We start from the raw sequence: 144,179 nt of genomic DNA, 5'->3' as shown, positions 1-144,179 counted from the left end.
TGTGACAAATCTGCATTGTAGGCCTTTGCATTGCAAACTCCGTGTCAACAGCATGTACTCACAGCCCTGCAGCTTCTTCGGAACTGCAGGTGTGTGACACATCTTCGATGTAGGACTTTGTACGTGTAGGAAAGTCCTCCTTTTTGCCCTGGTCACCCCCAAACCTTTTGGACAGGTACTGTTGGTTACTGACTCTTGGCTGTGCCCTGGGCACTGCTTACCAGTCCCAGCGCCAGTGCTCTGTGTAAAGTGGATATGCAAATTAGGCTAATTATAATTGGCAAAATTAACCTATCTATAAGTCCCTAGTATGTGGTAGGGCATGGAGGTTTGGGGACCCCAGCATAGGCAGTGCCCCCCATAGGTGCACTGCTGAGGTGCCCAGTGTCATTTTAAAGGCAGGCCTGCCTTGCTGGCTGCTTTTAAATTAATGTTACATGCAAATTCGACTTTGGAATTAAAAGTAGTTCCAAAGTCTTAAACTACCTTATTTTTATATATAAGTCACCCCTAAGGTGTGCCCTAGGTGCCCCTAGGGCTGGGTACCATGTAACTATAAGCAGGGACCTTATAAAATAGCTTTATAAGCCCTGGTGAGGTAAAACAACCAAATTCATTTTTCCCTCATTGTAATGAATGGCCTCCATAGGCTAGAATGGGGAGACTTTATTTTAATTTTTAAAATCTCCTTAAGTAACAGATACAAGAAGTTTGGTATCAAATTAATTGTTGTAATGAATCCCACAACTTCCAGTTGTGGGATTTAATATAACTTGTTCAGGTAAAGAGTTTTAAACTTTACTTGAAAAGTTGCCAACTTCAGCCCTACAGTGTTTTTCTGCTGTGCTCTGATTGGCTAGCCTCTGGCAGCCTGGCCAGCCTGCCTTGATGAGGTGTGAAGTGGCCTGGCTCAGCACAAAGAGATGTGCCTGGGGGAGGAGATCTCCCCTCAGCAGATGGTGAAACAGGAAGGGGGAGGGCTGCCTAACTAGTCTTTAAAGGCAGAGAAAGACATTTGGAGCAACCCAGCAATACTCTCACATCCTGCAAACCCAGACAATTAGGTGCCCCCTTGATTAGATTAGGAGAGGGTAGGAGAAGGGCGTGTTAGGATTTTTAGCCACACCAGTGGGTGGGCTTAGCCAGATGTAACCTCCAAAAATCACTTTCAGCCATGATGGATTTTTGAGGAATGTTGCTCCCTGGGATTGATTCTTGCCACACTTCCCAGGAAGTGGTCATCACAGAGGGAAGGACCCTGCCCCTGATTGGAGAACCAGGACCCCCCTGTTTTTCACCCAGGAGCAAGGATAAAACTGGCAACCTGCACCCACACCTCGCATCCCCATCACATTCGAACAAGGAAGAACTACAGGAGAAAAAGGACTGCCCTGCTGGACCCCTGACCTGCACCTGGACTCTGCACTCTGAAGGACTGCACCAGCTGCACACTTGGGCTTCACCACAAGAAGAACTTTGCCTGGCTTCAACTGGTTTAAGGAGGGACTCCCTGTTTGCTACAGGTGAAAACTTGCTAACCAGAGTCCCCTGCACCAACTCCTGAAGAACCAACCAGCTGACCACTGCCCAGTGGTCAAAAAGGAGTTTGCCCCAGGTGCATTCTGGGAGTTGTAGTCCACCCCCAAGGAGCATCTCAGAGCTTCTGGACCCTTGGGGTGAGCTGTGTACCTCAGAAGAACCTTAAAAGAACATCTGGAAGAAGATCCAGAAGTTTGGAGAACTTTTCGGAAAAAGCTCCATAGAGGGACTGACCCGCCGCAGCAACTCTAGCTGGCTTGCCTCAACCGCGGTTCATCCCGGTGAAGAAAATCTCCAAAATGCAGACTAAATCCGAACTTAGGAAGTTGACCGGGACCTCCCAGCCAGTGTATCCGAGGAGGGCCCCAAGTACGTCGGATCAAGATCCAGGTTTGCCCCAGTCGAAGGATTTTCACCTCGAAAAAACAACTAAGTCCGAAGGTAAAAATCTCCACTGAGGGCTCCCGCAACGCGTATCTGAGGAAGAGTTCCAGGAAGTCGGACTGGACTGGCAGGTTCATCCCGCTGAAGAAAATCTTCCGAAAAATGACGTAGGGCCAGTTGTACGAAGCTTTTTGCATGGGGCAAACAGCGAAATTCGCTGTTTGCACTATGCAAAAAGCACATTGCGATGCTCATTCACATTTTGCGAGTTGGTAACCTGGTTACTGACTCGCCAAATGGGAATACGACTTGCAAATAAGAAGGGGTGTTCCCCTTCCTATTTGCGATTCGCATCGCTATGTAGAATTGCTTTGTGACCACGAACGCGGTTGTAAAGCAATTCGCAGTTAGCACCCATTTCAAATGGGTGCTAACCCATTCGCAAAAGGGAAGGGGTCCCCAGGGGACCCCGTCCCCTTTATGAATGGCCATGCAAACATTTTTTCAGAGCAGGCAGTGGTCCTACAAACCACTGCCTGCTCTGAAAAAATTAAACACAAAGTTTCATTTTTTCGTTTGTGTTGCAACTCGTTTCTTTTAAGGAAAACGGGCTGCAATACCAAAAAAAAACTGCTTTATTGAAAAGCAGTCACAGACATGGTGGTCTGCTGTCTCCAGCAGGCCACCATCCCTGTGAGTGCTGCTAATCGGAATGGGGTCGCAAATTGCTACCCACCTCATTAATATTAATATTAATGTCAGGGACACCATTCTGCATCCGGGTTTGCGACTCGCAATTTGCGAGTCGCAAACCCAAAATTTCGTACATTGCCCATAAGTCCTAAGGTAAACTTTTGACCGATGCCTCCCGTGGGCTGTAGCCGAGCCGGGCTCTATCGCGGTCGGCCTTAAACTTTGACTTTAGCCCGGTCGAGGTGCGACCAGATGACCAGATTGGCGCTTTTTGTTTATATGCGCTAGAAAGCAATAATTCTTTAAAAATTCAGATCTCCGGTTCCCCTTATCCGATCTTATTAGTTTTTGTGTCATTTTAAAGCTAAAAATATGTCCTATTTTTATACATTGATTTCGGATTTTTAAACTGTTTCCTATGTTTTACTTAATTACTGTTTTGTGATATTTGAATGCTTTATGCTTAGTCTCCTAAATTAAGCCTTGTCGCTCGTTGCCAAGCTACCAAGGTTTGAGGTGGGATTAATTTACTGAGACCTAACTGGACCTAAGTGGAGGTTAGTGGCCTATTGCTAAGTGTAGGTACTTACCTGCCCTTAGCAATAACCCATTTTCCAACAGTACGGCAACCCCCTTGTCAACAACATCCCCAATGGCGACACAGAGACTTGCATCACAGCCACACACCTCTTCAGATCTACTGCTACATGACTTATTCTAGATTCTGGATCACGCAATGCTCTGCAACCAGAACTTAAGGTACTTTGTTCAGCAGGCCTAACTTGGTCCCTGTAAACAGCCCACGCTCTATTGTGGTCAGCCTCAATCTGTGACTTTGACCCGGTCTGACACGATCATATAACCACAGTAAGAGCTTAATGATTATTCTTACTTAAAAAATAAGAATTGCACATCTCTGGTTCTACTGATTGGGGTTTTGTCATTTTGGCCTCAAATATTTTATTACATGTTACTCTATTTATCTAAATTAGTATGGGATTTTTCTGGTGTTACGTTTTTACCTTATTATTGTTTGAATTGCTGCATAAACACTTTACACATTGCTTCTAAGGCCTAAATGCATGTGCCACGCTACTAGAGGGTTAAGCACAGGTTAATTTAGAGTTTGTTTGTGTTTCAGCCTGACAGAGATTGGGGTTGTTTTATGAGTAGGGTTTCACCCCTATCATCCAGTAACCCAATTGCCAACATTGGTGGCGGCAGTGGGAATTTGAATTAATGTTTGTGCAGTGTCATACAGTGAGCTTGCTTTACACTAAAAGTCTCAGAGAAATATTTTGACTATATTTGCAGTAATGGAATTTGAGCTGGCCAACCTTATTCGCTACACTGTGGTTGATCTCTAACAGTTTTGAAAGGAAAGATAACTGAAAACCAAGAAAGGCATCAAGATGTTGAAGCATCAGTAAGCTCTGAGGGCCTTGATATAGGTCAACCAGTTGCTGACAGCAACAGATGAGGACAATGATATGGGTGAGCAGTAACAGGGCCTGGGTACCAGCCCTGAAATGTAGCACTTAGGGAATGACATCTCCTGAGTTGGAACTTCCTGCCAGAGTGGGAAGCTAAGTACACTTTCCTTGGCCTGTCCTCAGATGAGCTTGCAGATAGGAAAGCAGAGAGAGGGTTTCAGTAGCCAATGGCCAAACTCAAGATGGAGAGACTTGTATTAGAGCACTGAAAGTCAGACAAGTAGAGTCCAGCAACTCTGATGGTAGCATACCCAAAGTGTTTGCAGGGGACAGGAAAGGTTGCACACCCAAAGATCTGGTAACTAACTGTGTGGTAGGGGATGATATAGCCAAGTGTTGTTTCTGCCTATGAGATGGCCCTTAAGATGCACAGGTCCCAGAAGGGTTTGGGGCATCACTTTGGAAAAACATGGTGAAGAATACCTTGCTCATACCAGAGGTGAGTGGGGAGGGGCAGGTGAAGTACATTCCCAACTAAAATCATTCTTGTCACCAAGTTTGGACAGACCCCGGAAAAGTTCCATATTAGGTTCCCGGACAGCCAAAAAATGCAGAACCAGTCATTTTCTGGATTACACCAACAAGGCATTGAATGATTTGGGTGTGGGCAGTAATGTTAATGATTTTACTGGGTTGTATCATTGGATTCTAAGGGACCCCATGTTCAATATTTGTTTTACAGAGCTGCACCACCAAATAGTTGAAAGTAACCTCACTGCCCCCAGGAAGCTCTCTAAGGAGGTGAACGTTTGGGTCAGCACCAGAGTGTCCAAGAAGGTATCTGGGAGATCACCAGAAGTGTGGTCAGGAGCCTCACTAGAAGAAAGAGGGAGAGAAAAATTTAAAAAGAAGGAGTTCTCTAAAGTCCCCCAAAATTATCCCCAAGGGAACAATAATAACCAGTCCCAGTCTGAGCCTAAGAGAAAGGAGTTCTATGACAAACAGACAGGGAGGATTGTCCTCCCAGTGTACTCAGAGCAAACACTCCAAGTGAGACACCAAATAACCCAATAGAAGGCACATCCCACAACCAATGGGCAGATACACGGACAATCTGGACTGGTGGGGGACATGGCCCTAGTTATCTCGGTGGAAACAGCAGAGGTTACCTCGATGTTCCTAGGGAACAGTGATATGTGCCAAAAGCCTATGTGCCTTCCAACACATCTAAGTATAGGCAGTGGGTCACCATCAATAGGCAAAGGATGGATGCTCTGGGAGGCACAGGAATCAGTATGTCTACTGTGAGATGTCATCTGCTGTCCTCAGAGCAGGTCTTCCCTCACACATTCCACCAAGCCATTGTAGCAGACAACTGTGAAAGCCACTAACCAGTGGCTCTTGTTCCCTGTGAGTGGGGGGGTCTTAGGTTCTCTAAAGGTAGCTGTGAGCCCTGCCATGAATGTAGATTGTCTGTTAAGCAACTACCAAGATTACAATTTCTGGAAGGAAATTGAGGTCAAATCACACTTGGAGATGTTAGGCTTATCTAGGTGAGTCAGCATGACTACTAGGTCCATGGCTGCCCGAGAGGGAAGTCAGGGAAGCCTGGAGCCTGGAATAGGACCAGGCAGCTGCCAAGAAGAGGAAGGGCAAGGTGTTTGGGACACCAACCCTGGAAGGTCTCACAATCTGGGTTGATGGGTCACCTGAGGAAGCTGCCCCACTAGGAGAACTATCTGATATTGCTGGGTGGCAAGTTGTGTCTGCCCCCTCTCTAGAGGGCTTGAGGAGGAAAGCTATGGCCCATGCAGCAGGTTGTGTCTCTGGCCTCCCCTTATCTATTGGGAGAATGACTTCCTATCCACTGAGCCTAAGTTTCCTGGACTTGGTCCAGCCCATGTGTTCATGCCCCCCAGTGTTACAAGGCCTTCGTACTGGGGTTGGATCATAATATACCCCGGGTAGGACACCTGGGGCAGTACAAGACCTTTGGCAGGCTTGTCCCCTAATTCTACTGGCCCCAGATGAAGAGAGCCTCAGATACATTCTATAGGTCTTATCCCACCTGCCAGGCCAGTGCATGGGCATAGAAAATGTTGTTCCATTGTACCACAAGACAGCCTTGGGCAACAAGGTTGTTTCCCTGGGAACAGAGGTGGAGTGCATGCCATAGAGACTGCATTAGCACAGTTAAATGAGGAGGGCCTAGATGAACCAGTAGCCTTTATTACCAGAGGTTATTTCCCCGGGAAGAGAGGTGGAGTGCTAATGAAAGGGAGGCATTTACTGTGGTCTGGGCACTGAAGAAGCTGACATCATACCTGTTTGGGAATCCTTACATTTGCATGAGCCCGTCAGGTGGGTAATGCAAATGAGGGGTCTAATATGAGATTCACTGCAGTAGTACATAGCATGTCGGTAGCTGGAAGGAATAGGAAATCAATTCTAGACATACTTCTGTGACCATCTCATAAGGATACTAGCTGCACAAGGACACCAAATTTGTCAGCCATCTCGACAGCCCAATGATGCTGTCAAGTCAGCCAACACAGGGGCCTGTGCAGTCTTGGTACCCCGACCCAATTAGAATCTACTGTAAGGACCAACAACACATTGAAGTCCCAGTCTATGATGGTTAGACTGTGCAGTAGTCCCAGGACCACCTCTCTATTGCATTTCAGTTCTCTGTCACCCAGTCCCAGGTTGTTTCAGGGAGTCAACAAAGATGGAGCATGACTTGTGAAGCACTTTAAGGGCCAGATTTACAAGAAAGTGGCACATTAGCTGTGATGAGCCACTTTTCTTGCACCCCCTTTACCCCTTTAATAAAACCATGTGTGCACCGTATTTACAATATGACACACCATGGTGCACGTTAGAACAATAGCGTCAACATTTATGACACTATTGTGGTACTTTTCAGGATTAGCACCATAAATTGTAGCCCTAATACTAAAAAGTAATAGGAGGCCCAATAAAAGCAATGGGTGCGTCACTTTAACGCCTGCTCTGAGCAGGCGTTAAAAATGATGCTAAAAATGGCACAGTGAAATGTTGTAAATTTCACTGCGTAATTTTTATGGGCTTCCCTGTGGGGGAATGCACCCCTTGCATACATTGGCACAAAAATAATGTGGCACAAGGGGTTACAAAATGGCGCAATGCTTTGTAAATATGGCGCTTAGTCTGGCTGGTGAAATAAGCATATACATGAGTTTCATTTCCCACAGTGTCTGCTTGACCACTTCAAAGTATTTCCTTTGTTCTGGGCTAGGCCTTGTAGTTGGGAAAATAAGGGCATGGGTGGGCTGAAAGGATAAGTTCACCATTGATCATTCAGCTTTAAGGATCGCATCCCTATCATGGTAGTTCAGTGCTTTAGTGATGACAGGTCGAGGGGTCACATAATGCAGGATATGCGTTGTCAGTGCACAAGAGGCAGTTTCAAAGATAAAGCAGCGGAACAAGTTATCTGATCGTAGCCAGAAGTTAATTCAGGTTTCAAGAAATCTCTCCCAGGAAGAAATCTCCACTGCATCTGGGAAACCAATAAATCCCAAATTGTTCTCTCAGCTCATTCTTGCAGCATCTTGGAGGTAGTGGTGAGGCAGATCGCATAGGATATTAGCTCTGTAACTGCATCATCAAGCTCAGCAATGTCTGTTTCAGAGACTCTATCAACACACTGTGGAGAAGTGTGGCACAATGGTTAGAGTGGCAGACCCTAAAGCAGAGATCTGGCTCAAGATGAGGGTTCAAGTCCCACTTCAGCAGGTCTTGGGCTCAATTTCCCCTTGGACCAGATAATTCTCACCTCAGTGCCTAATCTAATTAATGGGTGCAACTCTGGGCAATAGCTTGCTTAATCTCCACAACAGCCCCACCAGTGCTTGGATGCCTGGCTTCACCCTGGGGGTGCCCAGGAGTGGGCACCCCACAGGGAAAAGCCAGGAGGGGTTCCATAGTGGTATGAGTACAGCGCCCTGAGACCCTAACAGGTGAGTAGTGTGCTATACAAGTGCAAAGTTTACAGTTTTAGATCATGCAGTAGCAGGATGACATCTATGCCAACCTCTCTTATTCTGGTCTGTAGAGATGTCTGGGATGTTGCTATTGCTTGTAATGTAGTGTCAGTAGCTGATGACTCAGAGGTGGTGCTCCTCTTGATTTGGACATCTCTGGTGGTGGAAAGGTAAATGTGTGCATTTTAGTTTGCACTTGTGAGGATGTAGTGTGATTTGTCTTCATGGATATAATACTGGTAGAAGATGGCAGAAGGTGATGCATCTGGGTTACAGTTGTGGTAGGTCTCTTAGTCTCCTGGGACCACAGCATATGAATTTAGATGCTCACAGTCTCAATGGGTCTCCAAGTAGGGGCTCACCTTAAGGATTTGGGAATGGCAAGACACTGTGTGCACAACGAAGTATAGAAGCGGTCTCGAGATTATTGGTGGTTCAGCATTTTGCCTGTGTTAGGACTCAGGATAATGGCATGGCTAATAGGGGGCAATAAACCCAGGTGGTCTCAAATTTTTAGACAGTATTCCAAACCCTCAATGGGTTATGATCCACACAGACTTGCCAGGGGACAGGGTAGCTTATTAGTGTTCAGCAGTCATTTAGCTTATGCAAATATATTTCTGGCTTGTCAGGGTTGTGAGTCTAGGCCACCCTAAATGTCCCATCAAGCCCAGCCTCAGACAAACTGGCATGTATGTGACTTTTCTATTTTCCATGTGTTTTTACCTCAGGCAGCAATTCACAATGGTGTCCATTTGACTGTCTTGGCCGATTCAATTTTGTGTTTTTTAGTATGACCTTGTGATATGTTATGTTTTGATAACAGCATTTTTATAGCATGCTGATCACCTGTGATGTTATCCAGGCACTTCACAGCAGGTTTTTGAGGCCAGACACAGAGGGCTTACACGAAAATGCAGGCCTTCAGATTTTAGCGAATGTAAGAGAGGAGGAGGCTCTGATGTGTTATGGGAGATCACTCTAGGGTTTAAGAGCCAGGTATGAGAAGTGTAGCCCCCTGCTCTGCTGCTGCATATGCGTGAGATGTGTGATAATCAGAGATCCACAGAGCAGAAGTGTCTGGAAGGTTGATTTTATTTTTATTTCTAGTGTTTTTACATAGTAAAAACAATGACCAACAAGGTATCAGAATGCTGTAGAAAAAGAGCTGATGAGGGTTACATTACAGTAAAACACCAAACAGTTATAATGCAGTGTAGAAAGAATTCGAAGAGCAGAGTACAAAACAATAAGATATCCAATGAGCTAGTATGCATTACAAATATAATAAGTTTTCTTATGACACACGTTTTTCTAGTAGTAAGACTTTAACTTCCTTCTTGGAAAGCCTGAAGGATGTGATTGGTTGTTGAAGGAGGTAGGAAGTTCCATATTTTTGGGGCAAATCCAGCAAAAGTGCAACCATGTGTCTTTCTTTTTTTGAATCTGGCCGGCTCTAGTATGTGGGATTTAGCACTTCTAGAATCCCTTCCACATCCTGATTGTTTGATTCTATTCGTTATGTATTTAGGGCCAGAATTGTGTAGAGCTTTGTGTGTTATGCATGCAACCTTCTTTTGGTCCTAGCTTCCAATGTAAGCCAGTAGAGGGCTCTGAGTGATGGGTAAATATGATCATGGTGCTGTGTGCCTGTTATGAGTTGTGCTGCTGCATTTAATGTTGCTTTCATTAGGGCTAGGCTCGCTTTCAGAATACCTATGAGTACAGCATTGCCATAGTCAAGTCTTGTGAGCACTAGAATTTGGACTGCTGTTTTGAGGTCTCCAAGAGGTATGAGTGTTTTTATTTTTCTTAGGAGGTGCAGATGTTGGTTAGCACTTCTGGTTGCCGTTTGTATGTGAGCTTGCATGTTAAGATTAGAGTCTAGTGTGATGCCTAGTGATTTTACAGTGTTGCAGAAGATTGAGGAGAAGTTTGGTGAATTGAGGTTATAAGACCAAAGTTGTTGTTCGGTTCTAAGGGATGGGAGAAGAGAATGAATTTGGTTTTCAGTGGATATACTTTTAGCTGATTGTGTGCCAGCCAGTCCTGTGTTTTCTTCAGGGTGTCATCCAGACTCCAGACTTCTTTTTGAGAGGAGATTTTTAAGTAAAGTTGCATACATGTGGTACAAGACTTTTGATTGCTTAAAGATTTCTGTGAGTGTATTGTAGATCCTTGCAGAAAGCCCCTGTCAATGTCAGCTACATCAGTTAGGGTGTGCCAATTTTAACAGTTTGTTGTTGGTTCTACAGGAAGGAGGTGAACCAGTTAAAGACTGTTCCCGATAGGCCCATTCAGAATTTAAGGGTTTTTCTGAGGCATTTATTGCTGACCGTGTCAAATGCTGCTGATAAGTTCAAAAGTATTAGGAGACAGCATTTGTTTTGGTCAAATGATGTTTGGATATCATCAAGAATATCATCAAGGATCAGTGCTGTGACCAGGTCTGAAACCAGATTGGTGATGATACTAATAGGGCAAAATTCTTAATATATTCACATAGCTAATCGTGGGTGCATTTTCAATCAATTTAGCTAGGAAAGGCAGATTTAATACAGGTCAAAAGTTATTTACATCTTTATGATCCGTGCCTGTTTTTTTTAGAAGGGGAGATACTTGGCCTATTTTTAGGAATTCTGAGAGGTATCCCTATTGGAGACATGTTTTCACAACATTTGTCCACAAGGGAGTGATGGATTGGTGGATCTCTTTCAGTAGGTGGCCAAGAAAGTGGTTGTCCAAGTGGGTGATGGGTTTAATGGACTGAATGGTATTCTGAATTTCCCCTTCAGATAGAGATCAGAAACTGTTCCAGAATGCTCAATTTTGTCTTGGGACAATTGGAGTACGAGGATCTGTGGCATTGCTGTGCGCTGCAAGAGTAGGGAAGATATATTCCCTAAGTTGGTTATTATCTTGGCAGAGGATTGAGTTGCTTATGGTTGCGATTTTCTCCTTAAAGAAAGTTGAGAAGGCATTGCAGATATCCCTCGAATCATTTTAAATTGTGGGTTCTGCTAGTTTTCCTGATCGTTGTTTAATTATGTTAAAGGGTTTTCTAGGTCTGTTCTTCGCACTGTCAAGTTGTGATCTGATCACTGTTTTTTTTTAACTTTCCAAATAGCCTTTTTGTTTGAGATCCTTTGCCTTCTCAATTGTTCAAGAAGGGTAGTTTTTGGGTCCTTCCTCCATAAATGTTTCAGATGTCTTAATTGTCTCCTTTAATTTTTTATATTTTGATTGACCCATGTACTGAAGGTTTTTTCTTTTGCCTTTTTAGTCATAGAGGAGCTGCCCTCTTATCTATGTTGGTCATACTTCTGTTGTAGAGATACATCAGTTCATGAACCGATGTTGGGTGAGGTGGGAATGCCAAAAAGGTTTGGCACAGATCCACCAGTTCAGTTCTGTTTATGCTGCTGTAATCCCTCTCCCAAATTTCATCCTCTTTTGTTTGACCCTTATTGTTTTTTGTGTGGATATTTAAAAAATAATTTGATGGTGCTCTCACCAGTCAGTCAGGGTGATATCAAGCATGTTTACTGATCCCTGTTTAGCGATGATGAGGTCAAGTGTAGCCCCTTTGTTGTGAGTTGGTCCCTCGCATGTTTGTATCATGTTGAGGTCCTGAAGTAGTTTACTTAGTGCTGCCACTGTTCTGTCTTTGTTATTGTTCCAATGAAGGCTGACATATCCTAGTAGTATTGGCTTAGAGAGTAAGGTGGCATTGATTGGATCATTTCCATAAGTTCTCAAGGAATGTTGCGTTGTTCCCGGGTGGTTGAAATGTAAGGAATTTCTTCACAAGCAGTTTCTTTTAAAGCTTGATTCTGCTCCCAAGAGTTCAAACAATGTCTTTTCTAGTGAGAGTGAGTTTACGGTTAGGGAGTTTTTGTAGATGAGAATGGGACCTCCTCCCTGATTCAAAGTGCAGTCTTGAATTAATATGGCATTATCCGGGGGAATGAGGAGGTCCAGTATTGGGGCAGCAGTTTGGTTGAGCCAAGTTTCAGTTAGAAAGAGAATGTCCAGATCACATGCAAAGATCACTCCTATATCAGTTGTGTGTTTGCAGCTTGCAATTTTGCAGCATGCATTTTAGGTTTGTCACTGTTTTCTGAGTTACTGTGGTGGACAATGTGTTTTTTGCAATCAGGATCAAGTTGTTGTGATTGACTTGTACAGGGTTGTGTTTTCTGTTTTTGTGATTGGTAGTCTTGATAATTGGAATGTTGGATGTAGTGTCAAGGTGGGTTTTCTGTGCCCCCTGATAGTATGTTACCAGTGCTTACCTCTTCTTCTGAGAGGTGATTGTTTGTTCTTCTTGGCCATTGACACTTGTTGTCACAGGGAGTTGTGAGACTTTTGTTGTTGGAACGTTTTCAGTTAGATGCAGAAACAGTGTGTTTGGTAGTAACTGTGCACATTTTCTCTAGGGTGTGTAGAAGTGTGACAACTTTCTTTTTGACCATTCTATTTCTACCATGAGAAACTGCAGATTGAGTGAGGGGCACTGACGAATTGCCTCAGCGTTCTATGTGAAATTTACCTGGTCAGGGTTTACTTTAGGTAGAGTGGACCATAACTGCATTTCTCTCACCTGCTGTTTGATGGCAGATGTTTTTTGTTCACTGAGCCATTACCTGTTGTAAAGTAGTTGCTCCTCGAGCTAGAAGGGGCTAGTGGGAGTCTCTGTGAAGCTGGAATTGGATGTGGCTTTTCAGGTAGGCATTGCCTGTGTTGAGGAGGGCCTCATCAATTTCTCCTTCAGCTTCTGTGCCATTGTCATGTTCTTTCCAGTACAAAACATGGGTAGAAGAGGTTGCACTAGCATAAGCATCAAATGTCCAGCTTCTCAGCAAGGTGGGTTCCTTTTCATTCTCTTCTTCCTATGGCAGTGTGGCGAGGCCATTGTATAGTTTCTGTCAAAATTACAAACTATAACATTCACTGCCTGCATTCTATAGACTTTGACTAGATATCCTTTAGATATTTGTAGTTTCCTTCTTCTCTTGTCCTTGTGCCATTTATTTTTCTATCAAAGAAAGTACCCTTTTAAAATAGGATGTTACCAAAGTGTCTTAAAGTGGCAATTGCTCCATCACTTTTCACAGTGGCTTTGTCACTCAGATGTGCCTCAGATGTTCTAAGGCCACTGATATATCTATTTGTTCTGAACTCCTAGGTAATATGGGGGAAATTAATTATGGTGGGCCTTTACCTCCTGCAGAAAATGTTTGTCCTCAGCAGTTGCATATTTTGGCTTGACCTCAAGCACTCCTAATTGTTGATGAGCACAGTGAGTGTGTGGAACTGAAATGCAGGACAAGATGTGACAGTTTCCGTGACGGTAGTAGGACCGTTCATTAGGCCCTTGATGCTTTAACATGGTAGTCTGGACAGCAGTCACCCATTTTCTATTGCAGGCCTCATCATCTGTCACTACAGCTGCTAACCCAATGTCCTGTGACGCTCCTCAACATGACTGCCTTTGCCCTCAGTACACATTTGGTTTTCAGTTGGACTTTTTGCAGTCCATCTACACCCTGGCTCAATTTAGGAATTTCTTGGGTTTCACAATTGCCTTTTTCATGTCTCTCAAGCTCCAACTCAAGTGTCTTGCCCATATTTAGGTAGGCATGAGCATGACCAGACAGTGTAGTCTTCTGATCTCTTCTTATCCAACCAGTTGGATTCATAAGCTCATTGGCTCATGTGGTATCAATGTTTCAGTAGTCTGCTCTCATTCAACCAGGGGTGTTATGGTGCCAAGGACCTTTTGCCCTGTCTCTAGAGTTGAAGACACTTTTCAGGCATTGGGCTGGTCCAGTGTCGCTATCTTCTGAGCCATCTACTTGAAAACTGTGATCAATGGCTTCAAGGTTCCTAAAGAGCTTTAAGCCTGTATTTAACTTGAAACATCTTGTCTTTCAATAAAATGTGGACTTTCCAAACATATGCCATGAAAATCAGAGTTTGTAGTAATGACAAGGAGGCAACTCTCATACCCCTCCCATTCCTCATGGTTGTCTGGATGTCAGGATTCTGGTGGCATCACTACTTGTGTCTTGTCATGCTGGGTAGTTTTTTTTTTGTTTTCTTTCCTTTATTCTGTTGCTTGTTTGGTTGTTTGCTGCCTCTGCTGAAGCTTGACCTTATTTTCATTGTTTTCCACCTCCTAGTTGATAGCCAAAACGTAGTTCAAGAGCTGCTCCTTGTCCTTTCATGGAGATAACATCCTTCTTCCTTTTCTAAATTTGTCATACTATTGGGGCATCTTGTCTCAATACCAAGAATTTTTATGGAATAATGCTGTTATGTTACTTTTTTGGGAAAAATCTAACCTGCTAAGGTATCTATGGCCACGTTCAACCTCTAGTCATTGTTCCTGGTGACAACTTTCTCATGTTTGGTTATAGACCATTTCATGACATGCCTGTCTCCTGAAGTTCTTGTATACTCATGGGATTGTTTCTTTTATGTTTATTTTTACATTTTCACCTCCACACTTTTACTTAAATTCAGGTTTGCTTTCCTTGAACTGCCCCAGGCAAGAAAACTTGCCTGGGGCAGAAAGCTAAGCCTTCTAGTACATGGTAGAAGATGAACTCAGCCACTTTTACAACAGCTTTCTAAAATATTTTATGCCACTGGTGATCCATCAGTTGACGCATATAGGGCATCTTTACAAAGCCTTTACGCCACCATTGCGCCATTATTTTTATGCAACAGTGGCGCAAGCAGTGCATTACACTACTCCACATTCACAAACTGACACATTGGGCCCAATGCGTCAGTTTGTAAAGCCTTGCATCACATTATACCTGCACAACATACAATATGTGTAAAGTAGGCATTCCCTCTGGAAAAGTCATGCAGAACTGACCCATTGAAATTTGCAGCATTTCACAGCGTCATTCTGTGACTTCACTGCGTCAGAGTTTTAACGTCTGCTCAGAACTGATGCAGGGCTTTTCTCTATGGGAGCCATCCACACATTGCTGGAGTAATGTAGCAATGCATAAGTTTGGCGCCACAGATGTGTCAGATATTCTGACGCATCTGTGAAAACATGCACCATGAAACTCTATATTGTAAACACAGTGCATCTATGGTGTTGTTAGGGGGTCGTAGGGCAGCGCAAGAAGTCTGATGCATCGGAGCCGACGTGTTATATTCTTGTAAATGAGGCCCATAGTTTCAACTGCTGGATTTTCTAAGCACTGGTTCACTGCTCAAAATTAGCAAATCACTTCAGAGTACCCTACCAGCTTCATGGTTCTCTGAATCTTTAACAGGGGCGAAGCGACACTGTACATCACTGGAATCTAAATTGAAATTAAATTATGGTATTGACTCCAAAAGAATCTATATAGCTACTGTAAAACGTCATAAATAACTCAAATGGAAAACATGTGCCTCCTATTATTCAGATCAATTGAATAATCCGATAGTGTGCCCATTTGTATCTATTGTTAAACCTCTGCTTCAGTTTACAGTCTGCAGTAAGTCCATCCTTCCTTATAAAGCTATCTGGGAATTTAGCGACATTTTCATTGATAACATTCTTAACATCCATTGTAATTTCTCAAACCAACCAACTATGGAAAAGCTTCTCTTCTTGAATAACATCTTTACCTTTCGTGTGGATGTGTCTTTCTTGAATTTTACAGCCATTTCAAATAATTAGATCTTTCTGAAATAGAAATCTGGTTCGCCATATGATCCTTGTCCTGTTCATATCTTCGCCTCCAGAATTAAAACACCAATCCCTATTTAAATCAGCCGTTCAATACATCCTTAGACGAATTACACGAATACATTTCATATTTACAGGCACAGGGAATTTATGTGATTTGCACACAATCGCACGAAGTTGAATCTACCACCAAGGATAGGATTCAAGATCTGGGTCCTCGGGGTCCAATGCCAGCAGCTCTAGTCACTAGGCCATATTTCATTCAGCTGACTATAGCTAATTCTCTTTTGCCTATAGCTACATAAATTAAGAAAGTGAAATCAATCTTTCTCTTAGATGAATCTCACGTAAACTTCAGGCCTTCCCATAACACTGAAACAACCCTATTCATAGTCACAGACTATTTCTTGACTATACTGAATGAGGGTTACTTGACTTATCCACAACTTTCAAATGAAGTTTCACACCCTATATTTTAAGAACGACTGGTCAATCTTGGGATCTGTGATCCACCCTTGAAGTGGCTCTTCTAATTTCTCACAGATCATTCTCAGTTAATTACGCTCCCACTATCCATTTGCTCTGCTACACAGATCATGTATGGTGTACCAGAGGCCTCACTGAGCTTGACATTATTTAGTATGTGCATTGCCTCATTAGCAAAGCTGGTGCACTCTTTTGGCTTCAAATAATGATACACAGTGCATTGTCTCCATATCAGTTAATATATCTTTCCTAAAATGCCACTGTCCACCTCTCCTCATTCGCTACGGGGATGCAGGACAGCTGACTAAAATGAAGCACGAGAAAATGGAGATCCCTAATGTTTGGTAAAGCTGGCTCTATTTGGTTGCATGCTTGGTGGACAGCAAGCTTGGGCCAGGCTATGTATAAGCAAACCTGAATATTAAGTTTGATTTTCCAAGTGGACACTATTTTTGTTACCTATTTCATATTCTTAAGAGTGTTAGCGCATCTGATCTTATTTGGTTTCTTCTCATTAATTTATAAGGGGACGCGTTTCCACATACCATGACCCCTTGGCCATGAATAACCACACCTTTATGTAAAAGTTAGAATATGTATTTCCCTATATTAACAATGCTAATATAATGTAACTTAGGGCCATATGTACAAACACTTTTTCCCATAGACACAGAATGGTAAAAACCTTTGCTACATCTGGCCCTTAGTCACAAAATCAAATGATAAACATACAGGAACAATACTGTTTGACCGCATCTTTTAAAGTCTCTCAATTTAATCAATGTGTGGATCACTACACATTCAAGAGTAACAGTACAAATCAATACCAAGAATAACTGCACAATAGAAATAGCTTACATTTGGATTCAGAAAAAACATCAACCATTGTTAATATTAGCGAGTATCCTCAGTGAGTCTCCTAACTAACCTTCTGATTAGAATAGCATGTTTGGGATTCATGCAAAACAATTTAGCTACAATGCAACTTCTGCTCAATGTGTAAAGCAGAACATAGTAATTTAATTACTTCATTGTTGAAGTGACTTCCTCTATCTGATTCTAAAGAGATCAGAAAACCAAAATGTGGAATCAGTTCCCTAAGCAGTTATTTAGCTACTATGAGGCTGTCATTTCTTCATGTAGGATAAGCTTCAATTCAATGACTAGAGATACAGACAATCACTAACACATATCTCAATCCTCTACACACAGCATTGGCATTCTGCTGAATGGACCTCCAGCTCTCCCAATGTGGTTCAAATTGACCACTGTCCCTTTTCCCGCGTTCATTCGATGACAAATGATGCAACAATGGCAAACTGCTTCAGCAACCTGTCTGAACTTTGGAGTGAAAAAATGCTGTTTGAACCCACAAATCATTGCCTCCATCCCAACAGGTGCTTGACCATTGTAATATCTAGCCAATTGTGTCAACAAAGTGTTCGGCAATGCCAATTGACCCTCTTCTGAAACCCATAGCTCACTGTACACATTTCATTTTGACTCATGACGTTTTCTCCTTATTCTGCAATGTTTTTAGTTCTTCCAATATATCTATAACATGTAATGCATAACTTGGACATGTCTCATCTTCCTCAGGTAACAATTCCCATTTATCTTTGAAAGATATACAGTTCAATGCGCAAAACCTTGCAACTTGATCCACATATCCATTTCCCATTGACAAAAAATCTTGCGATTTGAGGTGTGCACTGCATTTCACAACGGTAATCTTCTTAGGCATTTGAATAGCTTGTAACAATTTATGAATTCTCTCACCATTTCTGACTGGTGAATCAGAAGAGGTCAGGAAATCTCTCTGTGACCACAACTGGCCAAAATCATGCACTGTTCCAAATCCATACTGGCTCTCCGTATAGATGGTAATTTTGAGCTGTGCAGAAACATGGCAAGCTCTAGTAAGGGCTACCCTTTCCACCACTTGTGCAGAACATAATTCTCAAAGACAGGATGCTTCAAGTATACCAGAAATTGTGCATTCAGCATATCCTGCTCTCAGTGTTCCCGTATTATCCCTTAGACAGGAACCATCAACAAAGATAATTTGGTCATTTTCTTCCAAACGGGTATCTCTGACATCGGGTCTCGGTTTTGTTCACAAATCAGTTACTTCGAGACAGTCATGTTTAAAGTCTTCCAGTGTATCAATTTTAACATTTTCATTAGAGAGTAAGGTTGCCAGATAAAGCACTTTACACCTTTTCAATGACACATTTGGGGACCGCAGGATGCTCGTCTCGTAACGAGTCTGCCTGGCACCTCTTAGATATTGCGTTAAGGTTTGTGTAAGTAAAACTTCAATGGAGTGAGGGACCGTTATAGCCAGGGAATGTCCCATCACAATACCCTCACACTGCGTGAGGCTCTGTCCAACTGCAACAACTGAATGCAAACATCCTCGGAAAGCTGCTGCAACTCTGTCCAAAGTATCTGAGAAATATGCTACTGGGCGCTTTACACCACCATGGGCTTGTGTCAAGATAGACAAAGAACATGCATCATGCTCAGGACAAAACAACGTGAAGGGTTTTGGGTAGTCAGGCATTCCCAAAGCTTAGACTTTGCACAAACTTTCTCTCAACTCAGAAAACGCTTTCATACAGGCCTGATCTATCACTAAGGGATCAGTAATTCCTTTGTGGGTCAGCTTCTGCAATGACTTCAAAATGACTGAAAAGTTGACAATCCACTAGCTACAATGGCTTACTATTCCTAAGAACCTCCTGACATCTCTGTGTGTGGTCAAGGGACTCATCTGCAATATTGCCGTAACTCTTTTTCTGGACAGTTTCCTAATTCCTTTCTCAATCTGGTGACCCAAATACATCACTTCTGTCTGACAATGTTGTAATTTAGTTGGGGACACTTTATGACCATTCATTCCTAAATGGCCCAGTAAAGCAATCGTATCATACTTGCATTCGTCCTTTGTTTTGGAATTAACAAATCTTCAATGTACTATACCAATGTCAATTGGAAAGGCATTTCCAATGACTACAGGTCCTTTTTCAAGACCTGGTTGACAATGGAAGGTGATTCAGAAAACCCTTGAGCAATTCTACACCAACAGTAGACTTGGTCTAAAAATTTGAAACAGAAGAGAAATTGACTATCCTCATGAAGAGATACGGAAAGGAATGCTTCTGACAGGTCTATTACATTGAACCATTCAGCATTGCATGGGATTTGAAACAAAATCACTACTGGGTTTGGTACTACGGGACAACATTTAACTACAATGGCATTTCTTGAACAAATCTTGAACAATTCAAAATTTTAACTACAATATAATTTCTTACACAAATCTTGAACATTTTGAAATTTCCCACAGGGCTATCTCAATCCCAATATTGGTGAATTACATGGACTGCTCCGCACTTCTTTCAAAACCCCTTGGTTCACAAATTCTGCAGTTATGGGAGCAATTTTCTCAATGGTGTCCTATGTCATGTGGTACTGGGGAATCTGGGTAAAACTTTTGCTTGGCTTTACTGGAACCTTAACTGGCTCTATTCCTTTTATTAGACCAATGTCTTTTCCTATCAAATCCCACACTTTCGCTTTAACTGTTCCTTGTAAATCAGAAGGAAGATCCTTTAATGTGAAAACTGGAAAGAAACTAATCAAAGGGTATTCCTCATTTATAGTCTCACAATCTGTCTCTGGAGCTGGGTCATCTTCATCATCGCTGTTTGTCTGAATATCAATTCCATCATTTGAGCAAGTAATCGAACACCGTGTTTTACACAACAAGTCCCTTCCCAGTAGGGATACCAGACTTGAATCACAAACAATGAGTTTGTGTATCCCCTTAAAGTTGCCAATTTGAACTTGAACTGGTTCTGTAATCTGGTTGGTCAAATACTGATTCGCTACTCCTACAATCTGGAGTGTTTTTCCTGAAAGGGGCAAGTTTGGAACTTCTTCAGTTCTCACTGTAGAGAGTGTGTCAACCAAGAATGAAACCTTATGACCCATTACTTTACCCTTCACATATTGACCCTTTTGATCTACTTCTAGAGAAGCTGCAAGCACGCATTCTTCTTTGTCTAAACTCTCACTCACCAAATCATCATTTATTCCATTCTCACTGTGTACCATGCTATTACTCTCGTTAAACCTTTGACCGGGGATCTGTTGAGGAAGCATCACCTGCTGCTGTTCCATTGGGGCTTGAGGTATTTGAATTTGCTCTCTAGGTACCATTTGAACCTGCTGTTGGATTGGCTGCAACAGGGATATCTGCATACATGGCATTTGCACCTGCTGCATGGGCTTAAAACCTTGCATCTGATTCACATTGCTTTGAAAATTTTGATTATGACCTCTCATTCTCAGTCCTCTCATGTTCTGGAAAGAATTGATGTCACTTGTTTGCTGAACGACACCTTCCTGTACTAACATCGGACACTCCTGCTTCCAATGTCCGATCCCTCCTCAAGCGTGACACGGCAACAATCTCTTCATTCTCTGCACATCATTCTGAACCACTACTGTACCCAAATCAGGACTACAGTTTTCATTTCCCAATCCTCCGCAACCTCTAACTCTCATCTGATTCTGAACTGCCATATTTTCCTGCTGTTGTTGCTGCAAACAATTTCTCAGCATCCCTGTTTGTGCCGCTTTAATCTGTATCACCATTGCCTTCTCTTTCAACTTTCTCTGCTTCAACTCAATCTCGTCACTACAGTACTTTCCATACTACAATGCCTCGTCGATCGGCTTTGCTTGCCAGCAAATAAAATGACTCTTAATCATCTGGCTAATTTCAGGTCTCAATACTTCAACAAATCTGAACACAAAGTGAATCATGTCTTTCGGCTCAATTGTTTGTAAATAACTGTAATGTTTAAACACCATCAACAATCTATCATAGTACACATATATTGACTCTTTCGCTTCCTGGGCTGTCCTGTCTATTCTCTGCCAGCCAATGTTCTTGGGCGAAATTCTCATTTTCAAAAACTCAATCATTTTATAGTAATATTTCATCACCTCGGAAAATGGTGCACCTGTAATTGCTTCTCTCTCTGATTCCTTTGTCAGCCAATCTATGCTCCTCTTGCATTCAGTCCATACATCTGCTGGAAGTACTGTCTCTATCAGGGTGCTCAAATCTTCACACAGGCATTTTGTGAGATTCACAAACCTGCCTGTCTGCTGGTACCATCCTACTGTTTTTTCTCTCAATCTGGGCTAATCGTTGGTAAATGACAGAATGTCACCTCTGCTCCAAGGGACATGGACAAAATTCCCTCCAGGAATTTCTCTCATTGGTAAAAATTTTACTGGGTCCTCAACCTGCTGTACAATTGCAGTAAGATTCACGGAATCACTTTTCTCCTTATCTGTTTTCTAAACCCATCTGCCTTCCCATTCTCTAATGCTCCCCATGTTTGGATGCTATGAAGTAACTCCCTAAGGTGTGCTTTCATTCCTGCGGATCTAATGTGTTTGAAATCTTTTGAGCCAGAATCTAATCTGTAACTCCTCTTCAAGTGTTTTGTTTTCTCAATTTCAATGCCATATTTCGCTGCTAATTCTGCTAACTTTTGATGCACCTCACTTGCTTCCTTTGTAATTTTTGGGCACAGGTATCGCAATTCTGCTTCTGTGTGGGATTCGAGTCGGTTCACACTTATAGTTCCATTAATTAGTTCACCCGCTTCCCTAGAAGCAGTTTGTGGGCTATTCAGCTTATGTAACCATTCGGTTGAATGTTGGAAGGTCAAACCTTGCAGTAAAATGTTGTTGGGCTGAGTATTAGGTAGCGGTTTTACAGTTAGTTTTGGAGATTGTGGCATCAGTAACTTCATGCTAGGACTGATGTTTGACCCTGTTCCAGTATTCGGAGGGACTCTGAAAGGACTAAGGTCTAACAATGATCCTGTTCCATCAAAGGTCTGTCCCACAGGAGAGAATACCCTGGAACTCTCAATGAGTCCTCCTCTTATTGAATTCTGACTCCGTTTGTGCTGTTATTTCCCCCAAACAATCCTATGACTGGACCACTGGTGATAGATACAGGCACTGTGTCTGGATGTGGTCCAACATTCAGGTTTTGTGAGTGCATGATTCCCGCATCCTGGCTCATCAGTATGGGCATATCTGTCTATGTTCTAGTTATAGGAGCGTACTTCGGCATTGTTTGTGTCTGCACTCAAGACAATAAGAGTGGAGTTGGCTCTGTCTAAATCAATGTTGGTTTTGTTGACAACCTGTCCTGTTGGCATTATTAAGTTTGTTGCAGTTTCCACAATGGGTACATCACAGTCCATTCTAGGAATATTCAGCTGCAACATTGGATTTTGAGCTGCAGATGTAGTAGGCAGATTAGGACTGCTCTGCATTGGGCTCTGTGTCAGGTTAGGATTAATCTGTACTGGACTCATTATCATGTTAACCGGTGTCCGTGCAGAGGGGTCACACTAGTGATCGGACTGCTCTCTTGTGCTGCATATGGTGGGTGGCATATGGTTACGATTTCTCAGTAACTGTAAAATGAACTCATCATCTGACTCTTCATCAAGTTTTATAGACCTTCTAGACTACTTTGATTTCTGCTCCCTACTCTCGGAGAGACTTTTGTTTGTCTTTCTGGTAGCTTTCCCTTCTTCTCTCTCACTGTCCCATATAATTGCAGGAAAGAACTTCATTCCCTGTCTCGGTTATCCAAAATTTCTGTTCGCTGTCTCACCTAGCCTCCGCTAGTGTCTTTTCTGCCTATCTCATTCTCCTCTCAAATTTCTGTTGCTATTGCTGTCTAGCTACTAGTTCCCAGATTGATAATGTCTCAAACTGTGCTGGTCTTGCAGGAGGATTCAAAACATATAGCACCCTCCTCAAATTCTCTAATCTCCTCAAATGAAATGTTCCATGAGCAGGAAATGCTAAACTCCCACCTTTCACTGTCACTTTGCACCATTGTTTCAGCCAAAGACATGGCACTGTCGCGTGGGCTCTCATTATTCTAAATGAGACTACTGGATTTCTAGGTAGCAGGATCTATAACGGTGTGGGGGACTGAGTCTGACCCACGTGTAAAGAACTCTGTCACCCTAAATCCAGTTTTTGCTCCGGCTAACTAGCAGTGCCTCATTTCTCCCATGTGGAAGGAATGATTTGGCAGCCGAGCGCATGACATCTTTGGAACTTCTCAGGGAAGTCGTGGTTACTCAGATCCAAACCAACTCTCTTATTTCCAATATGATCTCATATACAAATGACAAAGACAGTATAAGTTTTATATAATGTTTTAATAAAACGACTATATAATGTATTTTAGATATTAAGGTGTGAGCCGCAATAACCAGAACAATACAACACAGTAGGATTGAAATAGTCACCAGGAGAGTAAAACATAAGAACAAAGCTATCATATTGTCTAACAGTTTCTACTCTCCCTCTGCTTGTTCTATTTAGAGCACAGCATGTTAAGCTTCTAGCTTGCCTATTAGAATCACTGTGGAGACATCAGCCCTCATACCTGGGCAAAGACCTGTGATCTTGGTTCAGCATCTGCAACGAGGCAGTCAGCGTCTAGTTGTGGTTCCCTAGTCGGAATCTCCCTCTTGCGTGTATTGGGACAAGGAAGTGATTTTATAACTAACATGTAATCGTGATCACAAAATGTCCCTACGCAGGAATGCCAAGTCTAAACTCCTACCACGTCTATCGGCAATGTACCAGACTGTATCCTTGACTGAAGCACAGAGTAAGTATGTTATGGAGAACTCCAGTGCTGAAGTAGGCAAAACAGTGTGATATGAATAAAAAACAACACCGTAGAACTGGCTATTTGAAAAATAACAGTACGAAGCCTTATAAAAAGCATATAGAGCAAAGTGCACAGAGGCTCTAAGCTGTCAGCAAATGAATAAAATATATTCAGGGCAAAGTGCACAAAGGCCTAAAGCCTGAAGCTAAAGCGCTATAAATACGTAAAACTAACCACACTACAGCACAGCACCCTTCTCTTAGAATACAATGTAGGCAGGCGTACTTTCTGGCAGTGCAATGTCTCCTATACTCGTTGTAATATACGTATCTCTCCTTAGGGCACTCTGTAAAGCTTTGAAAATTTTAATTTCTATGACCTCTATGTGATTCTAAATCAAATCAGGAAGTGACTTTGAGTTCCAGAATCCTTTTTTCTGACCTTCTCAACCAATTGAGTGTCACGGTTGTCCGCCAATCCGTGCGTGACCCTTCTCTCTAACAACCCATCCCAGCGCAGCTCTAATGATGTCACACTCACACATACAGCAGCTGACAAAGTCTTGTGGCTTGTCCTCCTAAACTCAGATTCACACTAGAAGAATGCAAAATTATTGCGAGCACTAAACAAAATCAAAACCTCAATTTGTCAGTTTGCTACAGGAAGGGTAACACAAACGCTTCAGAAACTTTATGGATTTTTCACTGTCAGCGTTTCACTCTAGTTGCCACTCTTTCTTTCTCAGTTACCCTGATTCGCAAGCAAAATTCGACCTGCAATTTTCACTTTCAACTGATCAGTGGCTCTGTCCTGGTGCACATAGGACTCACCAGATCTCAGTCAAAAAATTATTTTGCTCACTTTGACCCACACTGTGACTTGTTGACCACACCCAATCGACCCACTAAATCAGACAAAATAAAACAAAAACAAGTGTCTTATACACTTTTCAATATACTCCGGAGTCTTGGACCTGACAGGGCTCAAATACCAACAACCATGTGGACACTTTTTGAGCACAAAATGCCACACGTATATGAAGTTCGACAACTTTGCTGCTCTCACACTTCGGAGTATGCAATCTCCTTCAACAACTTCATTTGGTGTAGGCAAACTCCCTAAACCCTAACAAACATCACAATTCATTTGCGATTTGCATAAGCTGTGCAAGCACATAACTTATTCCATTCACTCTGTCCCTAGAATGCCGAGAACATCCTCAAACAAGCATTGGGAAGCTCCAAGGATCTGGGAAAGTCATTCTAAATTCTTAGGGACACATTTTATCTCCACTTTGCATCTTCGAATCTGAATATCCAATCTTTCGCCAATTTCTCCTACCCAATCTGCGATCTCTGGGTACCTGCTATTTCTCACCTATTTTTCTATGGGGCACAATGCTCTATCGTAGGCTATTAAGGAGACACACCATCATACTCTTCTACCAATCTATAAACTTTATTATGGGCTCTTAAGGAGACTAACTATCATACTCTGCTACCATCTCTGTGCCTGACCTTATTTGGTTTCTTCTCATTAATTTATAAGAGGACGCGTTAGAGGTTGGATGGACCTTTTGACTGCCTTTAGAGTAATTCCCACCATGAGATTCAATTGCAATACCAATCAATCACAATATCAATTAATATGATCAATAATCTTGGGAGTCAGTAATTTCCACAAACCATGACCCCTTGGCCATGAATAACCACACCTTTATGTAAAAGTTCGACCGTTTATTTCCCTACATTAACAATGGTAATATCATGTAACTTAGGGCCTGATTCTGACCTTGGCGGTCTTTTCGCAAGACCGCCGAGTTACCGCTGCGGTAAAGACCGCCGACCGCGGCGGTATGCCGCTGCGCGTATTCCGACCGCTGGGAGCGTTCTGCCGGAATACCGCCAGCAGCCACACTGGCGGTCGGCGGGAAAGTGGAGACTGGTCAACCTCCACCGCCACGCCAGCAGAACACCGCCCCCAGAATTACGACCCACATTTCTGTGTGGCGGTCTTCTGTTGGCGGTCTTCTGTTGGCGGTCACGTCCCTATGGCTCCCGTCGCCTCCCGGAGGACCAACGCACAAGGTAAGTTGATCGTCCGTGAGGGGAGGGGGTGGGGGGGTGTTGTGTGATGTGTGCGTGCATGGGGGTGTGTAGAGGGGGTGTGTGAGTGCGTGCATGCGGGCGGGGGGTGCTGCTGTGCCTTTGGGCAATGTGTGTAGTTCGGCGGGTGCGCATGTCGGCATGTATGTGTGCGGGTATGTGCCCCCGTTGTGTATGTGTGTGTGTAGGGGGTGTGCATATGTGCATGTTGGGGGTGCGTGCATGTCGGGGTGCGTGTATGTGCATGTCGGGGTGGGGGGGCAGGGGGTTCGTTCCACCTCTGGGGGGTGGCAGGGGGGTGGAGGGTGTGGGGGGAGGACTCGTGGGGGGCAGTGGGGGGTGGGGGAGACCCCTATCAGTGCCAGGGAAGGGTCATGATACGGTTGGCGGTCTTGGGTCGACCGCCGGGCCGGAGTGTGCGAACTCCAGCCCGTCGGTCATGACCGCCGTGGCGGTCGGAGTGGGGAAGTGGCGGTCGATCGCGGCGGTGACCGCCGCGGTCAGAATGCCATTTTTTGGACCGCCGGTCTGTTCGCGGTCCGACCGCCGCCTCTCCGCCGACCGCCAAGGTAAGAATCAGGCCCTTAGTCTCAAAATCAAATGATAAACATACAGGAATAACACTGGTTGACCGAAGCTTCTAAAGAATCTCAATTTAATCAATGCGTGGATCACTACACATTCTAGAGTTACAGTACAAATCAATAGAAAGAATAACTGCACAATAAAAACAGCATACATTTAGATTCAGCTAGGAAAAAACATCAACCTTGTTAATATTTAGCAAGCATCTTCAGTGAGTCTCCTAACTAACTTTCTAATTAGAATAGCATGTTTGGGCTTCATGCAAAACAATTTAGTCAACACAAATTTGGAAAAACAAATAGCTATGGCTCTATCAAAATTAGCGTTTGGTGCCTGAAGACAAAAGCAAATGGCATCAAGATCGATAACATAGTCTTATACCCTGCCTCAGAATGGTTCAGCAAGCCTCAACAGTCTTTGTCAATTGGACATATGCTCGGTCAGCTAGGCATCAAGACTCAGCAATAAAGTTCAAGATAGGAATGTCTCAGGTACGGGCATAAGAGGAAGGGTTCTTCTCAGTAAATATTTAGGGAAAAAGTGAGTGTGTCTCCTCTCAGTGCAGTTAGGAAAAAGTGTGGGTTTTCTTTTCTCGGTAGAGTCTGGCTAAATTATATTCCCTAGGACGTCTTTCCATGTTGCTGTTGGTCAAAGAATCATATGTTTACATTTAATCCAATAAAAGTAGAACCCCAAATCTAAGAATAACTAAATTTTCTTTCATATGTCGATGATTGGCTCCTCTTCTCCTATTCCCATCGTTGGACTCTTCAGATAACAATTTTGTATTGACTTGTACTCCGGTCAGTGCATCCATTGTTAGTTCCTGGGAACATCGCCTTTACGCACACTAAATTCTACAAAGTACCAATAGCTAGTACAACATATTCTAGCAAGCAGTCCTCATGGGAAAGAAATTTAGCTACTGACACCTGGTCAACGCGGTGGGAAAATATGTCTTCTTTTTTATGCAGCCATTTTGTGTGACTCGTTTAGGCAAAGCAACTTAACATGAGGCCGTGCAACTAGGTCCAAGACCTCGCTAATTCAAGGTCTATGATTAATTAAGCAAATACGTAAAAGAAGATTGTTAATATAACATGCTACTACATTCATTTAAACATGAGCATGACATTTCATATTAATAAGCAGTTAAAGACACTTTTTGATTATTGACGGTCACTCAAGTAGGCTTAGGTTTAACATTCATAATACATGAGTATTTATTTGTAAAATTTCAGCTTTAACAAGAGCTGTCAGGAAAATTCTATACACTCTCCCCACTTCTATCCAAAAACGAGGCTTCTTGACATACTCCCCACTTCTACTCCAAAAACGAGGGCACATGCTCTATTACATCCAGTTTAGAATATGGAAACTCCTTATGCCCAGGTCTTTCCAAGTATCTTTACTGCACCTTCACACGATCCAGCACTTCACCACTCAGCTTATTCTTAATTTTTCCCCTCGTCTAGCACTTTTCTCTAAAAACCTCGGACCAGCTCTTTAGACCAACTCTTTGGGCCAGATGTATCAAGCTCCTGGTTTGCATTTCTTAAACAGCAAATTTTAAGAAATCGCTTTTAGAAATACAAAATGTGATGTAACAAAATTGCAAGTCGGTAATAGCTATTTATTAAAATTCGCAAACACAATTTGCGAGTAGCAAATACCGAATCGCAAAACAATTGAGATTCGGAATTTGAAAATAGTAAATTGCGAAAACAGCAAACGGGAACGGTCTGATGACATCACAACCAGGAAGTGAGTCAGCCAATGCTATTTTCAGGAGCCACACCCACAGGAGCAGGCAGAGAGACACAACCCAGCACAAGGGAGTCAGCTTTGTAAGCCAGCCAGGACCAAACATCAACATGGCCAATTTTCGGGAATGTGAAGGAGAAAGGAGACAGGAAGCGCAAGCTCAAATTCAGTGAGCAGGAATTTGAGGTGCTCACTGAGGGGGTGGTCAGGAACTATGACAAACATTTTGGAAATAACTCACTCCAGGTACTTGAAAGTGAGAAGGGGAAACTGTGGTCAGAAATACAGACACAAATATGCGCAGTGAGTGTTGCACAGCGCTCCGTTGAGGAGATACGCAAGCGATGGTATGACTTGCGTTCCCATGCCAAAGAGAGGGTAGCCAGCAGACTAAAGGAGGCAAGGAGGCAAGGAGCACCGGAGGAGGACAACCCACCCAGACACCGTCTACACCAATTGAAGACATGGTGGAGTCCACACTGCTTCCTGAAGGTGTCAGTGGTGTCAATGACATTGACACCTCAGGGACACCCAGCACCAGCAAAGGTAAGGGCAGTAATGATGTGTTTCCCCATATGTGCATGTAGAAATGCCCCATAGAAAATAGCTATTAATTTGATGCTTTGTGATCAGTAGGCCATGCCACATCTTACATAAGACGCAACAATGCCTTATGGGAGTGGTAGTCCACAACCCTAAAGTGCAAATACCACATAAATAGCAAGTTAGTATTCAGCCACAAAGAGGAACACACACAACTCATAGTGATACCATGTCAGTGTACATTTATTACTATTGTGCAACATTTTGTGATGTATTTATAAATGACATGCTGCACATTGTTGTTGCAGATGTTCCGGCACCTGCTGCAGCAGAAGATGGAAATGTGGGGGATGTCGAAACACAGCCACAGTCCGACTCAAACACCAGTGAGTCTTTCAGTATTGCACCTACAAGACGCAGGACAAGGGTGTTACCTCTCCCAGAGTATAACCTGGACTCAGATAAAAAAGTCGGATGAAGTCCCCACACCACCCCAAGAGGCTAGATCCACAGGAAGACAGCAGTCCTTGCCCCACCGTCAGTCAACTCCCCTCAGGAGGCGTCACGAAGCAGGCAGACAGTGCACAGATGAAGGAGAGGGCCCATCTATCTTTGGCGGCCTTGAAGCACCTGCAATGCAAACACATGAGATCAATGCACAGACTGTTGGAGTCAATCGATCATAACATGGCCGCAATGTACAGGCAGTTTGAGTCTCACAATGACAATATGGGAGTACTGCACAAGCAGTTGGATGCACTCAATGAAAACATTGCATCAGTGCACAGGCAGTTGGAGTCTCTGAATGAGAGACAGCAAACAGCATCAGAAAACACAAAGGAGTCAACAAACGCCGTTAGGGACCTCTGCACTGAGATTCAGCAGGAGCGTGCCAGCCACCGTAGGCGCCATCACCAATTTATGGGAAGGTTTGATGGGTTCTGCAGATCAGTCAATCAGCTCTCTAGCTCAACTGCCTTGATATCACGACATGCTGTGGGCATACGGATGGAAATGGCACATTTCAGATGAGACTGTGCTCAGGGATTGGTGCAAATAACCAATGTTCTGGATGCAATGCAGACAGCATGCAGTGCTACAAATAGCGAACTGGGTGGTGGGAATAGTGAGGAGCTCTCTAGCCTCAGCAGTCTTACAGTCTTTGTGATGGGTCCTAGGCGTCACAGTACCAGACACAGTACTGTCTCGGAACCCACTACAAGAGGTGCCAGTGAGGCCACTGAGCACTCAAGTGGAGTGCGTGGACGTAGGAAGTCATGTTGAGGGCTACAGGGGACTACCGTAACATGTAGCTATACAGTTATATTATGATGCTAATATTGTGACACTGTTAGTCACACATGTTTGCCTATAGTGCATGGCTATGTCCTATTGACACATACGTTACTTGAAGTCAAGGTAATAAAGTTGCTAACTACAGAAATACATAATAGTGAAGTGGTGTTTTCATTACTCACATCAGAAATGGTTGCGCGTGATGTCCGCACGTCTTTGCCTGCCCTCTGCTGCACTGCTCCTGTCGACTGGATGAAGGGGTGGTAAGGGATCACCATCCTCATCTGAGGCCGGCTCCATGGGTTCCACAGGTACCCCCCTTGTCATTGCAATGTTCTGCAACATAGCACATGTAGCCACTATTTTGCAGGTCGTCTCTGGGCTGTACTGTAGTGCACCTCCACTCTTATGGATGCACCTGAAGCGGCTCTTCAGAAGTCCGAAGGTCCACTCCACCACACTGCGGGTTGCCCTGTGCAGCATTGTACCTCCTCTCTGCTGATGTTGCAGGGCAAAGGTAGGGCATCAGTATATAGGTCTGCACTGCGTAGGCACTGTCACCTGGAATGAACAGAGAGTGAAATGAGTACTTGTGATATCTGACGTCACATTTACATCAATGCAACATTTTAAACAATCAATTTACCCAGTAGATATCTTTCGCCAAACTCCTCAGATAGTAGTCTTGTGTAAATCCCGCTGTGGTGAAAGATGTACGAGTCATGTGTGCTACATAGGTATCTGGCCACGAGATCGGTTATGATGTTGGAGGCATTGCTAATCACCTGTATGTTCATGGAATGATGGTTCTTACGGCTCCGATACACATACTCGGTGGCCGATGGTGGACAGATTGCTACATGTGTCCCATCAATGGCACCTATGACATGTGGGAATTGTGCAATCTGGTAGAAATGTATTTCCGTCTGTTGTAATTCCTGTGGCGTGTTGGGGAATCGTATGTGCTCTTGTATTTTGCTAAGCATGGCACTGAGAAATGCATTGAAGAAGCTTGAGAGAGCACTCTGTGAGACCCCTCCAGCTGCTGCTACGACCCCTTGATAGCTCCCTGGCTAATAGGTGCAGGGAGCATAATACCTGCACATAGGTGAGTGTACTATTGGTCCTGTGTGTGGTTTGCTGCAAAATGGGTTGTAGATCAGCGATCAGGTCAAGTATCATGGCTGAGCTTAACCTGTACTTCTCATCAATTTCCTCCTCTTTCTGCTCAAAAAGGGTTATGCGCACTCTGAAAATTTGCTTCTGTCTCCTCCTCCCTCTCCTCAAACCTGCCAAGATCCTCATTTTGCTCACCATCACGTAGAGTGCAGCCATTGTGAAAAGAGGCTGAGTCGTTCTGGGCCTCTTTATATAGGTTGCACCTGGTTACCACCTGATTTCAATTCATGGTAAATTGCATGTGGAAATGGCCATTCTGAGAATATTCGCAATGCGATTTTTTGATGCATCGCATTGAGTATCGCAAATTGAGTCAAGATTTTGCAGCTCACTATCTGCGAATCGCAAATCTATGTTGCAATTTGCGTAACGCAAATAGCGATTTGGTAATTCATGTCGCAATTGGCGATACGCTGTTTGCGACATGCAAAATCATGTCGCAGTTGCAAATATTTGCTATTTAAGCGATTCCTTATTTTCACATTGTGAATGCCTTTCATGCATCACATTTGCCATTTTTGCATTTGCAAACGGCCGAATTTTGCGATTCGCACCATTTGCGAATGCAAAAATGTTTGATACATCTGGCCCTTTGTGACTATCAGAGCCATTTCTAAGAAGGGAACAATCTGGCTTCAGAAAATATGTAAGCTTTGCATTCCATCCTGGTTACCACGATCATCAGGTGCCTATCTTCTAAAGATTGCACAATTCTCCCACTCTCAGCTTGGCGGCCATTCCTTTTCCTATTTGGGATCTGAACACTGAAATGGTATTCCTGTAGATATACAGAACTCCACATCTGAAGCCATGTTTTAGAAAAAAACGAAAAAACTTTGCTTTCCAGTTCATACATACCCTCTTCGGTCCTATCCTTTTGTCAGTTTTAGTACCAGAACTTTCTTTCTGGGTACCTGCACTGCTCTAGAACTCTTTAATTAATAAATAAATGATTAATTATTTCATTCAAAGATAGTGAATAAAGAACCACGGACATACAGTCTGGAATATCAGATTTTCCTTCCATCAGCATATGGAAAAGTCTAATTTTAAAATCATTACACTGCTTTGAATGGGAACACAATTGTACACAATATTTACGTTTACATCCATATTAAGGTTACTGAGTACTGATGGGTATCTTCATAATTATGCTGAAAATTACTGCCTTATTTAACCTAAAATTTAAAGATATAACTTTTATATTGTGCCCCAATTTGTATTCAAGTGTTGGAAATACCACATTAGCGTTAACCAACTCAGTTATAATGTGATGTGAATTAATACTAATACTTATGTGAAGGTAATTACACTTAATAGACACACTGCATTCCTCTGATTCATTAAGGTACAGATTCCTGAGAAAAAGTGCATGCCTAATTAAAGATTTAAGTTCCCAAACAGCTGTTTCACTTTGCTTATAAACCTAAACAATATGATAGAAAATGAAGAAAATATATTGGTGGGAATACGGGGAATACAGGTCAGATGAACAAAAGCTCAGTTCACAAAAAATGGTCGAAATTGTGCAGCAACGTTTTGTGAATGGAATTTTGATATAGGTTTTTTCAAAAATGTCCTTTCTAAGATGGTTGCAAACCCACCTTCTTCACCAACATGTATAAGATAGGTCACAAAATGCCACTCACTTAATTTGGTGACCATTCCAGAAATGGTGGTATGGTGGGATCAGACGACCACCATGTCTGTGACTGCTTTTTAAACATGTATGCGTTTGTAGATGTGGCTCATATCCATCAGAGGAAACAGAGCTGTGCTTAATAATTTTTGTTAAAGCTTATTCGAATTTGCAAAATGGGTTTAATAAATAACAACAAAATATTATGCTGTTGCAAATAAAGTTTTTTCGTGTATTGTAGGATCTGCAACATCAAAACAGCTTTGTACATCTGGCCACAGTTTGATGAACCAACATTTCCAAAGTTCTTGCAAAAAGTATGATGGTCGGTGCATCTCCACTACCATATATTCATCACAAATGAACTAGTCGCTATCATGTCATAAGCACCACATCAGCATTATTCTCCTGAGAATGCTATTGCATTTTAAATTGCAAGTTGCAGGGTAAACAATATTATGGTCAAGTTTAATTTATTGATTTAATTTAAATTATCAAACTCAGGGACAGAGTTTTTTAATTATATTTATTTTCTTTTACCATCATCATTGAATTACACTGCTGTTTCTTGGTTAGTGGTCATTTCCTAATGAATGTTACTGGTTCCAAACATTAGGCTAGAATAGAATGGCTGCTATCAAATGCTCTGAAGCATCTGTTTGCACCACAAACTCAATGCTGAAGACAAGTGCATTGCGCACTGTTGCTGCACACATTGCCTTCCTCAGGGAGTCCCTCTGACACTCTGCAGTCCAGATAGTTTTTTTTGGCTGTATCTTTGAGGTCAATTCTGCTAAAGGTGCAACAATGCTTCTATTCCATTTCACAAAATTTGGAAGTGTTCAATTAGGTCACAATAGGCTTTCATCCATGCAAACTCATTGCTGAAGACAGGTGGATTGAGAACGGTTGCAGCCAAATTATCTTTCTCAGGGTGTCCCTCTAACACTCTTCAGTCCAGATCATATTCTTTGGCTGTTTCTTTCAGGTCAATTCTGTGAAAAGTGCAGCAAGCTTCCATTATCTTTCACAAATCTTTGATAGTACTTAGTTAGGTCACAAAAGGCTTTCATCCACTTAGGCATAAAGGGCTCTTCCTGTCCATGATCATGTCTTTCAGGTTCTTGTTAAATCTTTCACCAAGCCCATATTTTTGAGCTGATAATACCTTACAAATGTATAAGTAATCTGAAATCATTGCCTGTGGATTTCAAAGTTTGTCCCAGGCTAGACACAAGGGGTCATTCTGACTTCGGCGGGCGGCGGAGGCCGCCCGCCAAAATTCCCCCGACAGAATACCGCAGCGCGGTCAAAAGACCGCCGCAGTAATTCTGAGTTTCCCGCTGGGCCGGCGGGTGATCGCAAGGCAGCCCGCCCAGCGGGAAACCCCCTTCCACGAGGATGCCGGCTCCGAATGGAGCCGGCGGAGTGGAAAGGGTGCGACGGGTGCAGTTGCACCCGTCGTGATTTTCAGTGTCTGCTATGCAGACACTGAAAATCTTTGTGGGGCCCTGTTAGGGGGCCCCACGACACCCGTTCCCGCCAGCGCCGCCATAGAGGATTCCTCAGGCCAGGGGAAAACCGGCGGGAAACCGCCGGTTTCCCTTTTCTGACCGCGGCTTTACCGCTGCGGTCAGAATTGGCCTGGATGCACCGCCAGCCTGTTGGCGGTGCATCCGCGGTCCCCGGCTCTGGCGGTCTATGACCGCCAGGGTCGGAATGACCCCCACAGTGTCTTTCAGAAATCCAACTTGGATAAAGCTATTCAAATTGGGCTCTGGCTACCAAGGGTGAAGTCATCACCCTCAGAGGTATGGCCTCAGGCTAATGAGCACCATGATCCTGCACTGCCAAGACAAACCTGCTCCCCAATGCCATCATACTGTTCAGAGGCTACTACCCCCTTTAAATGTGTGAAATAAGAAGGTATTTTAAAATCTAAATCAAATGCAAACATATCAGACAAATGGCAAGTGAGTGGGAAAATATGTAGTTAGAAACTTCACCCCTTTTTTCAGAGGAAACTTTAGGATCATGGACTGCTATTTTGGTTTCTATTGCAAATTCTTGGGAAGAAAAGTAAGTGTTCTTATCAAAATTCCACTGCTGTTCTCCCATTTTGTTGTGCTAACTGGTCTAAAAATGAATAACAATGTAAAATGGGGCATATTTATGAGAGGTTTGCACCACCAGACAGTCATTTTATTTTTGAGGTTCCAGTGACGCAAGCCTCATAACTATATCTGTGAGGCGATGGAAAGCCATTTGTGTGAGGCCAGGTAAAGTTACTTTGCATGGCTTTGCATGACCTCATAGATATGGAGTAAGACAAAGCAGCGTAAGTCACTACGTTGCCTTACTCTGCACCAGGGAGATGTTCCATAGGCAGTGCATTGGATTTTCCCACACAAAACCCATGGATTTTGTCCTGCCCCAGATTTACAAAATTACGTAAACCTGAGGCAGCTCCAAAACATTACGGCCCCAGAGAAGGCGTAACAAGGAGAAATATTTTAATTTCTCCTTGTTTTTCCTCTTTCTCTGTGTGCTGCCTTCTGCAGCACACTCAGAAAGAGAAAATGCCTCTTGCAATTGTTTTTGTGCAGGAATGTATCCCTTCCTGCACAAAAATAAACCTGCATGCAACATAGGCTCCCTCGTACCATGGTACAAGGGTGCTTGTGTTGGTGCTAAGCAGCAAACGTTTAGGCCAGCTCAGGGGGAATACACTTAATTTTGAATAATTCTTTACATAGGGGGTCATTACAATATTGGCGGCAAAAGCCATTTACCGCAGTGCAGAAGACCGCCACCAGACTGCCGCAGCAGCGAAATTCCGCAACTGTCATTATGACTCACTGCTCGGAATCTGCCAAAATTCAGACTCCCACACAAGTCCGCCACACCAAAGGTCAGTGATAAACTGGCGAAAACAAAAGCTCCACCGTCACGCCAACAGAAATATGCCTACACTATCACGACACACGAATCTACGCGGCGGTCTTTCAACTGCGGTATTCCATTGGCGGTACACACCGCCGCGCTCAAAATACACACACATTTACAAAACACATCCACATTGGACAATTCGAAATACACACACCTGATAGCACATACACACACCACTCCCACACACCCATTACAATATAAAGTACACACCCACATCACCCACAAACCCCTACGACAAAATTACAGAGAGAAGGCCAGAGAGAGATACTACAAACAACTACCAAGCATCCACAGGCACACAATACCATCACCCACATAACTTCCACGCACCTCACACAACACACCACTAAATATCACCCCACTTCTCACTACACACACCACACATCACCCACACCACCCCATGGCACGGCAAAGACACCCCAGGTTCTCTGAGGAGGAGCTCAGGGTCATGGTGTAGGAAATCCTCCAGGTGTAGCCACAGCTATTTGGATCACAGGTGCAGCACACCTCCATAGCTAGGAAGATGGAGCTATGGTGCAGAATAGTGGACTGGGTCAACGCAGTGGGACAGCACCCAAGAAATAGGGATGACATCAGGAAGAGGTGGAACGACCTCGGGGGAAAGTGCGTTCCGTGGTCTCAAGACACCACATCGTGGTACAGAGGACTGGCGGCGGACCCCCACCTCCTCCCCCACAACTAAACACATGGGAGGAGCAAGTCTTATCGATTCTGCATCCCAAGGGCCTTGCAAGAGTAGATGGAGGAATGGACTCTGGTAAGTCAAATCTTAACTATTACATCCCCCACCCTATTTGCATGCTATCACATACCCCCACCCTCACCCTCACCCCCATCAGTCCAACTCCTCACAAATGTCCCAACATCACAAACCACACATCCTAACACCAAGCCCTGCATGCAACAACAAAGCATAGACACCCATCACCAAAGCATGGCCACTGCACATACCCATACACCCCCATAAACCACCATCACACATGGACCCACACAGGAATGCAAGCACTGGGGTACACGGTCACCCACCCATGGCACACACAGATGTAATAAACATCCTTTTATACCCCTGCAGGACCCCTACCCAACGTCACTGGACAGGAGGGCCGACACATGTCCACACCACCAACAGAAGAAGCCCACAGTGATGACAGCAGCTCTGTCCAATTGTATCTAGATGAGCAGCCCAGCCCATCGGGGACCTCTGGACAGTCGGTTCCCCTGACACAGTCACAGGCCACCACAGAGCTTCCCCCCTCTGGAAACACCAGCACAGCACCCACCCAGCGGGCCCATACCTCTGTCCCCAGGACATGTCAATCAGCAGTGTGTCCACCACTACAGGGAACCCAGGCTAACCCACCACTCCAACAACAACAGGGACCTGGGGGCAGTGGCAGTGGGCACACGGTCCAGGGGACGGAGGCCCAGGAACACAGGGGAACTGGGAGGGCTGCTGTGCGACAGGGGGAGGACAGGCCAAGGGAACCCACTCTCCACGAGGCCCTCTCCAACATCATGGGAGCCTACCACCATTCCCAGGAGATGATGGCAACGGTACTGGCCAAGTTTCAAGAGACCCAGCGCCTGCAGGAGGAACAGTATTTGGGCTTCAGGGAGGAACTCAGATACATCAATTCCACCCTGGGCACCATCGTAGGGGTGCTGAAGGAAGTCCTCAACACCAGGAGGGACACTGTGGCACAACAAGGGGCCCCTGACACTAGCCTGGACGATGAACTGCCCACCACCTCCGTCGGCGCTAGTGGACAGGAGGCACCGCCACAGGACCACCACACCAGCACCCCACCCCCTGCAGAGGGAGAAGCACTCCGCAAATGGTCCCGGAGATCCAGGACAAAGAGAGAGAACAATGCCAAGACCCCCGCCAAGAAATGAGACTGAGGGGGTCATTCTGACCGCCGGTTTTCCGCTGCCCGTCAGAATCCTCCAAGGCGGCGCAGCATGCTGCGCCGCCTTGGGGATTCTGACACCCCCTACCGCTATCCTGTTCCTGGCGGTTCGCCCGCCAGGAACAGGATGGCGGTAGGGGGTGTCGCGGGGCCCCTGGGGGCCCCGCTTGTATTTCACTGTCTGCATAGCAGACAGTGAAATACGCGACGGGTGCAGTAGCACCCGTCGCACCTTCCCACTCCGCCGGCTCGATTACGAGCCGGCTTCATGGTGGGAAGGTCATTTTCCCCTGGGCTGGCGGGCGGCCTTTTGAAGGGGAAAACTCAAAATACCCGCCGCGGTCTTCCGACCGCGGTACGGTATTTTGGCGGCTCCCGCCGGGCGCGCAGTGACCGCGCCCGGCGGGAGTCAGAATGACCCCCTGAATGTCATCCTTCTGTCCCACCTTGTCACCCTGTCCATCCTCAAACTGCCCCAGCTCCACTTCCTATGCCCATTTGGGCAATGCACCTGTGAGACTAATAGACTGGACTCTGCCATGGACATTTCTCCACCATCACCCCTCACCTTCTTACAACCCCCCCAATATTGAGCACTGAAATAAACACCCTTAAATCAGGAAACAATCTGGAGTCTGTCTGTGATTTCGAAATAGTGTATTAGCAATTACAGAGACAAAAATGCAATTTCAATTGTAATGTCAACATACCTATGTCACACAGCTCTAGTCCATGAGGAAACAAAGCAGATGTCACACAGTGGGACCCACATCTGTGAAATCGTAAGGGAAAGTAAAAACTCAGTGACCACACACTGGGTGAAAAGGACAGAAAATAGAGAGGTAGAAGTGTTGAAGTACATGTAGTAGGCAGGTTTGTATTCTTACCTGTGTCTCACTGGAAGTATTGCAGTTCCTGTTGTCGATGTCCTCTTCTTCTGCTTCCTCATCTTCACTGTCCACAGGCTCCACAGCTGCCACAATACCGCCATCTGGACCATCCTCCTGCAGAAAAGGCACCTGTCGTCGCAAAGCTAAGTTGTGAAGCATACAGCAGGCCACGATGATCTGGCACACCTTCTTTGGTGAGATGAATAGGGATCCACCTGTCATAGGAAGGCACCTGAACCTCACCTTCAGGAGGCCGAAGGTCCGGTCTATAATCCTCCGAGTCCGCCCATGGGCCTCATTGTAGCGTTCCTCTGCCCTTGTCCTGGGATTTCTCACTGGGGTCAGTAGCCATGACAGGTTGGGATAACCAGAGTCACCTGCAAATGGCGAGGGCAACTGTTAGACACACACTAACAAGTAGGGATATTCCCAGACCCAGACAACCATTCCCATTGACTTGCTTCCAGGTGCTCACCTAATAGCCACACACGGTGCCTCTGGAGTTGACCCATCACATAAGGGATGCTTCTATTTCGCAGGATGTAAGCGTCATGCACTGAGCCAGGGAATTTGGCATTCACATGGGAGATGTACTGGTCTGCCCAACACACCATCTGCACATTCATGGAATGATAACTCTTCCGGTTTCTGTGCACCTGTTCACTCCTGTGGGGGGGGTACCAAAGCCACATGTGTCCCATCAATGGCACCTATGATGTTGGGGATATGTCCCAGGGCACAGAAGTCTCTTTTCACTGTAGGCAAATCCTCCACCTGAGGGAAAACGATGTAGCTCCGCATGTGTTTCAGCAGGGCAGACAACACTCTGGACAACACGTTGGAAAACATAGGCTGGGACATCCCTGATGCTATGGCCACTGTTGTTTGAAATGAGCCACTTGCAAGTAAATGGAGTAGTAACAGCACCTGCACTAGAGGGGGATTCCTGTGGGATGGCAGATAGCTGACATCAGGTCTGGCTCCAGCTGGGCACACAGTTCCAGGATTGTGGCACAATCAAGCCTATAGGTGATGTTCACATGTCTTTCCTCCATTGTCGACAGGTCCACCAGCGGTCTGTACACTGGAGGATGCCGCCATCTCCTCACATGTCCCAGCAGACGGTGCCTATGAAGGACAACAGCGAGCACAGAGTCAACCAACTCAGAGGTACGTATCCACAGCTTACACAGAACACGAATCATAATCTGAAATTTGGCCTGTATGAGTTTTGAGGCAAGGCCTAAGTATGTGTGACGCAGTTAGAAATTAAGCCATGTGGGCCCCTGAAATGGCGGCTCCCTGACCTGTAAAGTGGGACAATGGGATGTGAGGTAACTGCGCTGGCGTTGTACACTGTGGCGGTAGGCAGTCGAAGACCGTGACGCAATTCTGCATTGGTTAACATTGGACCCTATGGGTCCCAGGAGCCAATGTCGATGTACGCCAGCGGTGACGGTACGCACCACCGAGGACATGACCACCAATTTCTATCTGTTCAATCACTCGATACCTGATATTCGACAGGAGAAGACCTACACTGCAAGTGCTGCTGTGACCTCGGTCTGGAAGAGACAATGGCTCGTGCGTCTGGGGAAAGGGCCCCTGCCTTCACATCAGAAAAGTTGGAGAAACTCGTGGATGGGGTCCTCCCCCAGTAAACGCTGCTCTACGGTCCTCCAGACAAACAGGTAAGTACACTGGGAGCATGCTGTATGGGCTATGCCTGTGTGGAGTGGGGTGGATGAAATATGGGGTGGTGGAGATTGAGGCGTGCATGAAACGACAATGAGTACATGTGCCACATGGCAAGGGTAGGGATGGGGGCCAATGACTGTGATGGTGCAGTTGGTAATAACTTTTCTTTTTCCCCTGTACAGTTCCTTTAGATCAGTGCCCACCAGAAGAAGGATGTTTGGCGTGCCATCGCCAAAGACGTCCGGACCTTGGGGGTCTATCACAGACGGAGCTCCCAGTGCCATAAGAGATTGGAGGACATTCCCCACTGGAGCAAGAAGACGGCGGAGGCCCAGCTGGGGATGGCCTCCCAATGTGGGAGGGGTGCCCGTCACACCATGACCCCCCTGATGTTCAGGATCCTGGCGGTGGCGTACCCGGAGTTGGATGGGTGCTTGAGGGCATCACAGCAGCCACAAGGGGGTGAGTACACTCTCATTCAGCTGATTCAGCACGCAGTCGAGGTGTCTGGGTGGGGGAGATGGGCTGTGGGTTTCCCTAGGCCAGGGCGAGTGTGCTAGTTAGGTCCCCTTGTTCTGGCTGACCCTGTGGCACCCCACCCCACCTGTGTACAGTGCCAAGCACACCTAGTCAGGCTCCTGTGACATCCATGTGTGCAGATGTAATCCATAGCCTTGTAGGCCATGTCCCAGGGATTGAACCTTGGACCCCAAGTGCGCGGCGTAGTGCAGGGGGCTTCTGTGTCTGTCGTGTCCTCCAACGGTAGCGGTAATGCATGCACTCAACATGTCTTTCTTCTGTCGTTCCCCCCCTTTTTGTGGTCTCCCTGTTCTTGTGTGCATTAGCATCATCAGGCGGAGGAGCAGAGCAACGGAGCAGGAGGGAGCTGCATCCCACATGGTCCTGGAGGGCGAGACTACGGACTCGGAATTCACCAGTGGGACGGAGGGCGAGGGGAGCTCCACAGCAGGGACAGGAGCTGACACCAGTGATACGGACTCGTCCTCGGATGGGAGCTCCCTTGTGGTGGCAGCCACATCTGTGCACCCTGCATTTACAAGTACAGCCACCACCCCCCCTACCAGCACCGCCCTCCCAGCAGCCCCTCAGCCTTTGCCCCGTACCCGCTCACCCAGGAGGGTGGGCATCACCTTCACCCCAGGCACCTCAGGCCCTGCCCCAGTCACCCCTGCTGCCCTCAGTGAGGAGGCCATTGACCTCCTCAGGTCCCTCACTGTTGGGCAGTCTACCATTTTGAATGCCATCCAGGGTGTAGAAAGGCAGTTGCAACAAACAAATGCATTCCTGGAGGGCATTCATTCTGGTCAGGCGGCCCTTCAGCGAGCTTTTCAGACTCTGGCCTCAGCACTGATGGCAGCTAGTGTCCCTGTCTCTAGCCTCCCCCTCCAACTTCCTCCACCCAGACCCAATCCCCTCCACCTCAGCCTATCCCAAGCAAACCTTCAGACCAGCATGCACACACGTCAACACACAAGGGAAGCTCAGGCAAACATAAGCACTACACATCCCACAGGCACTCACGCAAGCATCACACACATGCAGACACACCAACATCCACTGCCTCCACTGTGTCCCCCTCCTCCACGTCTCCCTCCTCCCTCCCAGTCTCGTCTACACTCACACCTGCATGCACTACATCTACAGCCACTACTTCCATCACCAGCACACAAACCACCACACCCCGCTCACGTGCAGTCACCACCCCCACTACCATTCACACGTCCCCTGTGTCCTCTCCCACTGTGTCTGTGACGCCACCTCCCAAGATACACAAATGCAGCCACACACCCACCCAACAGCCATCCACCTCACGACAGCCTACAGGGCATGCAACTTCACCCAAAGTCACCAAATGAACACCTCCTACAACCACGACCTCTTCCTCCACTCCCAAAGCCCCTCCAGCTACCCGTCCCAGTGTTCCCAAGAAACTTTTCCTGTCCACCCTTGACCTCTTTCCCTCACCTCCCCCACCCCGTCAGTCTCCTAGGGCCCGACTCTCCAGGTACCAACCTAGCACCTCAGCCACAACATCTCCGGGACCAGTGGTGCCTGTAGTCACCGGAATCTGGAGTGCACCGGGCAGCAGGGCAGCCAGTGTGGCACGGAGCCACAGCACGGACAGTCCCCCACCTGTCAAGCATCAAAAGTTGGCCAGTGCCCGGCGGGAGAGGGGGAACACTCCAGCCACCAAAGCCGCTCCCAGGGGTACAGGTGGGAGTGTGGAGTCAGCTGCGACACCTTCCAAGTTGGGGAAGGGGCACAAGAAAGTCAGCAAGTCTGGGAAGAGCAGCACGGCGGAGAAGACCGCCATCATCCCCGCTGCCCAGGAGGCCACCGCCATCATCCCTGCTGCCCAGGAGGCCACCGCCATCATCCCCGCTGAACAGGAGACCAGCACCAGCCCAGCTGCCCAAGGACAGGACCGCCAGTACCAGCCCAGCTGCCCAGGACAGGACCGCCAGCACCAGCCCAGTTGCCCAGGACAGGACCACCAGCACCAGCCCAGCTGCCTAGGACAGGACCGCCAGCACCAGCCCAGCTGCCCAGGACAGGACCGCCAGTGCCAGCCCTGCTAGGCCATAAAGGACCACCAGCACCAACCCCGCTGGGCCATAAGGGACCGCCAGCACCAAAGGACCGCCAGCACCAGCCCCGCTGGGCCATAGGGGACTGCCAGCACCAGCCCCGCTGGGCCATAAAGGACCGCCAGCACCAGCCCCGCTGGGCCAGACAGGACCGCCAGCAGCTGAGTCACTGCCAAGGACCCCGCCACCACAAGCACCGCTGAACAGGACACTGCCGCCTCAAGCACCGCTGAACAGGACACTGCCGCCACAAGCACCGCTGAGCAGAACACTGCCGCCACAAGCACCGCTGCCAAGGACACCGCCGCCACAAGCACCGCTGAACAGGACACTGCCGCTACAAGCACCGCTGCCAAGGACAACGCCGCAACAAGCACCGCTGGCCCATGAGCGCCAAGGGCACTGACGCTACTGCGTCTGTCACGAGCAGGATGAAGCACTCTGGGCACAAGGCCCCCTCCAGAACCAATGGAGAGATACATCCACTACCTCAGTCCTTGGCAGGATGAAGCACTCTGGGCACAAGGCCCCCTTTAGAACCAGTGGAGATTCACATCCACTACCTCAGTCCTTGGCAGGATGAAGCACTCTGGGCACAAGGCCCCATCCAGAACCAGTGGAGACTGTTATCCACCTGAGAGACTGTGGCTTTGCACTCCCCAGGATTGAACAGTGGGCAACCCACCTACTGTAGCGACTTGAGAGACTGTGGCCTTGCACTCCCCAGGATGGAACAGTGGGCAACCCATCCACTGTAGAAACTTGAGAGACTGTGGTTTTGCACTCCCCAGGATTGAACAGTGGGCAAACCACCCACTGTAGAGACTTGAGAGACTGTGGCTTTGAACTCCCCAGGATGGAACAGTGGGCAACCCACCCACTGTAGAGACTTGAGAGACTGTGGCTTTGAACTCCCCAGGATGGAACAGTGGGCAGCCCACCCACTGTAGAGACTTGAGAGACTGTGGCTTTGCACTCCCCAGGATTGAACAGTGGGCATGTGGCCCCCTCGTGGATTTGGCATTGTGCACTCAACCGGCTGAGGTGCCCCCCCTTTCCCTTCCCCCTGAGGTGCATGTTTTATTGCTAACTGATGCCCCTGCAGTGTTCTTTCCGTCATGTTCGGGGATTGAGTGTGGGCCTTGCCCATGCCGTGTGGGTCCAGTGTTCCACGGACTTCAATGGAGCACTACCTGGACTACTATTCTTGGTGTATATATTTGTTTATAGTGTATATATATTTTTGCGTACTGGATTTTAATATATTACAATGGTTACACTCATTTCCTTTTGTCTATGCATTCTTACGGGGGTGTAACTGTAATGTATCATGCTGTATTAGTGTGTGTGTTGTAGTGGGTGAGGGTGGGGGTGTTCCGTGTTGCGTGTGTGTGTCCCTGTTTTTTCCCTCCCCTGTGTCGTTGGTGCAGTACTCACCGTGGTCTTCCCCACCGGTGTTCGTTCTCCTGGTAGAGGAGCAAGAAGATAAGGGCTGGCAGGATCTGGAGCTCGGGTTCCATGGCATCCGGATTCCTCGTGGGTGTGTGTAGAGGTGAGCGTTTTCCCTTCGAAGTCCTGTTTCCGCCGTGTTTTTGTTCGCGGTGAATCTGCCCTGGAAAAGGTGGCAGATTGGAAGGTTGTGATACTGTGGGCGGTACATTGTCCTCCGTCTGTCTGTTGGCGGTGACCGCCATGCTGTTTGTTTGTACCGCTGTGGCGGTCGGAGTGTTAAAATGGCTGTCTATGTTGTCGGTTTCCGCCACGGTCGTGATTCCATTTTTTTTCCACCGGCCTGTTGGCGGTCTTACTGCTGCTTTAACACCGACCGGCAGGGTTGTAATGAGGGCCACAATGTTTACTAAAATATAATTAATGAATAATATATAATATGTAAAGATAATATTTTAGGTCGGTGATTTTTAAAAAACAAATCTTTACAAAATAATTTGTATTTAATTTAATAAACTAAAATCATATATTTTTCATCTGAAATGTACTTGATAGTACTGTCATAGTTTTGTTTAAATCAATGTACATTTAAAATATATATAAAATAAATTTACATGATCATTCAACGTATAAATATTTGAGAAAAAATTTAACTTTAATTTAACTTTTCAAAATCACCCTATACTTTACTATACCTTAACATAGAGAGATATCCTCCCCCAATTACACTGCAGAATTTTAAATATGGTCATAAAGTCAGTATCAGTAGAAACTTTGTGGTCCCAAATTATGTTTCTGCCATTTCCACAATCTGTTTCAGGGGTAGGGACATGGAAGTCTACACTCTAGAAAAACTTCATCCTTGTAAATAGTGAAAAGCCAAAAGTATCAACGTTACTCAGAAGTGTAAGAATAAAGTTACACTTTTAGATTTACTCACATATAAGTTTACCTTTGTGAACAGACCCAATTCTTCTTTAGGGAATATGATCATAGTAGTTGTCAATATTTAAGAACTTCAGGATGGAACTGAGGCACTCATAGTCCTTGATTACGAGTTACGAGCTATACAGGACTGAGAGTAAAGAAAATAAAAAAGTGATGGGTAGATTACTTGAATTAATCATAGCAACTGCTAATTACTCTGGACTGAAATCTAGTCAATTGCTTTTTTTGTCCACCATTCCATCTCAGATAGGAACCAGTCAAATCCAATTCAGCCTTGCTCCAGTAGGATCTATTAAGCTCAAGGACTCCACTGAACGGGAACACAAGCAACTTGAGGCTGGTTTGGGTCTTTCTGACCTCATCATTAGGATGCAGCTTAAGTTCTATGAAACAGTGAGCTTGGGACCAACATCAAAGCACACTCTTTAGAGTGTCACACTGAAGAAAACAAAAAAGTGATAGGTGGATTGTTTGACTTAATCTCTGCCACTACTAAGTACACTGGCTCTCAATGAAATTCATTGCTTTTTGCCCATCGTTCCATCTCAGGAGAACTTCCTGACGTGGCAAAAAGCTCCACAACACTGCATGGAGTTCTGCGGCTGGGTGAAGTTCCCAGTTGCACTTGTTCACATTGCATTTTATGTCAAACTCAAGCCGAACTACGTTCTTGTATTCAACATCACGCACAAACGGCACCACACAGTTCGCATGGGCACGGCCATCTTGTTATTCACTCTGTTTATGGTGCTGGGCCTGTACTTTTCACCCCTTAATAATCTTTCCAATCCTCCACCCTCCTAATTAATCTACCCCTCATTTTTATTTATTGTATTGCTGTGTCTTTTTGTGTTCATATTTCTTTCATGCTTATTATGACTTTTAGTATTTTGGTTTATTTTTCCCTTCAGTTCCTTAGCTATTTTGTCCTTCCTTCCTTCTCCTCCTGTTTCTTTTCTTCACCCCACCACCCAGCACCATGGCAGAGCAGGGCGGTGCCAGGAAACAGGGGAATGGCAGCACCATGCCCCGAACAGCCAGCAGCAGCCATCTACCTTGAGGCTGGCGGCACCACCAAGGGGTAGAATCCCCCCATCTTTTGTGAGGAGGAGGTGGCAGCACTTGTTTTCTACGTGCAGCGCCACCTCCCCTCCACACTGGCATCAGGCTGCAGTCCTGGCAGTGATTACTCCCTGTGGGAGCTTTGTCTGCATTGGGCTAGGGTGCACAGGTGTGTTTGATGCACCACGCAGGTCTAGCATACTGCCCAGCAGTTAACACACCATTGGGCAGGTATCATCGACTGCCAGCAGGACCTGCTTGACCTGCTAGGCATGGAGGGTCTGGGGCTCGGTGAGTATTACCTATACCTTTGTGTTTGTGTTTTACAATGCTAACTTTTTTTGCCAAATAGCAACTGCTCATACTTGGAGGTAAGTTACATTTAGTTTACATTAAGAATATTATTTATTATGTGATCCAGTTAGAGCTAGGCAGGTTCTCAGCACTACATCATTGTACCTGTAGGCGCTCACTTTGGATGAATATTTTAGAAGCCATTGCAATGCAGACTCCTCTGTCCTGTCACCATAGTGAATTAGAAATATCTGTGAGTTGGCATTCTCTGTGACTTTCTTAATATAGCTCATATAGTCCCAAGCAATGTCATGGTGATCCCACTCCTTCCACAAAGGAAAAGGGTCCAGCGATAATATTTTTTCCAGCTTCCCATGGTACAAACGTGCCATTGTGCTGTTTGCTGTTTTAGCACCCTTCCTGCCTAAACATGCCTGTAATAGTAGCCTAGGTTTTCTACTTTTGTGGGGCCACTGATGTAGACAACTTTTGAGATGTAGGTGGTGGTAGACTCAATGTGCGTTGTGGTGCAGTCACGTTATGTTGTAGTGTTTCCATCTGACTCTGAGTCTTCCTGTGCCATTGTCAGGTCACCAAGGTGGGTGATTCTAGGCAGGTGATTATGGCATACTGCTGGCGGCAAGGCAGCTTTGTGTGAAGATGTCACCTTCTTCCTTTGCACCTTCCACTGTTATTTGACCACTTGTAGCTGATGTTTCCTGTCTCTCCTCACCTTCACCACCCTGACCACATTTAGCAATGTTTATAAGGTGCTCCTCCCACTGATTTGCCTGATGTTTTTTCATATGGGTCATCTGGCCTCCTTTACTATATTGTGAACCAGGCTTACCTCGATGAACATTTCTGTGGAAATGGAGCATATCGCAATTTTCTCCTCCTGTTTGCCTATCCTACAAAAGTCCCAAACTGGGGAGAAGTACTTTCTGAATGGGGTACTGCCAATGCCTGAAGATGAATTGAAGGTAGGTGGATGTGTCGTTTGCCTCTCTGCAGTGCAACTTCTACTGAAGTACAGGTTTGTGCAGGTCTCTGCTGGGGCCCTATAAATATGGAAGCTGGTGGTGCTGCCTGTGGCACATCCCTCAGAGCAGGTTGGATAGTAATGTCAGACTCCTCTGTGACAGCTTCCACAAAGACTGGTTCGTCATCATCTTCCTCCTCATCAGTATCCCCTTCCATGATTCCAAGGCTCTCTAGAACTTTTCTTTTCCCTTGCGTCTCCTGGCGCCTCCGGGACTCTGCCAGGGTCCACTCCATGTCCCTATCATCATCATCAGAAGTAGTGCTTGGAGAAGAACGTGGAGTAGTACCCTTCCTTTTTCCGGCTCGAGATCTGGGAGCCATTGATTCTAAAAGAAGAGGTTCTTGCTCGACAATGAGCTTGACCTCTTAAACCTAAATCAAAAATTAAAATAAAATAAAACCAACGTTTGAAATAACAAAAAGAAATTAAAAATCAAACTAGAAAATTCTAATAAAACATTAAAATAAAAAAATGAAACATAAACTTCAATTAAACAAAGAATATGAACAATAATTGCCAATGTTTGAAAGCTAGCCGATTGGAAAAACACACTATCTGGATGCACAAGATAGGCTGCCAACAACATAGTAAAACAACAACAAACAAGAAGGTGTGGCAAATAAAGAACACATGCAAGCCTATGGCAAAGGGACACTGGCTGAATAGACAAAATGGCCACCAGTCACATGGTCAAACAACAACAACAAGGAGCAAGAAGGGATGAGAAACAAAGAAGAACCCATGCAAGCCTATGGCAAAGACACAGGGGCTGCATGCACAAAAAGGCAGCCAACAACATGGTAAAACAACAATAAAGAGCAAGGAGACAGGGTAAACAAAGAGCATGGTCAAACAACAACAAAAAGGAGCAAAGAGACACTGGGAGCAAAGAATAACCCATGCAAGCCGATGGCAAAGACACACTGGGCAGATGCACAGAATGGCTGCCAACAACATGGTAAAACAACAAAAAGGAGCAAGGTGGCATGGCAAACAAAGAACACATGCAAACCTATGGCAAACGGACACTGGCTGAATGCAGAAAATGGCTGCCAGCCACATAGTCAAACTACAACTGCGAACAAAGAGGCATGGAGAACAAAGAACACATGCAGGTCTATGGATATAGACTATGCAAAATAGCCCCACACAGCAATGAGAACAAAGACAAATGGTGGAGGATGACAAACACACACAAACACTGCCCATAAGGAGGAATGGTGGTAACAGTGACGGACACACTAACATTATTTCAACAATGCAAAACATGAAATTTAACTGAGCCATTAAAATTTTACAGCACATATTCTCCTACGCCATCAAATATTACCCCACAACAGATGCACATGAAATGGAAACAATAGCCAATATTATTAATTCAATCCAATGTCATCCCTGCCCTAAATAAAGTTTTAAACACATCTCCCACTGAAACATGTATTTCATAAACTGATGACTACTAGAACAGGCTCCTACTGGCTAGATGGCCCTTTGGAAATCTATGCCACTTAGTAAATAATATTGCAAACATGTAGAAAAGGCACTGAGCTTTGTAATAATTTTACATTACAAAAGACCAGAAATCAATGAAAAAATAATAATAACTAGGCCCATACTTAAACCCCAGCCCACCTATCAATAAAAAATGTAAAAAATCATGTTAAAGTACAAATAAATACTGGTGCGTGGCCAAGCAAACAAACAACACCCGTATACAATTGTTTTTTAACTTACTTGTGTGATTTCACAAAAAGTCCTTAAATCCCGAGGTATATCCAGGAGGCAAAGAGAGCGATCCTCCCACGTAGAAATCAAAGTGAAAAGTGACCAGAAAGTGGACAAAGCACTGGGAGGAGCATGATAGACAGGAACAGGAAGTTGGAGTCTCTGGGGTACTTTCTTCATGTTTGAAAAAGATCTCTCACACTAAAAACAACTTCAGGGTCCATTGGAGTAAAAAAAATCCACTCAAAAACCTCTTTTGGACTAGATTTGAATGCATCTCGAATAGAAAATCTACTCCAGGTGAGTTCAAGCTCACAAACAGGGCTGTTTTGGTGGCAGTCGGATCCAGAAGCAGCGCTATTGAACTCGAGGTCCCCCGCATGTGGCTAGAAGCAGGACGAGAGAAGACAAAGTCTTGCAGGCACTCGCTAGCAGCACAAGAGTATATTGACGCTCGCTTGTGAGTGCAATACCAAATCCCGTTAATGCAAATGAACTCCGCTCCGCGATGGAAGGCAGAATTTGGGAACTCCTAGTTTCTGCCTAAATTCCACAAATTCTGCCAGGAAAGCGAAGGTCTACACCTAGGCCTACTCAGAAGTGAACTAGCAATATGCAAATTATTCTCTGTCCTGCACCAAGAGGAACAGTTGTGCCTGAACTGTGAGGCAAGGTCCCCTCTGAACAGGAACCCAAGCAACCTAGGTTTCAGCCTAATTGGGACTTATACGTAGTGCACCCCTTAGGTCCTGTGGAACAGTAAGCAAGGGATCAACCTCTGTGCATATCTGTCTCACAAAGGGCTTTACACTAAAGAAAACAAAAAAGTGTATTGCTTGAATTAATTTCAGCAAATGATCATTTCTCTGAGATGCAGCGCAGCTCAACATTGTTTGCACACCATGCCACCTCAGACAGGAGCCATCCATATACAAATTAGCATTTGTTCAACTCCAATAGCAACAGTGCAGCCTGAACTGCCAGGCCACGTCCTATCTGAACAGGAGCACAACCAACCCCTGATGGGTTTTGACCTCTTTGGGTATCATCAGTATGGTGCATGTTGAGTTCTATGGCAATAGTGTCAGGGCTTCCGAGCAGACTAATTCTGGAAGACGGATGACCAAGACAAGCTAATCTAGGAGAGTTGCGCTGATCTGTATCCAATGCACAATGAGAGCAATTTCAGGACCACACTCTTGCAAGAGATCACACTCTCACATGAAACAGTGGCCATCGTGGGTGTGAAAGGTTTTAAAAGCTACATCTATTCAGGGATAAGTGCCTTTAATTTTCACTTACCGGTTGCTTTAGTCGAGAGGAGTTACCTGTCGGTACCTGTTTTCGAGTACATCTTCCTGCTGCAAAACATTCTACCTAGCTTCAGTGAAGCTTTCTTGTACTGCATCCCCCGCCTGGATTTTTGAAAGCCATAACACCACAACTTGTAAGAAAAGAAATGAAGAACAACCGGTCAACAAATGTTTGCAGGAGAAATAACGGCAATGCAAGTGCGTGCTGTGTAATAAGTAGTGCATACTTGCCATCCTGGGATTCCTAACTGCGTATCTGCTCTTGGACTGTGAAATTACTGAAAAATATATAAAGATACATTAATAAGTAAAAAGACAATTTAATGAGTCACTTTAAAAAAAGGAAAAATCATCCAAAACTGTTGATTTAGATGGTCATTGTGAACCTGGCAGAAATAACCGCACCGGCGGCGGCCGCATGAGAGATTCACACTTCAACTGTGATCTGACAGGGATCCAGATGTGCAGAGAGAGCGTGCCTTTTGAGGTAAACGTTTTTTGTGAGGAAAACTAGACATTGCATGTATTTTTACAGATAACGAGTTAACTGCACATAATAATAATTCATGGGGAAAAAGCATTTACAGATACATAAAGTTTTTGGAGTGCTCTAAAGAGTTTTCGGCTGGAATGGATTATTGAGAACATTCAAAGAATATAAAGATATATTAACAACGAACCGAATAATCTAGTCACCAATATACAATAATGAACTTAAGAAAACTTCAACTGGAAGTTCAACATGCATTGTTTATTAACAAGGGACACAAGTTATTTTTTTGATAACAACAGTAATTAAAGACAGTCAAGAGGAAATTTTTACCTTAACTAATGCAACCATAAATAACTATTAACTATATATATATATATATAGCAACCCAACAAAATAATTCAGAATGTGTAAAGAAACGTATTCAGAACTGAAAATCTCATCACATGAGTCAAGAAGCAGACAACTCTATGTGTTAGTTTGAGAACTATTCCACAAAGTTCATTATCACATCCATAATAAACTTACGCAGACAGAGAGAAGCAAAACCTGAGGGAGCTCAGGGTGAGTGAGTATAACATTAAATGTCAGAGAAAATGAATTGCTGTTTAATAAGAAAATATAGTGACATATAATAGTGTGTCCCTAGTAATTGTGAATGTAATTTTTCAGGTACCGTTATCCAGTCAAACAAGACGTGAGGTGGCAGACCGAGTATTTGACGAAACATCATCTCTGAGGCAGTCTCTCTAAATCCCATTCCCCTTTTCCCTTCCAGCTTCCAGGGTGCTCAATACGGAGATTCTAATTCGTTGCGAGTAGTCTGGGTTGAGTCTGAAGATTTATCTTCTGCACCTGAGGGAATCAAATCATGGTACTCTGACAGGGCCAAAAAGACTTCATCTCTGCACAGAACTCCTTGTGTGGCAACATTTCAATGCACAGCATGCCGGAATCAATGCACAGCCTGCATCGCAGTGAGAAAATCACTGCATGCCGAACCGGAATGGCACAGCCCAACTCCCTGAGTTGAGATCGACGCAGGACCATCGTTGCGACCAGAACTTCGACGCACGGCCCACTGGATTGACGCATAGCTGAGCCGGAATGACAAAACCAGACTTCCTGCAAGAAGAATCGACGCAGCGTCTGCTGTGCAACAGACATTTCCCCGCATCGCCCACCGGATCGACGCAGCTCCTGTGACTTCGCCCTGTACGTCCAGGTTTCCTCCGCATCATCCCCGGGCATCCAAATACCCCGAAACCTGAAGAGAATCCAAGTCTGCACACCGGAAATTGACACAAAGCTCTTGTTGCGTGGAAAAGCATTGACACAGTGTCTGTGTGTGCACGGAGAAAATGACGCACACCTCCCTGTTTTCCACACATCTCCTCCTCTGCCGTCCGGTGTGGATAATTTAGATGGAAACCAGGTACTTTGTGCTTGCAGGAGACATATTGGTTTTTAAGAACTAAAAACTCTTTTTTTCATTTGAAAAGTCATACTTCAACTTGTACTGATCAAATCTTTATTGCTTTGACCTTATTTTAACCAGATAAATATTCTATATTTTTCTAAACCTGTGTGGTGTATTTTTGTGGTGTTGTACTGTGTTATTGCATGATTTATTGCACAAATACTTTACACATTGCCTTCTACGTTAAGCCTGACTGCTCAGTGCCAATCTACCAGAGGGTGGGCATAGGATACTTTGGATTATGACTCACCCTGACTAGAGTGAGGGCCCTTGCTTGGATGGGGGTAACCTGACTGCCAACCAAAGACCTCATTTCTAACAATTCGTAAAGTGGCATTTTCACAAGTGTGGCTAATAATCTGGTTTTACTCTTAAAGATGGTTAATTTACAATTCATTTGAGTGTAAACAGCAAATCTATCTATATCTGCTCCTAATCCAAAGGTATCATTTAATAATTGTAATAAGATAGCACATTGTTATACAATTGAGATATAGGAATTAAAACAGTGAAAAACAACTTTAGGAAGTTCTCAATGATGGGACAGGTACAACTTAAACACATATGTCCTGCATTTTAAAAATAATGCACCCTGTCCTGGGGACCATCAGGACCTGCCTTAGGGGTGACATATCTATTAGAAAGGAAGGCTTAGGACTGGCAAAAGGTTAATTTTGCCAGGTCGAAACCACCGTTTTAACTACCCTAAATGCTGAATTGGCAGGCATGAGGTATGTTTTAAAAAGCTACTTTAGTGGGGTGCACGAGGAGTGCTGCAGTCCCATTTAGCAGTTAATTTAAATGATACATATAGTACCATTTACCATGGATATATCATTAAATTAAATGTACCAACTCAGATAGATGCCAATTTTACCATGTTATAGGAAGACAGCACATGCATGTTACCACTGGTTAGCAGAGAAAAAAGTGCACAGAGTCCTAATGCAAAGAACAAAAACAAGTTCAGCAACAGAAAGAAAAAATGTGGGGGAGACCCTGCAAAAAGGTCCACGTATTACAATATTAAAATTAAGGTTTAGGCATGGCAAAAGATTTGATTTGTCTGGTTGAAATGGCAGTTTTAAAACTGCCCACCCAGGCTGCATTGGCAGGCCTTGCAACATATTTTACAGTGCTACTTGAGTGGGTACCACTACGAATGCAACAGTCCAATAGTAGCATTTGATTTACAGGCCCATGTGTACAGGTAGTACAATATACTAGGGACTTATAAGTAAATTAAGTGTTCCAATGAGGTATATGGACATTTTTACCATGTTTAAAAGTGAGAACATAAGCATTTTATGACTGGTTAGCAGGAGTAAAGTGTGCAGTCCTATGGTCAATAGAAATGAGTGCAGAAAAAGAAAGCAAAAATCTGGGGAATATCACACAAAAGATGGTCATTTCTAACAGCCTGTAATGATGAATCAGACATGAAAACAGTTTGTTCCCGAATTTGAATTGCCAATTAAATAAGGCTCACAATGTTTGAAAGATCTCTTAAGACTAAAGGGTATACAGTAAATATATTGAATGCATATGCTTTTAACTTTATTTCCTTAATGGTAATAAGACTGTCCCTTTTTGTACATTTTGTATGCATTATATTTTCTTTTGTAGTCTGTATACGCTTACTGTGCTAACCCGCAACAAGGCTGTGAAGTATTGTGCACAACATCAATGCTATGATGCTTTAGTGATACACTAGTGATATTTGTTAGAATAAGAAAGGCATACTCTACTGCTGTTCCTTCAACAAAAAAAGTGGCCATCATATAGTCCTCAAGTGTTACAATCAAGCTGTTCTTTACAGTTCTTTAGGCCAGCATGATGTTCATTATGATCAGAACTGCAAGACGCCATCTGCAATATGATTCAGTTCAATAAACTGGATTGTGTCTGTCTAAGCAGCCACCTCAGTTCCCCTGAAGAACCACATAACACTGTTCTGCGCATCCTCTGAACACCTGTACAGGACTGCTGTGCTCCCATGAAAAGAAAGTGATCAAACATTCCTTGATTTTCGGACTAAGGCGTTCATACTTGCTGTGATTTACAAAGGATTTTTTGACTGCTGAGTCCAGTACATTGAAGAATAATATAGAGGGAAAGCTGCCAGGTAGTGAGGAACATGGTCATACATTTGTATTGGATGAAAGACATTTTGCTATTCTGTTGAATGTGTTGTTGTTGATGGCTTCGAAGGCCAATCTGCTTCTAAAAAGGGTACTGTACTGAAATGTAATGTGTTTTCATTATGTTTGCAAGACTAGGGCACATCAAAACACAGCATCTTCAACCACTTTAACGGGTTTAGGACACAATAAGGTCAGTTGTTGCACCAACTGTTTTAAAAAGCTACAGTCTTTTTGTTAGGGTAGGGTAAATGTTATTGCATAGTTACCAAAAAAAACATTGCACAACAAAAAAGAAGATAAAATACAAATTATAAAAATGTAATGCCAGATTTCATAGAGAGCCTTAAAGGGGTGAAAATATCTGGCCTGAAAGCATTTGTTAAAACTAGCACCAGCGCCTGTACTCAAGCTACTTAGAGGCCAAAAACGCTGTTAGGTAACGAGGTCGCCTCGTGGGGCCACCTTGTACATGTTGCGGGCTAAGGCCCATCCCTGAAGGCCCAACTTAAAAACACAGAGCCCAAGAGCCAAGCTGCCAGTACAGAAGGAGATAGAGGGCACCACGTGGTACTGCCTTGCACGTAGTTAGGCTCCGGGCCCAACACTGGGGGCCCACTTAGGCACCAGAGACCAAGTAGCCAAAAGGCAAGAACAAAGATGAGCAAAGGCCGAACATGCCTTATGCATCCCTTGGTGCCTGGGAGTTCAACAGTTTAGTCAACAAGGCAATTCATTTCTCAGGGCCATAGAGTGCAGGAGGCCCACCGTGCATCTCTGCACTTGCTGGCCCGGGCGCAGGAGCCAGGAGCCAAAGAGACAAAATGCCAGAGCAAAAAGTGTGTAGGGGCCAAAGTGCCTTGTGCAGTTCCTTGATGGCAGGGGATTCAGCTGCTTAGACCAAGGTACTACGTGCATGTATGACAAAAACAGCAAAGAAGCTGACAAGTTTTGTTTGCGACTGTGGACAGCCGGGGACCTAAAGAGTCCAGGTCTTGAGCATCCCAGTGACCACTATTGGGATTTTCTTGGAAACCTGTGAAATAACTTTTCTTCAGATCAGTTTGGGGTCATCATAGGCAAAGCAGGCCATCACTGCCTGCCTCCGAGAATGGATTCCACTTTGATTGAAGGGGATTTTAGCAGGATTCATCTTTCCTATGACAGACCCCCACAACTACACAATACATGTGGCATGTCTTACGGAACCGTGATACATAATCTGCAGACCATCATTGTATTAGCTGTCTGCCATTGAGGAAGGTGCTGGAAGAAAGGCAGAAAACACAGACAGTGTTTTAGGAGTTTCACTTTCATCACTGTGGAAAACCTGAGCTTAGGTATTTCTGGGGTGCTGACATGGTGTAGGTGTGCAGGACCATCTTGGTATGACCTCTGCCAGAAAAGGTTGGCTTGTCTTCTACTAATGATTGGAACTTAATGGCCTTCCACACTACTTTTTTTAACATGGCGTGACTGGTCGGGTCTTCCCACAGATCAGTTAGCCCGGTCTTAAGTAGAGAATCTTTGAGATAGGGTCCGGCTGGTGATGTTGTACTCTGTTGTAGCTCCTGCAATAAGTAGTGGTGTAGTGAGCCGGGCGGTGCCTTCCTTGTTTTGTCCCAGAAGATGTTGAAAGCCCTTTCTTTTTTTACTGCTTCTCTTTGGCGTGTAAATGTACCTTCCTTGTTAACTAGTACCTCTAGATATTTATATTCTGTTGCTGACATAAGAGCTGTTTTCCTCCAGTCCAAACTTGGCATATTTTTTAATTTAAAGACAGGGTACGTGTTTTATTAAAGTTGATGCTTAGAAAGTTTTCATCTGAATATTTCTCTTCTGTATTGAGAAGGTGTTCCAGACCAACTAAGGTGTTGCTGACTAGGACTATGTTGTCAGCATACAGAAGGGTCAACAGTGGCAGACCACATAACCTTGGAACATGAGAATAGCAGTTGTCAAGGGCCAAGGTCAGGTGAGCCAGAAATACTTTGAAAAGTGTGGGAGCCAGGACACACCCCTGATTTAGCCCTTTGGTTGTTGGTTTGCCCCTTGAAAGGTGCATCCCTTCTCCCAGCTTTACCTGCACCCATGTGTCTGTGTGGAGAACATTTAGCGTGTGGAAAGGTTGTGGGATCCCCCAGCTTGCCAACTTACTCCAAAGCCTGGCACTGTCCACGTGGTCGAAGGCTGCCCTGAAGTCCATAAAACAAAGATTGAATGATTGTTTTGAGAGCTTTTGCCCTGTCTGCAAGTAGTGCAATGGCCATGGTGTTAGTAGTCATCCTGGAAGGTTTTGAAAAGCCAGTTTCGTTAAGTAGAATTATTGAATTTCCCCGGCCAGCAGTTCTTCAAGACGGGTTCCCCACAAATTATGTTGCCTTGTTGTCAATTAGAGCAATTAGATGATAGTCTTTGGCAATGAGTTATCCCCACTTTTTTATACTGGGGAGATCAAAGATTCTCTCCAAGAATGTGGGCTTCTGCATGTGAGCCTAATTTCTTAAAAAGCGGTTCTAAGGCCTCTGCCCAAAGGTCTGCACTCTGTTTGAAAATCACAGGAGGAATGCCATTAGGGCCTGGTGCCCCTTCCTCTCTGCCTTTGCCTGTTTGCCATCTAATTAAATTCACTTGTGTGGACTTGAGTGAAGGCCCTGACCCATTTGCTGACCATAACAGGTTTGTTTGGGAATTCCCCTTACTTGAAGAAAAATTGTACACCGTTTTAGTTACCCTCATGCCAATTACCCAATCTGTATAAGGGAGAGTGCCATTTTGGTTGAAATCTTCCCATAAAAATTTCTAGCATTTCTGTTCTGGTATATGCCATGTTATTCCCCCATGGAATGTACGCAGCAGGTTGTTCATTGTTTTCCAGACGCAATCCCTGTTGTGCTTAATGTCAGCAAACATTTTTGCCCAGACATCATCCTCTTGTGCTCTGTTGGCAGCCCACTTCAGCTTCTTTAGTATTGTTTCGTACTGATGTAAAGTAGATCGCAGAAGATTGTCCTTGGGATGCAATCACAAGGATCTTGGGGCCAGATGTAGGTACAAAAAAATTAGCGACTCGCAATTTGCGAGCATGTGTGACTCGCAATTTGCGTGTCGCTAACTGGAATGCAGGTAGGAATTGCGCGGACAAATTGCGACTCGCACCCGGAGTCGCACCGCAGATAGCGAGTCCGCTGTTTGCGAGGTCACTTTTTGCGACCGCGCAAAAAACGGACTCGCAATTTGCGAGTGGGTGTCGCAAATTGCGACTGTGCTGAAAATTGAAAGCAGGTGCTGCAGAACACTCCAGAAACCACTCCAGAACACTCAGGAAACACTTCCTGGCACATGATGATGACATCACAGCCAGGAAGTTTACAAATACACCTGGGAGGAGGGAGGACCACACCCTTTTTACCTGCAGCACAGCAAACAGAGCACCAGCAACAATGGCTGACACTCCCAGGAAGAGAAAGCTCAAGTTTGCAGAGAAGGAGCTGGAGGTGCTCACAGATGAGTGCTGTCAGCACCATGATGAGCTTTTTGGGAAGGCAGCCCTCAATGTGCCAGACTCTGCCAAAAAACGAATTTGGCAGGAAATCCAGGAGAAGGTAAACTCCCTGGGGGTCAGCCACAGGAGTGTGGATGAACTAAAGAAGAGGTGGTACGACCTCCGCTCCCGGACCAAGGAGAGGGTGGCAGAAAGGCTCCGGGAGATGAGAGGCACAGGAGGGGGACTATCTACCATACCACCACCCACACCCCTGGAGGAAAGGGTGGAGGAGACCCTGGAGCCGGAGTCTGTAACTGGATTTGGAGAACTGGACACCTCTGAGCCCGGACCATCAACCAGTGAGTACCATGTGATATGCCTGTACCCCCATCAATGCCATACCCCCACCCTCCATGTACACAGGGGCATGCACAACCAAGATAGCTCCATTTCAGAGTAGCAAACACCAGCATGATGCATTATGGGCAATGTAGTCAAGTAGGCAGTTAATAGGCAATTGTTTATTAGGATGTTTTTAAATGATAGTAGACACTGACAGTGTGTTCCCTATGTCCCACAGGTCTCCCACAAGACACCCCCACCAGCCAAAGCAGCCAGGTGCCAATGGTCAGCCTGCCCCAAGAGGAGACAACAGGAGCAGCCACCACTCCCACATGCACCACCAACACCATCCCCTCTCTGGCAACACCCGTTGCAAAAGTGGTCTTGGAGCCTGCACCAGTTACAAGCCGAAGTGACACCTCAGACATCACAGGGCCTCCACCGCTGCGCAGGCGACGCAGGATGAGGAGAGCAGGGCAGCAGGCAGAGTCAGGGCGTCCATCCACAACACCGACGGAGGCCCAACTGCTACGGGGTCAGCGCCTGCAAAATCAACAATTAGGGCGTATTAGTGGGGTTCTGCAGCGCTTCGAGAGGAACCATGCCAACAGCATGCAGCAGGTTCATGCACAAATAGAGGTCATTGGGAACAACACAGGTGACCTAGCCCTGTCAATGCGCAAACTGGTGGCTGGACTGCTAACGCAGAGTGAGGGTGCACGGCGCAGGGACCGCCTGCTGCTCCAAAGGCTGGACAGGATGGCCTCCTCTATTGTCAGACTGGCAGTGAACACAACTGGGCTGTCAAGGAGAACAGTCAGCCTCCAGGTTGACATGGGCCACTTTGCGGGTGATGTGGCACGGGGTCTGGGCCGGATCACCCATGCAATAGACCTCATGGAGGCACGGCAGGTGTCCAGGGGTACAGGGGACACCCCACAAGACAGTGAGGAGGGCTCCACTGTCACCAGTGTCTCTGCTGGTGACACCAGGGTGCTACAGAGTGGGAGTACAAGGCAGAGCACTGCTGAGCAACCTGGTACCAGCCAGGCTGGCCGAGCCCGCCGTAGGCCGTGAACTAACCACTGTCCCTGATGTTGGGGCACATGATGGCAATGTGTCCCATGCCAGGTGGACTTTTTGAAGTCCCTGAACAGTTTTTCTTGTATATAGTTTGGTTTTTGCACATATTAAATAATTTGTTAGTTACACTTAACACATGGAGTGTTTGTTCAATTGGTGAGTATGGTAGAAGTTGGCACGTACCTTCCAAAGTATTGGGTTGCAATGTGTTCCCGTCTCAGTCTGCCTTGATTTGCGATGCTCCTATCCCCATGATGGCGATGTGGTTGCTCTTGCTCTTCATCCTCAGAATCAGGGTCTTCAGGGGTGAGAGGTAGCCCACGTCGGGTGGCAATGTTGTGCAGGATAGCGCATGCCACAACTATTTTGAATGCTGTTATGGGGGTATACTGGAGGGCACCCCACTTCGGTGGAGGCATCTGAACCGTGCTTGCAGCAATCCGAAGGTTCTTTCAATCAAGTTCCTGGTCCTCTTATGTGCACTGTTGTATCGCCTCTCACATTCATTGCTGGGTGTTAAGTAAGGAGTCAGTATCCATGGCCGTAGTGCATATACACTGTCACCTGTTGGGCACAAAACGTACACTGTTAGCAAGTCATGGTTGGTTTGCACATTGGTCTGTGTGCATGTCTACAAGGTGTATGCAGCTCTACCTAGGAGGTACCCGTCTCCAAACTCCCCACGTTCAAGGCGTTGGTGTATCCCACTGTGGCTAAAAATGTAGGAGTCATGAGTACTGCCTGGAAATTTAGCAACCATGTCAGTGATGACATAATGGGTGTCACATACCACCTGAATATTGAGTGAGTGGGTACACTTTCTATTGCGGAACAGATATTCCAGGTTTGCAGGAGGACATATTTGAATATGTGTCCCATCTACACACCCTATGACATGGGGAAAGTTGGCAATCTGGTAAAAGTCCAACTTGGTGCTGTTAATTTCTTCCTCATTCCTGTGTAGGTATATGTATCGGGACTTGTGTGTGAGTATGGCATCTAGGAATGCCCTAAAGAACCTTGATAGTGCACTGTGGGATACCCCACCTGCCACAGCAATGACCCCCTGATAGCTCCCCGAGGCCAAGAGGTGCAGTGAGCATAGCACTTGCACATGCGTAGGGATAGCACAGCCGCGCAAAGTCTGGCGTTCTAGCTGTGGTTTGAGTAAATCTATTAAATCTAGTATAGCTGCGCTGCTAAGTCTATATTTATCATAGATTTCCTCCTCAGTTTGCTGGAAAAGAGTCTGCCTTGTTCTGTAAATCTTCTCCTGTCTCTGGCTCCTCCTCCTCCTCTGCTGGGCTGCGTGGGCTCTCCTCCTCACTGCTATCAGGTATATCTCCGCCAATTTGAGTAATCCAGATGCCTTCTGGGTCTCCTTTTATACTTTGGAAATGGTTACCACCTGCTCTGAGTTAGTGGTAAATTGGACATGCAAACTGGGCTTTTTGCGACTAGTCGCAATTTGCGAGTTGCTATTGCATATGGTTAGCGACTCGCAAATTGCGACTTCCTATTAGCGGGTCGCAAAATGGGGTCGCAAATTTTGCGAGTCGGTAACGGCTCGCATAGCATTTTGCGAGTCGGAAATGGGATTTTTGCATCCCATTTCCGATTTTGCAGAGTCGCAAAAATTAGTAAAAGACACCCACCTGCTTTGATTGCTATTGGCCAGGTTCCATTGGGTACTCAGGAACGCCATTGCGGACTGACTTAGTTGCTCTAAATTAGCCTGGGCACATTTAATCCTAAAGGGTATACAGTAAATATATTGAATGCATATGTTTTTAACTTTATTTCCTTAATGGTAATAAGACTGTCCCTTTTTGTACATTTTGTATGCATTATATTTTCTTTTGTAGTCTGTATACGCTTACTGTGCTAACCCGCAACAAGGCTGTGAAGTATTGTGCACAACATCAATGCTATGATGCTTTAGCGATACACTAGTGATATTTGTTAGAATAAGAAAGGCATACTCTACTGCTGTTCTTTCAACAAAAAAAGTGGACATCATATAGTCCTCAAGTGTTACAATCAAGCTGTTCTTTACAGTTCTTTAGGCCAGCATGATGTTCATTATGATCAGAACTGCAAGACGCCATCTGCAATATGATTCAGTTCATTAAACTGGATTGTGTCTGTCTAAGCAGCCACCTCAGTTCCCCTAATAACACTATTCTGCGCATCTTCTGAACACCTGTACAGGACTGCTGTGCTCCCATGAAAAGAAAGTGATCAAACATTCCTTGATTTTCCCACTAAGGCGTTCATACTTGCTGTGATTGACAAAGGATTTTTCGACTGCTGAGTCCAGTACATTGAAGAATAATATAGAGGGAAAGCTGCCAGGTAGTGAGGAACATGGTCATATATTTGTATTGGATGAAAGACATTTTGCTATTCTGTTGAACGTGTTGTTGTTGATGGCTTCGAAGGCCAATCTGCTTCTAAAAAGGGTACTGTACTGAAATGTAATGTGTTTTCATTATGTTTGCAAGACTAGGGCTCATCAAAACACAGCATCTTCCACCACTTTAACGGGTTTAGTACACAAAAAGGTCAGTTGTTGCACCAACTGTTTTAAAAAAGCTACAGTCTTTTTGTTAGGGTAGGGTAAATGTTATTGCATAGCTACAAAAAAAAAACATTGCACAACAAAAAAGACAATAAAATACAAATTATACAAATGTAATGCCAGATTTCATAGAGAGCCTTAAAGAGGTGAAAATATCTGGCCTGAAAGCATTTGTTAAAACTAGCACCAGTGCCTGTACTCAAGCTACTTAGAGGCCAAAAACGCTGTTAGGTAACGAGGTCGCCTTGTGGGGCCACCTTGTACATGTTGCGGGCTAAGGCCCATCCCTGAAGGCCCAACTTAAAAACACAGAGCCCAAGAGCCAAGCTGCCAGTACAGAAGGAGATAGAGGACACAACGTGGTACTGCCTTGCACATAGTTAGGCTCCGGGCCCAACACTGGGGGCCCACTTAGGCACCAGAGACCAAGTAGCCAAATGGCAAGAACAAAGATGAGCAAAGGCCGAACATGCCTTATGCATCCCTTGGTGCCAGGGAGTTCAACAGTTTAGTCAACAAGGCAATTCATTTCTCAGGGCCATAGAGTGCAGGAGGCCCACGGTGCATCTCTGCACTTGCTGGCCCGGGCGCAGGAGCCAGAAGCCAAAGAGACAAAATTCCAGAGCAAAAAGTGTGTAGGGGCCAAAGTGCCTTGTGCAGTTCCTTGATGGCAGGGGATTCAGCTGCTTAGACCAAGGTACTACGTGCATGTGTCACAAAAACAGTAAAGAAGCTGACAAGTTTTGTTTGCGACTGTGGACAGCCGGGGACCTAAAGAGTCCAGGTCTTGAGCATCCCAGTGACCACTATTGGGATTTTCTTGGAAACCTGTGCAAGAACTTTTCTTCAGATCAGTTTGGGGTCATCATAGGCGAAGCAGGCCATCACTGCCTGCCTCCGAGAATGGATTCCACTTTGATTGAAGGGGATTTTAGCAGGATTCATCTTTCCTCTGACAGACCCCCACAACTACACAATACATGTGGCATGTCTTACGGAACCGTGATACATAATCTGCAGACCATCATTTTATTAGCTGTCTGCCATTGAGGAAGGTGCTGGAAGAAAGGCAGAAAACACAGACAGTGTTTTAGGAGTTTCGCTTTCATCACTGTGGAAAACCTGAGCTTAGGTATTTCTGGGGTGCTGACATGGTGTAGGTGTACAGGACCATCTTGGTATGACCTCTGCCAGAAAAGGTTGGCTTGTCTTCTACTAATGATTGGAACTTAATGGCCTTCCACACTACTTTTTTTAACATGGCGTGACTGGTCTGGGCTTCCCACAGATCAGTTAGCCTGGTTTTAAGTAGAAAATCTTTGAGATAGGGTCCGGCTGGTGATGTTGTACTCTGTTGTAGCTCCTGCCATAAGTAGTGGTTAAGTGAGCTGGGCGGTGTCTTCCTTGTTTTGTCCCAGAAGATGATGAAAGCCCTTTCTTTTTTAACTGCTTCTCTTTGGCGTGTATATTTACCTTCCTTGTTAATTAATACCCCTAGATATTTATATTCTGTTGCTGACATAAGAGCTGTTTTCCTCCAGTGCAAACTTGGCATCTTTTTTAATTTAAAGACAGGGTACGTGTTTTATTAAAGTTGATGCTTAGAAAGTTTTCATCAGAATATTTCTGTGCTGTATGGAGAAGGTGTTCCAGACCAACTAAGGTACTGCTGACTAGGACTATGTTGTCAGCATACAGAAGGGTCAACAGTGGCAGACCACATAACCTTGGAAAATGAGAATAGCAGTTGTCAAGGGCCAAGGTCAGGCGAGCCAGAAATACTTTGAAAAGTGTGGGAGCCAGGACACACCTCTGATTTAGCCCTTTGGTTGTTGGTTTGCACCTTGAAAGGTGCATCCCTTCTCCCAGCTTTACCTGCACCCATGTGTCTGTGTGGAGAACATTTAGCATGTGGAAAGGTTGTGGGATACCCTAGCTTGCCAACTTACTCCAAAGTCCGTCACTGTCCACGTGGTCGAAGGCTGCCCTGAAGTCAATAAAACAAAGATGGAATGATTGTTTTGAGAGCTTTTGCCTGGTCTGCAAGTAGTCCAATGGCCATGGTGTTAGTAGTCATCCTAGAAGGTTTTGAAAAGCCAGTTTCGCTAAGTAGAATTATTGAATTTTCCCAGCCAGCAGTTCTTCAAGACGGGTTCCCCACAAAGTATTTTGCCTTGTTGTCAATTAGAGCAATTAGATGATAGTCTTTGGCAATGAGTTATCCCCACTTTTTTATACTGGGGAGATCAATGATTCTCTCCAAGAATGTGGGCTTCTGCATGTGAGCCTAATTTCTTAAAAAGCGGTTCTAAGGCCTCTGCCCAAAGGTCTGCACTCTGTTTGAAAATCACAGGTGGAATGCCATTAGGGCCTGGTGCCCCTTCATCTCTGCCTTTGCCTATTTGCCATCTAATTAAATTCACTTGCTCTGTTGGCAGCCCATTTCAGCTTCTTTAGTGTTGTTTTGTACCGAAGTAAAGTAGATCGCAGAAGAGCATCCTTGGGATGCAATCACAAGAATGTTAAGGTGCTATTTATAGATCTTTTAGGTGAACTTATCTCAGTTTGGTGTGTAGTTTTTATTGTGCCCTATTACGTCTTTTGCATTGCGTGGCTTGGTTTTAGGCGCTGTGGTGAAAAATTCTACCAGGCTGTTAGTAAAAGGCACCCACCTGCTTAGATTGCTATTGGCCAGGTTCCATTGGGAACTCAGGAATGCCATTGCGTACTGACCTAGTTGCTCTTTATTAGCCTGGGCAAATTTAATCCTTTTGTAATTCACTGTACAGGTGGTTTCTGCGGCCAAAGGCATCTGGGCAAAAGCAGGCTTTATTTTTAGTAATATAATTTCTTGAGGCCAATGATTGCTGTCTCCTTTGTTGCCCAATCGAACCAAAATCTCTTGCTGGTAGAGTGAAAGGGAGACAAAGGTGTAGTCTATCGTTGTTTGGGCCGTGGAGGGATAGTAGGATGCTACTTGTGGATCATCATCTACATACCTGCCATTAAGTGCCCTAAGGTTTAAGTGCTCTAGGTAATTCAGGAGACCTATCCCGATTTTTGTTGGGTGACCCCATATGTTTTGTCCTTGTGACGGTATGTTCCACAACATCATTGGAGAAGATACCAAGCAGATGTAGATTAAATTCCTCAGTAACGATAACGTTTGAAGGTTTTCCGTCAAATAGGAATTCTGTAAGCTGTTCCACCAGCTGGCAGGTAGCATTAACTTTGCATTCTGGGTGGGTAAGATGGCCAATCGGCAGCACTAGAAGAGTGCTGCCAGCCCGGCTCACTAATCCTGCACAATCCTGCCACCCAGGACCCCCGCGGACCTGGCGGTCGGGTCCTGGAGTCCCCTAGGGCAGAGGGGAGGACGGGGAGAGCAGCAGAGAAAAATGGAACCAAGCGCTGAAGTCGGGCCACAGGGGAGCGCGTGGGAAGAGCACCTGATCCCAAGATGGCGGCTGCGATCGCGAGTGCGATCTGAAACTCAGCAAAAGTCGACCGCATGAGGCAGTGAAGTGGTGCGATCTAGAGGGGGATGATCATGATGGGAGGCCCCCACGGTGAGGTGTCGATTGGACTTTGGTGCCGCACCTCTCCTTACCCCCCCACCTCCCCCTGAAAGTGAGCGCAGAGCTGGAGTTGGGCCTTTCCGCTGGACTGGAGGCCCATTGAGGTGGACGGGCAGCGGCGGGGTGCGGTTTGCTTGCCTCCTGCGGTGGGCGCCTAGGCTTCGGATGTTTGGGGCTGACAGTGCTGCACTGGGCCTACAGCGATAGTTTGGGCCGTCGCTGGACTGGTTTTTGATGGTGCACTCCCCTGCGATGGTGATCTGACTGAGTGATCCTGGGTTGTACAGTTCTGGAGTGCGAGACTAGCAAGATGTGAGACTGATACGTCGGACCGAGTGCGACGCTTACACTGCTCCTGCCTGTGCCGGCACCCCCCTGGAAAGGTCCTGTGGGGGTGAGGCAGTTAGAGACTGAGCGGTGTTGGGTGGCGAAGGCATGGAGCTCGACTGACTGTGCTGCGCCTGGAATGGTTGAGCCCAGCATTAGGTGGGTTCATTCGTAACTGCTGCTCCATCAGGTGCTTACCATGGGAAAAGATAGAATGAACAAGGGAACGCAGCAAACTCGGATGGACCAATACACGGCGCAAAGTTCAGGTGTAAGTCTGCAAAAAGATCCCCCAGGCCCTTTGTAGAAGGGACCGGAGCGCAAATCCTGGCTGCCATTGAGCCCTCGCGGCATGCAATACAAACTCAGATTGCGGCCATAGCGGTTGATGTCAACCTGCTAAGAGCTGATCTAAGGTTGGTGGCGGAATGATCGGTGGCCACTGTGAAACAAGTGACGTGCCTACAGTCTGATATGGACATGCTGAAGACCTCGGTGGCCATCCTTGAAGCTAAAACACACAAACTGGAAGCAAAGGTCGAGGTTGCGGAGGGTAGGGCGAGGCGGTGTAACCTCCGTATAGTGGGCTTCCCCGAAGGTGTGAAGGGGGTGAATGTTGAGGCTTTCCTAGAAGACTTGATCTGTAAAACGTTGCCTGATGCCCCCTTGTCGGCTGTATTTGTGGTGGAGCATGCGCACATGGCCTTAGCAGCGCCGCCGCCGGCAGGACCCCCTCCACGAACAATTATAGCAAAGGTCCTTAACTACAGAGACCAAGACGTAATTTTGCAGGAGGTGCCATACATGGAGATCCTACATTTGAAAATCACACCATCGGCTTTTTTCCTGATTACACCAGGGCGGTGCAGCTCCACAGGCAATATAAACTGGTGTTAAATGTAAGCTAAAAGAACTGGGCCAAGTTGAAAGTTCTCCATGCGGGCCGCTCTCATTTCTTTCAGTCTCCTGAAGCGGCATGGGACTGGTTGGAGCAGAATGATGAGACAGGAACTCCGGACTCCCTGCATGGGGAGAGTGGCAGGAGACACCTTGGGACAGCGGAGGTGCATACTGCAGCCCGCAGAAGCACCCGACGCCACCGTGCTGGCCGAGGAAGCCGAATGATTGTTCACTTGGAACGCACCCTGAGTCTTGAACGTCATAGACAGGAGCAAGAGGAGGCTAAACTGTTGGTTCCAACTGTCACGTCGGAGGCATCCTCTCGTTCCGGGTCCCCCTGTGTTACGGGCAAACTGTCTCCAGAAGTAGGAACTGAGGACACCTGAATAATTCATTGGTCCTTCTGTTGTGGTTGGAGCCAAGTACTTTGGTTTTGGATTGTTCTTTGAGGTTTTCCCTCTGTTGGCTCTTCTTTCTCTCTCTGACCCTCCCCTCTCCTCTTTACTGCTGCCTTTTGATGCAGAGGTCCGGGTCAATGATTGTTCCGGGGGCTGCGGCAGAGTGGTGGAATTGAGCTAACCACCCTGTTGTCAGTTATCTTTGTGGGTACAGTGTGTTTGCGGGCTGGACGATTGGCATGTGGTGGGAGTGTCGGAGTGCAGTCCGGACCTGAATCTAGCTAGTGAGTGGGAACGGTGATTGCTTCCCACTTCTGGGCTATAGAAATGATAGTGGGGTATACACACGATTGGGCAGACACTAGTTGTGGGAGGTGTTTACCCAGGGTGGGATGGGGACATTTTACGCAGGTTCTAATTTGAGTTGGAGTTCTGTATTTGACACTGTGAGCACTCTGGGCATTCTTCTGTTTAGGGGCATCGACTTACCTGGTTGCGCATGCCCCGGACAGGTGGATAGTGCTGTGAGGGCTGCGTGTGGGTGGGGATGGTAGGGACCAGAGATGTGGAGGGGGTCTATGGATTGGATCAGAATATGGTGGGTACCCTGACACACATAGTTGCATGGAATGTTAGGGGGTTAAACTCCTTTGTGAAGCACTACAGAGTATATACGTATCTTAGACGGCTTGGCATAAATATTGCTCTCCTACAGGAGACTCATTTGGTTGAGAATGAAGCGCAAAAAGTGCAGAAAAAGTGGAGGGGGCAGCTTTATTTGGTGACCTATTCCTCCCATGCTAGAGGGGTTGCTATTTGGGTGGCCCCTGGAACTCCCTTTACATTAAGAAGCCTAAATGTACCTAGGATGTGCAAAGTCGATATATATTTCTGCCCGGCATACTAGATAGCTGTGAGCTCTGTCTGTTGAATATTTACGCTCCTAACACTGATGATGCGGGGTTCTATCATCATCTCCAACATGAATTAATTTCTTACACTAGGATGCCCATCCTGTGGGTTGGTGACTTTAATTGCGTCCTAGATGGACCGCTAGATAGGGACCCGCCGAAGATGAATACGAAAATGCAAATGACTACCAAACTGCGGAGCGTTATGAGGAATCTACACTTTGTAGATATGTGGAGAGAAATGTACCCCACATCTAAAGTATTTTCGTGTTATACACCCGTCGGAGTCGGAGCATAAGGAACACACTGAGCCTGCGCAGGCAATTGAGACGTAAATTACTAAACTACGTTGCAAGTGACCATATTTCCCAACTTAACTACAGATGTAGAAAAGGATAGGTAGCTCTGTAGATAGTGGGGCTCAGCTGGACAGGTCATCTGCAGCAGAATAATGACAAAGCTTGTCATGTAGCTGAGAAAGGCACAATCAAAGGCTTTGCTAGCAATGCTGTTGATATTCAAAGAACACAAACAAAGAAGTTTGTTACATAGGTTGAGGTCAGTACTGTATGCCTTGCTTCGTCATTGGTTACCAGGAGAATTGTTGATGGTTATAGAGATCCTCACAGTATTATGAGCAGAAATATGTGATGTAGTTGCATATGCAATCTTCATTAGCCTTTCACTTCTTGGTGAATGCTCTAGAGCACCTCTCAAGACAGAGCTGGTGGTCATATTATTTGAGGATCCTGCCCTATGTGCGGACGTGATGAAAAATAGAGCACTCTGCTAGGATTTTCTGTGCGATTATAGGTGTATGTCAGATTTTTTTTGATCAGTTCACCCAGCAGCGACGGCTCAGGCTCATCTGGGATGAACTCTACAGATTTGAGATCCACGGACAGCAGATCTGCCAGAGCTGGAATGTGTGATAGAAGAAATAGAAAATGTCCTCTATTTAGTATGTCCCAGTTCCCTCTGGATTTGTATTCAGGCTAAGAGATTAGGATGTTTGAGTTAGTCTGTGAGCTAGTGTCCACTTGAGGTGAGTAAAGCATTGCTACTAATTCATTTTTACCACTGATGCAATCCTGAGGTAGAGAATGGTCGCAAGCTCCCTGACTCTGCACATTGAGATTGAAGTTTGGATTGAAAGGATCCTGAGGCTAGTGAAGCAAGGGAACTGAAGACTGAACAGCCTGTGTTGGGGGTGGTATTTGGCCTTGTGATCTGCTCCTCTGCCATTGTCGTGTTATGCCTGCTGCTATTTGCTATGTAGTAGATAGACAGCATTCTCCTCCAATAATTGTGTGGGTTCCGAGATCTTATCCCCTGTCTGTGGACCCCATACTGCTGGGTAGGATGGCGGCCGCATTGTGATCTGGTTTAGTGTGTCAGGTGCTGGAGAATGTGGCAGAATTTCTGTAGGCCTAACAGCATTGGGCCAAACAGCCCCCTGGCCCGAGACTCTAGTTATCAAAGCATTGACTTTTTGCATGGTGTTGATTGTCTGGGTCATCCATTGAGGGGATTTGCCCCCTGACCCATGACTAAAGTTGTTGGAGTCCTGGTCTACTGTGTGATGCTTTCCATCTGGAGCCCAGTGGGAAGGATAAGTGAGGAGGGGACCATTTGTAGATGTTGGCTGGTGCCACTGGGTGCTTTAAATAAGTCTTCTCTATACCTTGCTGCAGAACCATGTCTCATGTGGGTTTTGGGTCAGCTCCAGTGCTACTCCACCTGGGCTAGAGAGTCTGGTGGGACCCCGTTTGAGCCCTACTACAGTGCCATGCAGCTGGAGGGTGCTAACTATTGATTTTGGATCACTGGGCTCTGTGGATTCGGTTGGCAGATCAGTTGGCTGAGTGGCATGAGTTGTGCTTCCACTCTTCCTTGGACTAGCTGATAGCTTAAAGAGCGGATAAACCTCAGCATGATTTACAGCATCTAAAGATGTTCTGGCTTTTTCTCCTTTGGAGTCTCCTTTGCGTTGTATTTGTTGTTGTTTTTAATATCGTTTCTTTGGTGTCCTCCAGTGTGGGGTCTCCTGCAGGGCTGGGAACAGAGCAGGTTGCCGATTGTAAAGAGTCTGTTAATATGTGGTCAGTGACCTGTTTCTGCTGTCTGATTGGTGGGTTGTTGCTCCGAGTGGCCGATTGGGTTGGCTGGTGCTAAACTCTGGTTGGATTGGGTGGGTAGAGAGAGTTCTGGAGCTGAAATACCTGTGCCCTCTATTCTAAGGTCCTTTGAAAGAGTACTAAGCATGTCAGGCAGTGTGGAAAGCTTGTCCATAATTGGTCTGCACCCGCAGCACAAGGGCACGTCAACGGACTCTAACTGAGCCCACTTGATAAGAGAGTTCAGAATTTCCAGCTACTCAACTATGCCTGCAACAAATACTGCCAAGGTGTTAAGCAAGGTTGGCTGGAAATCCATTTTGTCTGACTGATACTGGAGGCCCGAAACCAGAAGTTGCATAGTGTTGAGTAGCAATGCTCAGGCGCTGCCCAATCAGCACTACCTGGCTTGGCTGTAGTTTCTCCAGTTGCATTAGCACGCTGTGTTGCAAGACCTGGGGCAGTTGCAGTAGTGAGAGCGGGGGTGAATCTTGAGGGCATGATCCTAACATATCCTACCTATTTTTGGGTGCTCATAAGGGAGAGGGAACCACGTTCTTCTGCCAACAGCTCCTGAACGTCCTCCTTGTTGTTAATAGGAGGCAATCTGTCACAGCATCAAGGTGGAAGTAAGCAGAGGGCAGTTAGAGTTGGGGGACCAGGATGGGAGCCAGGTCGGGGGCTCAAGGAGATCAGACTGCCTTCATGGTCAGTTGTTAATTCCTCTTTCATTTGACTCTTGTGGAGGCCAAGTTCTTCCTGGTACTCACGTAATTTCCCTGCTTCTACAGGGCTAGCTGTTGAGGTGGCAGAGCTCCTTGTTGGCGTGCTAGACTGAAAACCTCTTGTGCTAGTCTGGACCCCTCCTGAAGCCTGCTTGTGTGTAGCAATCACAACCGCATGGACTAGAAACCTGATCTGCCTAGATGGGGGTCAGTGCCAGGTCAGGCACGGCAGATTGTAGCAAACATGACTACAAGTGTAGGTAAGGTTAAGCTCTTTTACTGAAAATGTAGGCCGCTGCGATGTTGCAGCTACCGCCTCAACCGTCCTCTTGACTCCGAGTGTGTCTCGAGCTCTCTGTCATGAGCTCAGGACGTAAAACGGGAGTCGCGAGGACGCGGCAACACCACATTATCCTCTTCCCTTACAAAGGAGCAAATAACTATTTAACCATTACTCATTAAGATAACAGTCTACAGAAAAAAACAATAACAACAAAATAAATAAAAATAAATTTAAAGATACAAATTATGAAGAAAGATGAAACACAAAATCATAACTCAAATACAAGTCACAGAATTAACGGTATCTCAAAGGTCTCAAATACATGTCACAGAATTAACGGTATCTCAAAGGTTTCACTCTTTGTCTGCCACTCCTGCGTACATAACGTTCAAAAACGACTTTATCAACATCCGTCGGATTCGTTTCATCAGTAACTGGTTCACTGTGAGATGGTTTGTTCAGACATTCCATAGAATGATCAGACTTACGCATTTTGTTAGGAATTTCCTTGACTTTAACTACCCTGTCAACATTCCACCAATTCCGCAAATTAACCCTAACAGCATTACCACATACTTTGTCAATTATCATGGGTTCTGAAAATCTCCTTTCTCCTTTCTTCCTGTGAACAAGAAGTTTGATTCTAATCTTGTCCCCTACTTCAAATTCATGGGGGTAGACCCTCTTTGATAAATCAAAGTATTCCTTCTGCTTCATTGGTGCCCTCCGGACATTATTTCTGACAGTATCATCAATTACACTCAAATCACTTTGTTTCACCCACTTAGACATCCAACCAGGACAGATCCTTGAAGATGGTTTCCTTCCACGCAACAGTTCAAATGGAGAAACACCTGTAGAAGAATGGGGGGTTGTGCGATAAAACCAAGGCATAGTACGTACAGAAATTTGAACATTTGACTTGTTAGCAATAGCCCATTGTACACAATTCCCCAACACTCGATTCATGCGCTCTACAAGTCCCATCCTTGTCGCCAGAAATACTTGTAGTAAACATGACTACAAGGGTAGGTAAGGTTAAGCTCTTTTATTGAAAATGTAGACCGCTGCGATGTCGCAGCTACCGCCTCAACCATCCTCTTGACTCCGAGTGTGTCTCGAGCTCTCTGTCATGAGCTCAGGACGTAAAACGGGAGTCGCGAGGACGCGGCAACACCACACAGATGCTGTGGTGACTGGTCCCCCATTCCTGTTTTCCTCAGAGGGCAGGAGGATGCCTTCCTTTGTTTTGACAGAATCACTGTATTCTTTGTCTGTCTCTTTACCAAAGGCAATTTTGATGAGGAGGAATCCCGGTTGCGTTTGTTTGTCGGACTGGGTTGTTTGTAGTTTCCTCTTGCGGTATCTCCCCTCATTTTGTGCTAGGGGTGACCCCCTTGTTTGCCCATTCCACAGACCACAGACTGGGGGGCTCAAGTACTTGCATCGTAGGCATTGTCCGGAAAGGTTTATCTGCAGGTGCCTGGTAATTGATGACTGCTAGACGGTGCTGCCACGCCATGCCCTATTGGGTTGGTTATCGAAGAGAGGGCGCGTGAGCATGCACCTCTTTTAGAATGAGGAACGATGGTGCAGAATGACAGCAGTCATTCAATATAGGGGACCCTGGGTGCTCTAAGGAATGTAAGTGCAAGCTGAAGCCAAGATAATTTGCAAGATAGGTTGCAAGTGCTGTTAGGAGGCTTTGGGTTTTGAGGCTGGATGAGATAGAAACACAACCCTTGTGGCCATCCTATAGTCCTGCAACCTTGGGGGGACCAAGCACACTCCACTTTTCAGGGGTAATCAGATCGAAAGTGCACTGATGGTGCAATGTGAAACCAAAACCTCTGAGCGTTGAGAACGGGGGGCAAGTCCAGAGTGCCAAGTTATTTTGCATGGGTCAAGTGGTACTCAAGGGTACTCAGGAGTGCTTCCCTAGTGCTCAAAAGTTACGAATATAAATATATAGGTAAATAAACAAATAGATAATAATAATAATAACAAAGGATAGGGTTGCACTGTGTTTTCGCACTGTTTACTCACGCTATTGGTTGAGGCCCCAATAGGGCCATGGGGAGGGGAAGCAAGCACTGTCGCTGGGCCAAAAACTGAGTCAGTGGGGACAGTGAGGCAGTATGTGGCCAGGTGGAAGCACGATGAAAGCAAAACACATCAGGATGTGGCAAAAGGGGCCTGCCATGGGTGAAAGCCGCTTTTGGCCTATTGGCCAACTGCTGGCCCCTTCCGTGCCACGGGGCAGAACCTGGGCTCTAAGCCTTGTGTGCCTCTTGTGCAACGCCCCACCCTCATCACCTCACAGCTCTCCTTATGCCTCCAGATACTGGTTTTATCTGGCTGTGGAGACAGGGGACAGGTGGCAAGAAACGGCGGGCTGCAGGCCTCTGGTGGCAGCCTGGCACAATGCACCTGGTTCGAGGGTAGGGCTAGCCGGTGGGGGGTTCTTTTGATGGACTCTTGGCGTGCTCCCCCAGCAACAGCCCAGCCTGGCCCAGCATCCTCAGGCAGTCTGAGATCAACAACGGTCCACAGTTGTCTGCGGTCTCTCTTCGCTACAGCCTCTTCTTGCCTCGGTCCTTCCTCTTCCTCCGTTAGAGTGGCATGGCATATGGAGCACTAGTTCACTCTCGTATAGGCACCTTGGTCTGGCTTTTTGTAAGAAAAGTAACATTTTGGAACACAGCATGAACTGTATTGTGACACTACTCCATTTGTGTCGCATAGCAATGTTTTGAGAATAGTTGTAGGGCACATATGTATGTCTATTTGCCAATGATTACTTCACTTAGGCTGTGAATTGTTCAGTTTAGCAGGAGCTAATAAATGGCATACTAAACATCCCATTGTGAGATAAAGTGCTTTATTTCAAGTACGAGAATCTGCAACGCTCACAGCAAATGCGAACGAAGACAAGTGAGCTACATAACTGTGGACACTTATTGATAAAATTAAATTTCCTTAGGCAACCAGATGTTCTGCAGAAAAAAAGGAAAATACACTCTATTAGTTATCTTGGTAATCGATCACGGATGTAGCCTGACGAGAGGACACTGATGGATTAGGAATCTTTTCATAATTTACCTGACTGCTGTAAAGTGTGGAAAGTTGCAGTAGCAATAATTCAGTTCCAAATTGTAGAGAAACCTCGTTTTTATGAAATACCTGAATAAGAAGTTGGAACGTTGCCCCATGACAGTTTTAACAAGTCAAACAAATGAGTTTAAGATTGTTACAGTGTTTTTTTTAATTTTTTTTATTGTACCAGCATATCACTATCTGGCAGCTTCAACCCAACATGTAAATACCATTAAGTACTGCTTGAGTGCCACGTTTTTCATGATAACAGTAATTATCAGTTATGAAGGTCTGACTATTTCATTTACCGATAAGAATCTGTCGCGGTCTGTTCGTCTTTACAACGTTGATTGACAGCTGGTCTGTGCATTTGATAGTGAAATGACCCCCATCGCAATAAAGTGTGCAGAGAGCTCGGACATGAAGAATGACATTGTTTTCCAGAAAACTGTGTGATCCTAGCTCCTATCTATGGTCAGTTGAATGCCTTTAAGGCCTTTTTGATACGGTTGTTTTTTTTTTTTAAATTGAAGGTCATACATTAATGTTAGAAATATAACTGAACATAGTAATATGTATTATGTAATTATAAAATAGATACACATTTAATAATTAAATGTTAAATATGTAATAATACATCTTAATTTATATTTATTTACTTTTTAACTATTTTAAATAAACTAATTTAATTTACCATTATTTCCTATGGGTTGTGTTAAGTCCCTACCTCCATTATCTTTTATGTAAGGATATAATATCCATGGTTGTCCATTTGTAGTGCTGAAAATATTACAATAAAATTAGAATATGACCATTGCTCTGCATGGAGAACGTCTTAATCAGCATAGCAACAGATGAAAGAGCTCTGGTTGTTTTTCTCATGACAGTCAAGTTTCAAGTTTATTTTATTTATGATTAGAAACTCAAAACGAAGTCCACATCTAACAAGACATACAAAGCTAAATATATTCATACATAGTCAAATACTTTACCCATCTGCTCATAAAATATAATACTTAAATATATAGAAAAACAGTCAAATACCTTACCCATCCGCCCATAAAGTGCACCCTAATAGAGGCCCCACTCACTTACATTAAAAGAAATCTCAAGTCGCCCCCCTATCCTACTTCCTTTAAAAAACAGCGCACCAGAAAAACACCAACTCTACAATGCAAATGCTTAGAATAAATATAACAAACATTTAAAAAAAAAAATTCTAAAACAAAACAGTTCATTGGGAGGATCATACAAGGCTCTAAGGAGCTCTGGTGCAGACAGCAAATAGAGCTTGAGATAAATGGGTTTTAGCTATTGTGACGAAACAAGACAAGGGATGGAAAGACAAATAAAACATGATTTAAATCTTGGTTTTCAGCAAGGCAGAAGTTACACTCCTTGGCTGAACCATGCCATTTCACTAGAAACGCATTCAAAGGTAGCAATCCCTGTCGAAGCAGCATCAAAAAGCGCCTAAACCCATGTGGTACATTCCAAGTATTATAAGGTTGTGCTTTTTTTTACAATTAAGGAATCTGCTAAGTTAAAAAAAATCTCTTTTTTGCACAACTCTCCAAGTCCAATCGAAAGCTTAAAGACCACGTTGCCTGTTTCAAGCCAATTTTCAATTGAAAGGGGGGAAACAGCCAGAACCTGATAACAGTCAAATTCCTGACTTTCTAAAGCATAATAAAAGTTCTTACAGAAGGAGTAGCTGTTGGTATTGTTGTTCGCCAAAATTTATTTCCTTAACAAGGCTTTTATGGTATTATCCTCACTCCTTGCGAGGCAAGCTGCCCAGCGTATAACCCCAGCTAGTCCCTGGACGAACACACTTTTTAAACCCATTTCCAGCCTTAAAGCCACCAAAGAAATAGCTAAATTAACTGACAGAAACCTTCTAAGGATTTTACCTTCCAACAGATTCAGAAACTCCTATTTAGAGAAATCAATGAATTCCAAACCTTAAAGAAGGGATGCCGGGATTTTAGCTCAATAGACCGCTAACAGGGGTGAAAATGCCTTCTTCCTGTGGCCATGTGCAAGGCCCCTAAGCCGCTTGCTTGACAGCTGGCTTTAAATTTGTTGGTTGTGATGTGAGCGTTATTGTTAAGATTCCCGCAGACTGCTTTCCCCAAAAAAGGTGTAAGGATTCGCTGTTTCCAACTTTTGATTACCAAGAGACCAATGGAAATTAGGGAACTTCATTTTTTAATTTCCATGGATTCATAGAATCTTGCTTTTTGAGGCATTGACCTTTAAAAAGTGGGTCTTAGAGTTCTGAGATAACGACAGAAGATGGTTCTATAAGCCTTTGGGGGTTAAGTCAAAGATTATAGGCCCTCATTACAACCCTGGCGGTCGGTGTTAAAGTGGCAATAATACCGCCAACAGGCTGGCGGTAAAAAAAATGGGAAATCCGCCAGCTTTTCCGGGGAGGTACCAACAACATCAAAAGCACAGTGGAAACAGTACAGTGAAGGGGAACCACTCACCTTTCAACACTCAACGAAGAACCAGAATGCCATGGAGCCCGAACTGCAGGCCCTCCCCATGCTGGTGTATCTACTAATACACCAGGAGTATGAAAGAAGGCGGAAGAGACCACGACGGTGAGAACTACACCTAGCACACAGGGAGGGAAGGAGGAAAAAGAGAGTGACACAGACACGCAACATGCAACACCCCCACCCCCACCCTCACCAACAACACCATACACACTAACACATCCAACAACATTGCAGATACACCCTGTTACCCCTGAAAGGATGCAAGGACAAAAGGAAGTGAGTTAAATCAGAGATATTTTGGAACATGCAGATATAGCGAACAAATATAAACAAATAGTATATACAAATATTTACACAATGTACGGAAGGCCGTACACTGTCCTTTGTAAATGTCCGTGGACCAGTGGCCCAAAAAATCATGGGCGAAGCCCACACTTGACTCCTGCCTCAAAATGGAGAGAACACTACAGGGGCATCAGGTCTTAAAAATACAGGCATCTCATGAGGAAGGGGAGGGGAGGCACCTCAGCCGGAAGATGGTATTATACCACTGCTCCTCGCGGGGGCAAAATGCCCTCAGCTATGTCCTGTGGAGTGCAAAGCCACAGTCTCTCAAGTCTCTCTAGTGGGTGGTTTGCCCACTGCTTGGTCCTGGATTGCAAAGCCACAGTCTCTCAAGTGGGTGGTTTGCCCACTACTTGCTCCTGAGGAGTGCAAAGCCACAGTCTCTCAAGTCTCTCTAGTGGATGGTTTGCCCACTGCTTGGTCCCAGTGAGTGCAAAGCCACAGTCTCTCAAGTGGGTGGTCTGACCACTGCTTGGTCCTGGGGAGTGCAAAGCTACAGTCACTTTAGGGGATGCCTTTCTCAACTGGTTCTGGACGGGGCCTTGTGCCCAGTCTGCTTTATCCTGCCAAGGATTGGGTAAGTGGATGCATATCTCCACTGGTTCTGGAGGGTGCCTTGTGCCCAGTCTGCTTCATCCTGCCAAGGATTGGGTAAGGGGATGCATATCTCCACTGGTTCTGGAAGGGGCCTTGTGCCCAGTCTGCTTCATCCTGCCAAGGATTGGGTAAGTGGATGCATATCTCCACTGGTTCTGGAGGGGGCCTTATGCCCAGTCTGCTTCATCCTGCCAAGGATTGGGTAAGTGGATGCATATCTCCACTGGTTCTGGAAGGGGCCTTGTGCCCAGTCTGCTTCATCCTGCCAAGGATTGGGTGAGTGGATGCATACCTCCACTGGTTCTGGAGGGGGCCTTGTGCCCAGTCCGCTTCATCCTGCCAAGGATTGGGTGAGTGGATGCATATCTCCACTGGTTTTGGAGGGGACATTGTGCCCAGTCTGCTTCATCCTCCCAAGGATTGGGTGAGTGGATGCATATCTCCATTGGTTCTGGAGGGGGCACTGTGCCTAGTCTGCTTCATCCTGCCAAGGATTGGTGAGTGGATGGCTTCTTCCACTGGTTCTGGAGGGGGAATTGTGCCCAGTGATGCTGCACTTGGGGTGTGGCAGTTCCCCTTCCCTCACCTGGGTGTCTGAGGCACGAGATGTGCAGAGAACAGGTAGCATGATACTCCATGGAGACAGAGCCACACTCCATCCTGCGGCGACTTAGGCTGCAAACTGCTGGTAGTGCCAGTGCTGGTGGTGGTGCCTCAAGTGGTGTGTGCAGGGTCCAGGATGTCTCCTGCAGCCTCGGACAGCTACCCAGTGGGGATGCTGCTGATGTCTGATGTAGTGGCACTGGCTGGGCAGGTGGCGGTGCCTGCGGCGGTGCCTGCGGCGGAGATGCTGCAGGTGCTGCCTGTGGTGCAGGTGCTTGTAGTAGTGGAGGGAGACACCAGTCCGTCTCCAGCAGCCTCGGACGGCTGCCCACTGGGGATGATGCTGCTGACTGTCATTGTGGCAGTGGCGGTGCAGGGGGCTATGCAGATGGCGGGGCAGGTGGAGGTGCAGATGGCGGGACAGGTGGAAGTGCAGGTGGCGGTCATTGCGGCGGTGCTTACCATGGTACAGGTTGCTGGCCTGTCAGGACAAATGGTGGTCACCAGTCCCTCACCGGGAGGCTCCGAGCCCTGGGACTTGCCCTTGCTTTTGTGTCCCTTCCCCACCTTAGTAGACGCTGCTGGGATCTTGGCACTGTCCTCTTTTCTTTTGGATGAGGCCTTGCTGTGTGGGTGGTGCGTTTTGTCTGTGCTGCATGCCGGCCCCTTCTTAACCTTGGCAGGTGGCACAATCAGGAGGTCTTTAGCATCGGTAGGTGGCACACTGCCAGCGCTGACGGGTGTCCACTTCGATCCTCTCGGACTTGCAGGGTCCACATCGGACACCAACTTGGTGGCTGAGGTGCTGGCCTGGGATCTAGACATCCTGGCCCTAGGGGAAGGACATGGGGGGAGGCATAGGGAAGAGGTCAAAGTTAGCCAGGAAAAGTTTTTTTGACACACTGGGACGGGAAGATGGAGGGGGTGTGGGAGTGGAGGAAGAGGTAGTCATTGTAGGAGGTGTAACTCTGCTGAGTTTGGGTGAAGGTGCATGGGCTGGAGGCTGTTGTGAGGTTGATGGCTGTTGAGTGGGTGGGTGCCTGCGTTTGTGTACTTTGGGAGGTGGGCCCACAGGCACACTGGGAGAGGACACAGGGGATGTGTGCATGGTTGTGGGGGTGGTGACTACTCGCGAGGGGTGTGTTGTGATGGGGGTGCTGCTGATGGAGGCAGTGGCTGATGATGTAGTGCATGCAGGTGTGAGTGGAGACGCTACTTGGAGGGAAGTGGACGAAGAGGATGAGGAGGACACAGTGGAGGAAGTGGATGTTGGTACGTGGGCATTGGAATGGTGCATGTGTGAGTGCCTGTGTTATGACGTGTGGTGCTTGTGTTTTCCTGAGCCACTTTTGTGTGTTGATGTGTGTGCATGCTGGTCTGAAAGTGTGCTTGGGATAGACTGAGGTAGAGGGGATTGGATCTGGGTAGTGGAAGTTGGAGGTGGGAGGCTGGACACAGGGACAATTGCTGCCATCAGTGCTGAGGCCAGAGCCTAAAATGCTCTCTGTTGGGCCGCCATGCCATAATGAATGCCCTCCAGCTATACATTTGTTTGTTGCAAATGCCTCTCGACACCCTGGATGGCATTCAGAATGGTTAACTGCCATCCAGTGAGGGATCTCAGGAGGTCAATAGCCTCCTCACTGAGGGCAGCAGGGCTGACTTGGGCAGGGCCTGAGTTGCCTGGGGCGAAGGAGATTCCCACCCTCCTGGGTGAGTGGGCATGGGAAACACGCTGAGGGGCTGCTGGGAGGGAGGTACTGGTAGGGGGGGTGGTGGCTGTACCTGTTGTTGGGGTGGGCACAGAGGTGTCTGCCACTGCCATGGAGCTTCCATCAGAGGAGGCGTCGCTGTCACTGGTATCCCCTCCTGTCCCCCTCATGGAGCTCCCCTCGCCCTCCATCCCACTGGTGCCTTCACCCTCAGTTGATTTGCCCTTATGGGCCATGTGGGATGCAGCTCCCTCCGTCGCCGGTGCCTCTGCTACTCCGCCAGATGATGCTAATGCACACAAGGACAGGGTGACAAAACAAGACGGGGGGAGAGACAGAGGATACACATGGTCAATGCCAGCAACACCACTACTGTTGGCATACACAACACACAGTGAGCTGCCCTATGCACTAGGCTATACCTAACCACTCAATAAGGTAGTCACCAGCCAATGGGGTACAATGCCGAACGCCAGCATCTGCACACATGACACCGACATGACCCTGCCCAGTAGTAGTTAGCCACTTGTATCATTGGGTAGGGGTGCTTCAGAGCCTGAAAACAAGGGACCTACTCTGCCATGATCACCCTGGCCTAGGGGCACCCCCACCCAGCTAGTTCCTAAAGCGTGCAAAGTCAGCTTTCTGAAACTGTACTCACCCCCCTGTGGCTCCTGTGATGCCCTCTAGCGCCCATCCAACTCCGGCTAGGCCTCCGCCAGGATGCAGAACATCAGGGGGGTCATGGTGCGACGGGCACCCCTTCCACGTTGGGAGGCAAGCCCCAACTGGACCTCCGCCATCTTCTTGGTCCAGCGGCGCAGGTCCTCCCATCATTTTCGGCAATGGGTGCTCCACCTGTGATACACACCCAGGGTCCGCACCTCCTTGGCGATGGCACGCCAAATACCCTTTTTCTGGTGGGTGCGGATCTAGAGGGAAAAGACAGAGGAAAATGTAATTACTCACCTATCCGGACCATCATACTCATTGCCCACCAGTTCTCACCCATGCCCTGACACACATACAGTGACCACCTCTCATGCAGCATTCAGGCCAGGACGACTTAACACCCCCCAACATGTGGCTTACATCCCCACCACTCCAAACAGGCATTGCCCACGCATCATGCTCACAGTGTGCTCACCTGTTTGTCTGGAGGGCCGTAGAGTAACGTGTTCTGGGGTAGGACCCCATCCACCAATTTCTCCAACTCCTCCGCAGTGAAGGCAGGGGCCCTTTCCCCAGACACTCTAGCCATTGTCGCTTCCAGACTCAGGTCACAGCAGCACTTGCAGTGTAGGTCCTCTCCTGTTGATGGCCAGGTAGCAAGTGAGTGGATAGATAGAAAATGGCTTTGACGTCCGTGGCGGTGCATACCGTCACCACCGGCGTACATCACCATTGGCTCCTGGGACCCATAGGGCCCACCGATAACCGATGCAGAGTTGCGCGGCAGTGATTGACCGCCTAGCGCAACGCAGCACAACACCAGTGCAGTTAACTCATTTCCCCTTGTCCCTCTTCACAGGTCAGGCAGCCGCCATATCAGGGGGGCACATGGCATGGCACCTAACTGCGCCACAGCACATATTGGCACATATACTGACTCTTGAATTCACACACTGCTTCCGTGACATGACTTCAAACACAGTTGTGCTATCTTTGTGGAAAATGACCTTCTGCTCACCGTTCTCCTCCATAGGCTACAACTGCTGAGGCAGATGATGAGATGGCGGCATCCTCCAGTGTACAGACCCCTGGTGGACCTGTGGACAATGGAGGACAGACACATTATCATCACATACAGACTTGATCTGGCCACAATCCAAGAACTGTGTGCCCAATTGGAGCAAGACCTGATGTCAGGTATCCGCCAGCCCACAGGAATACCCCCTCTAGTGCAGGTCCTGTCAGTGCTGCATTTCCTGACAAGAGGATCCTTTCAAACAACAGTGGCCATGGCATCAGGGATGTCTCAGCCAATGTTCTCAAACGTGTTGTCGGCTCTGCTGAAACACATGCACAGTTACATCGTGTTCCCCCAGGTGGAGGATTTGACCACAGTGAAGCTGACTTCTATGCCCTGGGACATATCCCCAACATCATTGGTGCCATTGTGACATTTGTCCCCCCGCAGAAATGAATAGGTGAACAGGAATAGAAAAAGCTATCATTCAATGAATGTGCAAATGGTGTGTTTGGCGGACCAGTACATCTCCCTTGTGAATGCCAAATATCCTGGTTCAGTGCATGACGCCAATATTTTGAGGAATAGCAGCATCGCATATGTGATGGGCCAACTCCAGAGGCACCGGGTGGGGCTAATAGGTGAGCCCAAGGTCCCCACACAGTATAAGTAGGTGTCTGGGTATATGGTTGTCTCTAAGGGTTAGTGTGTGTCTAACCGTTGTCCCTCGATACTTGCAGGTGGCTCTGGTTACCCCAACCTCTCATGGCTACTGACCCCAGTGAGGAATGCAGGACAAGGGCAGAGGAACGTTACAATGAGGCACATGGGCGAACAAGGAGGATTATTGACAGGACATTCGGCCTCCTGAAGGCCAGGTTCCGGTGCCTACATCTTACAGGTGGATCCCTGTACTACTCACCCAGATCATCGTGGCATGCTGTATGTTGCACAACCTGGCCTTGAGACGCCAGGTGCCTTTTCTGCTGGAGGATGAGCCTGGTGATGGTCTTGTGGCAGCGGTGGAGCCTGTGGACAGTGAGGAAGAGGAGGCAGATGAAGAAGATGTGGTCAACAGAAAAAACATTATCCAGCAGTACTTCCAGTGACACACAGGTAAGAGACTGTAACTCATCTTCACATTTCAGTATACTTTTGGACATTGTACATGGGAGCCTCTTACCCTCTGTCTATGGCCACTGACTGTTCACTTTGGATTCCCTTTTTTCAGATCTGTGTACCCCATTCTGGCTCCTGCTCTGTGTACTGCTGCCCACCAATTGTCATACATTGGTATAATTCAATGAACATAGACGTTGCAATGCTTTGAGAATGTTTAAAGAATACATTTTTCCAATCATTACACTGACTCCAGTATGCTTTATATTTCAATGGTGTTTATTTTGTGTGCTAAATAGTATGGGGGTACGTGCAAAGGGCTGGTCTGATGGTGGAGGAAGATTCAGTTAGAGTCCAGTCTCTTGGTATCACAGGTGCATTGTCCAAGGGGGCATAAGAAGGGGAGTTATGGTGGTTCAAGGTGGGCAGGGTGACATAGTGGGACAGAAGGGTAACAATTAGGAGACTCTTATTTCCTGGCGGGGTCTTGGCAATGTTCTCTGTCTTCTGCCTGGATCACAGGGACCATTGGTGGGGTGGTTCTCCTTCTGCAGGGGGTAGGGTCCTGGTTGCCTGTTGGTCCTGTGGCGGGGCCTCCTGTCCACTAGCGCTGGCGGCGGTGGAAGGCTGTTCCTTGGTTTGGCTAGTGTGAGGGGCCCTTTGTTGTGCCACCGCCTCCCTCATGGTCTTGCCCATGTCAGCCGGCACCCCTGCAATGGTGACCAGGATGGTGTAGATTTTTGTTAGATCCTCCCTGATCCCCAGGTACTGTCCCTCCTGCAGCCGCTGGGTCTCCTGTAACTTTGCCAGTACCATGCCCATGGTCTCCTGGGCATGGTGGTATGCTCCCATGATGTTGGAGAATGCCTCGTGGAGGGTCGGTTCCCTGGGCCTGTCCTCCTCCTGTCACACAGCAGTCCTCCCAGCTTCCCTGTTGTCCTGTGCCTCTGTCCCCTGAACCGTGTTCCCACTACCACTGACCCAAGGGCCCTGATCGTCCTGTGTTAGTGGGGTGGCCTGGGGTCCCTCTAGTGGTGGACACACTGCTGATTAATGTGTCCTGGGGACAGAGGTATGGGCCCGCTGGGTGGGTGCTGTGCTGGTGTTTCCTGAGGGGCAAAGCTCTGTGGTGGTTTGGGAGTGTGGCAGGGTAACTGACTGTCCAGAGGTCCCTGATGGGCCAGGTTGGTCATTGTGATCCAGGCGTGCAGAGCTACTGTCATCACTGTTGGCCTCTTCTGTGGGGGGAGTGGATGTTAGTGGCACCTCCTCTCCGGTGATGTTGGGTAGGGGTCCTGTTGGGATGCAACTGCATTGTTATTGTATCTGTGTGTGCCATCTTGTGCAATGGGTGTGTTTCCCTGTATAATTGTGCTTTCCCTGTCACCTTGGCCTTGTGTGAGTGCTGATTATGTGGACCTGGTGAGTCTCTCTACTGGCATGCTGTGGTGATGGGTGTCCATGCAGGGCTGTGATGGGTGTCCATGCATTGTTGTTGCATGCAGGGCTTGGTATTGGGATGTGTGGGTTGTGATGGTGGGATATATGTGAGGTGATGGAGTGATGGGAGTGAGGGTACGGTTGGGGATATGTGATGGCATGCAGGTAGGGTGGGGGATATAGTAGTAAAGATTTGCCTTACCAGAGTCCAGTCCTCCTGCTACTCCTGCGAGGCCCTCAGGATTCATGATCGCCAAGACTTGATCTTCCCATGTTGTTAGTTGTTGGGGAGGAGGTGGGGGCCCACCGCCAGTCCTCTGTACAGCAATCTGGTGTCTTGAAAACAAGGAACGCACCTTCCCCCGTAGGTCATTCCACCTCTTCCTAATGTCATCCCTGGTTCTTGGATGCTGTCCCACAGCGTTGACCCTGTCCACGATTCTCCGCCATAGCTCCATTTTCCTTGCAATGGACGTCTGCTGCACCTGTGATCCGAATAGAAGTGGCTTTACCCAGATGATTTCCTCTACCATGACCCGTAGCTCCTCCTCAGAAAACCTGGGGTGTCTTTGGGGTGCCATGGATGTGGTGTGAGTGATATGTGTGAGCTGATGTGTGGGGTGATGTGTTGGGGTGTATGCAGTGATGTGCGTGGATGGTGTATGAGTGATGGTGTTCTGTGCCTTGAGTGTGTGCTCTTTGCTTGTCTCTCTGTGCTTGGTCTCTTTTTTCTCACTTTAAGGGGTTGTGGGTAGTGTGGGTGTGTGTTTTATAGTGGTGTGAGTGTGTGGGTGTGGTGTGTGTATGTGTGTCAGGTGTGTGTAGTTTGAATTGTCCAATGTGGTGTAGTTTTGTAAGTTTGTGTGTATTTTCAGTGCTGCGGTGTGTACCGCCAATGGTTGAAAGACCGCTGTGTTGATTCGTGGGCCATGATACTGTGGGCGTATTCCTGTTGGCATGACAGTGTGGGTTTTGCTATCACCAGTTTATCACTGACCTTTGGTGCGGCAGACTTGTGTGGGTGTCTGTATTGTGGAGGTATTCTCTGTGTGGGTCATAATACCCGTGGTGGATTATCGCCGCGGGCACGGTATCTTGGCGGCATTGGCACAGCGGTAAGCGGCATTTACCGCCAGGGTTGTAATGAGGGCCATAATGTCTTAGGCATATAGTAAACAACAAACACAGTGCCCATCTATTAGTGGGGGAAAAGCACTTGTTGTGTGAAAGAAAAGAAGGAAGTTTTGAAATATATAGAGAAAAGAGCAAGGGCACCAAGAGACATCTGTGCTTTAATCAATTCAAAATGGGTATCTCTTGGGATAAGCCTTTGTACCCCCTAAAAGTATTCTACACCAAGTGGCAGAGTGAAGCGCTATCACTAGCTCAAGAAGAATAATAGGCAAACCCAAGTTAGCCAGCTTTCTCCATAACAAATCTCTCTCCACTTTGTCAAAAGCCATTGAAAAGTCAATAAATGTGGCAAAGATCACTCCACCGCTTAGTTTCACATACTTTTCAGTAATAACTTGTAATGCTGTAATATTATCCATTGTGCTATGATTACTCCTAAACCCTTTTTGCTCCACAGGAATGATATTATTCTTCTCTGCCCAAGCAGTAAGTCTGGAAAGCAGACATTTAGTAAAGATTTAGTAAAGATTTTCCCTGACGAAACCCCTTCTTAAGTGAAGGCACAATAATACTGCAGACCCAGGAAGGAGGAATGCTTCTGGAGGGAAAGCACCTACTAAAAACCACAAACAAAATCTTGCTCGTGGAACAAATATCCTGTTTTATTACTGAAATCACTAATATGTCAGGACCCATTGCGGTCAAGAGGCGCATAGAACGAATGGTCAGTTCTATCTCCTTTATGAAGGGGGGTGATGGAATGTAACCCAGTACTTTCAGGGAGCCAAAACAGTTTAACCCCATTTCAAACACACAGGGAGGTGATAAATGTGGACAAATGTGCTTCAGCTATGGCTACAGGGGACAATCACACTCTAGACCCGCAGACTTTACTAATAAGTGCCCAAAAACGTCTGGCCTGACCCTTCTCCGCTGCTTCCCTGAGTTGGATCGAAAGCCTATCCCAAGAGTGTCTTGCGATGCGGGCCTTCAAGAGCCTCCTTTTCCTTTTGAACAGAGTCACCCTGGAGTTCCTTTCAGATTAATAATCTAAATACTGGATCCTGACCAGATTATTTATTTCCCTATTCAGGTCAGAATCACCCTGTGGCTACTCTTAGGAGCTCTGGAAGAAGGATTAATTAACAGCTTCTTCATAAGTTTTGCATAGTTTTGCAATTCATTCCCCTCCCATTTATCCAGCTCTGCGACCGCAATCTTGAAAGTCTCTAGCACACCTAAAATCCTTCTGATGTCCCTCTGGGTCCTGCCTGTCTTTTTGTTGACGATCGGGATTGACCCACCCAACTCCCTGTCATTAGCATGTTCTTTTCTAATGAAAAGAAAAGCAGGTTATGATCACTAAGAGAAGTATTTATAATCTGTAAGTCATCTAACAGGGAGAAAGAGGAGTAAACTAATAATAGGAAGTCTAATATTGCTTTTCCCCCTGAGGAAACATGCGTAAAGGCAGTGGGGGAATCAGAGGGAGATCTTCCACTAGCAATGATACAATAATTTCTCTAAGTAGATTAAGTAAGAGTTTCCCTCTCTTGTTTGTTCTCATTGAAAGGGAAAACCACAAGATGGAGTTTTACAGCTACCCCTCGCTCAACCTTGCAAACTTGGCACAGAGCATGGTTGAGATATATTGCAATTTAGATCTCCTACTAATATTATACAAGGAGGAAATTCGCTAACTACTACATTTTTTATATAAGTAAAAACCTTCTGTAACAATGAGTCATAGGATGCTTCGGGAGGAATATAAGACCAGTAACAGGTGTATAGAGCCCCAAGATGGATTATGCACCTGAAGGGTTAAGGCCATAAAGAGGTTGCTGGGATCTCTATAGCAATCATAATTCCACTGAAGTTTAGTTTCCAACAAGCAAGCAACTCCACCTTTAGCGTGCCCCCTTCCAGAGGGAGTGGCCTTTCAGTCAATAACATAATAGTTGTCCCACAGTAAATCCCTATCGGACCAAGACTCCTGGAGATAGAACAAATCAGGATTTAAAGGACTAAAACAGGACAACATCTCCCTATTATGTTTTACTCCTGCCACATTCCATGAAATAATTTTTAGGCCAACACTAGTTAAAAGGGTGAGATGGGAACCTAGACCCCGCGCCTGGTTTAGGATACTCAGGAGCCAACCCCAACCATCAAGATCATTAATGCTTTTTTGCTTGGGGGTGGATAGCGTTTCCCATAATAACACCTGCCTACCATTCCCTATTAGGGAAACATTCAGGGCCTGCACATATGTCCTGGGCCTAAGCACATTCTGGTCAAAATAGTTGGGGAAAGCTGGATACGAATAACAATCTTTATATTTTTCCACTACCCTTTCCCCACCACTGCCAAACTGATTCGAACCAAAGAAGGGGACCACATTGATCCCCCAACATTGCAGAAAATCGGCATTTCGAAGGACCCAATTCACCAAGCACTTAAAGCAAAAGGTGATTCTTGACTTAGAGCCTGCATTAGAGTGCAATAAAGAAACAAGGGCAATATCATGGCTTTGATTTGACCTCAATGGTCCGGACTCTGAGAAGCAGTTTAACAAAGTAGATCCATTTAAAATTAAAACTGCATCAAAGATTGTGACCCATTGCAGGGAGCCCTCCAAAGATAGGTGGCCATTAGAGTCTCCCAATGGACTGCGGACAAGAATATTGGAGCTGATGGGTTCAACGATAAAGTTAAAAAGGAGAGACTCGCTCTTGTGCTCTCTACTGAACTCCCTGGAGTTTGCTCCAATAGTCCCAGAAGCAGACTTTGACACCAAGGTGAAGGTAGAGGACAATTTTGGTGACTCCTGACATTTTTGGGAGGAATCTGTCATCTCAGGGAAGTGTACTTTCCTTCTGCCTTTCTTGTTGATCCTTCAAATTGGTCTTTTTGATCATTTCACACCTTTAGATTTTTTCCTTTTATTTTTTGCTCCTACTCTTGGCCGGTGTGAAGGTACTCCGTAGGGTGATTCTTTTGGTTAGACGAGATTTTGAAGAGTTGGAATACCTCCTATGCAGGCTGATTTAACTTTGCCAATCATTTACTCTTAACCAGGAAGGATTAAAAAATAAATCGAATGAAGTCCACTGGCTATCCAATGGTGCCATTTATCAAAGGTCTAATTACACTGGGGTTTACCAGCTTATGTGCACATCTCCACTCTAGAACGCAACAAGGGAATCACCTGATATTTAGTAACAACGGGGGTGCTCGTTCACCTGGTTGGCTTAGGTTCAGACTGCTATTTTTGTTATCTTTAGACAATGCCTTTAGGATGGCTGTCACTGAATCAAGAATACAGCCAGACCCTCCTACACATTTCTCCAGCAGTTTTAACATTGAAGAAAGCATAATAAAGCCACCAATCAATTTTTGGGTGTCCATTTCTTGCTCCTTTCGTTGCAGATCTCCTTTCCCCCACCTCTTCTCAAAAACTCCTCATTTCATGCGATACAATGAAAAATAAAGTTGGTGCTTCTGAAAGGTAGACTGCTGGGAGCCTGTTGATTCTGTGGAATCCAGAATCTGACAGGGGATGAGAAGATTCTGTCTGATGTTATCTGCTGTGTTTTCTGTCTGTCTCATGTGTCTAAATTCTGATTGGCAGCTGTAGGTCTGCTCTATATTCTTATTGTAAGTAGCAACAACTGTTATGTCTTGGCTTGAAATGCTCAACTTAAAGAGTTTAGAAGAGTGGCTGTTAGAAATAGGGTCTTTGGTTGGCAGTTAGGTTAGACACTGTCCAAGCAGATAGGCTAAACTTAGAAGGCAATGTGTAAAGTATTTGTACAATAATCATGCAATAACATAGTATAAACACCACCAAAATACACCACACAGGTTTAGAAAAATATAGGATTTTTATCTGGTTTAAATAAGGTCAAAACGATCAAGATTCGATAAGTACATGTTGAAATATCACTTTAGAAAATGATAAAAAGAGTCTTAAGTTCCTAAAAAGCAATAAGTGTCTCTTGCAAGCACAAAGTATCTGGTTCACGTCTAAATTATACATAAGGGACCACAGAGGAGGAGGTGTGTGGAAAACTGGGAAGTGTGCGTCAGTTTCTCCGGGCACACAGAGATGATGCATCAGTGCTTTTTCACGCAGCAAGGACTCTGCGTCTATTTCTCGCACAGGCTTGGATCCTCTTCAGTTGTGGGGTATTTGGATGCCCCAGGGACGATGCAGAGAAATCCTGGGCATGCAGGATGAAGTCACAGGAGTTACGTCGATCCGGTGTGGTGATGCGTTGACTTTTCTGCCGCACGGCAGGTACTGCATTAGTTTCCACTCGGGGAATTGGGCTGCGTCATTCCAGTTCGTCTGTGCATCGATCCGGTAGGGCTGTGCGGTAAATCTTCTGTCACAAGGCAGGCGCTGTGTCAAATCTTCACTCGGGAAGATGGGCGGCATTGTTCCGGGTCGGCTGGGTGGCGATTTCTCGGTCGCACCATGACTCTGCAGCGCTTTTGGCAGGCTGTGCGTCAATTTCCAGTGCACAAGGAACTCTTCGCAGAGATGAAGTTTTTGGTCCTGAGACTTCAGAAAACAAGAGGCAAGCTCAATCCAAGCCCTTTAAAGCACTTCTCAGCAGGGTCAGAGTGCAGCAGGGCAACAGCAGGACAGCAGTCCTTTACTGCAAAGCAGTCCAGATGAGTTATTTGGGCAGCCAGGCAGTTCCTCTTGACAGGTTGCAGGTTCAGGTCCAGAGGTATCTGAGGTGGTAGGATCAGAGGCCCTGGTTAAATATACAAATGTGCCTTTGAAGTAGGGGAGACTTCAAAGAGAGGCTTAGAAGTGCACAACATCTCCTTTCAGTTCCATCCTGTCTGCCAGGGTCTCAGTAGGGGGTTTGGCAGTCCGTTGTGTGAGGGCAGGCCACTGTCCTTTGACATGTAAGTGTCAGTCCCTCCAACCTCCCATCCCAGGAAGACCCATTCAGTATGCAGATGTGTGCAGGTGTGCCTGAGCATCCTGTGTTTGGGGTTGTCTGAGTCAAATGCACAAGGATCTGTCAACTAACCCAGCCAGATGTGGATTGTAAGGCACAGAAGGATTTAAGTGCAGAGAAATGCCAACTTTCTAAAAGTGGCATTTCTAAAATAGTAATATTAAATCCAACTTCACCAGTGAGCAGGATTTTGTATAACCATTCTGGCCATGCTAAATATGACCTTGTTACTCCTTTCAGATCAGAATCTATCATTTACACAGTATATGAGGATAGCCCTAATGTTACCCTATGAAAGGAACAGGCCTCACAGCGGCATAAAACAAATTTAGGAGTTTTACACTACCAGGACATATAAACTACACAGGTACATCTCCAGCCTTTTCCATACATAGCACCCTGCCCTATGGGTTACCTAGGGCCTACCTTCAGGGTGACATATGTAAAAAAAAAAAAAAGGGGGGGGGTTTAAGGCTTGGCAAGAACTTTTAAATGCCAAAACGAATTGGTAGTGAAACTGGTCACACAGGCTTTGCAATGGCAGGTCTGAGACATGGTTAGGGGGCTACTTAGTTGAGTGGCACAATCAGTGCTGCGAGCCCACTAGTACCATTTAATCTACCGGCCCTGGGCACATGTAGTGCACTTTTACTAGGGACTTATAAGTAAATGAAATAAGCCAATTGGGTATGAGCCAATGTCACCATGTTTTAAGGGAGCGAGCATATGCACTTTAGGACTGGTTAGCAGTGGTAAAGTGCGCAAAATCCTAAAAACAGCAAAAACAGTGTCAAAAAGTGGAGGGGGCAGGCAAAAGGTTGAGGGTGACCACCCCAAGTCTGTCAGGTCTAACATGTGCCCCCCCAGCTGAAAGTGGGGAGAGCTACCCAACCTCCTTGGAGCTCTCATCACTAAGTCAGAAGTATCTGGAGAGACCATCAGGATTGGCGTGGTCAGTACCCGGGCAATGCTCCACCGTAAAATTACTAAGTCAGAAGTATCTGGAGAGACCATCAGGATTGGCGTGGTCAGTACCCGGGCAATGCTCCACCGTAAAATCCATCCCCTGTAGGACCACCTCAAGAGTTTAGGATTTTCCCCTCATCTGCATGAGCCATATGAAGGGCGTGTGGTTGGTCCGAACCTGGAAGTGAGTCCCAGACAGGTAGGGACTCAGCTTTTACAGTGCATGGAACTCCACCTCTGTTCCCATGGTAATAGCCTTCTGCTAATAAAGGCTACTGGTTAGTCTAGGCTCTCCTAATTTAGCTGTGCTAGAACCGCCCCTATGCCATGTTCTGAAGCATCCATCTGCACAATAAATTCCTTGGAGTAGTCAAGGTCCCTGAGCATGGGTCCCGTGCACATGGCTTCCTTTAGAGAGTCAAAGGCTTTCTGACAAGCCTCTGTCCAATTCACCAACTTGTTTTTTTTCTTGTAAGTGAGTTCTGTTGGGGGGCACCATGGTGCCATAACCCTTAACGAATCTATGGTACTGCCCAGTGAGGCCCAAGAAGGCCCTCATCTCTGTATGGGTTCTAGGTGGTTGCCAGGTCGTGATGGTCTCAATCTTGGCCTGGAGCGGATGCACCTTGCCACCACCCACTAGGTGTCCCAAGTACACCACTGAACACTGCCTAATCTGGCACTTACTGGCCTTGATTGTCAGGAGTGACTGCTTCAGGGCCTGAAGCACCTCTTGGAGGTGGAGCAGGTGTTCCTGGAACTGTAGATGGCAATGTTGTCTAGGTAGGCTGTGCAGAACGCACCCTTACCAGCCAGGACCCCATTAACCAACTGTTGGAAGGTAGTGGGGGAATTTTTCAGTCCAAAGGGCATTACCCGGAACTGGTAATGTCCCTCAGGAGTGAAAAAATCTGATCTCTCTTTGGCCCCCTCAGTCAAGGCCATCTGCTAGTACCCTGATGTGAGATCAAAAGTACTGAGGAATTTGGCAGCGCCTAGCCTGTCTACGATCTCATCATCTCAGAGGATGGGGTGAGCATCAGTCCATGTGACTGAGTTGGGACCCCAATAGTCTATGCAGAACCTTAGTTCTGGCTTGGCGCCCTGGTGCAGCAGCGTTTGGTACTAGCACTACAGGGCTGGGTCAGGGACTACTGGACTTCTCAATCACCCCCATAGCCAGCATCTTGGCAACTTCCTCCTTGATGCTGGCCTTCACCCTGTCTGACAACCTGTAAATTTTGTTCTTTACGGGGGGACTGTCTCCCATGTCAATATCGTGAACACACAGGTGTGTGAGTCCAGGGGTGAGGGAAAAGAGAGAGGAGTACTGCTCCAGTAACTGGTAGCAGTCCCCTCGCTAGTCGAGGGTCAGGGAGTCAGAGAGATTTACACCTTCCACTGACCCATCACCTTCCTTTGCAGGTGGAGGAGGTCAGGGAGAGGTTCACTCTCCTCCTGCACACCCTCATCTGTTACCAGAAGCATGTTGACCTCCGTCGTCTCAAAATGAGGCTTCAGTCGGTTGACATGGAGCACCCTTAGGGGGTTCCTACGAGACTGGAGGTCCACTAAGTAAGTGGCCTCCCCTTTTCGCTCCTTCATTTCAAATCGGCCAGACCATCACTCCTGGAGAGCTTGTGGCTCTACTGGCTCCATCACCCACTCTTTGGCCCTCATTACGACCCTGACGGTCGGTGATAAAGTGTCAGTAATACCGCCAACAGGCTGGCGGTAACTACTGCCAAATTATGACCCTGGCGGGTAAATCTCTGAAAGACAGCCAATGTACCACACCGACCACCAGGGCAGAAACAACAGCCACCGCAGCGGTAGCCGTCTACTGCCAGGCAGAAGACAAAGTTCCACCCACCATATCATGACAACACAATCTGCCACCATTTCCGAGGTGGTACCAAAGCCATCAAAAGTCTGACGGTAACAGAGCACAGAAGTGAAAGGACTCACCATTGGAGACACTGCGAAGAACCACACCGCCATGGAACCCAAACTGCAATTATTTCCGATGATCTTCTAAGTTATGCTCCAACACAAACACCAACACCGGCGAAGACGACGACGATGAGTAAAGCCGCCAATCACACAAAGGAGGGTGGGAGGAAAATGAGAGTGACACACACACGCACCACACACGCCTCATACACACACACCATACACACAACCAGCTGCACAAGAAAACAATTTATCACCGTAAATCGGCTGAATAACTCAAGGACATCAGGAATTGACTAAAGTGATTGTAACAAGATCAACACAAAATTAATAATAGGTTTTGCCAATGCAACAGATATGTACAAATGTACAAAAAGTGACACTGCCCACTCCTCAGTTCACAGAGGCCACATGGCCACAGGGCAAAGTCCAAGGCCCCACTCGTTACCTGAACCAATACGGAGAGAAAGCTGCAGGGGCATCAGTTGGCAAATAGGCAGGCACCTCAGGGGGCGGGGGAGGCACCGCAGCCGGATGCAGAAACATGACCACTGGTTATAGAGGGGGCAACAAGCCCTCTGCTTGGTCCTGGGGAGTGCAAGGCCACAATCTCTCAGGTGGGTGACTTGCCCACTGGTTATGGAGGGAGCAACAACCCCTGTTCTTGGTCCTGGGAATTGCAAGGTCACAGTCTTTCAAGTGGGTGTCTCCCCCACTGGTTCCGGAGGGGACAACAAGCCCTGTGCTTGGTCCTGGGGAGTGCAAGGCCACAGTCTCTCAGGTGGGTGACTTGCTCACTGGTTCTGAAGGGGGCAACAAGCCCTGGGCTTGGTCCTGGGGAGTGCAAGACCACAGTCTCAAAAGTGGATGTCTCCCCCACTGGTTCCGGAGGGGTCAACAAGCCCGGTGCTTGGTCTTGGGTAGTGCAAGGCCTCAGTCTCTCAGGTGGGTGACTTGCCCACTGGTTCTGGAGGGGGCAACAAGCCCTGTGCTTGGTACTGGGGAGTGCAAGGCCACAGTCTCACAAGTGGGTGTCTCCCCCACTGGTACTGGAGGGGACAACAAGCCCGGTGCTTGGTCCTGGGGAGTTCAAGGCCACAGTCTCTCAGGTGGGTGACTTGCCCACTGGTTCTGGAGAGGGCAACAAGCCCTGTGCTTGGTACTGGGGAGTGCACGGCCATAGTCTCAAAAGTGGGAGTCTCCCCCACTGGTACTGGAGGGGGCAACAAGCCCTGTGCTTGGTACTGGGGAGTGCAAGGCCACAGTCTCACAAGTGGGTGTCTCCCCCACTGGTACTGGAGGGGGCAACAAGCCCGGTGCTTGGTCCTGGGGAGTTCAAAGCCACAGTCTCTCAGGTGGGTGACTTGCCCACTGGTTCTGGAGGGGGCAACAAGCCCTGTGCTTGGTACTGGCGAGTGCAAGGCCACAGTCTCATAAGTGGGTGTATCCCCCACTGGTACTGGAGGGGGCAACAAGCCTGGAGCTTGGTCCTGGGGAATGCAAAGCCACAGTCTCTCAGGTGAGTTAGTATCCCACTGGTTCTGGAGGGGACAGGCCGCACAGCAGCCCATGGAGGCTGGATCACATGGCGTCCGCCGGCGATGACGGCTGCATTGTGGTGGTGGTGGTAGTAGTGGGAGGCTCCTGCTCAGCCCCTGCACCCTTCGATGGCTGCACTGTGGTGGTGGTAGTACTGGGAAGCACCTGCTCAGTCCCTGCACCCTGCGATGGCTGCACTGTGGTGGTGGTAGTGGGAGGCTCCTGCTCGGCCCCTGCACCCTGCGATGGCTGCACTGTGATGGTGGTGGTAGTTGGAGGCTCCTGCTCAGCTCCTGCACCCTGTGATGGCTACACTGTGGTGGTAGTGGGAGGTTCCTGCTCAGCCCCTGCACTCACTGATGGCTGCACAATCACGGCTGGTGGTGGGGGCTCTGTGACAGCTGCTTTTGCAGGCTCCTTCCCCTTCTTGCTTGCTGGTGCAGGCTACTTCCCTTTCTTGCTTGCTGGTGCAGGCTCCTTCCCCTTTCTGCTGGCTGGTGCAGGCGTCTTCCCCTTCTTGCTCGCTGGTGCCAGCTCCTTCCCCTTCTTACTGGCTGGTGCAAGCTCTTTCCCCTTTCTGCTGGCTGGTGCAGGCCCCTTTCCATTTTGATGGCTGGTGAAAGCTCCTTCCCCTTCACTATTTGTGGCCTGGAATCCTTTCCTCCAGAAGTAAGTGCTGATGGAACTGGGCCCCTGGACTGTTTGGCTGAGGTGCTTGGCTGGGTTCTTGATACCCTGGCCATATGTGCAGGACAGGGGGAGGGGTAGGGAAGAGGTCAATGGTGGAAATGAATAGTTTTTTTAGGGACATTGGGGGGAAGAGGGAGAAGTAATGGGAGTGAAGGATGAGGGAGTGGATGTTGGAAGTGTTTGTCTGGTGGATTTGGGTGCAGGTGCATGGGCTGTATGCTGTTGTGAGGTGGATGGCTGTTGGGTTTCTGTGTGCTTGCATTTGTGTACCTTAGGAGAGGGAGACAGACAGGTTGGGAGAGGACACAGGGAACGTGTGCATGGATGTTGCGGAGGTATCTGCCAGTGAGGTGTGTGTTCTGCCTGGTGTGGTGATGATGCAGGTAGTGGATGATGATGTAGTGCATGCAGGTATGACTGTAGACGTAACTGGGTAGGAGGTGGCGGAGGAGGAGGAGATGGAGGGGGAGACAGTGGAAATAGTGGATGTTGTTGTGTCAGCAACTGGATAGTGTTTGTGCGAGTGCCTGTGGAAAGAAGTGTGGTGCTTGTGTTTGCATGTGACACTCTTGAGTGTTGTCCTGTGTGCATGCTCGTCTGGCTGTGCGCTTGGGATGGGTTGGGATGGAGGACAATGGGACTGGGAAGTGGAAGTTGGAGGGGGATGGTAGAAACAGGGACAATGGCTGCCATCAGAGAGGAGGCCAGAGCCAGAATCGATCTCTGATGGGCTGTAAATCCATTGTGAATGCCCTCCAGGAATGCATTAGATTGTTGCATCTGGGCTGCCAGCCCCTAGATGGCATTCACAATGGTTGTTTGCCCTACAGAGAGGATCTCAGGGGGTCAATAGTGTCCTCACTCAGGGCCACAGGGCTCACGGGGGCAGGGCCTGAGGTGCCTGGGGCAAAGGAGATGCCTACCCTCCTGGGTGAGCGGGCCTGGGCAACTCAATGAAGTGCTGATGGGAGGGTGGTGCTGGTACGGGGGTGGCGGCTGTACCTGTAGCTGGGGGGTTCACACAGGGGTCCACCACCACCAGGGAGCTCCCATCGGAGGAGGAATCAGAGTCTGTATTGTCCCCTCCAGTCTCCGCCGTGGTGCTCTCCTCGACTTCTGTCCCACTGGTGCCCTCAGCGTCGGTGGACTCTGCCTCCAGGGTCCTGTGGGATGCAGCTCCCTCCATCGCCGGTACCTCTGCTCCTCTGCCAGATGATGCTAAGGCAGATAAGGACGGGATGACAAAACAAGAAAGGGGGGAGAGAGACAAAGGATACACTGAGTCAATGACTGCACCAACCTCCATTGTTGGTGTACACAGCACCTTCACACGTGGGGTACAGGCCTAAGCACTATGCATTGCACTACCAGTGATATTGCTATCCACTAAGGCATGAGGAGGAGCACACACCGCCAACTGCAGCACACCTAGGACCCACACAGCCCTAGCAAGTAGTGGATGCTGACAAGCTAGGTAGGCAGTATTTCCCCTTTAGACCCTTAGCCATCAGAGGACCTATCCTGCTATGTCCACACACCCACCACCCGGATACCACCCCACCAGTGGTAAGTTGTAATGATAGCCACTGTACTCACCCCCTTGTGGCTGCTGTGTTGCCCTCAAGCGCCCATCCAGCTCTGGATAGGCCACCACCAGTATGCAGGCCATCAGGGTTTGACGGGCACACCTTCCTCATTGGGAGGCCATACCCAGCTGGTCCTCCACGGTCTTCCATGCCCAGCGTCTCAGGTCCTCCCACCGTTTGCAACAGTGGGTGCTCCACCTGCCATAGACCCCCAGGGTCCGCACCTACTTGGCGATGGCACGGAATATACCCTTCTTTTGAAAGGCGCTGACCTGCAGAGGCAATTCAGGCAGGAGAACACCATTAGACAAACAGTCCAGCCAGTTACACAAATGGCCCACCATACTCGTTTACAGCACTATTGGCACACACATAGCCCAGCATTCAATGTGTACTCAGCCAGGAGGACATCCCTCCCACCTTACATGATGCCTTCACACACACCTCCATACCTGCATGCCACATGCATCGTGCCCACAGTGTACTCACCTGTTGGTCTGGAGGCCCACACAGCAGTCCGTACTGGGGTAGGACCATATCCACCAGTCACTCCAACTCCCCTGAAGTGAATGCTGGGCCCCGTTCCCTAGTCACAGGGGCCATGTTAGGTTCCAGACACAGGTCACAGCAGCACATGCAGTGTAGGTCCTCTCCTATGGAAGGTCAGGAAACAAGTGAGGAATATGATAGAAAATGGTAGTGACGTCTGCGGCGATGCATACCGTCACCGCCGGCGTAGATCACCATTGGCCACTGTACCCCATAGGGCCCAATTTCAACCAATGAGGAATTGCACTGCGCTTCCAGACCGCCTACTGCCATGGCGCACAACGTCAGCAGCATTACCTCACTTCCACCAGTCCCTCCACACAGGACAGGTGGATGCCATTTCGGAGGGAGGGGGGAGAGGCCTAATGAGTAATGCTGCGTCACAGGAGAAATAGGCACATACTGTACAGATCACACTGACCCATTTAATGTATACTGATTGCAAATTCCTGTTGTGGCTCCATTGTTCAGTTTGTGACAGGCTCCTCACTCTTTTGTCCCTTAGATTCTTACCACTGCGGATGAATAGGAGATGGAGACATACCCCTGTGTACAGACCCCTGGTGGACTTGGCTACACTGGAGGACAGGCACATAATACTCATCTCTAGACTGGAAAGGGCCACAAGCACCTAGCTGTGTGCTCAATTGGAACCTGACCTGATATCTGCTAACCGTCACCCTACTAGGATCCCCCCTCTTGTGAAAGTTCTATCAGTGCTCCATTCCCTTGCAACTGGTTCTTTCCAAGTGACACTGGGCTTGGAAGCAGAAATGTCACAGCCAATGTTCTCAATAGTTCTGACAAGAGTATTGTCTGCCCTGATAAAACACATGTGCAGCTACATTGCATTACCCCAGGTTGCAGATTTGCCCACTGTGAAGGCCATGTTTTATGCAATGGGACATATACCCAGTATAATTGGGGTGACTGAAAGAATATTGCATTTGTCCCCCAAGCCAGAATGAACATTTCTTCAGAAATCGTAAGAGTTTCCACTCTATGAATGTGCAGATGGTGTGCTTGGCAGACCAGTACATCTCCCACGTCAAAGCTAAGTATCCTGGGTCAGTACATGATGCCTTTGTCCTGAGGAATAGCAGCATCCCAAATGTGATGGCCCAACTAAAGAGGCACAGGGTATGGCTAATAGGTGAGCCCTGGTTCCCACCCAATATATGTTGGTGTATAGGTATGGTGTTGGCCATATAGGATAGTGTGTGGCTCAATGTTGTCCCTCAATATTTGCAGGTGACTCTGGTTACCCAAACCTATCATGGCTGCTGACCCCTGTGAGGAATGCCAGGAAAAGGGCAGAAGAACGTTATAATGAGGCACATGGGCGAACCAGAAGGATAATTAAGAGAATATTTGGCCTCCTGAAGGCCAGGTTCTGGTGCCTCCATCTAACAGGTGGATCCCTGTGCTACTCACCCAAGAAGGTCTGCCAGATAGTAGTGGCATGCTGCACTTTGCACAACCTGGCCCTCAGACACCATGGCCCTCATTACAACATTGGCGGTAAAAGCTGCTTACCGCCGTGCAGAAGACCGCCAACACACCGCAGCGGCCGCGGATTTCTGCCACAGCTATTATGACCCACATTTCGGAATCCGCTAAAATTCAGACACCCACACAAGTCCGCCACACCAAAGGTCAGTGACAAACTGGCGAAAACAAAACCGACACCGTCACGCCAACAGAAATATGCCCACACTATCATGACACACGAATCAACGCGGCGGTCTTTCAACCGCAGTATTCCATTGGCGGTACACACCGCCGCGCTCAAAATACACACACACATACAAAACACTACCACATTGGACAATTCCAAATATACACACCTGATACACATACACACACCACTCCCACACACCCATTACAATATAAAACACACAGGGGGTCACCGACCCTGGCGGTCCATGACCGCCAGGGCCGGGGACCACGGAAGCACCGCCAACAGGCTGGCGGTGCTTCCAGGGCTATTCTGACCGCGGTGGTAAAGCCGCGGTCAGAAAAGGGGAACCGGCGGTTTCCCGCCGGTTTTCCCCTGGCCCAGGGAATCCTCCATGGCGGCGCTGCTTGCAGCGCCGCCATGGGGATTCCGACCCCCTTCCCGCCAGCCTGTTTCTGGCAGTTTACACCGCCAGAACCAGGATGGCGGGAACGGGTGTCGTGGGGCCCCTGGGGGCCCCTGCACTGCCCATGCCACTGGCATGGGCAGTGCAGGGGCCCCCTAACAGGGCCCCATGAAGATTTTCACTGTCTGCTTTGCAGACAGTGAAAATCGCGACGGGTGCTACTGCACCCGTCGCACCCCTGCAACACCGCCGGCTCCATTCAGAGCCGGCTTCTGTGTTGCAGGAGCTTTCCCGCTGGGCCGGCGGGCGGCGTTTTGGCGGTCGCCCGCCGGCCCAGCGGGAAAGCCAGAATGGCATCCGCGGTCTCCTGACCGCGGAGCGGCCCTTTGGCTGTGACCGCATGGCGGGCGGCACGGTCAGAATGACCGCCACACCCACATCACCCACAAACCCCCATGACCAAAAATTCTGAAAGAAGGCCAGAGAGAGACAGCACCAGCAAGTACAACAGCATCCACAGGCACACAACACCATCACCCACAAAACCTCCACGCACCGCACACAACACACCACTACATATCACCACACTCATCACCACACAATCCACCCCACAAATCACCTACACCACCCCATGGCACGGCAAAGACATCCCAGGTTCTCAGAGGAGGAGCTCAGGGTCATGGTGGAGGAAATCATCCAGGTAGAGCCACAGCTACTCGGAGCACAGGTGCAGCACACCTCAATTGCAAGGAAGATGGAGCTCTGGCGAAGAATCGTGGACAGGGTCAACGCAGTGGGACAGCACCCAAGAAATCGGGAGGACATCAGGAAGAGGTGGAACGACCTACGGGGGAAGGTGTGTTCCGTGGTCTCAAGACACCACCAGGCTGTTCAGCGGACTGGCGGCGAACCCCCACCTCCTCACCCACAACTAACAACATGGGAGGACATTCAAATCATAGCAGCCTACGCTCAAATCTCTAAACGCACTAATATACAGTATGAGTTGTTGAAATTAAATGTAGAAAATCCTCTTCCAAGCAGTTCCGTTGGCAGAATTTTATTTTAATTCTTCATAAATTAGCTCCCAAATCTGTCACATGTTTATATAATGTTCCAATTCACATCAAAGGATCATCAGAGTATAATTTTTCAAATTCCCATTAGTCAAGTCCATTCCTTAGTATTCAATCAATTAAGCCATCCATTAAGCCAACACGGGTTTCGTCTAGGGAGTACCCATTGACTTCCTCAGGACTTCCTCAATGGCATTTACATGAAATATACATTAATATTCATTCTTAATAACTACATTGACTTTCCACAATCCCTTTAATGAATATTACAAATTCCATGCTCTTCATGTGGAAACCGTGAAATGTAAACCAGATAATTGAAATAAATTCCTAAGTGAATGTGCCCAATTTAATAAAAATATTTTCGGTGATAAACTGTAATCTTACATTATCCTTTTTTATTTACTCCACATATTACCAGTTTTCAATTCAACCTGTGTACTGTGCTTAATGCCCAAAATATAGTCTTAGAAAAAAGTGTTAAGCCAGTTTTCTGATAGCACCAGCGATAAAGTGTACTAAAGATCTGTGCTCAAGCCACAGCGTCTGAAAACATACCTGTACACAATCCCCAAAATCACATTGCTGCCTCTTGAATTACTCTGAACCAATCAATGGTTTCAAGTTCCTTATAGAACTTTAATAATGAATCTGAAATTATTGAAAAAACTCGTTATTAATGAGTCCGACAATTGCAACCATAAAGTAATGCGTTGTCCGCTAACCCGCTGTTTCACTTCTTACCTTACATTGAAGAACAATGCTACACTGAGTACGCTCGATGTTATGAAAAGACGCCATGGTTTTCATCGGCGTTTAAATATTCTAAAATCGTGGAAATGGGCAAAGGACTACCCGACCTATCGAAATAAAAAACAGACTTTCTTTTGTCATTTCTCTTACCCCGACGCTGTGTTCGCGACTACGCCCCATACAATGGAAATGCGCTATGGTTTCCCTCAGCGTATTCTATGTTTGAGCTATCTTTCGGATACAACTAAACCTAGTTGGCTTAATTTACACAACTTAGGTTTTCATAAGTGTGGATGTTGTGCCATGTGCAAATGGGCTTGGCAGGCGAAAAAGACCTTTAGGGATGTTAATGATAAGGAGTATAGTATTAGATCACATATAAATTGCAACACCAAATTTGTAGTGTACATGTTGTCCTGTAAGTGTGGAAGATATATGTGGGCAGCAGCATCCGTCCCCTGAAAGGGAGAATTTCAGAACACTGGAGAGCGATAAAACAGGAAGATGAATGATATCCAATTGCCCTCCATATGAAAACATGTGAAAAACAGGGCACCCATATGGAATTTACGTTTTTTGGCTTTGATTTGTGCGAACAAAATCCCCGAGGTGGGAACAGAGAACTGGCCTTACGCAGAAAGGAATCACTTTGGATAATGCGACTTGGGGCAGTGGAACTAGGTCTGAATTTAGACTACAAAATGGAGTATTTTCTTGGTGATGGATAGAATACAAGAGATATAGACTACACTTAGGTGCAATTATAAACAGCATTAGATAAGAGTTTCCATACAATTGGTGACTAGCATCATGACTGACAAAATAGATTCTTTTTATGATTGTATATCATAGAATGTGCCCTGATTGGGAGTAATATCCTTGTATATTCAAATGGAAATAAGCAGAAAATTTGTAGATCTAGGGTATAAACGAGATATTTTGAATAATGTTTTTTGGAGAAACTTTTTGATAGATAATACCCTTTGGGTGGTTTATTATTTAATTTACTATATTTGAAAATGGTAAAGCAGCATTGGAATTTATAATCTCATTATTTTGAGTACACGAATTACAAGCAAGTCTAAATGATGAGCTTGCTTTTGAAACTAATCGTCTAAAGTTAATCGTTTTATAGTCCTAAGATTTAATTAAGCACATAACGTTGGAGTGAGCTAAATAATGAGTCCTTTTTCTATTGTTATGGGTTGAACAGTCCGTCATCTATTTTTATGATTTCGAACATAGAATACGCTGAGGGAAACCATAGCGCGTTTCCATTTTATGGGGCATACTCACGAACACAGTGTCGGGGTAAGAGAAATGAAAAAAGAAAGTCCGTTTTTTATTTTGATAGGTCGGGTAGTCCTTTGCCCATTTCCACGATTTTAGAATATTTAAACGCCGATGAAAACCATGGCGTCTTTTCATAACATCAGGCGTACTCGCTGTAGCATTGTGCTTCAATGTAAGGTAAGAAGGGAAACAGCGGGTTAGCGGACAACGCCTTACTTTATGGTTGCAATTGTCGGACTCGTTAATAACAAGTTTTTTCAATAATTTCAGATTCATTATTAAAGTTCTATAAGGCACTTGAAACCATTGATTGGTTTAGAGTAATTCAAGAGGCAGCAATGTGATTTTGGAGATTGTGTACAGGTATGTTTTCAGACGCTGTGGCTTGAGCACAGATCTTTAGTACACTTTATCGCTGGTGCTATCACAAAACTGGCTTAACACTTTTATCTAAGACTATATTTTGGGCATTAAGCGCAGTACACAGGTTGAATTGAAAATTGGTAACATGTGGAGTAAATAAATAAGGATAATGTAAGATTACAGTTTATCACGAAAATATTTTTATTAAATTGGGCACATTCACTTAGGAATTTATTTCAATTATCTGGTTAAAATTTCACAGTTTCCACATGAAGAGCATGGAATTTGTAATATTGACTAAAGGGATTGTGGAAAGTCAATGTAGTTATTAAGAATGAATATTAATGTATATTTCATGTAAATGCCATTTAGGAAGTCCTGAGGAAGTCAATGGGTACTCCCTAGACGAAACACGTGTTGTCTTAATGGATGGCTTAATTGATTGAATACTAAGGAATGGACTTGACTGATGGAAATTTGGAAAATTATACTGTAATGATCCTTTGATGTGAATTGGAACATTATATAAACTTGTGACGGATTTGGGAGCTAATATATGAAGAATTAAAATAAAATTCTGCCAACGGAACTGCTTGGAGGAGGATTTTCTACATTTAATTTCAACAACTCATACTGTATATTAGTGCTTTTAGAGATGTCAATGTAGGCTGCTATGATTTGAATGTGTTTGATAACTTTGGTTATCATGTACGGCTTTAGTGGGGGTATAGCTCTCATATAGCAGCATCGTTAAAAAGTACCAGATTTAATTTGTGGGATTGAGAGCGCCAATTACCCTGTATTACCCTCGTCAGTTAGGTTAACAACATGGGAGGAGCAGGTCTTGGCGATTCTGCATCCTGAGGGCCTCGCAGGAGTAAGTGGAGGAATGGAGTCAGGTAAGGCAAATCTTAATTATTACATCCCCCACCCTACCTGCATGCTATCACATAACCCCACCCTCACCCCCATCAGTCCAACTCCTCACATATGTCCCAGCATCACAAACCACCCATCCCAACACCAAGCCCTGCATGCAACAACAAAGCATGGACACACATCACTAAAGCATGCCCACTGCACATACCCATACAACCCCCTAAACCATCATCACACAAGGTCCCAAACAGGAATGCAAGCACTGGGGTATACGGTCACCCACCCATTGCACACCATGACATGTACAGATGTAATAAGCATCCTTTTATACCCCTGCAGGACCCCTACCCAATGTCACCGGACAGGAGGGTCCACACATGTCCACACCACCAACAGAAGAGGCCCACATTGATGACAGCAGCTCTGTCCAACTGGATCTAGATGACCAGCCCAGCCCATCGGGGACCTCTGGACAGTCGGTTCCCCTCACCCACTCACAGGCCACCACAGACCTTCCCCCCTCTGGAAACACCAGCACAGCACCCACCCAGCGGGCCCATACCTCCGTCCCCAGGACACGTCAATCAGTTGTGTGTCCACCACTACAGGGAACCCAGGCTAACCAACCACCCCAACAACAACAGGGACCTGGGGGCAGTGGCAGTGGGCACACGGTCCAGGGGACGGAGGCCCAGGAACACAGGGGAACTGGGAGGGCTGCTGTGCGACAGGGGGCAGACAGGCCAAGGGAACCCACTCTCCACGAGGCCCTCTCTTCCATCATGGGAGCCTACCACCACTCCCAGGAGACAATGGCAACAGTACTGGCCAAGTTTCAGGAGACCCAGCGCCTGCAGGAGGAACAGTATATGGGCTTCAGGGAGGAACTCAGAACCATCAATTCCACCCTGGGCACCATCGTAGGGGTGCTGAAGGAAGTACTCAACACCAGGAGGGACACTGTGGCACTACAAAGGGCCCCTGACACTATCCTGGACGATGAACTGCCCACCACCTCCGCCGGCGCTAGTGGACAGGAGGCACCGCCACAGGACCACCACACCAGCACCCCACCCCCTGCAGAGGGAGAACCACCTCGCAAATGGTCCCTGAGATCCAGGACAAAGACAGAGCACGATGCCAAGACCCCAGCCAAGAAATGAGACCACCCTGATTGTCATCCTACTGTCCCACTTTGTCACCCTGTCCATACTTAAACTGCCCCAGCTTCACTTCCAATGCCCATTTGGGCAATGCACCTGTGAGACTAATAGACTGGACTCTGCCATGGACATTCCTCCGCCATCACCCCTCACCATTTCACTACCCCTTCCAATATTGAGCACTGAAAGAAACACACTCAAAGCACAAAACAATCTGGAGTCTGTCTGTGATTTCAAAATAGTGTATTAGCAATTACAGTGACAAAATGCTCTTTCAATTGTAATGTCAACATACCTATGTCACACAGCTCTAGTCCATGAGGAATCTAAGCAGATGTCACACAGTGGGACCACATCTGTGAAATCGTAAGGGAAAGTGACAACTCAGTGGCCATACACTGGGTGAAAACGACAGACAGTAGAGAGGAATTAGTGTTAAAGTACATGTAGTAGGCAGGTCAGTACTCTTACCTGTGTCTCACTGGAAATATTGCTGGATCACTGAGTCCCTGTTGTTCATGTCTCTTCCTCTGTTTCCTCGTCTTCACTGTCCACAGGCTCCACAACTGCACAACACCGCCATCTGGACCATCCTCCTGCAGAAAAGGCACCTGTCGTGGCAATGCCAAGTTATGAAGCATACAGCAGGCAACGATGATCTGGCACACCTTCTTTGGTGAGTAGAATAGGGATCCACCTATCATATGGAGGCACCAGAACCTGGCCTTCAGGAGGCCGAAGGTCCGCTCGATCACCCTCCCAGTTCACCCTTGGGCCTCATTGTAGCGTTCCTCTGCCCTTGTCTTGGGATTCCTCACTGGGGTCAGTAGCCATGACAGGTTGGGGTAACCAGAGTCACCTACAAATGGTGAGGTACAACAGTTAGACACACACTAACCTGTAGGGATTACCCCAGACCCAGACAACCATTCCCCCTGACTTGCCTTCATGTGCTCACCTAATAGCCACACACGGTGCCTCTGGAGTTGACCCATCACATAAAGGATGCTGCTATTCCACAGGATGTAGGCGTCATGCACTGAGCCAGGGAACTTGGCATTCACGTGGGAGATGTACTAGTCTGCCAAACATACCATCTGTACATTCATGGAATGATAAGTCTTCCGGTTTCTGTACACCTGTTCACTCCTGTGGTGGGGGACCAAAGCCACATGGGTCCCATCAATGGCACCTATGATGTTGGGGATATGTCCCAGAGCATAGAAATCACCTTTCACTGTGGGAAAATCCTCCACCTGAGGGAAAACGATGTAGCTCCGCATGTGTTTCAGCAGGGCAGACAACACTCTGGACAACACGTTGGAAAACATAGACTGGGACATCCCTGATGCTATGGCCACTGTTGTTTGAAAAGAGCCACTTGCAAGGAAATGGAGCACTGACAGCACCTGCACCTGAAGGGGGATTCCTGTGGGATGGCGGATAGCTGACATCAGGTCTTCTGGCTCCAACTGGGTACACAGTTCCTGGATTGTGGCACGGTCAAGCCTGTATGTGATAATCAGATGTCGCTCCTCCATTGTCGACAGGTCCACCAACGGTCGGTACACCGGAGGATGCCACCATATCCTCACATGTCCCAGCGGACGGTGCTTATGAAGGACAACAGCGAGCACAGAGTCAAACAACTCAGACGTACGTACCCACAGTTTAGCCAGAACACCAATCATACACAAAAGGTGGCCTGTATGTGTGTTGAGTCTAGGCCTAGGTATGTGTGACGCAGTTGGAAACTAAGCCATGTGGGCCCCTGAAATGGAGGCTGCCTGACATGTAAAGTGGGACAATGGGATGTGCGGTAACTGCGCTGGCGTTGTACACCATCACGATAGGCGGTCGAAGACCGCGGCGCAATGCTGCATTGGTTAACATTGGGCCCTATGGGTCCCAGGAGCCAATGACGATGTAAGCCGGCGGTGACGGTACGCACCGCCGCGGACGTGACCGCCATTTTCTCTCTGTTCAACCACTCGATACCTGATCTTCGACAGGAGAGGACCTACACTGCAAGTGCTGCTGTGACCTTGGTCTGGAGTTGGATGGGCGCTTGAAGGCATCACAGCAGCCACAAGGGGGTGAGTACACTCTCATTCTGCTAACTTTGCGCGCAGTGGAGGGGTCTGGGTGGGGGAGGTGGGCTGTGGGTTTCCCTAGGCCAGGGCGACTTCTGTAGGCAAGGCCCCTCCGTAAGGCAGGCCATGTGGCACCCCAGCCCACCTCTGTAGAGTGCCAAGTACACCTAGTCATGCCCCTGTGTCATCTATGTGTGCAGATGTCGTCCATAGCCTTGTAGGCCATTTCCCAGGAATTGAACAGTGGAGCCCAAGAGCGCGGCATAGTGCAGGGGGCTTCTGTGTCTGTCGTGTCCGCCAACGCTAGCGGTAATGCATGCACTCAACATGTCTCTCTTCTGTCTTCCCCCCTTTTTGTGGTCTCCCTGTTCTTGTGTGCATTAGCATCATCAGGCGGAGGAGCAGTGGCACCGGAGCAGGAGGGAGCTGCATCCCACATGGCCCTGGAGGGCGAGACTACGGAGTCTGAATTCACCAGTGGGACGGAGGGTGAGGGGAGCTCCACGGCGGGGACAGGAGCTGAGACCAGTGACACGGACACGTCTTCTGATGGGAGCTCCCTTGTGGTGGTGGCAGCATCTGTGCCCCCGCATCTACAGGTACAGCCGCCACCCCCCTACCAGCACCGCCCTCCCAGCAGCCCCTCAGCCTTTGCCCCGTGCCCGCTCACTGAGTAGGGTGGGCATCACCTTCGCCCCAGGCACCTCAGGCCCTGCTCCAGTCACCCCTGCTGCCCTCAGTGAGTAGGCCATTGACCTCCTCAGGTCCCTCACTGTTGGACAGTCTACCATTTTGAATGCCATCCAGGGTGTAGAGAGGCAGTTGCAACAAACAAATGCATTCCTGGAGGGCATTCATTCTGGTCAGGTGGCCCTTCAGCAAGCTTTTCAGACTCTGGCCTCAGCACTGATGGCAGCCATTGTCCCCGTCTCTAGCCTCCCCCCTCCAACTTCCTCAACCCTGACCCAATCCCCTGTACCTCAGCCCATCCCAAGCACACCTACAGACCAACATGCACACACGCCAACACCCAAGGGTAGCTCAGGCAAACATAAGCACCACACATCCCACAGGCATTCACGCAAGCATCACACACATGCAGAAACACCAACATCCACTGCCTCCACTGTGTCCCCCTCCTCCTCGTCTCCCTCCTCCCTGCCAGTCTCGTCTACACTCACACCTGCATGCACTACCTCTACAGCCACTACGTCCCTCTCCAGCACACCCACCACCACACTCCGTTCACATGCAGTCACCACCCCACTACCATTCACATGTCCCCTGTGTCCTCTCCCAGTGTGTCTGTGACACCCAGTCCCAAGATACACAAATGCAGGCACACACCCACCCAACAGCCATCCACCTCACGACAGCCTCCAGCGCATGCACCTTCGCCCAAAGTCACCAAACGTACACCTCCTACAACCACCACCTCTTCCTCCACTCCCAAACCCCCTCCAGCTACCCGTCCCAGTGTGTCCCAAAAAATTTTCCTGTCCACCCTTGACCTCTTTTCACACCTCCCCCACCCCGTCCATCTCATAGGTCCCGAACTAGCCCCTCAGCCACAACATCTCCGGGACCAGTGGTGCCTGTAGTCACTGTAATCTGGAGTGCACCGGCCACCAGGGCAGCCAGTGTGGCACGGAGCCACAGCACAGACAGTCCACCACCTGGGAAGCATCAGAAGTTGGCCAGTGCCCGGCAGGAGAGGGGGAAGGCTCCAGCCACCAAATCCGCTCCCAGGGGTACAGGTGGGAGTGTGGAGTCAGCTGTGACACCTTCCAAGGTGGGGAAGGGCCACAAGAAACCCGGCAAGTCTGGGAAGAGCAGCACGGCGGAGAAGACCGCCATCATCCCCAGCACCAGCCTAGCTGCCCAGGAGGCCACCGCCAGCAACAGCCCCGATGGGCCATGAGGGACCGCCATCACTAGCCTCGCTGGACCATGAATGACCGCCAGCAAAAGCCTCGCTGGGCCATGAAGGACCGCCAGCAAAAGCTCCGCTGGGCCATGAAGGACCGCCAGCACTAGCCCCGCTGGGCCATGAAGGACCGCCAGCAGCTGAGACCCTGCAATGGAGACCGCCATCTCAAGCACCGCTGAACAGTGCACCGCCATTTCAAGCACCACTGAACAGGGCACCACCCCCTCAAGCGCCGCTGAACAGGGCACCGCCGCCTCAAGCACCGCTGAACAGGGCACCGCCGCCTCAAGCACCGCTGAACAGGGCACCGCCGCCTCAAGCACCGCTGAACAGGGCACCACCATCTCAAGCACCGCTGAACAGGGCACTGCCGCCTCAAACACCGCTGAACAGGGCACCACCATCTCAAGCACCGCTGGCCCATGAGCGGCAAGGGCACTGACGCAAATGAGTCCGTCACGGGGTGAATTATGCACTCTGGGCACCATGCCACCTCCAGAACCAGTGGAGACTGTTATCCACTTGAGAGACTGTGGCTTTGCACTCCCCAGGATTGAACAGTGGGCAAACCACCCACTGTAGAGACTTGAGAAACTGGCTTTGCACTCCCCAAGATTGAACAGTGGGCAAACCACCCACTGTAGAGACTTGTGAGACTGTGGCTTTGCATTCCCCAGGATTGAACAGTGGGCAAACCACCCACTGTATAGACTTGAGAGACTGTGGCTTTGCACTCCCCAGGATTGAACAGTGGGCAAACCACCCACTGTAGAGACTTGAGAGACTGTGGCTTTCCACTCCCCAGGATGGAACAGTGGGCATGGTGCCCCCTCGTGGATTTGGCATTGTGCACTCAAGCGGCTGAGGTGCCCCCCTTTCCCTTCCCCTGAGGTGCCTGTTTAGTTGCTGTCTGACGCCCCTGCAGTGTTCTCTCTGTCATGGTCGGGGATCTTGTGTGGGCCTCGGCCATACCGTGTGGTCCCAGTGTTCCATGGACTTTCTTAGAGCACTACCTGGACTACTATGCTTGGTATATATTATGTACACGGTGTATATATATATATATATATTTCTGCCTACTTGCTTTTAGTATATTACAATGGTTACACTCATTTTCTATTGTCTTTGCATTCTTCCGAGGGCTTGGGGGGTGTAACTGTTATGTATTGATATGCATTAGTGTGTGTGTTGTAGTGGGTGAGGGTGGGGGTGGGGGTGTTGCATGTGTGTGTCACTGTTTTATCCCTCCCCCCTCCCCTGTGTCATAGGTGCAGTACTCACCGTGGTCTTCGCCGCCGGCGTTCGTGCTCCTGGTAGAGGAGCAGGAAGATTATTGCAGGGAGAATTTGGAGTTCCGGGTGCATGGTGTCCTTATTCCTCGTGGAGTGTGTAGAGGTGAGTGTTTTTTCTTCGGGATTCCTGTTTCCGCCGTGTTTTTATCCGCGGATAATCCGCCCGCAAAAGGTGGCGGATTGGCCTGTCATAATAGTCTGGGTGGTACATTGTCTCCCGCCTGTCTGTTGGCGATGACTGCGCGCTGTTTGTTTGTACCGCCGTGGCTGTCGGAGTGTTAAAGTGGCTGTCTTTGCTGGCAGTTTCCGCCAGGGTCATAATTCCTAATTTTTTACCGGCGGCCTGTTAGCGGTCTTACCGCCGCTTTAGCACCGACCGCCAGGGATGTAATGACCACCCATGTCTCTTTTCTACAGGAGGAGGAGACTGGAGATGCCTCTTTGGCAGCAGTTGACCCTGTGGACAGTGAGGATGAGGAGGCAGAGGATGAGGATGTGGACAACAGAACAACTGTAATCCATCAGTACTTCCAATGACACACAGGTGAGACAGTGTAACTTTAAATTTCAATGACGTTGATTGTATTCTGTGTGGCATTGGGATGCTGGTATTTCCCACTTCGATGCCCACTTACTGTTCCCTCTGGCTATTCATTTTGCAGATGTTGGTGATATGACAAATACTCCTGGTGTGATTACAACAGCCAGCTTCAGGTCGTTAATTCTATGCTCATTCTATGTAGAGTTCATTTGCACTGGTTGTACCTGTCTCATTCAATACATTTTTGAAAAACATGACATACTCAAAATCGATTTTTATCAAAGGGTATTTATTAAAGTGCTTACATATAGGGGGAAAGTGCAATGGGATAGGGTGATGATGGAGGAAAGTCCAGCGTAAGGTTCCAGTCTTTGTAGCACAGGTGCATTGTCTAAGGGGACTTAGAAAGGGGAGCAATGGGAGTTCAAGGTGGACAGGGTGACTGTGTGGGACACAAGGGGGACAATTAGGAGAGTCTCATTTCCTGGTGGGGCTCTTGGCAAGGGTCTCTGGCTTCTTTCTGGATCACAGGGAATGTTTGAGGGGTGGTTCAACTTCTGTATGGGGAGGGGTGCTGGTGGCCTGTGAGTCCTGCAGCGGGGCCTCCTGGCCACTAGCTGCAGCAGAAGTGGAAGGCTGTTCAGATGACTGGCTAGTGGCAGGGGCCCGCTGGTGTGACACTGCCTCCCTCATAATGTTGGCCATGTCTGCCAGCACCCCTGCTATGGAGATCAGGCTGTTGTTGATGGCCTGCATATCCTCCCTGCACCCCTGGTACTGTCCCTTCTGCAGCGGCCTGTTCTCCTGAACCTTGTCCAGGGCCCATCTTGTCCTGGGAATGTTGGTAGGCTCCCAGGATCTCGGAGAGTGCCTCCTGGAGAGTCTTTACCTTGGGCCTGTCCTCCCCCTGGTGCACAGCAGTCCTCCCAGTGTCCCTGGTGGCCTGTGGCTCTGTACCCTGAACCGCGTGCCTATTGCCACTGACTCCAGGTCCCTGATTGTCTTGGATGCAAAGTGTGGCCTGGGGTCCCTGTACAGGTGGGCACACTGCTGATTGACGTGTCCCAAGGACAGAGGTTTGGGTATGCTGGGTGGGTGCTGTGATGTTGTTTCCTGATGGGGGAGGCTCTGTGATGGTCTGTGACCGGGCTTGGGTAACGAGCTGTCCAGTGGTCCCTGATGGACCAGGTAGATCGTCTAGATCCTGAAGACCAGAGTTACTGTCATCACTGTGGGCCTCTTCAGTTGGGGGACTAGATAGTGCTGGCACCTCCTCTCTGGTGACATTGGCTGGGTTACTTGTGGAGATGTAAATGATGTGTTATGGTTAATGTGCATGACATTGTACATCCCTGGCTTCCCCTCTATGGTTGGTGTTGCCCTGCCAGCTTTTACTTGTGTATGTTGGTGTATAGTGGGATTGTTTGTTCTCTCTGCTATGCATGTTTTAGTGAAGAGTGTCCATGCAGGGCTGTGAGGGGCGTCCATGCATTGGCACAGCATGCAGGGCTTGGCATTGGGATTGAAGAGGTGTGATGGTGGAGTGTGTGGGATGGAGTGGAGTGAAGGGAGTGAGGGTATGTGATGGCATGCAGGTATGGAGGGTGATAATTGTTAAAAGTTGACTTACCAGAGTCCACTTCTCCTCCGACGCCAGCCAGGCCCTCAGGATGTAGCATTGCCAAGACTTGCTCCTCCCATGCTGTGAGTTGTGAGGGAGGAGGTGGGGGTCCACTGCCATTCCTCTGTAAAGCGAGCTGGTGTCTTGCTGTTATGGAACATACCTTCCCCCGTAGGTCATTCCACCTCTTCCTGATGTCGTCCCTTGTTCTTGGATGCTGTCCCATGATGTTGACCCTGTCCACGATTCTCCGCCATAGCTCCATCTTCCTTGCAATGGATATCTGCTGAACCTGTGCTCCAAATAGCTGTGACACTACCCTGACAATTTCCTCCACCATGACCCTTAACGCCTCGTCTGTGAAACGGGGGTGTCTTTGTGGTGCCATGGGTGTTATGTGAGGTGTGTTGGTGAGGGTGTTTTTGGTGATGTTTTGGGGGGTGTGATGTGTAGTGCGTGAGTGCTGTATGGGTGTATGTGATATGTGTCTCTAGCCGGCTAGGTGGTCTTGGTGTCAGTCTTGTGGCAATAAATTGTAATCGTAAAGGGTTGTGAGTAATGTGGATGTGTGTTTTATAGTGGTGTGGGTGTATGGGTGTGGTGTGTGTATGGGTGTCAGGTGTGTGTTGTTTGAATTGTCCAATGTGGTGTTGTTTTGTCTGTGGGTGTCCATTGTGAACGTGGCGGTATCTACCACCAATTGTTTACCGCCATTGAATGTCTGCCGTGGTGATTCGAGTGTCATAATGTGGTGGGCGTTGTTCCGTTGGTGTAACAGTGTGGGTTTTGTTACCGCCACTTTACTACTGATCTTTTGTCTGGCGGATTTGTGTATGTGGCTGAATTCTGTTTGATTGGTGTGTGTCTGTCATAATATGGTGAACGGATATCCGCCGCCGCTGCGGTAAGTTGGCAGCTCTCAGCGTGGCAGTAAGGGGGATTTACCACCAATGTCATAATGAGGGAATTTGACTCAAGGTTGAAACTCCATCAGGGTGGTCTTATGGTCATATCAGCGTTTCGTTACCTCTTGACTGGCCTCAAGGTTTCTTTTGGCCAGCTTCCAGAAGCAGTCAATCTGGTTGCGGAGGGCCAGCATGTAGCTGACCACATCCTGAGTGGGTCACTTGGGAGCTTTCTCCCACCCCTCCTTGACAATGCTTAAGCGTCCCCTGACAGGGTACCCATGGAGAAGCTCAAAGGAACTGAACCCCACCCCCTTCTGGGGTACCTCTCTGTAAGCAAAGAGAAGGCATAATAAGAGGACATCCCACTTACGCCTCAGGGCCTCAGAGAGGCATGTAATCATGCCTTTCAATGTCTTGTTGAATCTCTCTGCAAGACCATTGGATTCGGACTGATAGGGTGTGGTGAACTTGTAGGTTATCCCACATGCATCCCACATAGACTTCATGTATGCAGACATGAAGTTAGTGCCTCTGTCAGACACAATCTCCTTCTGGAATCCCACATGGGCAAATATCCCCATCAGAGTTCTGGTCACCACCGGTGCAGTCACTATCCTCAGAGGGATTGCCTCTTCGTAGCGGGGGAATTGTCCACCCAAACCAGGACAAACATGTTTTCTAGGGCAGTTTTGGGATCCAATGGACCAACAATATTGATGCCCACCCTTTCAAAGGGGTGCCAACAACCTGTAGTGGGATCAGGGGGGCTCTTAGCCTTTTCCCTGTCTTCCCACCTGCCTGGTATGTGGGAAAGGACTACACAAAGCATCTGAGTTTGTCCTCGCCCCGGGCCAATAGAAGTGGGTGACAAGCCTGGCAAAGGTCTTGTCTTGCTCCATATGTCCTAATAGGGGAATGTCATGAGCCAGACCCAGTAGGAAGGCCCGGTAACACTGGAGGACCACCAGCACACGTGCTGCCCCAGCTTCAGGAACCTTAGACTCATTGTAAAGGAGATCATTCTCCAATAGATCGGGTGATCACCAGAGGCTTCACCTGCTGCTTGGGATGAGGCCTGTTGTCTCACACCCACAAGAGTGGGACATTATGCGCCTTGCAGAATTCCTTCCTGGTGGGCCACCTTCAACTTGCCAGCCAGCAAGCTCAGGTAGGTCACCTAGGGTGGCAATGTCTTCCTCAGTTGGCTCAGGGGCCTCCTCCTCGAGAACCCTGTCAACCACCATGGAAATTTCTGGGACCATTTTCCCGCGCCCCTTGCCCCTCTCCTTGGCAGCTGTCTGGGTCATTCTTCCAGGCTCCAGCCGCCCTTGACTTCCCTCCCGGGCAGCCATGGACCGTGTGGTCATGCAGACCCACCCAGGCAATCCCAACATTTCCAAGTGAGACCTTAGCTCTACCTCCTTCCAGGTAGTGTGCTCAAGGTCATTGCCTAACAGACAATCTACAGGCATGGCAGGACTCACAACTACTTTTAGAGTACCAGAGACCCCCCCACTCAAAAGGATAAAGAGCTACTGGTAGGTGGCTCTCACGATTGCCGGCGACTATGACTTGGTGGAATGTATTAGGGAGGACCAGCTCTGCTGACACCTGCTGACCCCTGATAGTGGTCATACTGGCTCCTGTGTCATGCAGAGCATCCACCCGTTGCCCATTGATGGTGACCCACTGCCTATACTTGGAAGTGTTGGCAGGCATGTGGGCTTTTGGCACCATCTCCTCATCCCCCATGGATACTGGGGTTACCTCTATCTGTTGCCCAAAACTAACTGGGACTACCTCCTCCCCAAGCACTATGCTAACCAACCCAGGTGTCTGCTCTGCAGTGGGGAGCTGTGCCCTCTTGGGACACTTGGAGTCGACCTTAGAGTGACCATACCTAGTGCACTCTATGCATTGGAGTACAAACATCCCTGTCTTATGGTCAGTGAACCCTTTACTTTTGGAATCAGACTGGGACTGGTCACCACTATTCCCTTGGGAACTATTTTGGGGGTCTTTTGAGAACTCCTTGTTTTTACTTTTTTCTCCCCCCCCCACACTTTCTTCTGGTGGGAACCTGTACCACATTTTTGGGTGTCCCCCCAGATACCTTTTTGGACACTCTGGTGTTAGCCCAGAGGTCCCCCTCCTCAGCAAGCTCCCTAGGATCAGTCAACTTACTGCCTGCCAAGTGCTGCCGCAACTGTGTAATACCAGTACTGAGCATATGCTCTCTCAGAATCAAATTATATAACCCTGTGTAATCATTTACCTTGCTGCCCGCACCCATCTATTCAGTGCCTTACTAGAAAGTAAAAAAATTCTACCCAAGTTTGTCTGGACTGTTGGTGCTGTCCCTGAACCTCTGACGGTATTTCTCAGGAGTCAGACCAAACTTGGCAAGTAAACTGGTTTTCATGTGTGAATATGTATTCTGATCCCTTGGGTCTAATGTAAAGAGCGTGTCCCCCCCAAGTGTTGGCATATATCCCCACAGGGCTGTCCCCAATTGCTCTTCAGGAAACCCCATAAGCCCTTAGTGCAACTTCATAAACAGCTAGGCAGTTATCAATGTCATCTCCCACCACAAAACTGGGAACTACTATTTTGGGTATACAAACCTTCTTTTCCCCAGCAGGTCCCACATGTAAGCTGCCACCATCACTGCTGGGCTCAGACTGCCTCGTCTTGATATCCAGCTCTTCAAGACTCAATTCATGAGCCAACAAAAGTTTCTTTCCTGCCAAGACTCTATCAGCTGCAGCGTCAGCTTTCTCAGCTTCAGCCTGTTTGGCTTCTCTCTCTGCCTTCCGCTCTTCTGCCTCCATGTTTAACTTTGCGATCTGCAATTGGAATTCTCTCTTCTCCCTTCTTTCTTCTGTACTCAGGCCATGGCTAGAGACACTGCTCCCTGGTTTACCAGTGGCCACAATTCCAGGGGTAACATCCCCAACTGCTGGTGACAAATCCTCTGAGGGGCCATCCTCTGGCTCGTCCTCCTCAACATTCTCCTCTGAATGGGCTTCCGCTCAGGCCCTCAGTGCCTTTTGGTATTCCTCCTTTCTGGAGGCACCCCGTGTAGGTACTCCCATCTCCTTGCAGAACCCCTTCAGATGGTTAACAGTGTATGTCTCCAGCTTCGCTAGGTCAAACTCTTAAGCTCTTGCTTTAGACCCAGCCAGAGACATGTTGAATAAGGAAGTAAGTAAAAAATGTCAGGCAGAAAACGAAATTGTAGAAAAAAAATAAAAAATAACATTTACCTTCAACTGTGGGTACAAAACCTTATGTACAACAGTGTACTTTACACTGTTTGCAATTCGCAATGGGTTGCAAACGACCTACCTCATTAATATTCATGAGGTAGGTCACTATTTGCAACCCCATTGGGAATGACCACCCTCACAGGGATGGTGGCCTGCTGGAGACAGCAGACTACCATGTCTGTGACTGCTTTTAATTAAAGCAGTTATTTTTTAAATGCAGCCCGTTTTCCTTAAAAGAAAACAGGATGCATTTAAAAAAAAAAAAAAAGTTTTCTTTTAATTTTTTCAGAGTAGGCAGTGGTCCGACCCCTTCCCGTCTGCGAATGGGTGAGCACCAGTTTGAAACTGGTGCTAACTGCGATAGTTTTGTGACCACATTCACGGTCACAAAACGGGCCGTGCCAGTGGCATTGACAGTGCAGGGGCACCCAGGGGCCCCGTGACTCCCTGTACCACCAGCCTTTTCCTGGCGGTAGGGGGCAGCACTGCCCTGGAGGATTAAAACCGCCGGGACTGAAGTGGCGGTAAACCGCTGGTCCCGGCGGTGCGACCACAGCGCTTCCGCCGTGGTCATAATACCATGGGAAGCACCGCCAGCCTGTTGGCGGTGCTTCCGTCAGGAACAGCCCTGGTGGTCTTTGACTGCCAGGGTTGTAATGACCCCCATAAACTGCACAAGTATATGTCCTGCCATTTACCTACATAACACCCTGCCCTATGGGTTACTTAGGGCCTACCTTGGGGTGACTTATATGTAGAAAAAGGGGAGTTTAGGGCTTGGCAAGTAATTTTAAATGCCAAGTCGAAGTGGAAGTGATACTGCACACACAGGCCTTGCAATAGCAGGCCTGAGGCATGGTTAGGGGGCTACTTATGTGGGTGGCAGAATCCTTACTGCAAGTCCACTAGTAGCATTTAATCTACAGGCCCGTGCACATGCAGTACACTTTTGCTAGGGACGTATAAGTAAAATAAATAAGTCAATTGGGTATGAGCCAATGTCACCATGTTTTAAGGGAGAGAGTATATGCACTTTAGCACTGGTTAGCAGTGGTAAAATTCGTAGAGTCCTAAAACCAGCAAAAACAGTGTCAAAAAGTGGAGGGAGGCAGGCAGAAAGTTGAGGGTGACCACCCCAAGGCTGTCAGGTCTAACAGTGGCAATATTAGCTTTGATATCCTGATACCTCATGGTCAGCCTTTAATTTACTTAAAGTGACATAAACCTTCTTCTTCAAGAGTCCTGAAACTAATATCCTGAGAAAAAAATGCACTGATTCACTTTGTGATATTAGGGGCAAACCTTTGAAAAACATTCAAATGTATCAACAATCACTTCAACGATCTAGAACTTTTCTTCCATTTAACAAATGCCCATTTCAGACAAATGTGGGTCACCCAAAGAGGTGTGGACCACTTTTCCTCTAAAAAACCCTCATACTCAGAAAAGATAGGTGAACCCACCAAGATTTAAAGGTCAATATCCCACTTTCAAAGACAAAGACAGATTTGTGTTCCAAATGATTTTAAGCAGCATGAGTGAAGCATCTGGACTGGCTAGAGCAGGCTGGCTAAGCACTACTAAAGGCACTGGAGGCTTGTAGCTGATCTCTACCCCAACTTTCTTACACAGCTGGGTTAAGAGGTTTGAATTGAGCATGTCTGTTTGGCCATAGCGAGGTAGCCGGCCAAACCTAGATGAGCACTTCAAACAAAGGGGCAACTCCTCATTAGTAGCAATCGGCAGCGATGACACACTGGCCCCGCCCCCACACTCCGTTCTGCAGAGAGTACAAAATAAATTGGATTAAAATCGTTATTACCATTTTATTTTCACTCTTTTTTGGAGCAGTGTGGGGGGGTGCGCTCCTCTGTTCATGCGAAGGAACCGCCTCTGTAGTACACCCTCCCATGAACGTCAATTCACCAAAATACAATTGTGATGAATTAAATAATTATTCACTATTAGCGTAATAAAGAATTGGGCAAACAACAAGGAAAGTGGAGCTGCATTTGTGTGCCTGGCATTGATTTTGCCACCTCTAAAGCCAGGGATCGCAAAGGAAGTGCCAGGGGGTGCAAGGGGCAAGCCAGGGGTCGCAGCTACGACCATGGCATCCCCTAAATTATGTCCATGCACCCTCCCTGATGACTTTGATGCTTTATAGAATATTTAGATATTGATTTTGCATGAAAACTTATAGGAGTCATGGTAAGAGAGCTGTCATATTCGTTCCCTTTTTCCTCCATTACTTTGCAAAGTGTCGAGCCCATCCTTATGTTATTTCTTTGGTGCTATGAAGCCTTATTTTTCGCTCTTTTTTGAGGGGCAATTTTGTACTTTGTTGAAATGCAGTGAATCAGAAAAATCTAATAATATAAGCTCTATTTCAGTCTTATCTATGAAAATTCGGTACAAATTATGCCCAGCTGACTGGGTTGGATTTGATTAGGTTTAGAAATTGTGTTGCATGTGTAGAGAGTGTTCTGGTTAGAGAGAACGCATAATATAATCTACTCTATACATTTTCTAGCAGTATATACATATAGTTAGAAAACCAGAGATGTTTTTTCTCCTTATGCTTTAGTAGTTCAAAACATGAGCGTTCAGTCTTATTAATTTTCACTTACTTGAGGCTTCTGTAACCGGAGGACTAAAGGACTGATATACAAAATATTGAATAGTTGCAATCTATCAGATTCACTAACCCAGAGGTTTTGCAACTGTTAAAAAGCATTTTTGTATTTGCAAACAACCTTTGCCCTATTGTGTTTCTGAATCTGGAAACAGTTTAAAAATGGATGACAAATCATTATTTGGAAAGGGCGTGTTGTGGGCTTCTCTTCCAAATTGAAATCTGTGCCCTCAATTATCATTGGTTTAGCACTACAGTTCCCAAATTGGTGTGGTAACTTGTTCACAAGGGATAGAGCTCCCAGTTGGACCCCTTTTTCTTTATGATTGTTGTTGAAAAACATTTAATGAAGAGTAGACCGTGGCATACAGGAATACTGCAAACTGTTAGGAACACTTTTTTCTAATTTTTTAAAGAAAAGCTTTTTTTAATGCATGCTTGATTTTCCTAATTAACATTTTTTTAAAATAAATCTTTATTTATACACACAAATGGAGATAGTGATCTGATTGCCCTGGCAGGGCACCATTTCTATAGTTGTGATCAATTGCAGAATGTCACAAGTTGTGACCTGTCTGATGAAAATTAATTAGGCAAGTAATTCTGCCAATTTTTTGTATTTTTTTAACTGACCTATTTGTACAGAAGTCGGGTAGTAAAATCCTATTCCATTCACAAAAAGTTAGTGCATGACCTGTGAACGCTTTCGCCCCAGTTTTTTTCCTTAAATGTGACTATTCAATATTTGAAATAAAATCCAAGATGTGTGTCTGGTACTTTAAAGTGTGCTTGTGACATCAGAGTTTTTTAGTTTGTAGTGCATCCATTTTAAGTGGTCTTACAACATGAACTTTGCAGTTCTCTTTAAATGTATTGCACACGTTCACCCCTTTGTCTTTTAACCTATCAATGTTAATGTTTGGCATACAAATTGGGCACTGGCTGTTTTTCTTTCAGGAATTGAATTTGAATACTATTTGCTTTGTGCCCATATATTTTTGGATAGAATGGTGACCACTGGAAGTAGCCTCGCTTAACAGTCCTGATGATGACCCTATCATCAAATGTACATAGGAGGGTTGAAACTTCAACACTCTTTCTGTATGACACAATACATTATGCATTGTCATACTTGTACCTAACCATAGCTGCTTTTGGTTAACTAACATACTTAATTTCATTGTATATATTTTTCACTTCATTATTGACACATTAGTCACCTTGCCTTTTTGTTTACTGTTTTATAGTGTGTAAAAATAATGTTATCATCATCGTTCTAGCCTCCGCAAATATTATGTAATTTACAAAAGATCTAGGCTCAATAATATACGAGTTTACAGAAGCACCCAACCTTTCTTCTCTTTCTTATCTTTAATCCATTGGATGATCTATATACTGATTTTTCTGCAGTAAACAAATTAGTCAAGGTTATTAAATGACTCCTATGGGAACCCAGTCGTGTATTCTATGTTTCTATGGCTGGTCTAGTTCTCATTTTACTTTTCAGGTTAATTAGTATTGATTCTTGTTACATAACGTGGTGAGGGTGTGCTCTGCGTATTAGGTTTTGCTTCCAAATCTACTGTCAATTTGCCTGGTCCCGTCAAATCTAATCATTATCTTTCTTTAATCACACTTATTAGCTCTCCATATCTGCCTATACAAACTTTTCAACTGAAACTTGGCTGTATTCTAACACATTACATAAAAGAGTATGTTATTTCTTAGATTGTGTCTTTTGCTAAGTGAAAGGAATTATTGTGTGTAAATTATCTTGCCCCTGCATCCTAAAAACATGTTAAAGCTGGTTGCGTGTATTATTCCTCTTTTTCGTATTCTACATTTCACCCAAAATCACTCTGAACCATTTGACTCTTCAGAGATTATTTTGATTTGCAATGTATAATTCCCTACAACTTCTTCCACTTAGTCTGAAATTCTTTATATAAGGCAGAGTCACTGCTTTCATAGACAACATCACCACTTCAAAAAGGATATTGCTTTTATTCATTGAGATTTTTTTGTTCTAAATCTGGCTCAATGTGTAAATTATGGGTGGTACCTGTTGCATGATATGTTGTCAACATACACCTACTTAAACTGTTTATTACTGCTTTACAGATTCATGGTTTTATTGTCATGTGTTATGCATTTTCAAGTGTACTCAATTTTCTTTACAACATAGTATTCATATGTTCTGTGAAATTGAATCTGTTCTAGTTTTCCGCTTACCCTTATTAGATCCAGTACTTGGTCCATGATATCTACTTTCCATAGTTGTCATATTAGAAATCCCAGCCCCTGATATACCTTCCTAAAAAAATTGTTGTCTAGAGATTTTCATTTTTGATATGTGTGTTTGGATCATTAGAGAAGTAATTTAGCTTGGGGAGACATTGCTGATCTGGGCAAAATTTTTCTGGATGACATTTTTAAAAATGGCGGATGTGTTGATGATGTAATATTTCAGGGATCACAAGACCTATATACTTCATTTTTGTGTCAAAACATAGGTTTTGGGGTCAAGTAGTCTTATAGAGACAGAAAATAACTCCTCGGAGCAACCCTTGTGCCATTTTCTGAAATGGCCGCTATAATAGAGGAAGAAGAGACATTGAAATGAAACAAATAATAATGTTTTTTAATACTTTTATGTATACACCAAACAATGTTTATGATTTGATTATGAGAACAATACCGTTTATCACTCCTGTTTTAGACACATTTTCACATTTCACTTTCTTTATTTGTTTTAGTAATTACTTGTAGTACATTTGCAGAATGTTGAACATTTGAGAAGAGCATATCGACAGGGACATGTTTTTGTAGCACAGTTTTTGCAAGTACATGTACGTGTAAATTCTGCGGGTAGAGGCTTTAGAAATATTGTAGGTTTTAGCACCCCATTGATATTTTCCAACCAAATTCACATGGATCTTTCTCTACGTATGTATGATTCAAAACATTTACACATCTTCTGATCAAGTAGAATGCTCTTTTAATATGTCCGCACACAGAATATGACGTCGTGGAAGGTCACTTAACGAGTCTGATCTCTTGAAGTCACTGTACCGAAGATCGTCAAATGTGTGACAGTCAGAACTCGTTTTCCACATGTACATAAGGTATTTTACTATATCTTTAAAGTCCCATTCTTCTTCTGTCTCAGCAAATCCTTTTAGAAACATTGTAGGTTCAGCAGTTAAGTCTCCAAGCTTTGTTCCTATTTTGCTCATAGAGTCATCACACATAAGAATATGTGCCTTGATGCAGACAAGGTCAATTGTTACACTTGTAGACATTCGCTTCACTCTCTCACAATCTTTGACAGAGAGTTCAAGATAACTGTCAAAGACAATGTACAGTTCTTGCAAGGTGCACACTAACTTTGATATATGTAGAACAGGCCTGAATGACCTCTCCAATGTTTTGCATGGATAAAATCTTGACCAGTCACAATTGTGACAAATAGTACAGAACAACAGCAGGTTTCAATGAGGACACCTTTTCAATTAAAGTCTTTTTTCAAGATCATGTACGAGTTTGTGCTTCACTGGTTTGGTTGCAGCATCTCCATCAAATAGTGTTTGTTGAAAGAAGATCATGCAACAGAATGTACTTGATAAATTCCCCCCTTTCTTTTGCTACATCCATCTCTCTATGTGCTTGCTAAACTTGTTTTTGTAACCTGTTTTGTAGTGGCTGGTTGGACAAAACTCTTACTACAGTAAGTAAAGTGTGGAGGTTTAGCTTTAGTGATTATATCAAAAAGGTTTTTCTCTTTCTATGCAAATATTTCCTGCTTCAGCTCTGCATATAGTTTCAATCCATGTTCCAGGATATCTAGTAGATGTGTCTTTATACCGTTATCCACATATTGTTTGGTCACAAAGTTGTGTACTCACACAGGCTCTTTCATTTCAAAGGGGTTTCCTTGCTGCTGCATGAAATGAAGAAGGCCGCCAACATGTTTGTTAAAATATTCCTCTCACTTTTGCACAAGTTTGTGGAGAAGAACAGTTTCACAACAGTCCATTAGTTTTGAATTTATCATGTCATGACTTCATGGTAAACTAGCTGCCACATATTCACTTTTACATGTCTGACCAACAATTCCCTTGGAGTTTTTCTATGATCTATGGATCGTCTATTCTAGTTTAATATCTTGAGCCACAGCCTTGAACCTTCCCTCTCTGTCTCTCACCAGAAAGGCCCTCATTATGACTTCAGTGGACGGACAAGCCCATCCGCCGAAGTCCCGCCACTGTGCAACTTTCCCGCAGGGACCATTATGAGTTTCCTGCTGTGTCAGTGGGTTGAAACACAGTTTCTGCCCGCTGACCCAGCGGGAAACGGCCTATAGCATTGTCTCCGGCTCATAATAGAGCCGGCGGCAATTCTGTTGTGCATAGGGTATAGCAGCACCTGTTGCAAAGCAGACAGTGAACATTGCAACAGGGCTGGCTGGGGGGCACCTGCACTGCCCATGGCAAGTGCACGGGAAGTGCACAGACCCCCTGGGGTTCCCTGCACCCCGTTTCTGCCAGGCTTTTTATGGCAGGGTTACTGCCATAAAATTGCTGGTGGAAAAGGGGGTCATAATCCCCAGGGTGGCGCTGCTTGCAGCACTGCCCTGGAAGATGAAAACTGGAAGTTCTGGCAGGCCGACCGTGGCAGTACCATTGTGGTTGTTATGTGGCGGTTGGACCATGGCATTGGCTTCGGTCCGACTGCCACTGCGAGCCTGGCGCCAGGGTCATAATGAGGCCCAAAGTATCTTTGGCTGAATTATCTGAGAAGGTATGGTTTTTCCACCTCTAAATTTTTCACTCTTTCCAAATACCAGGACCCATATCTCAAGTAGTTTATGACTCGATATAGCAAAACACAGAAATCAGTGACTTCATAATCTTCACATGTAGCTCACAATCACCTTCACGATCAGCATATACCAAGTTTTTCACTAGAGCTATCATGTGTAAAACATTTCCCCAGTACTTGCAAAGTTTTGATTTTTCCTCACATTCTTTAACAAACTCTACAAACTTGGTTTTCTGATTTTTGAACTGAGTGTATTGAACATTGCCTGGTTCTGTGTTATGTCTTTTGAATGAAGCTCAGCTTGTGCCTTGTTCACTTCTGAGGTCAGATATGCAAAACCTAATTTGTCATTCTTGTTCTAGAAAGCATGCCAAAGCAATGTTTTATGGCCTCAGATATGATGAGCATACTTTGTAACAAATAATGAGTGGACAGTTTTGCTTCTAAAGATTTCAACCTAAATAAGTGCATTGTCTATGACACATCCACTGAGATAACTTCCTGAACACCGCAATGCAACTTTTGATATGTGGAAATCACCCATTATTGGAGAAAGATCATCAAATTCTACTGGATTGCTCATAACAAATGTCAGCTACAATATGGAAAACATCTTCATCACAGAAAAATGGCAGGATAGGCTAGTCTTCAAGCTAAGCACTCACATTTTTGAAATTTTTTGGAGCTGTGTATACTGCTACATATTTTATAAGTGGAGATGGTATTACAGGTGTAAATCCAACCTTCTTCAGTGGGACGGTATTCAGGGAGATTAAAACATGAATTCCAGCTCAAGGAGAAACTGGCTTTTCTTTATCCTTTAGTCTGCACTGAATACGCAATATGACAAATTCTGTAAAATCAGCTTTGTGGACCACAGCATCAGGTTGAAGAAGATCCATGTCCTCAGCCACTTTGAAACTTTCTGGTAGATGGAGACATGTTGATAACTTGTAGTGATTTTTCATGCGCTGGCAAGACATTTGGGTTACACGTTGGAAGCTTTGTTTATGCCTAGAGCTGACACAGATTGTTTTCCAGCAGCTACTTCATTGGTACAGGCTTGAAAAAGCACCATGGTGGTATCATGTGTGCTGGATGTTCCAGACAAAGAAGAGTTGTATTCAAAATCAAAATTATCAAGAACAGCACTTGTAAATCCTTTCCTGGTAAAGAGACTTAGAAGTGGTGTGCTGTCAGATTCACAAGATTTTACAGCATGAGCTGCTAACAAGTTCCCACTCCGTAGTATGTCACTATAACTTGTTGACACACCAATCCTCTTCATTGAAGTGATTAGCTCTCTACTTTTGAACTTGTCATAGATTGTGCGGGCATTCATCATGTACAGTGGAGTTTTCGTTTTGACGTGATGTAATTCATAAAACATGATTTGGAAAAGACAGTACATTTGCACAGCATAAGCCTGTATGTTCATGGGATCGTCTTCCACTTCTTCGCTTATATCTTCAAAGCCATTATCAATGTTGTCGGCTTCTGTTCCGAACTCAAGAACTTTAGTTTGTAACAGTTCTGCTTTGCTGATATTGCCCAATGATGTAAAAAATGTTAAGATAACATCAGGCATTGTTGTTGACTCCCATGATTTGCAGTGCTCTAGAGCATCACACAATTTGTCATTAAGTCCAAAATGTAGATCTTTCAGGACATCTCTTTTTTTTTTATTAGTCTTTTTATTTCATTTTCAACAAGTGCATACCAGATCCAGAAAAAAAATACAGGACAATATTTCACAACATCACCAGAATAATAAAGGTGAACAGCAATCTCCGCAAACCCCCACCAAACCACCCACAGATATATAAACACATCCTCTTGTATGGCAGCACTTGGTCTCTTTCCCATCTCATAGGCATCTCCATCCTTGAGCCTGATAATAATCAATACTTTCCAGTCTACATAGCACTCTGGTGGAGCCATAGTCCACAGTTTTCTCCACATTTAACGAGTAATATGCCATCCAGGTGCCCCAGATCCTCCCATATTTTTGTGGGCTGCCTCTGTTTGCATATGTTACCTTTTCTGCCATCATAAATCCATCCATCCTTCTTCTCCACATGTCCACCATAGAGGATAGTTCCGATCCCCAAAGACAAGACACATCCCTCTTAGCCACCACCAGCCCCAACCCCAGATTGCAGAATACAAGCCAGGCCTGGGGTAAGTCAACATCATTGGGAATACCCATAGAATAAACTTGGGGTCAAGTGGGATCTGCTCCAACAGTAACCCCCTCAATTCCCTAACAATCGTTGTCCAGTAGGCCTGCATAACACGGCATCCCCAGATGGTATGTAGAAAGGTACCAATTTTCTCTTTGCATCGAAGACAGTTTGGATGCTGCACCCTACCCATAGTGTATAGACGCTGCCTATCATAGTAGACCCTATGGAGTATCTTGAACTGGATTAGTCGCAGCCGTGACCTAATGGTTACTTCTCTTGGGAACATCAGTGCTGCTTCCCAATCTATATCCTCTAGATCCCCTATATCAGTCGCCCAACGACTGCGCAGTCTGCCAAGTGTGTCCGGCACATTATTGTTAATGGTCCTATATACCATAGACACAACTTTAGTATGTAACTGTTCCATCAACAATCTACCCTCCAGCGGGTTGTATTCTGGTATTCCCTTCCCTCGGGAGGCCCTCTGCCCTCCATGCATGGCTCAATCGAGCATTATGGAAGAATTGCACCTTGTTTAGTCCATAGGCAGCCTAAAGAAACTCAAAAGGCATAAGATCTCCCCCTCTACCACATCTCCGATGGTGAAGATTGCAATACTGTCCCAAGCCTCAAAGCCGGTCAAAATACCTATCTCTGGTAGCCAATTCCCCTCCCACGGGGTCATCCTGGTGGGCCTACGCGTCCATCCGACAAGCTTGGTAACCTTAGCCCATGCCCCAAGAGCCACCCGGGTAGCAGGTAAGAGGCATCCCTCCCCTCCACCTCCTATAGGTAGTGGAGACATGATTTCCCCTCCCACCTAAATTTCGCCAAACAAAAAGTGGGGTGGTCCCTGGGGCATACATCCACTTGTTCATTTGTGATCAGGTGTATCGCCAGTAATACACCTCTACATCTGGTAGGGACAGGCCCCCATTATATTGATTACACTGCAGTGCTGTAAGTGCAATACAGAGGTGTATCTTCTCCCACAAAAAGAGCCACACATTGCACGCCAGGGTTTGGAAGAATTCTGTGGGAACCCAGTAGAATGTATTCTCTAATACATACAACAACTTTGGGAGAGGGATCATCTTAACCCCTTCGCTGCCAGGCCTTTTCCCCCTCCTATGCCAGGCCTTTTTTTGCCCATTTGGAATAGTTCCTGCTTAGGCCCTCATACCTTTTTGTCCTCATAAGCTACCCACGCCAAATTTGTGTCCTTTTTTTCCAACATCCTAGGGATTCGAGAGGTACCCAGACTTTGTGGGTTCCCCTGAAGGAGGCCAAGAAATTAGCCAAAATACAGTGAACATTTCTTTTTTTTTTTAAATGGGAAAAAGGGCTGCAGAAGAAGGCTAGTGTTTTTTTCCCTGAAAATGGCATCAACAAATGGTTTGCGGTGCTAAAATCACCAGCTTCCCAGCTTTCAGGAACAGGCAGACTTGAATCAGAAAACCCAATTTTTCAACACAATTTTGGCATTTTACTGGGACATACCCCATTTTTACGATTTTGTGTGCTTTCAGCCTCCTTCCAGTCAGAGACAGAAATGGGTGTGAAACCAATGCTGGATCCCAGAAACCTAAACATTTCTGTAAAGTAGATAAAATTCTGAATTCAGCAAGGGGTAATTTGTGTAGATCCTACAAGGGTTTCCTACAGGAAATAACAACTGGAAAAAAAATATTGAAATTGAGGTGAAAAAAACAGCAATTTTTCTCAATGTTTTACGCTGTAACTTTTTCCTGCAATGTCAGATTTTTGAAAGCAATATACTGTTACGTCTGCTGGACTCTTCTGGTTGCGGGGATAAATAGGGCTTGTAGGTTCATCAAGAACCCTAGGTACCCAGAGCCAATAAATGAGCTGCACTCTGCAGTGGGTTTTCATTTTATACCGGGTATACAGCAATTCATTTGCTGAAATATAAAGAGTGAAAAATAGCTATCAAGAAAACCTTTATATTTCCAAAATGGGCACAAGATAAGGTGTTAAGGAGCAGTGGTTATTTGCACATCTCTGAATTCGGGGGTGCCCATACTAGCATGTGAATTACAGGGCATTTCTCAAATAGATATCTTTTTTACACACTCTCTTATATTTGGAAGGAAAACATTTAGAGAAAGACAAGGGGCAATACCACTTGTTTTGCTATTCTATGTTCCCCCAAGTCTCCCGATAAAAATTATACCTCACTTGTGTGGGTAGGCCTAGCGCCTGCGATAGAAAATGCCCAAAAACACAACGTGGACACATCCCATTTTTTGACAGAAAACAGAGGTGTTTTATGCAAAGTGCCTACCTGTCGATTTTGGCCTCTAGCTCAGCCGGCACCTAGGTAAAAAGTACCAAACCTGTACATATTTGAAAACTAGAGACCTATGGGAATCCAAGATGGGGTGACTTGTGGGGTTCTGACATGGTTCTGTTAACCAGAATCCTTTGCAAACCTCAAAATTTGGCTAAAAAAACAGGTTTTCCTCATATTTCCGTGACAGAAAGTTCTGGAATCTGAGACGAACCACAAATTTCCTTCCACCCAGCGTTCCACCAAGTCTCCCGATAAAAATGATACCTCACTTGTGTGGGTAGGCCTAGCGCCCACGAGAGGAAATGCCCCAAAACACAACGTGGACACATCCCATGTTTTTTGCAAAATGCCTACCTGTAGATTTTGGCCTCTAGCTCAGCCAGCACCTAGGGAAACCTACCAAACCTGTGCATTTTTGAAAACTAGAGACCTAGCGGAATCCAAGATGGGGTGACTTGTGGGGCTCTGACCAGGTTCTGTTACGCAGAATCCTTTGCAAACCTCAAAATTTGGCTAAAAAAGCACGTTTTCCTCACATTTCGGTGACAGAAATGTCTGGTATGTGAGAGGAGCCACATATTTCCTTCCACCGAGCATTCCCCCAACTCTCCCGATCAAAATGATACCTCACTTGTGTGGGTAGGCCTAGCGCCCGCGACAGGAAATGCCCTAAAACACAATGTGGACACATCCCATTTTTTGACAGAAAACAGAGGTGTTTTTTGCACAGTGCCTACCTGTAGATTTTGGCCTCTAGCTCAGCCGGCACCTAGGGAAACCTACCAAACCTGTGCAGTTTTGAAAACTAGAGACTTAGGGGAATCCGAGATGGGGTGACTTGTGGGGCTCTCACCAGGCTCTGTTACCCAGAATCCTTTGCAAACCTCAAAATTTGGCTAAAAAAACACGTTTTCCTCACATTTCAGTGACAGAAAGTTCTGGAATCCGAGAGGAGCCACACATTTCCCTCCAACCAGCTTTCCCCCAAGTCTCCCGATAAAAATGATACCTCACTTGTGTGGGTGGGCCAGGTGCCTGCAACGGAAAAAGGCCACAAACTTGTAGAGATTTTGGGGATAGCACAGCAAGTTGATAAGCACATATTCTTCTTTTATACATCTTTAGGTTGACTCTGCTTTGGGGACCCACACAAGTGAGGTGTCATTTTACTTGGGGGACTGAGGGGAACGCTGGGGAGTAGGAATTATGTGCTGGAGCGGTGATCGTACAAACGAAAGTCAGGAAAATATGCTTTTTTAAGCAAAGTTTGAGGTTTGCAGAGGAGTCTGGGTAAGAAAATGTTGGGGGATCCACGCAAGCCACAGCTCCCTAGACTCCTTGGGATGTCTAGTTTAAAAAAATGTCTGGGTTTAGTAGGTTTCCCTAGATGAAGGCCGCACCCAGGACCAAAAACATAGGGGCCCCCTTCCCCCCCAAACAAAGGTAGTTTTGTAATATATGTAATATTTGTAATATATCATTTTGATGTGTCCACCTATGTCTGTGATGTGCCAAACACTAAAATTGTGAAAAGAAACACACTTAGGTTATGTGAAAAAGACCCCTCACCCACCAACCAAGTTGGTGGCATGCTTCATCATCGGGGTCCCACCTGAGACACCTAGCGTGTCACAACTGTGCTGCGACGCCTGATCACAGCGGAGCATGTTTTGTCATTTGTACCACTCATACTGGTTGGATTTGGCACAAGAGTGAGTGATGGTTTAGTAGATCAAATTTTATTAACAAGAGATTTCACAAAAGTGAAATGAACTGGTAATAACTGAAAGGCTAAAAAACTGAACCAATGATTCACAGCTCGTGAGCTTTAAAGCCACGGCAAGGCACCAACCGCTTTACAGTCCATTCAAACACCTTTCATACATGACATGCACAAGACCATTCATGCCGCCAGCCATGGGCCCAGCACATTATAACACTCGCATCGACAGAATGCGCCAGTCAAGGGCCCATCACTTTCATACGCCCACATGCCCACAGTAATCATACCAGCTGATGAGTATGTGGACTGGTGTTTGGCTGGCACCGCTAGCCAAGCGCCACCCCACCCATACCGCCAGCCAAGCACCACCCCACGCACACTGCCAGCCAAGCACCAGCCCAAGCACACCGCCAGCCAAGCGCCACACCACCCATACCGCCAACAAAGCACCACCCCAAGCACTCCGCCAGCCCAGTGCCACACGACCCATAACGCCAGCCAAGCGCCACCTCACGCACACCGCCAGCCAAGCGCCACCCCAAGCACACCGCCAGCCAAGTGCCACCCCACGCACACCGCCAGCCAAGCGCCACCCCACGCACACCGCCAGCCAAGTGCCACCCCACGCACACCGCCATCACTTTTTTTTGTTTATAAACAACAAAGAAACCACTAACTAATTATAAAATAAGTACAAAACTACAAACACAAAAGCTCTAACTAAATACATGACAGTAATGCCAACCGTGAAACTGAACATATGAAAATATAAAACAGGCAGTTTACGCTCACGGTATTTCCCAAAACTTTTTCCTAGTGTGGTAATTTCTAAAACAGCCGGGCACACACAGCCCAGGCTTTGAAGGGAATTCGGGGCAGTACATTCGGCTCTCCCTCCGGATTGCTCTCCTGGCACATACTCTACATTTCTTTGTGGGCAAGTCTTTTTTGGGAGTGGGAGGAATGTGATCTGGAAAGTGGCGATCTTTAAATCTAGCCACTTCCTCCACCACTTCTACTCTAGGAACTCTTGCCCGTTCCACCACAATAAGTACTCTCATCATGGATGGTAGATAGCATGTACACATCCCTGCTTTCTGAAAATTTCAGAGCTAGCAGCTCATTATTCCGCAAGGCACTGCACTGTCCCCTCTCAAATTTCCTACAGACAAGCTCCCTTGGATAGCCTTTCCGGTTAGAACGGATTGTGCCACAAGCAACAGTGTCCACTCTAAACAACTCCTTGAACAACTGCACACCAGTGTAGAAATTATCTACGTACAAATGGTGACCTTTGTTAAACAGTCGTCCGCCAAGTTCCCACCCAATTTATTTGCTAACTCCAAAAGTGGCCAGACAACCAGGAGGGTCAATACTGGAATCCCTACCAGTGTAGACCCAGGAAATTATACACATATCCTGTACTGCTTTCTGACAGCATATACAATTTTATCCCATACTGTGCCCTCTTACTAGGAATGTACTGCTTAAAAACTAAACGCCCCTTGAAAAGGACCAAAGACTCGTCCACACTTATCTCTTTGCCTGGAACATAGACCTCTGAAAACCGAGCTACAAAATGATCAAGGACAGGCCTAATCTTAAAAAGACGGTCACAATCAGGGTCATCTCATGGCAAGGCTAAAGCATTGTCCACAAAATGCAGCATACGAAGAAGAAGCAAATAGCGATTACGTGTCATAGTTGCCGGAAATATAGCCGTTGCTATCAAGGGACTAGTAGACCAATAAGAAGCCAGTGACGGCTTCCTGATCAACCCCATCAAAAACGTCAAACCTACAAACATTTTCATCTCTTCCAGATATGTGGGAACCCACTGAGTAGCTCTAGACTGAGGCCTAAGTCTGGCAGCGTTGTCCCTCAAATATTGCTCTGCATACAAATTAGTCTGCTCCACAATCTCTTCCAAAAATACATCGTCCATAAACAAGTGAAAGAAATGGACAGGCAAAAAAAATTCCGTATTGTCTCTACACCCTGGGACACAAGTAAATGCGGGTAACTGTGACTGCTCCATGTTTGGGGCAATCCAGGTGTCAGGTCTTCTAATGGGAAACCCTTCAGCCCCAGGCTGCTGCACTCTTGGCACATCAATGTCCTCCTCTACAACAGGCCCTTCATCTGCACTGAGAGTAGCTTCCTCATCAGAAGAATACTCTCGGACAGAAAACTCACTGCCAGAATCTCTCACTTCCTCCTCTGCCTCAGATGCAGAGTCAGTCTCGTAATCATGGTCTGAAGATTACTCAAAGAGCATGCCAACAACCTGCTGAGCGGTCACTCTGTTGCTAGCCATGATCCTCACTAACAACAAATGGATTGCCAACAACAACTAGCACTAAAATAAGTAATAAACAAAGTGTAGCTTTATCACAAAGGGTTATGTACTAAAAAACTATACCACTCACTTGCCTGAAAAAGCTACTCACCAGCAACTACTCTGCACAGACACAGCAATCACCAATGATATCCCACTAAAAAGAAAACAAGAAAAAAGCAAATTAGACATATGAAAACACAAATATCATTGTGCTCAAATCTAAGGACAATTTCACACACAATACTGCATCTAGTACACCACCTACAAACATGTCATTTATGCATGTCAACAATACTCCTTTGGAGTAAATTGCTTTCACTTACCTAAAACATGCAACTATGCAAACCGCAGGACAACTACTGCCAAAACCGCAAGGATCCACAGCAAAGGAAGCAAAAGCTTTGAACTAGAGCAAAAAGAATAAATAAACTGTTATAATCACAAATAAAAATACTTTCCCAGTTGACAAACACCCCGCCACCAAGAACTTCGAAATTTTCCCTGGTGCCTAAGTGACTTCTGCCCCACTAGGGGGCAGATGGGCCTAAAAACAATAGGCTGATCTGCCAAGTGGGGCAGAAATGGCCAACAGCTCTGTACCCTGTTTGGGGGGGTGGCCCTTGCCAAAGGGGGCAAATGGGGGTGCCCCAAAACAAAAAAAAACAAAGGGAACCAAAGAAAAAAATCTCTGACATCTTGGTGCCTTCTGCCCCCCTTGGGGGCAGATGGGCCTAACAAAAATAGGCTGATCTGCCTCCAAGGTGGGCAGAAATGGCCATCACTAATGTGACCCCTTTGGGGGGGGCGACCCTTGCCAAAGGTGCCACCCCCCCCACACACACAAAACACACACAATCCCTGGTGCCTAAGTGGATTCTGCCCCCCTTGGGGGCAGATGGGCGTAAAAACAATTGGCCGATCTGCCCCCAAGGGGGGCAACAATGGCCAACAGCTCTGTGCCCCCTTCAGGGGATGACCCTTGCCAAAGGGGGCAATCCCAGCACAAAACAAAAAAAGAGGAACAAAAAAAAAATCCCTGGCGGATTGATGGTTTCTGCCCTCCTTGGGGGAAGATGGGCCTAAAAAATAGGCCCATCTGCCTCCAAGGGGGGCAGAGATAGCCAATACGAAATGTCCCCACTTTGAGGGCGACCCTTGCCCAACGGGTGGCCCCAAACACACAAAACATACACACAACCACCACACAATCCCTGGCGCCTAGTGGGTTTCGACCCCCCCAGGGGCCAGATCGTCCAAAAACATGGCCGATCTGCCCTCAGGGAGGGCGAAATAGGGAAAAAAAATAGCCCCCCATGGGAGCAAACCTTGCCTAAGGGGTCGCTCCCAAAATACATATGAAAAATGAAATCCCTGGGGTCTAGTGGTGTTTGCCCCCCCAGGGGCAGATCGGCCGAAAAATCGGCCAATCTGCCCACGGGGGGCCAAAATAGGATTAAAAAAATAGCCCCCCATGGGAGCAACCCTTGCCCAAGGGTTTGCTCTCAAAATACATATGTAAAATGAAATCCCTGGTGTCTAGTGGTTTTCACCGCCCCAGGGGCAAAATAGGATAAAAAAATAGCCCCCCATGGGAGCGACCCTTGTCCAAGGGGTCGCTCCCAAAATAACTGTGAAAAACGAAATCCCTGGTGTCTAGTGGTTTTCGCCCCTCCCTGGGGACAGATCGGCCGAAAAATCAGCCGATTTGCCCCCAGGGGGTGGGGCAAAATACGAAATAAAATAGCCCCCCATGGGAGCGACCCTTGCCCAAGGTGTCGCTCCCAAAATACAATACATAAACAAATCCCTGGTGGCTAGTGGGGATTCCTGCTCCACGATCACGGGCCCTGCCCGCGCTCATGGAGCAGGAATCCACTGAAAACAGGCACAGGGGGAAAGGAAAAACACTTTCCTTTCCCACTGTGTCTGTTTTCCCCCCCAAACCCCCAAAAAGGGAAGGACTCACCTCTAGGAAGTCTTCTTCCCTCGACGCGCTGGTAGCAAATGGCTTCCAGCACCTCCCGGCAATACTTGATGACGTCGGCGCGCTGTGAGCGTGCTGATGTCATCAGATTGCCAGGGTGGGGTCGGGGTGGAGGGGGAAGGGATTCCCCTTCCATCCACGACTGGGGGGTGTGGGTGGGGGACCCATGGGGGGAGCGCTAGCACTCCCCCATGTCCCGGGTGCAGGACGAGGTGATCTCGTCCAAGGCACCCGGGAACCAGTGCCTTGGACGAGATCACCTCGTCCAAGGCACCCAACCGGTTAAACATAGCCACACATCCAATCAAAGTAAGTGGCAGGCCACCCAACCATTCCATATCAGCCCGACATGTCCCCGTCACCCTCCCCAGGTTTCGGGCATGGTAAAGGTCTGCTTATGTGTCATGAATATAACAAGATATTTAAATCCCTCCCTTCAATATTTTAGTTGGTTAGGGAGCATACAACACTGATTTATCCCAGTTAATCTGGTAACCAGAGTAGCTCCCATATTCTGCAAATATATGAAAAAGTCTCAGAAAAGAGTCTAGGGATCTTGTCACATAAAGAAGTATACGATCGCCATACAAGGAAATGGGTTCCTCTTCCCTCTCTTCCTCTCTCAGTCTGAACCCATATAACTCAGGATGAACACAGAGCCTGCATGCCAGGGATTTTATTGTTAGGGTGAACCATAGAGGGGACAGGGGACATCCCTACCTAGTGCCCCATTTGAAAGGGAATTCAGATAAAAGGGTCCCATTCACCCTAACTACCGCCAACGGGTTACAGTAGAGCAGCTTCACCCAGTCCCGATATTTGGGGCTGACTGTCTATAAAGTACCGCTGCCACCAGGTTACATTAGAGTGGCTTCACCCATTCTGAATATTTGGTGCCGAATCTCTCTAAAGTACCCTCCATGAAGGGCCAATGCACCGCATCAAGTGCTTTTTCAGCATACAGGGCCAAGAATATGTGAGGATCTTTGCACTGCAGGACGGTGTATCAGGACATTTCTTAAAATGGTTCCTGATGATTTTACTGCATCCTGTGATCTTATTTTGGAAGCAAGAACTTCAGGAGTCAAATCAGACTATTTTTGTTAGACTGATAAAAACAAGTTCTCTCATTGTACATTCTCACCAAAAAAATCTTAATTTCATTACTATGGATCAATACAGTTTCATCAATGTTGACCACTATTTCTCTGACCTCACTGAGTATGAATCCGTAGTCAGCACTCAAGAGTGGCTTTAAAACTTAATTTGCTTTTTCAAAGAGTGCAATCTTAACAGAAGGCTGGCAGTTATGTTGCTGCTAGGAGTTTATTGTACATTCATTTTTTAAATGCATGCATGCATGCAATTCATGTGGGCATTCAAATCTGCTGCAAACACATTCACCTCGCTGTTTAGATCAGCTACTTGGCTGAAAACTTAATCTTGGAAGAAACTATCTGCAGATAAAAACATGTTTGCCCTTTGAGACTTACACAATCTGTACTTTGTTCTTTCATCAATCCTTTTGTCCCTTGTCCTGGCTAAACCACAGATAACACATTGAAGATCCTCTGCTTTCTGATCATTTGTTGGAGGTGGGTGAGGGGTAGTCATCAATCTTCTCAGTGGATGGGCATTGGGTTTGGTTGTCGTTGCTTTCTCAGAAGACTCAGATTATTGTTGTGATTTACTGGTTCCTGTTATTTTTTGTCAAATCTTTTCCAGGCTTTTTTCCATTGTGTACAACTTGTAGCACTTGTTATAATGATAAAATATTTGATCCTCTTCACCCATTAGTTTCAACCTTTTGTGAACTTCGTCTTTCTGTATTTCTGCAGCATCTTGAACTCTCTTCTGTCCAGTTGCGGTTGATGTTAGCTTTTCTTTCATATTACTTTTGCATATGACACATTTTTCTTTGTTGAAGGAGTCCTCAGATTTTGTAGTTGGCACCACTCTGTCAGGAAGTAAAGATCCTCTGCTGCCACCTGCTTCTCTCATGTTTATGAATTTGAATCAATGGAAAACCTGAAAAAAAACAATACTAGAATAAATTACCAATATAATGGCTAAAACACATAGGCCCTCATTACAACATTGGCAGTAAAAGGCGCTAACCGTCGTGCAGAAGACCGCCAACACACCCCCAAGGCCGCGGAATTCCACCACAGCAATTATGACGCACATCTCGGAATCCGCCAAAAGTCAGACAACCACACAAGTCCGCCACACCAAAGGTCAGTGATAAACTGGCGAAAACAAAACCTCCACCGTCATGCCAACAGAAATACGCCCACACTATCACGACACACGAATCCACGTGGTGGTCTATCAACCACGGTATTCCAATGGCGGTACACACCGCCGCGGTCAAAATACCCACACTCATACAAAACACAGCCACATTGGACAATTCAAAATACACACACCTGAGACACATACACACACCGCTCCCACACACCCATTACAATATAAAACACACACCCACATCACCCACAAACCCCCACAACAAAAATTCCGAAAGAAGGCCAGAGAGAGACACCACCAGCAAGAACAACAGCATCCACAGGCACACAACACCATCACCCACACAACTTCCACGCACCTCACACAACACACCACTACATGTCACCACACTTATCACCACACACTCCACCCACACATCACCTACACCACCCCATGGCACGGCAAAGACACCCCATGTTCTCGGAGGAGGAGCTCAGGGTCATGGTGGAGGAAATCGTCCGGTAGAGCCACAGCTATTCGGATCACAGGTGCAGCACACCTCCATAGCTAGGAAGATGGAGTTATGGTGCAGAATAGTGGACAGGGTCAACGCAGTGGGAGAACACCCAAGAAATCGGGAGGACATCAGGAAGAGGTGGAACGACCTACGGGGGAAGATGCGTTCCGTGGTCTCAAGACACCACCTGGTGGTTCAGCGGACTGGCGGTGGACCCCCACCTCCTCCCCCACAACTAACAACATGGGAGGAGCAGGTCTTGGTGATTCTGCATCCTGAGGGCCTTGCAGGAGTAGGTGGAGGAATGGACTCTGGTAAGTCAAAGCTTTACTATTACATCCCCCACCCTACCTGCATGCTATCACATACCCCCACCCTCACCCTCACCCCCAGCACCCCAACTCCTCACAAATGTCCCAACATCACAAACCACACATCCCAACACCAAGCCCTGCATGCAACAACAAAGCATGGACACCCATCACCAAAGCATGGCCACTGCACATACCCATACACCGCCCTAAACCATCATCACACAAGCTCCCACACAGGAATGATAGCACTGGGGTACACGGTCGCCCATTGCACACCATTACACACACAGATGTAATAAACATCCTTTTATACCACTGCAGGACCCCTACCCCACGTCACCGGACAGGAGGGTCCACGCATGTCCACACCACCAACACAAGAGGCCCACAGTAATGACAGCACCTCTGTCCAACTGGATCTAGATGACCAGCCCGGGGACCTCTGGACAGTCGGTTCCCCTCACACAGGCACAGACCACCACAGACCTTCCCCAATCTGGAAACACCAGCACAGCACCCACCCAACGGGCCCATACCTCCGTCCCCAGGACACATCAATCAGCTGTGTATCCACCACTACAGGGAACCCAGGATAACCCACCACCCCAACAACAACAGGGACCTGGGGGCAGTGGTAGTGGGCACACGGTCCAGGGGACGGAGGCACTGCAACACAGGGGAACTGGGAGGGCTGCTGTGCGACAGGGGGCGGACAGACCAAGGGAACTCACTCTCCACGAGGCTTTCTCCTCCATCATGGGAGCCTACCACCACTCCCAGGAGACGATGGCAACGGTACTGGCCAAGTTTCAGGAGACCCAGCGCATGCAGGAGGAACAGTATATGGGCTTCAGGGAGGAACTCAGAACCATCAGCTCCACCCTGGGCACCATCGTAGGGGTGCTGAAGGAAGTACTCAACACCAGGAGGGACACTGTGGCCCTACAAGGGGCCCCTGACACTAGCATGGACTATGAACTGCCCACCACCTCCGCCGGCGCTAGTGGACAGGGCGCCCCGCCACAGGACTACCACACCAGCACCCCACCTCCTGCAGAGGGAGAACCACCCCGCAAACGGTCCCTGAGATCCAGGAACAAGACAGAGTTCGATGCCAAGACCCCCGCCAAGAAATGAGACCACCCTGATTGTCATCCTACTGTCCCACTTTGTCACCCTGTCCATAACTGAACTGCCCCAGCTCCACTTCCTATGCCCACATGGGCAATGCACCTGTGAGACTAATAGAGTGGACTCTGCCATGGACACTACTCCACCATCACCCCTCACCATTTCACTACCCCCTCACATTTTAAGCATTTAAATAAACACACCTAAAGCACAAAATGATCTGGAGTCTGTCTGTGATTTCGAAATAGTGTATTAGCAATTACAGTGACAAAATGTTTTTTTAGATAGTAATGTCAACATACCTATGTCTCACAGCTCTAGTCCATGAGGAATCTAAGAAGATGTCACACAGTGGGACCCACATCTGTGAAACCGTAAGGGAAAGTGACAACTCAGTGACCATGCACTGGGTGAAAACGACAGACAGGAGAGAGGTAGTAGTGTTAAAGTACATGTAGTAGGCAGGATTGTATTCTTACCTGTGTCTCACTGGAAATATTGCTGGATCACTGAGTCCCTGTTATGCATGTCTTCTTCCTCTGCTTCCTCCTCATCACTGTCCACAGGCTCCACAGTTGCAACAACACCGCTATCTGGACCATCCTCCTTCAGAAAAGGCACCTGGCGTCGCAAAGCCAAGTTGTGAAGCATACAGCAGGCCACGATGATCTGGCACACCTTCTTTGGTGAGTAGAATAGGGATCCGCCTGTCATATGGAGGCACCTGAACCTGGCCTTCAGGAGGCCGAAAGTCCGCTCGATCACCCTCCTAGTTCGCCCATGGGCCTCATTGTAGCGTTCCTCTGCCCTGGGATTCCTCACTGGGGTCAGTAGCCATGACAGGTTGGGGTAACCAGAGCCACCTGCAAATGGTGAGGGGCAACTGTTAGACACACACTAACCTGGAGGGATAAACCCAGACCCAGACAACCATTACCACTGACTTGCTTCCAGGTGCTCAGCTAATAGCCACACACGGTGCCTCTGGAGTTGACCCATCACATAAGGGATGCTGCTATTCCACAGGATGTAGGCATCATGCACTGAGCCAGGGAACATGGCATTCACATGGGAGATGTATTGGTCTGCCAAACATACCATCTGTACATTCATAGAATGATAACTCTTCCTGTTTCTGTACACCTGTTCACTCCTGTGGGGGGGCACCAAAGCCACATGGGTCCCATCAATGGTACCTATGATGTTGGGGATATGTCCCTGGGCATAGAAATCACCTTTCACTGTAGGCAAATCCTCCACCTGAAGGAAAACGATGTAGCTCCGCATGTGTTTCAGAAGGCAGACAACACTCTGGACAATATGTTGGAAAACATAGGCTGGGACATCCCTGATGCCATGGCCACAGTTGTTTGAAAAGAGCCACTTGCAAGGAAATGGAGCACTGACAGCACCTGAACTTGAGGGGGGATTCCTGTAGGATGGCGGATTGCTGACGTCAGGTCTGGCTCCAACTGGGTACACAGTTCCTGGATTGTGGCATGGTCAAACCTGTAGGTGATTATCAAATGTAGCTCCTCCATTGCCGACAGGTCCACCAACGGTCGGTACACCGGAGGATGCTGCCATCTCCTCACATGTCCCAGTGGACGATGCCTATGAAGGACAACAGCAAGCACAGAGTCAAACAACTCAGAGGTACGTACCCACAGTGTACCCAGAACACCAATCATACACAAAAGGTGGCCTGTATGTCTGTTGAGACTAGACCTAGGTATGTGTGACGCAGTTGAAAATGAAGCCATGTGGGCCCCTGAAATGGCGGCTGCCTGACCTGTAAAGTGGGACAATGGGATGTGAGGTAACTGCGCTGGCGTTGTACACCATTGCGGTAGGCGGTCGAAGACTGCCTCGCAATGCTGCATTGGTTAACATTGGACCCTATGGGTCCCAGGAGCCAATGACGATGTACACCGGCGGTGACGGTACCCGCCACCGCGGACGTGACCGCCATTTTCTATCTGTTCAATCACTCAATACCTGGTCTTCGACAGGAGAGGACTTACACTGCAATTGCTGCTGTGACCTCGGTCTGGAAGAGACAATGGCTCGTGCTTCTGGGGAAAGGGCCCCTGCCTTCACATCGGAGGACTTTGAGAAGCTTGTGGATGGGGTCCTCCCCCAGTACACGCTACTCTACAGTCCTCCAGACATACAGGTAAGTACACAGGGAACATGTTGTATGGGCTATGCCTGTGGGGAGAGGGCTGGATGTAAGAAGGAAGGGAGGAGAGTGCTGCGTGCATGTAAGACGGTGAATGCATGTGCCACATGGCAAGGGTAGGGAATCACTTTGATGGTGCAGTTGGTAATAACTTCTCAATTTCCCCTGTACATTTCATGTAGGTCAGCGCCCACCAGAAAAAAGGAATTTGGCGTGTCATCGCCAAGGACGTCCGGACCTTGGGTGTCTACCACAGACGGAGCACCCACAGCCGTAAAAGATGGGAGGACATTCGCCGCTGGAGCAAGAAGACGGCGGAGGCTCAGCTGGGAATGGCCTCCCAACGTGGGAGGGGTGCCCGTCGCACCATGAGCCCTCTGATGTTCAGGATCTTGGCGGTGGCCTACCCGGAGTTGGATGGGCGCTTGAGGGCATCACAGCAGACACAAGGGGGTGAGTACACTCTCATTCTGCTGACTGTGCGTGCAGTGGAGTTGTCTGGGAGTTGGAGGAGGGCTGTGGGTTTCCCTAGGCCAGGGCGAGTTCTGTAGGCAAGGCCCCTCCATAAGGCAGGCCATGTGGCACCCCAGCCCACCTCTGTAGAGTGCCAAGTACAGCTATTCATGCCCCTGTGTCATCCTTGTGTGCAGATGTCGTCCTTAGCCTTGTAGGCCATTTCCCAGGAATTGAACAGTGGAGCCCAAGAGCGCAGCACAGTGCAGGGGGCTTCTGTGTCTGTCTTGTCCACCAACGGTAGCGGTAATCCATGCACTCAACATGTCTTTCTTCTGTCGTCCCCCGCCTTTTTGTGGTCTCCCTGATGTTGTGTGCATTAGCATCATCAGGCGGAGGAGCAGTGGCTCCAGAGCATGAGGGAGCTGCATCCCACATGGCCCTGGAGGGCGAGACTACGGACTCGGAATTCACCAGTGGGACAGAGGGTGAGGGGAGCTTCACGGCGGGGACAGGAGCTGACACCAGCGACACGGACTCGTCCTCTGATGGGAGCTCCCTTGTTGCGGCGGCAACATCTGTGCCCCCCGCATCTACAGGTACAGCCTCCACCCCCCCTACCAGCACCACCCTCCCAGCAGCCCCTCAGCCTTTGCCCCGTGCCCGCTCACCCAGGAGGGTGGGCATCACCTTCGCCCCAGGCACCTCAGGCCCTGCCCCAGTCACCCCTGCTGCCCTCAGTGATGAGGCCATTGACCTCCTCAGGTGCCTCACTGTTGGGCAGTCTACCATTTTGAATGCCATCCAGGGTGTAGAAAGGCATTTGCAACAAAGAAATGCATTCCTGGAGGGCATTCATTCTGGTCAGGTGACCCTTCACCGAGCTTTTCAAACTCTGGCCTCAGCACTGATGGCAGCCATTGTCCCAGTCTCTAGCCTCCCCCCTCCAACTTCCTCCACCCAGACCCAATCCCCTGTACCTCAGCCTATCCCAAGCACACCATCAGACCAGCCTGCACCCACCTCAACACACAAGGGAAGCTCAGGCAAACATAAGCACCACACATCCCACAGGCACTCATGCAAGCAACACACACATGCAGACACACCAAAATCCACTGCCTCCACTGTGACCCCCTCGTCGTCGTCTCCCTGCTCCCTCCCAGTCTCATCTACACTCACACCTGCATGCACTACCTCTACAGCCACTACGTCCCTCACCAGCACACCCACCAGCACACCCCGCTCACGTGCGGTCACCACCCCCACTACCATTCACACGTCCCCTGTATCCTCTCCCAGTGTGTCTGCGACGCCCCCTCCCAAGATACACAAACGCAGGCACACACCCACCCAACAGACATCCACCTCACGACAGCCTCCAGCGCATGCACCTTCACCCAAAGTCACCAATCGTACACCTCCTACTACCACCACCTCTTCCTCCACTCCCAAACCCCTCCACCTACCCGTCCCAGTGTGTCCAAAAAACGTTCCCTGTCCAGCCTTGTCCTTTTTCCCACACCTCCCCCACCCCGTCCATCTCATAGGTCCCAAAGTAGCACCTCAGCCACAACATCTCCGGGACCAGTGGTGCCTGTAGTCGCCGGTATGTGGAGTGCACCAGCCACCAGGACATTGTAGTGCTTTCCTCTTATTTAGTTTCTAAGCACTAACATAACACAACAGAAATGCACTTCTGAGGTCAA

The sequence above is a fragment of the Pleurodeles waltl genome, chromosome 1_1, assembly GCF_031143425.1.
Source record: "Pleurodeles waltl isolate 20211129_DDA chromosome 1_1, aPleWal1.hap1.20221129, whole genome shotgun sequence".
NCBI classification, from domain to species: domain Eukaryota; kingdom Metazoa; phylum Chordata; class Amphibia; order Caudata; family Salamandridae; genus Pleurodeles; species Pleurodeles waltl.
Note: the sequence above shows the minus strand (reverse complement) of the source record.